The sequence below is a fragment of the Anguilla anguilla genome, chromosome 9 (assembly GCF_013347855.1).
Source record: "Anguilla anguilla isolate fAngAng1 chromosome 9, fAngAng1.pri, whole genome shotgun sequence".
NCBI lineage: Eukaryota > Metazoa > Chordata > Actinopteri > Anguilliformes > Anguillidae > Anguilla > Anguilla anguilla.
In genome coordinates, this window is record NC_049209.1 from 14,729,754 (window position 1) to 14,862,592 (window position 132,839).

A 132,839-nucleotide genomic window follows, 5' to 3' on the forward strand; every position below is an offset into this window, starting at 1 on the left:
TAGATGTTTAGCAATTTGATAAGCTTTCCCTACGTTTGCCAGTAGTCACCGCATTTACTATAGGGCTGGCTAATGTAGGTTAGCCAATAAACTGTGAGTTATGTGGGTTCAACGAACAGTTTTTATAATTTTGTCTTATTAAACAGAGGCTGGCTAACCAGGTGAAATTATTGTTTAAAAATGTATGCATTTACTTATTGTTACCTCTGTCTGTCAGACAGTAAGCCCTCAGTTTTTCATGTTTTTCAACACAGCCACGGAATTGCACTACTATTGTACTTGTATATATGCCACTCACACAACATCAGTTAGCAACTCCATACAGTAATAAATGGTCAGAGCCACTGAATTAAGTGGCAGTGACATGGGGAGTGCCAAAAAGTGTGATTAATTGAGTCCTCTAAAGCACTAAAAGCAAGTCAAGCCATTCCAAGATATTGTAGTTTTTGAGACTTTAGCAGTGAATAAATTACTATGGATCAGTTTTTTATGGTGAACAGAAAGTTCAGTTTGAAGCAATTATTTCAATTCTTGTCATGTTCATTTAAAATATGGTATGAACCTTGTGGGACTGTGGGTGGGACCAGAATGAAGCATTCAGGAATGCAGGTGGGAGTGGAATTGAAAGGAGACAACCATTTTAGCATTATAACACAACGGTTCCTGTCGTGATGTCAACACAATGCTGCTTTATTGTCTTTTTGTGTGACATTTTGCTCTGTGTTGATGTGGAACAGAGGAACCAACCCCTCATTTCCCCCAAATGCATAGAGTAAGTATCATTTTCTTTGCATCATTGGTGGAAGATGGGAAGAACTGCCGCAGCACAATCCATTTTCTTGTCTCCAGTGTGGGTGGATCTGTGGGTAGGCCTCTTTTTTTTGCCATATTGACATTTCTCAGAACCATTTGAAGGGATCACAGGAAAGCACTGTCAACAGCAGGTCAATGACTTAATAAGAGGAAATGTATGGATGGAGCTGGCCACAATTTTGCCTGCTGCAGTGCGGCAGGTGTCATGGCTAAATCTAAAGCTATCAAGTTTGCTTTATGGATGAGTATTGCTGGATAAATGGGCTACAAAAGAAAAAAATGCTATGTGAGTAAAACTGGTTCTGGTGCATTCAGCAATTTTATTTATGATCTGCTTGGGTTTTAACACAATTCAACCTCAAGCTAGAGTCATGCTTTTGTGGATAAAGACTTTCACAAAAATCACTTGTGACTTTAAAATATAACATCCCATGGCAATATAGAAATTAATATTGTTAAGAAGTTTCTTTTTTTTAATTACTAGTTTTGGTACAACATTTTTGCACATAGAGGCAGAGGTTTGACAAAGTGATACTCTAGACTATTCTAGACTATTCTGTGCTTCCAACTTCATGGCAACAGTTTGGGGAAGACCCTTTCCTGTTTCAGCATTACACAGACCCCGGGCACACAATGAGATCCATACAGAAATGGTTTTGATGAAATCATGTGGGAGAACTTGACTGGCCTGCACAGAGTACTGACCTCAACCTTGTCCAACACCTTTGGGATCAATTGAAAACTCAACTGTGAGCCAGGCCTAATCACCAATTCAGAGCCTCACTAATGCTCTTCTGGCTGAATGGCACAAATCCCTGAAGCAATGCTCCAACATATAGTAAAGGAAACCTTCCCAGTAGAGTGGGGGTTGTTTATAGCAGCAAAGGGTTGACCAAGTCTGTATTAATGCCCATCATTTTGGATGAGATGTTGGATGTCAGGTGTTCACATACTTTTGGCCATGTAGTGTATTTTGCCTCAAACACTAGTGAATCAGAGAAAATACAATAGCAGTTTGGACTGATAATTCTAAAATGCTACTCTAAGTAAAAAGCTGTATTAACACTAGAAATGCCAGAGCCAATGCCATCAGGCATTTGGACTTTAAAATGTTAATTACTCCACGCCACAATTTTTTTCTCAAAAAACCTGACCAAATCTCAGTACAGCAGAATCTTTAACATGAGCAATACATTGTAAACATGGGGTATGTGATTTGGCTAGCTAGCTAAGGTCAGCTACAAACATTTTTTCCCCATACACTTTTGATGCACACAAACATATCAATGCTTTAGTTAAGTATTGATACTATTTTTTTTTTATTCTTAATTGATCTGGTTCAAGTTATAGCATCCCAGCTGATGAATTTAAAAGAACCAGAAGATTCTTAATTATCTACCTTAAAGCAGATATGGAATTCTGTCCCTCAGGTGATTCAGCAGTCAGCCTCTTTTGGAATTTCTGGATCACACGTTCTGTTCTCAGTCAGTCCTCCTCACGCTACTTTTTTTCTCTAAGAAACTGCCAATATTCGGATTCCTATCTATAAATGCGTATCTTCATCCTGTTCATTTGTCCATAAAACACTGCATTAAGCATCACTGAAATAGTTTGAAATGGAGCTGGTGTGTTTTTTAAATTGTTGGCATGGTGACATTGTCTAAGCTACCACACAGTGTGGAGGACCAGTGGCAACGTCCTGCAAGAAATTTCCCCTGTCTTTCCTGTGAGCACACTACTAATGAGCATGGGATAAAATTAGCATATACAACACTAATTAGCTGGTGATTGATATGTCAGTTGTGTGTGTGTGTGTGTGTGTGTGTGTGTGAAATAATGAATATATATAATGATGTCTTAAAATCATCCCCTGTATTAGCATCATAAGTAGCAGGAGTGAAAAGAAATGAAACATTAAAATGCAATAACCATGGTGGTATTGTAAGTTACAGCAGCCAATTAAATGGCTGTCTGGGATAATGACTGGGTGACCTTGGAAACCAAATGGGGAAAAAGGTTGTTTTTTCTTGTGGCTGACATTTGTAGAAATGTCACATATCCAGTGAGGTGTAGCCATGTATATTTGCTAGTATGTAAATGTAGTATCTAATAATATGTCCCCAAAGGACAAAGTCTAAACCATGACAAATAGCCACTCAGCTGTATTGGATATATTAGTGTGAATAAGATATACATCGGTACAACACATCTAATGAGGCCACCAATACATAATTATGTAAAATTATCTCTCTTAAAAGGTGCCATCATGCATAAAAATACTTTTTAAAAATGACATTAAAACATAAGAATCCAACCAGTTTAACAAATGTAAACATGACAATTAACAGACATCATCACCCACCAAAAATAACTACACAGTCCAGATAAAGTGCATACTGATAAGGTGAGATTAAAATTTTTTGACACACTTCTCCACTGCCACCTACTAGTCCTTCAGCCTGTCCCCTGACCATTCAAAAATGTGATGGAATGTGCCACAAATGAGAGTAAATCTCTTATCTTTGCTAACTGTTAGTCTGAACCGCCTAACTGATGGTATTGGCTCAAATTCCTTGTAAAGGACATGTAGAGATCTTATCAGCCAATCTGAGGATGGCGGTGTAACAGTCCTGAAGTTGCTGATAGCCCGGTATACCAATGGTTTTTAATGCCATTTTCCGCATGCATGTGATCTTGGCATTTGAGTGTGCAGGCACACTGCTGTATCATACAGGGATGCAATACTGAATGACACTGTGTGACAGATCTTAGGACAGGGTCCACCTGTACTCCCAGGTATTTGTAGTGCCTGCCAGATAGGATTGGTGTAGATTATGGTAGGGTGCGCACAGTAACTTCCTGAAGGTCAAATATCACTGTTTGTTTAGATGGCATTCTGTGACAAGAATGAGTATCACCCCACTGAACTAGTATTTTCACAATATCATAGTACTGTGGGGGTCAAAATTGTTGTTGCACATCAAAGCCAGAAGAACTACTTCAGACTGCACTACTGCACTCCCTCATCTGAGAGTAATTATATCAAGTTCTCAGATGAGGTACAGCTTTCATTAGTGTACATGATGAAGAGTACAGGAGAGCTCACACACCCTTTTTGTGCTCCTGTGTTAGTGATTAGGGAGGAGGAGAGTGAGTTTCCGACCTTTACTGACTATATCCTGTCTGTGCTAAAGGAGTAATACCAGTGGATGATGTGTGGGTTGATATTAAGCCATTGTATTTTCTGCAGAGGGAGATGTGGTTTGATTGTGTTTAAGGCAGAGCTGAAATCAATAAAGAGATTGATATGGAAGAGTGCGGCCACAGAGTCCTCTGTGCGCCACCCATTTCTATAGGTAAATCCAGTTTCCCCTACACTGAGGTCAGTAGTTGGTATGGAACTCCAGTGATGTTAATATCATAGGCCTATAGTCATTGTGCTCTTTGAGGCACGACTGTTTTTTCAGACCATTTGAATGCAATGGCTATCATGTGAAAGCTGGGAATTTGGTTGCCAGACTGGAACTAACCCTTCCATGAAGGTTTTCAGGAGGTAGGGACTGATATTGTCTGGCCCAATGGCCTTCTGTGTTAAGATGTCAGAACACCTTAATCAATATAATGAAATGATAAAGCTTATAGCTCTACGCAGGCACTGTACCTCCACATGGGGCTTATATAGGAGGTGATTATCTGTATGTTGCCGGCTTGTGCGTTTACTGGAGGAAAATAGCACCTAAGAAATATAAAATATGTTTGAAAAGATGCAAATGTAAAAACTTTCTATTTTATTCATAACGTAGCATCATGATGGCATTGCTAATGTGATTATAAGGTTACAAAGCTCCGTTAATTTGTCTGTAGTTAGCAAGTCCACATCAAGATTTGCACTAGTGTTATCACTAGTGATTTTTAGGTAAATATCAAATTTATGTTTAAAAAATATCAATACACCTATGCCAAAGAATTTGCACATAGATTGGTAAAAATCCAAAACTATTCTCTCTGTAGGAATCCTCCTCTGATCCTCCCTTTCTCCCAAATATAACAGTTAAAATTTGCTTTATCAGAGTTATTTTGACACTTAACAGCTGCTATTCATCAAAAGCTTTATCACACTGTGGGTTACTTACGTCAGTGGTTTTCTAGGGACAATGGCAATGTCAGATTTTACCTCAAGTTTCTATTTCAAAGGCCAGTAGCTTGAGCAGGGATAAGGAAAGCGGCATTAGGCAATGCGAAGCAATAATGATGATTTATTTATACAGTGTCTTCTCATGTGCCAAAAGTACTTTACAGTGAATGAGGGGAGAGGTAGGCCACCTAGACAACCTACGTTTTGCACTCATCAGAATGAACAGCATCAATTTTCTATCAGGTCATTCAGATGTACATCAGGCAAGGTAGATATGGAAGATTAATTTAATTGGGAAAAATGATGGGCTCAGTCCCATCTTGTAAGGTCTCCAGCCAGGCAAGAATACCGTGCACTGGAACAAGACTAGAAATGAAATGGTTTTATCAGGCTGTATTAACATAAGAAGAACAATTTAAATTGCATTAGTCTGGCCACCCACCATGGCAGAACCAATACCAAAGTTGAGATGGCCTAGAGTTGGGCGATTGTGCTGTCCTCACAAGTATTTTAAAAAAGCAATGTCAGTATCTTTTAAATAATTAGGCACTGCTTCATGTTTCCCAAAAAATTCAACTGTGTTTTGCAGATAAAAGAAAACAAACTAAAATGAATTTCAGACGTATCGAGAGAGAAACGAGAGTAAGAGATCAGTTACACCAAAAGCATAGGGCTCTATTTTCTGGGTGTCACTTGGAAAGTGGCGAGCAGTTCTACTGGTGAAGTGGTATTTTTGTCAAGGGTTTTCATGTACAGTAGTTTGGTAGTTTGGTGAATCGCCATGCTCCGAAGTGGGAGGAGAGGTGTCATCGAGGGTGTGTCAGTAAAGATCAATTTTGTGGCTTTCCCAAGCAATGTGCGCAGGGTTATAACCAATTCAAAAGCCAGTCAACAGTTTCCGTGGATCATATGCTGTCCAAAGATTTTCCATCTAGATGTTGTACCCAGTCTATATTAGACTCTCTAACATCTTATTAAATTCAGGTTGTCTTAAGTTAAAAGTTAAAGACATGGGGGACGCAGTGTTAATTTGCCAAAATAATTAAAGTAATTGCATTATGATCATTTGTCCTGAGGCACCCCCAGCCTGCCTCACAATATATAAATACATTTAGTTATACATTTTATCAATACATATATTTTTAGAGACATCTTTGTGTTATTTGCTAAAGCAGTATTTCTAAAAGTTTGCAATGTAGTTTTTACATGCAATATTTATTTTATGAACTTGGACTTCTATTGTCCAGTTCATAAAATCCTTTTTATTAAAATCTTAATTCACAATGTAATTAATGTTGTATGCATACACACAAGTATATTCAGTTTTCCCAGGTCTCACGTTAAATTATTTACCATGGAAACCATTTCTGGACATGGTATTTTGAAAAGATGAGACTTCAGCCATCCCTGTGACTTGATAAAGTACCAACCTCTCCAACCATGGTAGTAGCCTGCCTCAAAAACCAGACAAATGAGGTAATAATTACTTTGGGCAACATCACTCACGTTCCGATAACAGGAGAGTATATCACTTCCCACCATATGTCCTCAGCACTCAAGCAACAGCCAATCAGAGGACTCGAATTTGCCATAGAGCATTCCTGCCATGATTAAATGGTTCCAAGGCCAACAGTAGCACAGATGATGTTGCTTTGACCGCACTGATATTCATCACACCCACAGATGAGCAACAGCAGCATCAGCTCTGTAGGTCCTCTGCAGAAATGACTTTTTTGTGTGTCCTTTTCACCCCCCTAGTCCAAGGAAAAATGCCCTGGCTAAGGCATAGAAGAAAATATATCTGAGAGCTCTTATTTTTTCCAGTTCAAGAAAATACAAGTTAAAATTATATATTTTCAGTGTTCTCTATTGTATACTGACATAGTAGTGTTCTTACATACCAGTATTCATGTTTAGGGAAGGAAACATTTTCTGAAAAATATTTTGGATTTATTCATCTTTTTTTTAAAGAAAATAGTTTATTTTAGTTCACTGCTTTCTGAGAATGCGAAACATTCATTATTTACTGCAGAATATACCACAGCACCCTCTGCCCCAGTAGAAAGTATTGGCTGTCAGAAGCGGTCCACTAAAACTTACTCCTCAATGTGTCCTCAACCGTGCTACTGAAATTAATCCCCATAACCTCTAATTCAAATTCCAAACTCGCTTCTGAAACAGACGTGAGCATGAAAAGGATTAAAAAGTCAAAGCGCGGTTTTACACTGCAATATTTTGTCAGTGGCCAATATAAAATTAATGTTATTTTTGTGGCAAAGAAGCCTAAGCCATGAATAATAACAATCTATTAGAAATTAATGGAAAATATGGCTCGTAGCGATGCCTGTTCCTTCAGCCCTGACATAAAGGCCTTGAAAACGAATGAAGTCAGACTAATCCTGTTGAATGAATTATATAGTATAATAATAAGTGAGTTGAGTCAAGAATTCCATCTGACCAGCTTGCATTTGTCTTTTCTGTCTCTTAGCGATCCAATTCATTGTGAAATGTTCTCATATTTTTTCCCACTCCAAGTTTCTACTGAGGCTCGGAAATCAATAGAAAGCTGTATATATTTTGTGAGTTGTTACCCAGGGTATTGCCATTATTATTTTACTGATACCTGCAGCCGAAGCTAGAAGTAGATACAAAGCAATACAAATGTCTTGAGAATCAGGAGGTAGACTCATAATCCAGACCCACTTCCTCCCTATAATCTCCTTATAAAATTATTTGCTTTGAAAACAGTAAATGTGCACAATCAATGGGTTCCTCGTTGTGAATTTTCTATTAAAGCTGCCAATGCTTTTGTAAAAATACCTTAAAGAATCTTCATTATTCCTGTATTTTTTCTCCCACAAAACAAGACCATTCAAGAAATGTTTGTTTCGAAGATTTCTCAGAAAATTATTTCAGAAGAGAAGTGTCAGTCAGATACCATAATCCATTCTTCTTGAGGTGGCAGGTGGAGGTGAAAATATATTGCACTTACGAGTGCCTTTCTACCGGAGATATTTCTGTCTCCCTCTAAATCTCTTTTCCCTCTGGGATGAACAGCCAAAAACAGCCATTAAAATATGCTGATACAACTCCAGGTAGCTGTCATTCATCACCAGTTACATGTTTTCCTGTTGTTTTTAATGCAGCAATGGCTGAGCTTGAAAACTATATTGGAATATCTTGGTCTGTCTAGCTGTACATTGTTAACAAAAGAAAAGTTAGTTATACCACTTGATTCATCTATATATATATATATACTTTCATATATTTATGTAAACAAGTAAATTAACAAATCTTTGACATTCAGCAGAGCCAATTCATGTTTGTAAAACATTAATAGGCACCAGATAGTCAATTAACTGCCACATACAAAGATTCACTTTTTAAAAATTATTCACAAGCTGTCTGTAATATTAGAAAATAACACAAAAACGGGATATTATGTTTTCATGTTGCGAGCGAAATGTCTATGATTTGAATGTGAGTCAAATACAGAATTAAAGATTTGAATGAATCATTGTGCAGCTTCCTTACATATGCAGTCTTTACCAAAGCTGTGAGTTGCTTTCATCTAGCATGGAAACTTGGCAGCATTGTATGCTACAATTAATTACATGTCAAACTCAATCTTGCCTGAGCAGATCACCTTGTTGTGGGAATTTAGTTGTAGAAAATGACCATGTAGTTAAGATATCAGGAAAAGCCTTTGCCATGTTGTTACAGTTAAATGGGGCTTGATGTGGAAAACACTTGGAAAATCTTCAAAGAAAGCAGATGGCTGATAGACGCTCTCGGACATTGGCAGCCCTTAAGTAAGCCATCTCTCAATTAAAACAATTAAAGTGAGGTTGGATCGATTAAATCCCATTGCAGTAGTCATTAAGGAGGTCTGAAAAAAATGTGCTGCCTTGCTTCTACATATTGCCTCATCTAAATATAGCATTGGCAAGTCTGGACAAAAATAACCAGCCAAAATTAAACTTGCAGCAAAGACTTTTTGTTCAGTGTGCTAGGGAAGAGGACGAGGTCCTTTGATCCTTATTGCCAAAAAATACCTCAAAAGTAGTCCTGCCAAAAAATATCTGTTAAGCTGCCTTTACAAAGCAGATTTTTTCTTTTAAAATTAGTTCATTAAATGTCACATAAATCCAGTGGAAAGACATATCAATCACATTAAGGAACCTTCATGCACCTTAGCAAACATGCTGTCAGAACTGTCATGTATTCCATACTTGTCATTGACAGTCCACAATGATTTACAAATTCATACAATTGATAGTAAATACTTAAAACCACAACTTAAATTGAGACAGGAGACAGTTCAATGTTTGGGGCAGTTTTGATATTTTCTCATTGTGATAAATATGATGGGCCTCAATTATCAGTCTCAATTTTATCCGTGAAATGTTTAGGCACACTTTTTTAAGGGAAGTCTTGGGTTTATTAATATTAAAGTGAATATGCATAAGAACGATTATCAGTGCTCCAAACCTTATATGTACAGCGACTCATGGTTACTTGGTATTTTCCAGAGCTAAACTGATACAAAGTAGCAGCTTATGTCAAAATTGAGAACGTGGTGCGAACATTATAACAACTTCAAACTGGCACATTGTGGAACTTGCAGATAATTCACGAGAATTCATGAAAGCAATGGCATGGGCTGTTTTGTTAGTAAAAAAAAATCACCTAAGCACACTAATACTTCATCTGAGCATAGATTGGTATCTACAGTATATACGATAATCACTATAATACTAGGCATTGACTTGTCACCATTGATAATGTTTATTCTTTCATGTGATGTGATGGCGAGACTTCTGGGACATCCTGTAGTAATGGGTGTTTCTTTAATGTGTGATTTGTGTAAGATGTAGCTATAGATCATATGCTCTACCTCAGGGTTTGACTCTGGGGAGGCACTGTTGACAGCTGCACCTATGTTGCCAAGGCAATGTTGTGAACTGACTCGACACCCCATATTTAAGCAATAAGGTAACGAGAGGGCATGCTATATTTATGAATATAATCACGGCTAAAGGGGTTTGCCTAACAACACCATTTAGCCGTGACTACATTCACAATATAGCACTATCTAATGCATTATTGCTTAAATGTGTCTCAGCTTTTATTAAAAGGCATTTTCATACATTTTGGTTTGACCAGGAAGCAATTACAGCACTTTTTAAACACCTTCCTCCAATTTCAGGGCACCATACCATTTGAGAAAATAGTGTTTCTGATTAGTTTTGTGTTCGATTGCTTCCTTAGTGCATGTATAAGAGAGCTCTCAGTGACTAGTTTTGATTCTAGGCCCTTGTAGTCTTGTAGACCCTTGTAGAACATGAGGTTTGAAGTTAGGCTGATAAAAGTCAAGGAAGCTCGAGAAATAAATAAAAACAGTAAGAGACATAGGCCAAATCTTTGGCTTACCAAAATAAACTGTTTGGAACATCATTAATAAGAGCGCACCAGTGAGCTCAGTAATAGTGAAGGACCTGGTAGGTCAAGGAAGAACTTGACAGTTTATTACTGAAGCATTCTCACCACAATGAAGAAAAACCACCAATCACCTGTCCAGCACATCTGAAATACTCTTCAGGAGTATTTCTACATGGTGAGAACAAAGTGTTTAAATACCCTTAAATAAAAGCTGAGAATCTGCACTTTAACCACATTTGAATTGTTTGATTACAAATCTAAAATTGTGATGTACAGAGCCAAATCAACAAAACTTGTCTTTGTCCAAAACATTATGACGCTCGCTGTGTGTGTGTATTCCTTTTGCTTTTCCCCCCAATACCAATACATATATTCAGTGTTATGGTTACTGCCATTAATTTCTCAGTTGTGTCTCAACAGCTAGTTATGTGAGGGCATTTGTACTGTTTAACCATGCTGCTTGTATTTGTTATCAATTTAATTCGGTGTTCATTCAAACATACTAATATCACATGTTCTTTGCAAAAGTCTAATAAATCAGATGTAAAATAGGAGTACAAAGATGTCTGACAAATAAATATATCAAATCTGTGAAAAATTGATTTTAAAAAAGGTTTGTCACGTCCAATGCCTTGTGCTTTGATAATGTTTTCTCATATCATATCTGAGATGTAATATACGTATTTAAATGAAAGGAAAGTTGAAAAGAAAAAAAAAAATTAAGAAAAAAACACCTTTTGTATTTTCTTGGTAGGCATTTACATCATTCAATTTTAGAAAAAAGAAATCACTGCAGTGTGGTTTTTAAACATTTATATTCCATTGGAGCTTGAAATTAATCAAATGTTCTGTAGAAAGAAGCCCAGACGTATTTTAAAACTAACCAAAGGGGTGTCATATTTTTGGAGCTGTAGAGTATGAGATATTCCCGTATAAGAATAAATGCCTCGCTTCATGCTGTACGCTAATGAATGCAGACACATTAAATTTGGAACTTTTGTTAAAGGACTTTTTTATTGTGTAACCCAGCTCTTTTTCTAATGCCTTGCTCAAGTTTTTGAACTTTCAAGACTCTACTTTGATAATAGACAATACAGTTTATGACAGAGCAGCACACCCACACGGTGTCAAAATTTAACTCTTCTGTTTTCATGGTGAGGGGAAATTGGCACAGTTGTAAACAGATTTTATTGGTTGTTGGTTTGAGTGCAAAGTGGCCAATCAGTCTGGCTTTTCCCTGTAGCCAACTGCTAATTCCCTCCCCATCCACCTAACAGGAGGAAACAGTCCCATCTGATGTATCTAACTGCTGTACTCTATCTGCTAATTTGTGTTTTGTGTAGCTGTATATTCAGTGTTACTGCTCACTGATTATTTGTTTTTCCCAATATCTCAGTAACACAACTGAGAATGATCAAAATATACATAATTGGCTAAGGGACTGCGCACAAGTTTATAGTTCTTTTTTATTCTTCTTTATTCCATTACTGCTGCTACCATAAGGACTATAAACTTGTGCACAGTCTCTTTTGGCCAATTATATTTATTTTACACTGGACTAACACTAGTAAATACAGCCTATGATGGTACTGGGTTTTCAGTGTTGCTGTTTCTAAATGAATCAGAATGAACATGATAAAGTTAAAAATAAAAACTCGGATGGACAATATATCTTAGATATAACCATTTTTGCACCTCATCAATAGCAATCACTATGTGTGCACTCAACCCATGCTTGCTTTCTTTAATAATACATTTACTGTAAAAAATTAAAATTAAAATTAAAAATAAAAATCCATCCAACTAGTACTGTGTTTGCTGCCTGCAGCTAATTTTCAGCAGTTTTACTTGCAAGACTGTGCTGTCCTGTTCTCTACCCCACTTTAGCTGAATGTGCTTATAGTAAGTCACCCTGGATATCTGTCAGTGAAAGTCCATGCATTTTAAAACTAGCAATTTTTGTGGAAGAATAAAATGTTATCAGTGTGTGGGACAAAATTACCAATACGTTTGCTTTGCACAAGACCAAAAATAGAGGCCTTTATCTCCATTTTCATTAATGCATGGATTTGGAAAGCCCAGAAATACTAAGGCCCATCCCATCCCTGCAGCATCCTCTGTTGATTCAGCAGAGCACATACTTTTGAACAAAACATGTGCAGCTTGGCTCTACTTCTCTGGTTCTGTTGGAATGCATTTAAATATGAAATAAAGTGCTGGGATGGGGCCCACATTGTCTTGTGCATGCTTGCTTTACTGTATGTTTTACTGCACCTGTTTCTCTGGAAGGCCTCATTATCATCCGCAAAAGGCATTTACGGTTTCATTTTGCGTCTGATTTTTGTTTTTCCCCAATATAATTTTATTATTTTGCCAGTTATATTATAAAGAATAAAGGCTGTAGATGTTGTATATCAAGGGGTTCAAGGGCTTTTTTCTGTTTTACCTGACATGCAGCCAAGCTGTTAAGCATGATTTGCAATATCCCGACTGCAGCAGAGAGGGACAGTGGGACAGAGAGGCAGTGGAACCCGTTTGGTGACCCGTGGGGAAAAGCCGGCCAGAGCACAACAGAGAGGCCCTGGGCCCAGAGCTAGAGCTCTGCTATGGAATATAAACAGAATCCAGAACAGTCTCATCCACGCCTGATCTGTGGAGAAGCATAACTGCTGGGATTTCCTTTGGAAACGTGAATTGTTTGGCTATCAGCAATTTTCCCCAGGTAAATGATACAAGGACATAGCTGGGGTGGTGTTGGGGCTTCCAATGAAAGTATCCTTCCCAAAGTTTCGGAACAGTTTGTCAAAAGGGAACAAATCAATTTTGTGCTTAGCCTACCCCTCGTGAAATGAATTCCTGCAGATGTGACTGCAGTGGTGTACTGTATTCCACATATGCCACATATAATTTTAAGCTATTTAACTAAATCCAGTTAAGGCCAGGTGATGGAACTGGAAGGGGTGGATTCCAGGCAAAATGGTCCAGCTGTTATATGTTCTACCTGAGCAGAGATGCTGTAATTAATCAATGAGAATCTCACAATGTTTACTTTAATCAGAGGGGATAAGCACCAAGGCTATCTGGGATCCCCAAATCTGTAGGGTTTATGAGATAAGCAGGAGAGCAGCTGCTTACTCCCAGTGATGATTAAAGCTTGCTGTTATTACCCCCCCCCCCCCCCATAAAAAACCAGGCCTCACTCAACATAAATAGTTTTTGGAAGACAGAGCTTTACGGTCTTATGGGGTGCATATCACAGGAAAAAAGGTTTTGCACTATCATAGCACATAAGTGAAAAATAAGTAATATTTGAGAACGTTTGGTGTTAAATGGGGCTGCCTGCAGGATTATAAACTGGCCTCAGCAGATGTTAATTTCAGAAAAACATGTGTCAGGGCCTTAGCCTGATGTAAACATTACCAGTGAATAGGATTTATTGGGCTTTGAAGACACTTTGTGCTGTCAGCAGTAAGAGGCTCAATTTGCACACATTGGTCATACAAGCTCACCAAAACATTGCCTGGACATCACAGTGTCTGCAGTGGAGGCAAAGGAGGGATGGTTATTCAGGTGACAGAATGAGACAGAAGGCGAGAGGTGGGAAAACTGTAAAATGAAATAAGAGAAAGAGGATTAATTTGCCGTTCTCAACAGGTAGCGTAATCACATCTGTGGAATGTGTTCCATCACCATGGAAGGGGGCCCGAGGTTAACAAGTCGGCTTCCCATCTGTCTGCTCCCCAGGGCGGAGTGAGAGAACCCGCTGCCGCTCCACCGATAACAACGGCTGCATCTGCATTCCGCATTCCACCAGACACTCGGGCAGAGGACGGATTCAAAACCGAACCCTCTTGCCCTACCTTTTAAAAATGATTTCATACGACAGCAAACACAACAAATAATAGTCTTGCGGTGTCTCGGAACATTCAGGGGAGGGAATAACACATTTTAAATTCAGTGTCTTTGGCTCCGTCTCCTCTCTCAGAAAGCCTCCTAGGACAGTTTGTGAAGGTTTTTTTTTTATTTTTATATTTTATACCCACAGCACTGTCACTATTTTCAGCTGCTGTCTAGAAAAGCAATGGACACGGTAGATCACAATTCTGTCAGCTGAAGGAAAAGGGCGGCACTCTCAGTCCTTGGTTAAAACAGCCCACAGTAATCACTGATATTACCAGACTGAAAACCTCAGAGCTTTAAAAGCAGTTGCAACTGCTTAGTCTGTGCACACTTGCATTGTAGCATGATTTTAAAATCCATAAGGCATAATATACGATTACAAATATGACACAAGCTCAGGCTCACACCAGTCTGAGCCATATTATGAGGCAGGTAATGGACAAAAAAAGGAGTCAACGTGTCTGTCTATGCTGACAGTGTTAAAGTGCACTGGCTCTGTTGCGGGGCGAACCCTCCTCAGGAGAGAAATGACTTTACTGTCTGCACCTTGTCAGCGAGGGCTGGATGTGCTTGGAGTATAAATGACGCCACTTGCTCTTTCATAACGCCAAGTCAGACCGTTGGGTCACCTCACTTGTCCTCAGCGCTTCAAACAGCCTGGCCCCAATCATAACGTGTAAAGTGCAATATAACCTGTACTTATGCTTCTAATGCTGGGAGCACAAACATAGAAAGACTGTCTCTGCACATATCAGAAGTAATCTGCAAAAGCCACATGATGGCAAATTTAAACCCATTGAAGAGTAGGTTTTTTGGAATGTATTTCCAAAATTTTAGGTCAGTGTTCTCAAACTCTGTGGCTTACAATTACCAAAAGTGATTCTCAAATTCATTTCAAGTGTAATTGGTGGTAAGGTGTATGACTTGATAGGTGCATACAAGTATTTGCATATGCACAAAATATTTGCTGTAAATATCAATAACCAAAGGCCACCTTACTTTAGTCAAGATCACAGCATTAAGCAAGGAAGCAAGGGTGCTGTTTTAGTCCAATATTGTTCAACTTGTACATTATTGCACTGACAGAACTGCTGGATCATTCAGCTGCCCCAGGCCTCATTTTCGTTGACACTGAGGTAAAATACTCTCTTATTCCCAACCAAAGAAGGTCTTCAACAATACCTGGACATTCTCGAAAAATACTCTAGAGATGGGCAATAGAGGTTAAAGGAGCAGTTCATCCAAAAATGAAATGAAGCTATGATTCCACTTACCCCCAAGTATCTATCCAGCAAGATAGAAAGTTTTGCTGACATTCCACAAGTTTTCCAGATATCCAATGCAGCTCTCCCCAGTATGATGAACCTCAATGGGAGAGTTGTTGTGGTGCTCAAAGCACCAAAAATTCAAGCAACTCAACAGCAACATCTCTTTCCAGATATAATGCCACTGTTACTCATGAACATCCACAGACCTTGTTGTGCACAATTTTATCGAAAACTACTGTTTGGGAGCGAGGATTATTTGAACATGTTTTTTACTGAGCCATTTCCCAAGCCTCTGTGATGCTCACATCTGGAGTTATAATGCCTTAAACCTCCTGAATTGGTGAGGATTGGCCAGACTTATATGGAGTCAATTAGTATAATGAATAGAAATCATACATTCTGTATTCTCTTATTTATCACAATGACTAGCCTATCTTAAACCTGACAGTTTACTGATTTAAAATGACCTTATGCCATGAAAAGCAGGGCTGAGCACCATGGTATTATCAAAATTCTAATGAGACCAAACATGAATGTGATAGGCTGTAATTCAGCACAGTTAAATTAAATACCTCTACAAGATGGAAATTTACTCCTGCTTTTAACAACAGATGTGATGGTTGTAAATTCCAAATGCCAGGCCACAATAACCAGTTCTACACAGATATTAGGTCTTTCACAGTTAATGATTTCTACTGAATGTCACGGATTGGCAAACTTAAAATGGGAAAAAGGAAATCCTGACCATTATAACAATCTGCGTGCCGACACCCTGTAAACAGCTTTGTCTTCTGCTGTCTCTTCAGAGACTAATAGACTGTATGTCTAGATTAAGGAGTCAGCTTGACTTTTAATTTCCCCAACATTTCCTTTGATGTTTCTTGAAGAGAGAACAGGTGGCATTGTTAGAAATAACATAATATTGTATGGGCCTTGATCAAGTTTTCCCTATCCAATTACACTGTTTCTCTCTAAGGCCATATTCTAAACACTAGATATGACTCCACATTCTACTAGAGCACACCAACTGTGTATATCCATGCAAAATCACAACCAAAACCAGTATTCTGGAGTGTATTGTCAACATTGTTAAAATAATGTTGAAACAATGTTTTAAAACAAAATTGACATTGTGAACCAGAATATTGGCTTGCTTTGGTTGAGACTCACTGCAGATATACACAGTTGTGCTTGATTCTCAGGTGGGGCATTGCTTTTGTACCCTTGAGCAAGGTACTTAACCTTACTTGTTTCAGAAAATATCTAGATCTAAATAATAATAATAATAAAATATCTGCAAATCATTCTGTACAAAAGTGTCTGCTAAATGTTTAAAATGTAAATGTAATGCTCACATTTCCAGACCCAGCCCTACAATTCACATAATAAGCAATGTATTCTGGAACTGGAGTAATACTGTAATGCATTTTGTCTCATTTTTAATCAGTGTTTTCATTATTTTCATGTTGTGCAGTTATATGTTATTCCGGGCGTTCATGACTATGTATTCTGTAAGGGTTTAAATTTAATTCTATTTAATTTTGTATTTTCCCCATGTTTTCAATTGATTGGGCCTATATATTCTGATACAACATCATAGTTTCTGCTTAGATACATATCATTGCACGTCCAAGAGTTCGTAGTGTACATGCTTTGAATGTCACAGCCCCAACCTCTTTGAATACTGTGACTTTTTTCATCCATTATGCCAGTGTATAAAGGTAAACCGGGTCTTATTTTCCTTACTCATTGGAGACTCAGGCTAAAATAATCATATTTCTGGGAAGAGTGCAGGAAAAATGAACCTTGGAGCAAACAAAAGGTGAAAACGATTCCCTCGTTTTGCATCAGGTTCCTCAAAAGCGAACTCTTTCTGACTGTCGCATGTCTGCCAGCCAGGGCTCCAGATGGCAGAGGGCTTTCCACTAGTGACAAGCGAATCATCAGTACCATAACAGGGTTGGCTTTTGCAAATGGTCAGTGTTGTAAGACAGTTGGCTTTTGGGGATTTTGGCACAATTGAATGATCAGAACTCAGAGTTAGCTGCAGGGAGTTTTGGCACAAGGCCAGAAGGAGATCAGCCTCAATGTGCTGAAATCAGTGAACAGAATTTCCAATGCCTTAGAAAGCCATGCATGACCAGGGGCAAGAGGTAGTGTGTGTGTGTGTGTGTGTGTGTGTGAGTGGTGTGTGTGTTGTGTGTGCGCGCGTGCGCCGATTAATGAGCTTGTCAATGCAGCTATGCCATTGTAACATTGCCCAGTACAGGCAGGTATTCTGCATGAACTCTGCTTTGTTACCCAATTTTGCAAATCCATTTACTGAGAATCTCCAGGAATTGAAGTCCTCTACTGCTTCCTGCAGACCTTCCTCCATTCTGTCTCTTTCCATCTGAAAAAAGTAATTAGTTTAAAAAAATGTATTTAATTTATTTAAAGACTTAAATAATAAGCTATTATAAGATTCAAAGTTTATTTCATGTAGTCTAAGGATATTTTGTAACAGTAGCAAACCAAATTTCAATAAAGGTAAATATGTATTGCTTAAATCAGTGAAAAGTGTATTAAGGTCCCAAGAGTTAATAGTTTTTATTGACTAAATTATGCTACTGTAAAGTGCATGTCTCCAAGATGGAAGTATTTGTTCATTAATGTACATGCTACAAACATGTGCAAAAGGTACAACTGAAAAAACAAAAAGTGCTATTTCACAAAAAGAAAGCACAAGCTGCACAAATGTTTCAATATCATTCAGACCATCAGTGCCCCCTAATGATGAGTTACTAAAAAAAGTTGGTCCTGGCAGGGTTCCCACTCTTTTCAAGACATTATTTTCCAATGAGACCAATGCCTGTAATACAGATCATGATCACAGGGATTGGTTGACTGCGATTATGGGGGCGTTCTGAGATTTGACCTTTTATGCTGCACTAACATTGTTCCGATACCAAGATTTTGACCACTGATAACCAAGAATTTCTTTAAAAATTTGATGAATCCAAAGATGTGCAAGAAAGTGGAGTAAGGCCAAAATTTTCAAAAAATGTGATTGAAACAAATACACAAAAAATTTGGAATGTCCGGAGTACTGAAAAGAATACATTTATGTGTGTCTAGTCATGTGTTCACCAGCACATGTGGAGCAGAGGACAAAAGCTATTCTGCCCTGGAGCAAAATATGAACCAGCCTTTAGCATGTGGTGCTAAATCTGGCCTGAAAATCAGGGGAATGGCATGGACAAAAGGCTACTAGAGTTAGCTATGTCTTGCTAATCTCAGTGTACCTTTGCTTTCTAAATATACAAGACCATACATCAACTGAGTATATATTTGTGTGGGAGAGAATGCATGCACAGATCTCAAATAAAATTAAGATGGATTGTAAGAGTAATGTTAGTAATAGAGTATAAATTAGCTATTCGGTCTAGGTGGTTGTAGCTAACAAACAAGCTATGTGTTATAATTTGAACATTACATATAATTAATAATTCATCTTGGGAGACTGAATTTTCCCAAGCTAGCTAACTTAGTATATCAAGTATCGATAGCTAAGGACGTTGACTTATATCCAATAATATTTTTTGCTAGCTAGTTAGCCAAGTTAAGGTAAAACCATAAATATAACGTCGTTATGAAAGCAAACTAGCTAGCCAACGTTATCGATAACATTACATTATGAAAGCAAATTACATAGCTAGCTAACGTTAGCTAGCTAGCTATAAATGAGTATAACCAACCAGAGATAATCTAAAGCCGCGTTTCGACCGCAGGAACTAGGGTCTAAATTTAGTTTAGTTTAGGGCTTTATTTTACCCCCAAAAAAGTTCCTGCTCGGGGGGTAGTACTTTCCAAAGGTACCGGAACCTTTGGGGTGGGGCGCAAGCGCTGAAAATTTCTGATTGGTCGACTACTTGCAGTGTTTTATTTCTAACCGCCATGTTTAAAAATCTGCAGCCGCAAACCGATTTATTTTCATAATAACTTCAAATCAGACTTGTATGTTATGCGGCGCAGTAGCCTAGTTTTGGTTATAGCCTGCCAACGTCTTGGAATATATATAACGTGTGCTCTTCTGTTCTTTTCTTGCTTTAGTATTCGTTTTATAAAATGCTAAGCATTCGTGCTGGGACAGCATATTACGTACCAAAACATTAAAACGGATTAATTCGGTTGCTGAATATTTTCTTCCGGATTGTGTTTGTTAGCCCGTTGTAATTGACTCAAAACGTTTGATACAGTTATGTGAGGTATGCGGTAGTTCTGCGTAATTCACATTGGTGATACAGTAAAAGCAAACTGGAAATCACCTTCCGCACTTTTTGTCAGGGTAAAATAAAAGGTAATTCTAGTAATCGTCCCTTTAGCTTTTTCAGACTGCCGTAATTTTACTCTGCCATTCTTCAATTCCACAAAAAGACCAGGAAGACTATGGACTAATTTATGGTGCATGGTTCGCATCTGGAGGGCACACTTCGCTGCTGTAACTGTAGCAGTAACTTCGAAGGAAAGCAAACGGTGGCTGTACCACTGCTAATTTTAATTTTCACGCAAGTCCGAGTTTTCATTCTATTCTTGTCATTTTGCGATTATAATTGACGATGAGAAAGTAATCAAACAGCAAATTGTTTACAATGTGTGCATGTTTTCTGCTGTTGTTGCCAGTTATATTGGAAATGTGAATGCATTCTGTCGCCTCGGATGTCAAGACATGAAAGTGAATGTTCGCATAAAAACATAACGAATGTGTTTGAGAGGATATATAAAACAGTTACAATCTGACTATTGGCCTGTTATATCCTATTTGTTGCATAACAACGGTCCAAGTTCAACTAGCAACGACAGTTTTGCTTGACAACGGTAAAATATGCCCAAACGGCTGCAGAAGAATATTTCAATTCCAGGTGATTAAATTGATAAAAATCAATAAATACAAAAGTAACCATATATAGTCATTGTTGGTAACCCGTTGTATATAAGTGGAATAAACCCCTCCGGGCTGTCCCGGTTATTAGAAAATAATGTAGGCTACTTCGGTGGTAGTATGGGGTTACAGAAGAAATCATAGGACAGATGGACCGACGACAACGTCGCTTTTTCATACGTCAGTGGGCTAATTTGCCTAATCTTTGCGGGACTTTAGACCGCGGTGGAAACACAGACAACCATGGGCTGAAGGAACCTTTTAGTTCCTTGAAAAGTAGTTCCGGGTACTTTTGGTGGAAACACGGCTTAATAGTCCTTAAAAGGCACACTAATAAGTGAACCTAACGTTAGTCAAATATTCGCGTTGTCTTGCCTGTAAGCCAGCGGCACAAACTGTGGGTCATTTGGGGACCCATGGAGTTACCCATGGGTCCCCAAATATGATTTAGAATGAGCTATCACAGCAATCTGACTGACAGTAGGGAGGGTAAAACGGAGCTTTAGAATGTCACCAGCAGTGTATGTGCGTGAGCTCGACAATACATTTCTCACAGAAAAGGTAGTTTGTCTCCTTTTTTTAGTTCATTACAGTGGTGATAGAAGTGACAATAATTAAGTGGTGCTGTGCTGTCAGCCTTTACTGATCATCGTACAAGGTTAATGTGAAGTAGCTAGCACAATCGGACAGCACTAACCCATAAAAATGTACTTTGAATGATACTTGCTCGATCGAACGGTAAATCTGAAAAACATTCGATTATAGTCAGCGGCACCGAAATTTTCGTTCACACCCTCAATATACGGCAAAAGTACCAGTAGAACATTGAATTAAACCTTTTAAAGTTATATATTTTCTGAAACGTTATCGATTCCGCTAGGCCACAGTGAGTGAAACTACGTGATCTGAGCGTATAGTTTCTATGTAAATTACGTCAGAAGGATTCAGCCTTGTTGTTTGCTACCTAAACTTCACAGCACACTTGTAGTAGGACAATGTGTCCAGTCCAGAGACAGTCAGATTTTTTTACGGGGCGCGGAAAGGGGAGTGGTTACTGTACTTGTGACGCACTAAGTTGATAACAATCTCAACCGGCTGAAAATAGGATGATAAATTTAAAACGCATATTTCTCCAAAAATAAAGAACGGACATATTTAATACTTTACTCATCGTGTTTCTTCAATGCCTCTTGTGCAAATAGCACATAAAACCGAGAAAGTGTGAAAACCACCATGTTACTCCTTTAATAGTGTCTTGACATGAACTGTAATGTCAGGTTCATGTTTGTAGGCCACTGTAGCCTATATGCAATTACTTGTTCTTGAAACTTACAAACTATTTTGTAGCTTAAAATGGGCTGACCATGTGAGATCTGTAACTGGCTATGGAACTATTTGTGGGCTCAACAAAATGTAGTGATTATGAAAAGGCTTCAGTAGTCACTGTTGCCTTTAACGATGGAGAAGCCAGATAAGCTGTCGCAAATTTCGTCATGCCTCCCGATTCTCTCTTTTCCTCCACATACTGCTGGGTAGGAGATAAATGGTAGTGGGGAAGTGGAGTAAAGGAGGTGAGGAATGAAAAGTACTGACGCACCCTATGTCTCCCTGAAACGTGGCTGAAAGCAGATGAGAACTTTTCTTTAAATGAGTAATCTGCCTTGTTTCATATATAGTCAAATCTGTCTTTGCCAAAGAGGGGGTGGTGTTGCTACAAATTACAATGACCTAATTCACACGATTCCAAAAGTGTATGAAATTAGATTCCTTTGAAGTGCTAGTCGTGACCCTTTCTCAACTTGATGATGGTAGGAACTGCCTTTTTTTTCGCAGCCCATAACCCAGACCTCCTGGACAATATTCCGTCTTTATTCATGACATACAGAATTTCTTTCTCACTCAGCTATAAGCTATGGCAAAGTGGTGATGTTATGTGATGTAATTTTGCATGAAAATGCAGATGACCTTATATCTGCATTGATGAATAACATTTGAGTAAGTCCTCAGTCGGTCGGTCATTCACACTCATTATTGCAGTCATACTGTAGATCTTTTCTGAAGACTTGGTGTTGATGGTAGTGAGGTTGTAATTCACCATGTACAACTGATGTAGATGATCCATTTAAAAGTAAAAAAAGTTATTGAAGAGACTCGCCCCATGGTATACTGACCATATGTGGGCTCTTAAATCAAAGTCTTGTCAACTGGACCTAGTGTTGAGCAATTCACGTTTTTTGAGTTTGGTTCGATTTCGATTTGGTTTTGGAAATTTAATTTTTTTTTTTTCAATTCATTTTTTTTTGTGTGTGTGTTTTTGTTTAGTTGTTTTTTTTTTCTGAAATATGAATACCATCAAATTTGAAATTTGAAAGTATTTTGTCATATTTTTTTTTATTTTAAGAGTAGGCTTAAAACCTACCTCTTTAGTCAACCCTTCAGTTAGGCATTCATAACTACAGAATATCCTGTTAAATGGTCAAGTTAAGGAGTTTATATATTCAGATGCAGATAACTAGACTACTGAGTGGACTGGGGCAGACTAGCAGTACTGCCACTCAAGCCAGCAGGACCAGATGTTCACTTATAAACCTAGCCCAGGGCAGTGTACTCTCAAAACAGATGCGCTGAAAAAACTTTTTTTTTTTTCTTTTTTAACACACCTCTGTGTTCAGTTAAGGACAATACATTTTCTGTTGCTTTCAAAACGGTCTTTTAAAAAGTCTCCCTTTTTAGAATTCAAATTTTGTAGCCTGATTTGATGCAATGTAACAAAAGTAGCAACTTTGGCACAAAATGTGTTTAGAGTAACACAAAAGTAGTTACAATAAAAATATTGGATATTAACACATTGTTTTTGAGTGAGTTGAGGAGCTGCTCAAATTAAACTGTCAATATTAATGGATACAGTTTATTTCTAACATCAGCAAAAAAAAACTTTTTGAATGACATTTCGGAAGCTGGAAGCTGACCACCAACCGTGAATATCAGAGTGTGAGTCCCTTTTTTTGAGCAGGCATAAACACAGTGTGCCACTGTGCAGGAGTTCTGCAACACAGTAATTAAAGTGCTTCATCCTGTACACACACATCATTGATACTAGAAAATTGGAGGAGCAAGTATTAAGAATACCTGTATTAAGAACTCAGCTCTCTGCTGTGTTCCAGAAACTGCTCATGTGCTCTCTCTATATAATCAAGCAGTTCCCGGTGGTGGTGTAGCTTCCTTTTTCCTGTGTAAAGGGATAAAAGCATTGATTAAAATGTAAAGTCTTCCTTTGAATTTTGCTAATTGAAAATTAATTTAGTATCTACTGTTTATAACACACAACAGTTATGGGAAGATTAGACTATATTTGAATATTGTCTGGTCTGAACTGTACTTTATAATTATACTGATCCATATACAATGTACAATCTAGTGCTGGGACTCCCTTCCATTGGTACTACTACCAACTAGTTATCAGGATTAGTAAATGGTCTCTTGAGAGTGGGTAGTGTGTCTTTTGGAGCCCACGGTGAATGAAAACATGTGATGCATGTCAAGAGTGAACCCATGAAAACCAAATACCTGAGCCTGATATCTGTGTTTACAAAATTATTTTATTATTTCTGAGCCTAATTTTCATGCCTGTAAGACTTTTAGAAAGGGGGTCTCCATAATGTACCTTCTAGCTAGATGTCCTCATGACATATAAAGAAGTGTGTGTCTGCGTGTGTGTGTGCGTGCGTGTGTGTGTGTCTGAATTAAAATGTACTGACAACTTGACTTGCAGTTATTTTGACTTTACTGCTACTATTTTTGTACCAGTTTAACTGAACTACTAAATAAAGCAATAATCTTCACTCATGTTCCATGTCTTCCTTCACCAAAAATTGAGCTAAGTGATTGTTGCAACCTATAATTAATCTGATTTGATTTTAAAAAGCAGTATTTTAGCATTCATCAGTGAGAATAATCCCCGTGTGAATATTTTCGTCTGATGTCTGACATTCATACAGGAACGAGTATATATACATTTTATAACTTATCGTATATGCTATCAAGATCACATGTTGACAGAATTAAACACACACACACACACACACACACACACACACGTAGTATTGAAACCAGAATTCAAAATGTGCAATAAAAAAAGCAGTCTTGAATTAAGAAATTTGATGTAGCATTTATAATTAAAAGGGAGAACACTGAATATGGTGCATCATAATCATGATTTCACAGACTCATATTTGAAATGGCATACACATACTTATTGAAACAAGCAGATGTTTAATCAAAATTACTTCATCAATTGATGGTGCATTTGCATTCCAAATTCAAATGAGGAAATGTTGCACTTGTTCACTATTTATTTATATTTTTTGTCATTCAATGTGATTCTTTTTCTCTTTTCATTGACCCAGTATGACTTGTTTTGTGTAGGGCATATATTTAATTAGATCAGATTAATGTCAATATGTTTGTTTCAGTGAAATGAGGTCTGATTTTCAAATGAGGTCCATTTTCCACAAATCCAAGATAGCCCAAAGCCAAAAGGACACATTAATATAGTGCATTATTCAGAATATTCCCTGCTCATACAAAAATACATTCATAATACTGGTAAGAGGATTAGCAGTTCTGTAATATATAGTCTATATGTCTACAGGCTAAAATCCAGAGGTGATGTATTTTAAATGGATATTAAAAATTCACATCTGAAGTACTTCTTTGCTAATAATATCTCTTTCTAATATAATGAATAGACTAATTTGTCTACATTGCTGACTGTTTCTGTACATGGGTTGTGTAGTCACCCTGTCAGCTACTACTAAAGTCTTAAGTGTTACCTTCAGTCAGATCTATTCTCAGTATAGCCCAGCCAATTTAAAGGTATATGCAAAACAAAAGGGGCCGATAGGCTGTGTGTGTGAGCATTCTCTGGGGGGGGGAGTCTGCAGGTTGATGATGATATTCCCTTCAGGCAATGTCTCAAATAGTCATTACTCTCTTGCCTCTGCATTCATCTCATCGCACATTATCACCAATCTTTCCTTGTGCACTTAGAATGTGCAGTTGCCATGGTCACCATTATGGCAATAGTACACTGATAGTCCATGAATCCGGCCTGTCCATGACCCTGCAGGAGAACTCTTGGGGCACAGAATTTTCATTGTAATACTTAATTTTTCTGATTTGAGGTACGGGCTTCAAAGGGCCTCTGAACTTTCACTGGATTCTACTTCAAAGAACCTTGAGCACCAGAAGAGGGCACTTCAATCTTTTAGTGTTGTGTGGTCCAGTCTGAATAATGCATGTTGAGGAAGCATTGTTTGTTTCCTTTTGTGCGTGTTTTTCTGAACAAATCATTCTGATTAATCTAAAATGTGAAGGACCTGCATTCAAGTTCAGATCCGCAGTCCTTGATGATGGACATTTCGAAATGTACTGCCTTTTTCAACACCTGGCATATTGAGAAAATGTGGAACATACCTTGCATATGCCAAAGCATTTAATGAGGTCATACTTTATACTGTTTCTGTTCAAAAGGCCTGTGAAAGCACAAATGACACCCTTGTGATAATGGTCCCCTTTACTTTAGTTCTGTTCATTTCAAAATTTGCTGAAATTTTTGATTAGTCTGCACTTTGCAGTTGAGAATTGATGGAGTGGAAAACTTTCCTTTAAACTGATCATTGGTCTCTGCCTGTTTTCATTCATTTCATTCAATATTGTGACTCCTGTAAATATTCTCTGAGTATAAGTTCAATGCATATACCTGTGTTTCTGCTTAACTTGTGCCAGAAATTAATTCAAAAATCAGCCCTTGTTAATTGCATCCACATTAGTAAATTCACTGGAATACATAATCAGCCAAACTTATCTCTGTCTGTTTGCACAATCCTCCCTTAAATGCATATGCATTATGGAGAGAAGCACACCTTGCTATGACACATAGATGACATGCATACTGAGCTTCCAGCCCTGTGCACCTGTTTGATACATAAGACATAACTCATTTTAGCCCAGAAACATATATCAGCAGCTGAAACTAAGTTTGATTTCGTAAATCTGGCTCAATATATTTGAAAAACATATTGTGCTAAATGATGCTGCTCTAGAATGACGAGGACAACAATGGTAATGTTTAGTCTACATTAATTAGCAAAATCATTGGAGTGAGGAGATTGTGTACTGTACTAAATTTACAAAATAATATGCAGTGTGTGTGAGGGCGAGAGTGAGATGGAGAGAGAGAGCAACCAAAAGTGGTTTAAGGAAAGGGTCTTAAGTGCCAACCATAATGTCTGTATGCAGGACTCTAAAAGGCATTCCTCATTTTCTCTCGGTTCACTGGCTCAGTCCTCTCTGCCTCAGTTGTAATGGCCATAATGTCAGAAAAAATGAACAAAATAGAAGGAGACAAGTGCAGGATCAGCACCCTAGTCTCTCTAAAAACTTGTGTCCTGTCACATTAGGTAGTTAGTACCCTAAGCTAGTTGCCCTGCATTAATGCAACATTTCTAATAATTGGCTAGCAACTGAAGAAAACATACAGCACAAATTATGGAAACACTGCATTTCTAATCAGATTTAGACAAATAATGCAATATTTTGCAACTATTCCTGGCCTAATAAGTGTAATCTGTAATGAATGCAATATCAACATAAAACAAAAATTAAGAATAAAAAGAATACTTTTTTCTTTTTTTTTTTTTTACATTTTGTCGCATTTGTAGACAGTGACTGGTCATACCCGCCTCTTCAGCTTTCCAACTGACTGACTGAACTCTTTCAATGTGCGCCGCAAGTTCGGTACCAACAGAGATGTTCTAATGCTAAGATGTTGTCACATCCGCTCATTTCTGTTCAGTCCTGATGTGCATTGTGGATCAATGTACAACCCTCTACCATTGAGGTAATATCTTATCACTGATGCCAACTGACACATGGTAGGAACTACCATGGAGAAAATGGGATTAGGAGTTTGCCAAAGTATGCTCTGTGCCATATGTAAAAGAATACGTTTCACTCAAATAATTACAAGTCATTATGAATACTTGAAATGTTGAATTCCAGAAAATATGTTCATTTTATATCCAAGATGCCAAAAATATAATGCTCTCTCCGTTTGAATAGGCACAAAACCACTGCCTGCTTTGTAAACTATGGAATTGTTGGGATACCTTTATCATGGTATGTTTTAAATAGTAGAGAAAATCTTTTATATCCCTCGAGGCCTTTCCAGCTTTCCCTGTCCTGTACTTGTCAAAGGAGATATTATTACAGAAGGGCAGTGAAGCATATTTTCTGGGCTTTGCAGCAAAATGTGGCATAGATCTGATCTTTTTTAGGCCCACTTATGCTTATAAATGTAATGTAAATATAATGTATAGTTTGACTTAAGTGATGACCAAAATTAACATGTAAACTGTATTTGTGATAAAAGAAGTACTTGTAGGGAAATAGTAGTTTAGATTGGGGTAGGGTTGTAAGGGGTGACAATAGCTGGTTGTGTACTACTACTTCTAAGCTTTGTGATGCACCAGTTTTAAAAAGGCCAACAGAATGCTGACCAACAAAAGTTATAGTGATGTTATTTATGTCAGATCGCACATACCACTGCATACCATTGTGTGCAGTTTGGGGAACCTCACTATAATAAAGATGTAGAAGCTCTGCAAAAGGTTTAAAGAAGGCCAGCCCAAATTGGTTCCTGGTTTAAAAAGTAAAAGTTATGAGGAAATATACTTTGTCTCCTTTTATTGAGCTTAAAGAGACTAGGGGGGATTTGATTGAGGTTTTTAAATCCATAAGAGGGATTAACAAAGAGAAGTTCAATAGATTTTTCTGTTTGAGTTCTGTCAGCAGTACAAGGGGGCATAGGTGGAAATAAGTGAAAGGTAAATTTCACAGAAATATCAGGAAGTATTTCTTCACAAAGAGTTGTCATGTGGGGAATATCTTGCCAGGTCATGTATTTAAGGCAAAGACCCTAGGGGTGGTCAGAAAATACTTTGAATTAGACGACAAAACCGGAAACCTTCCTTCAAATTAACTTCAAGGAAATAAGGACAAGTCTAGAATAACCAATATTGGACAATAAAGGAATTATCATGCAAAGACACAAAAGCAATGGCTCAATAGAAGGTATATGGTTTTTTTTTTTTTTTTTTTTTTTTGACAGCTGGATTCACCTGGGCTTACAACAACTCACAATAACTTTTGAGACTCAACACTATCAGAAGATCCAGAAAGCAATTTTCTCTATGGTAAGTGAGAAGTCACCTGACTCAGCAGACTTTTTCACCTTTTTCCACCTTTATGTATGAGAGGTTATTTAATTTTTTAATTAATCTTAGTCTCTCTTGAACTCTGCTTTTATGTCTCGCTTGAATTGTATACTCATTTAAAATGATTACAGGTTTAATGTGAAGCAATCAGCTACATTGATTTGGAGTTTTTACACTGATGTTCAAGAGGGTAGACCACAATCTTTCATAGTTGAAATGCTTTTTCTATTTCAGCAGTGATTATGCAGGCCTAATACTACATTTTATCTCCTTTTTCTTCTTAGTTCCTCTGTGGAATCACTCAAAAGGATTTGTAAGCTCTTTTGCTGCAAATCACTCATAAAATCAACTAAAATATGGTCTTTTCCTTGGTTTTCACAGTTATGCTGATGATAATACAAAGTCAGAGCATGATTCATGTAATTCTTTCCTTTATAAGATAGTCCAACTAAAAGTAAGACTAATCACTCCTGATGATGTAGTTGGGAAGAACTCTGCTCTGCAATGAAGTACATTAGTATTCATGCTTTCAGCTATTTGCCGTTATCTTCATTTCTAAATCAATCACGGATACATGTGTGGGTATTTGTCCTTGTCAATCAGGCAAGTTAGTATGTCAATGCAGAGTTGCTATCTTTTAGTCTTTATCTTGAGACAGTGCCACAGACATTTCTGTGCTTTCCTGGCCTCAAGCCCCCATAGTTCAATGCCTTAACATCTATACGATGTTGGCGAAATGCTTGATAGAAGTTGGACAATGCAAAAATATCCAGTTTTGCCAAGTGCGGGAATTTAAATAGGTGCATTTCAGAATTTATGAAAATGAATCAGCATTATATCTGGAGCAACTTATAAGTGAATACATAAAATTTTGGTAAATAACAGAAATTAAGTCATCAAGATCACAACTGGTGGTGGAAATTTATATATAGGCCTACAACATAAGGAACTGGCATAGGAAGTATAACAGTGAGAATGAGAATAAAGTGCTTTAAATCACAAATGGGTTTGAGGATATAGTGTTAGATTTAACATAGACAGGACTTTTGGTACAAATGTGCTCTTTATTTCAAGCTTTGACCCATGTCTGTACTGTATATAATTTTGGAGATGATAGGGTTTATTTAAGATGGGGGGTTCTTACAAAAATCCATGGGTTTAAGGGGGTTTAAACCATTTGTAGATTACATTTTGAAGTTGGGTTTGTGTGGAAAAACTCATACAATACATAAAAAACACATGCACATGTTATAGTATTGCACCGCCTCTGTTACAGAGTATGTTGTACATACAGTACCCCAGGCAGTCCATAACTGTGGACTAATGTGGGCATGGTTATGATTTCCATTTGAATCATTCAACCATTCAATTTTAAGGTTCTGCAAGGGTTCAAAACAATTACCCATGAAATTTATTTAAGAAAGTCAGTCTACAAAGAAACTTAATTTTAAATTCTTACTTGTATTTTGCAAATGTCAGCCAAGAAAGTACTGTGATGATGCACATCTTTCATCCCCACAAATCTCACAATGGCACCAAATGAAATAGAATGTTTTTGAAGTTTCGTTAGAGTAAGTCACAGTCTCTTACTTGAAGAGTACTTTAACATGAGTTTAGCTGGTATTGCAATGATGAAATACATACACTTAAAAAGGGCGCTGGTCATTTTAAACAGCCAAGGCATACCATTTGAAACATGTATGCATATATCATAGCTCTTGCCAAAGCATTCTTTCCAGACAAAATACAGTTAGTAGTTATTTTGAGGCTATTGCAGATAAAAAAGTGACTTGCTGTCAAATGGAGGAATCTCTCAGTGAAATGTTATTTCTTTGTGTGAATTTGAGGAGCAGCACAAAATTTCAGTCCCTGTGATATTTTGGAGAAATGTGTCATCACATCAGTCAATGACAGAATGTGCATCTCCTTGCAAGCCTGCCAGCCTGTGCCATACAGCCACTACAGATGATTCAGAATGTTGTTGCCCAACTTGTCTTCTTCTTTCTCATCCAAGTTCTCACATGTCACACCACTGGCTACCAGTCGACGCCAGGATCGGGTTCTAACTCTTGACCCTGGCCTACACTGCAGCCAACAGGACAGCCCCTGCCTACCTATAGAGCATGATCCACTTTGCTCTGCTGCAGCAGAGCGATTTGCATAGCATCTAATGATACTATGTACTGTAAAACACAAAAACTTGAATTGAGACAAGCTTGCATTATTTGTCCACCTGCACAATTGTGTATTGTCACGTTCATATAGATCACCGCATAACAGATGCCACGAGTGACTGCTCAGAATTTGTTCGACGTTGCAGAAGGTGCCTGTGAAAGCATATCCCTCCTACTATGCACTAGCTCCTTACCACTTGCACTCATGCAGAGATTAACCCCCTGTCTGAAGTAAATGTTGGTGCTATCTAGCTTGGTTAATTGTCTGATTTCCCTGATGAAATCATGTAAAAGGAGAACTATGGATCTGTCTCTGACTATTGTCAGTTCATTTGTTTGTTTGTTTATTCTTTTGTCTGCTACAAAGTGACCTAGAATTGTGAATATCTTCAACCAGACGGCCAAAACTAGACTTGGTCTTTGAACCTCACCTCCTGGTCTTGTTGAGAGACATTGCTCATTAGCTCCAGTACGGTTGGCTCCAGTAAAGGTGTTTCAGCCACCTGTTCGTCCATCCATCCATCCATTATCAATGCCCGCTTATCCTGGGCAGGGTCGTGGGGGTGCTGGAGACGCAGGAATAATAATAAATAATAATAAATTTATTTTATATAGCGCTTTTCATGGTCTCAAAGATGCTTTACAATACATGAATACATACAATTAATCATACAATCATACAAAAAAAAAAAAAAAACAATGCAGAAAATTCATTGCAATACACCCTGGACAGGCCAGCAATCTATCACAGGGCACTCTCACCATTCACTCACCCACTCATCATACTCATCATATCATACCTATATGCAATTCAGAGTCTCCAATTACGCTACCTACATGTCTTTGTAAGTCAATGGTAAAAACACGGTCAAAATATGAAGTATATTGTTTTTCCCCCCAATACAATGTACAATGTATAATAGCCATTTTTTTCTTTGCCAAATGTTTCCCTGTAAGTGTATTTGTTAAGGTATTGTGTTTTTTGTACAATATTGTAATTATTTTGTTGATGAATCAGGGACAGTTTGCATCACTACTGAGTCACTGTATCTCACACGCTCAGCAGACGGCCATATAAGGGTTTCCGTTTTTCCATACTGCACAGTCTCTGGCTCCAGTTTTTACAACATGGCACCGCCCACAAATTTCACTTCAATTGGTGACATCACCGTGACTTTTTTCTACAGTCTGTGCCTACAACACTCCCTCTCACATGTTATTGCTGATGGCTCAACCAATAGAAACAGCTCAGTGATTTGTATGAAATAAATACACATTTCCTTGTAAACAGAACAGTCTGTGCAACTATTCAGTGGAAACATGCTAGCATTTTACTTTTTCAGAGATATTAGGCTGCCAGTGTAATCAGTGATGTAGTGAAAAACACTGTTTACATTTGAAGAGAGCGTGTTGATATGCTACGATTCTGATTTAGAATCCAGTGGGCATCCACATAAAATTCACAAACAGCCAGCATTCATAATCTCATACACCTGGGATATGCACCAAACAAAAGTCTGCACATGTATCATGAATCCCATATTGGTTTTTCTCAGGTACATTTTTTCTTCCTTTCTTTCTCTTGTTCCTTGATGTTTTCTATTCTTTACTATCAGTTGTTTAGTGTTTGGTTTGGGTCAAATTGACCAGTGAATTTTGAGAGATGTATTTCAGAATCAGTGACTGAGCCAGTAGGAATTGATTCTTGTTTTGTTTTTTACTCATCATCTGTATTTGCTTTGTCTTTTTACGTGTGAGTTCTTTGAATATAATAAGATAAAGATTAAAAATAATTGAGTGTCAGATCAAGACAATAAATATCAATAATCTAATGCAGGGGTGGCCAGCTCCGGTCCTGGGGAGCCGCAGGGTCTGCGGGTTTTTGTTTTGACCTTAAATACAACAACCGCTTACACAAAATAAACCAGGTGAGGTGAGTTAACTATGTAATCAACTGCTTTAATTGATCAATTAAGTGCCGAGTAAAAACAAAAGCCAGCAGACCCTGCGGCTCTCCAGGACCTGGGTTGGCCACCCCTGATCTAATGCATGAGAACATTTTTTAATTTTTCACAAAGTAACATGATTATGAATTGTTAATAACAGTTTCACAGTGCTAATGAGCAAACAGTACACAAAAGGTTAAGGGAAACTTTATCAAAACACAATTGCCATTTTTCAATATAAAATCAGTGGGCTGCACAGGGGCGTACTGTGGATGAAAAACATGCAGTGCCATGAAAAGTCTTTGCCCCATTCCTGATATCCTCTAGTATTATGTGTCACAATGAATGGTTTCAGATCTTTAGACAAAATACAATACTAGAAACTGAGTAAACAAAACACATTTTAAAATTATTATTTAATTTGTTTAATGAAAAAAGGTATCAAACACCCATATTATCCAAGTGAAAAAGTAATTGCACCCTTAGTTCCTCCATCAACCAAATAACTGAATTTAATTGATAATCAGATTTAGCTGATTGAACACAGCCAAGCTTGATTGCAGTTTGCCCTGTTGAATTTAAACCTCCCTCATATCGAACCTTACCGTCAGAGTCAAGTAGTCACTACACAGATTTGTTAAAATACATCAGGCTCTGAAACTCTGGGATGGAACCAAATGGAGAATACTTGGAATGGTGGTGCTGGTTGCCTGCCAAAATTTCTTCAAGGGCGCAGTGACAACTCATCCAGGAAGTCGGAAAAGATTCCACAAGAACATTCAAAGAACTGCAGACTTCTCTAGCCTCAGCTAAGTTCAGTGTTCATGACTGCACAATAAGAAAGAGACTGGGCAAAAATGGGATTCATGAGAGAAAGGAAAGAGAGAAATTGTGACCAGTCAAGCATAATGGTTATGGAACTGAGAAACGCAGGCTTGATTCCCAGGGTGGGGCACTGATGTTTTACTGTTGAGAGAGGTACTCAATGAAAATCGCTTCAGTAAGTGTCCAACTGTATAAATGGATGGTATGTGAAACTTTAAGCTGTAAGGTCTGGATATCAGCATCTGCTAAATACCTGAATGTAACATACAGTAATAAGATCTGGATCTACCTTCAGAGCACATTTGCCACTTCACTTTGGTAAAAACAGTAACCAAAACATTAACACTTTTTCTGAGAAAATGTCCTGCCTAGCAAGCAACTCAAATTGTGAATACAACCAATGTGGTGCACAGTGCATCTATCCCATTTTATTGACTTTTACATATGGATATCTTTATAAGTACTACTGTAGATTAGTCACAACACCCTTTCAGGGGAGAAACCTGCTTAAAAACTGGCATTGATAAAGTTACTTATTGCGATCATCATTTGAATTATTTGGTGACACTGGGTCAATAATATGCCTCCAAAATATCTCCACTCTGACCAGTATAATCAGTGCCTCTTTACTACCTTCAGATAAGTATACATTTTGTGTATGTGAGTAGCAGTGTTATTAAATATGCTCTAGCATCACCTGGGTGCTGAACATAAAAATGTGCAATCATTAACCCTCTTCATGGTAAGCATATAAAAGCATAACCATTTGTCTTTGTTTGGTGTTCGCTTGATCTTGAGTCATGCATTAAAGTTTGAAATTATTGTAACTTTCATATTGTAAAAATTATTGTAATTGACAAGCCACTTTGCAAGTGATGAGCTCCGGTGTGGATTTGTTACAATCACTCAGTAGAATGATATATTGTTAAAGATGATACTGCACCTGCCAGACACTCAGTGTGGCTGATTTGAGTGTCTGGCTCTGCAATTCAGCAAAGAGGAAATTTGAGGTGTACTACATTTGACTTGCCAATTTTTCTAAAAGATTGCCCTTATTTATTATCAATGTTATTAGCCATGTCGCTCATTTAACTACTGTTATATTTGGAAAGGTTGATTTAAAAAAGGTTTTCATCTTAATATTTCCCTAAGCACTATCCCAGATCCTTTATCCTCCAAAAGCAGAAGGAAATTGTGCATGAGCTAATTTAAATGCATTTTGTATTTGTAAGTTATTTTCTCTGAATAAGAACCGCTGTTTTGCACATCAAAGGAAATGTCACATAATTCAATAGTGCCCCAGTTTATTGGAATACTCATTTTTAATATGAATAAATGCTTCAAAATAACTCTGTAGTACTTGAAATAAAATTGTCTGCCGTAAATTGCAAAGAAAGCTAAAACGATATTCACATAAGTATGGGCCACCATGTAAACAAAGATTTTTCAAGCAAGGGTGGTGAATGATGTATTGTCCCACAGCATCATCAAACCCATTAAAACATCTGTTCAATGAGACAGTATTGCAATAACAGGAGAAAATATGGGAACACCATAAAAAGGAGACACACAGGCTTCAGCAAAACAAGCAAGGTAAAGGGACTTTGGAATTCTCTGCAAGCCTTTGAGTAGGGATGCATTCTGCATGCAAAGCTTCACCGGCTTGCAACATGCATATAAATATGTCACAAGGATATAATCACCTTGCTTGAAAGTAGGATGATGGGAGACTTGGCGAAAGTCAAATGCTGACTTGTGAGTTGCAGGTGCATGAGCACTGACATGAAAAAGGTACTGGTGTGTGTGTGTGTGCATGTTTGTGTGCAGAGGTGGGTGTGAGGTTATCTATACCTGCTTATCCTGAGCAGGGTCACTGGAGCCTATCCCAGCGTGCATTGAGCGAGAGGCAGGAATACACCCTGGACAGGTTGCCAATCTATTGAGGGTACACACACCATTCACTCACACCTATGGGCAATTTTGAGTCTCCAATTAGCCCAATTGCATGTCCTTGGACTGTGGGAGGAAACCGGAGTACCTGAGGAGAACACGCGAACTCCACACAGAAATGCCCCAAGCTGAGATTTGAACCCACAAGCTTCATGCTGTGAGGCGACAGTGCTACCCAGTGCAGTACCATGCCGCTCCCGCCCAGGATACACTAAGATGTTTAGCTATTGAATCCATCCTATTCACAGATATCCCATGTATCACATCACACAAACTTTGTGGCCAACAACTGCTGGACAAAACAACTGAGTTAACCTCCAGAGCAACCATTTTACATCATCAACCCAAAGTACATTGCACGTCTAAAATAATGGCAATCTCCATTGGTCAAAATTTCTATAAAAGGCTTAAAATTTCTATTAAACATTTTTTTTAAATAACTGAAATCTTTTGTATGGTTTTTACAACATATTTCCATAGTTGAGGGCATTTACAACATGTTAAACAAATCTCACCTACAAATCTTAACAGGTGAGGTTTCCTTTAACCTTTCCTCTGTCTTAACTGGTTTACATAGAAGGAGACTGCAAGTGCTTCGCCAGTAGTCTAGATCAGTATATGGATCGCTGTCCATCTTGGTAGATGTGGACATGCCTCTGACTTTTGTAGTCTGCATAGATGCAATTGTGTATCTTGCTACGACACTAGTGCATAGGCGAGTGACTATGGAGTGCAGATATCCTGAGTTCTTTGCGTATGTTAGGACTTTAAAACTAGGTGTGCAGTGGTAAAAGTCAGAGGCAGAGGCAGGTTAAAGTGCATGCAGCTTATTAAGTCTCCTCAAATCATTCCACTTTTCCCTTTATATACCCAAGGATCAAAGGAAACCCCAAGTCATTATATAAAGAAACAATCATAACAAAACAGTACATCAATGATCCTGCTTGTGCTACCTCAGCAGATTAACATTTGTAGCTGAGACACCAACTTGTTCCTCCTTGCCATTGGCTTTCCAACAATACCAAACATGAATGCACTATATTATGTAGAACCTTAAGGTGTGCATAATGCTGATTCAGTTGGATGTTTCGCAACTGAGCACCACCTCTTTATCACACCCTGCTTAGCCGCTTAATCCAAAATAATCCACACATTGCAATTTAGTGGTCATTGCGATCAACCGCTAGCACAGCAAAATGAATGCAATTTGTCTTCAATTTTAATATTATTTCCATTTAGTTTTAAAGCTATACGGTCTGGGGAGGGTGTAGACTACCACATGCCTCCTCTGATACATGTGGTGTCACCAGCCGCTTCTTTTCACCTTACAGCAAGGAGTTTCACTGGGAGAGCGTAACATGTTAGGAGGTTCACGCTATCTCCCCCAGATCCCCTCCCCTGCTGAACAGGCGCCCCGACCAGTAGGAGTCGCTAATGCAATGATCAGGACTCATACCCTAAACGGCTTCCCACCCACAAACTTGTGTGCCAATTGTGTTCATAGGAACGTCTGACCAAGTCAGAAGTACCGCTGCTGGGGATTGAACCCCGGCAATGGTACTTCTACGGTGGTAGGCGAGTGCTTACCTCTACACTAGTGGCACGGTCTTCTGCGTGGGGCCCCTGGTTGTGGCTGTACAGCGGGCTAGTGAATAAGTCCAAGTATACCAAAGAAAAAAGACAAGCTGACAGGGCTCCTTCAAGAACTAGAGTTAACCTTGGCATTGGTAGCGCCAGCTGAGTTTAGCCAATGGGCTTGAAAGTGACGCAGAGTTGGCTTGTTTTCTGTTGGACCTGTAAGTAACGTTACTGGCAGCGTGAAGCTCATAACAATTATCTATAACTATCGAGATAGCTATGTTAGGTGGGGTAACTTACTCTGCGTTAGTGGGTGGGGTTTAAGACGGTGAAGGAGACTTCTTTGAATGTAAATACAAGCTATGAAATCCCACATAGTAGGCCTTTAAAGCCAACATTTTCATTTCTGTTTAGTTTCAGGTTTTCACACAAGCTTAGTTTTGTTCATATTTTAATTTTCTTGCCTGATAGCAGTATCATTCCATTTTAAGATACCAATTATTTGCAGGGAGCAAATAAGATACATTTTTTTATCTCACCTTCTGTTTTATGCACGTTACTGTCAGATTGCTAATTATTTTGCTTCACACCAAAGTCAAATGATAATGAATATTTATAAATTCTTCATGAAGTTAATTTATTCTGTAGATTATGTTGTATGCTATCACCCTGCAAGGACATCAAGTACTGTTCCCTGCCACTAGAAAGTAAGAATGCAGATGGCTGGTGTTGCTTTTTAATTCCATATGTTGAGATTCCCAACATCAGAATGGAGTTAACTTCATTTAGTCAACTTTCTTCACCAATTTTCTTTATACATAATCTATAATCAAGATGCTGAATGTTATACAATGGAAATGAAAAATACTTTACTTTTACAACATTCCACTATTCACAGCTTAATTATATCACCAACTATTTATTCAACACAGTAATTACATGCTTTAACATATATAAAGTTCTACCAAACCTTTATATACAGTATGCTGATTCAAATTATACACAGCATCATATCTAGAAAGGAAGGAAGAAACAATATATTATAAAATAAAATGACTGGTCTGCTCTCCTGTTTCCTTAATAATTTGCTAATTAATTGTTAGACACGAAAAAGCATTCCCCTTTTCACATAGTACCACTATTGAAGGGTATAAATTGAAATTTTCAAATACATTTCAGGGGGCAATTTACAGACTGTGGTAACAGCCTGGGGGGTGGGTGAAGGGACATAGGGTCTTAGCCCATTGTATAAATAAATTAAAGCTTTTCTTAACGTTTGCACAGCAGTAGATGGGGAGTTTTGTTTTTATGAATATATTTAACAAGTGTAGTCATTCTTTAATACTGTGTAATCTTTATACACTACAGCAGGTATAAATAGTTGTTATTATTGTAGTGCTGCTGCTGTTTTCACTTTCAAAATGAATTAATGGTGAAAAAAACTTTGCTGAGAAATGTAATTACTGAACAGAAACTAAAAAAAGTGTTTGAGAACTTTATTGAATCCAATATTTACTTTCCAGGGGGCTGTATCACAAAAGTAACTCATCTTAGTTAAGCCAAGTCCAAGTTAGCCAGGTCAACAAATCCTAGCCATGGCAATCACGGATAATAGGTATCACAACACTGGTTATACACTCTCTCTGAAATCATTTTGCAGTATTACCAGCCAGTTTTTAGTGGTTTTTAGCCACTTCACGTTTAGTTAATCTATTTACAGTGTTTGGGTCGATTACCTCAATTCACACTGTCATTCTACCGCAATCATGGGCTTATTCTGTAAGCAGTTTGTTAGTCAATTGTTGTTCTTTTTAAAACACAAGCTTGCTTGAGCAGCCATATCACCAAAGCATATAAATAACCCAATTTTTTTGGAAGGCAGTGTATGAATGGTGAGTTTGTTTGCTTGCTTGACAGCCATCCCATCAAAAACCAAATACCGTCTGTTATAGAACCAAATTTGAAAATCAGTTCTAAAACTTTCATTCAAAAATCAAATACTCTCTGTTGTAGAACCAAATTTCCCTTACACATAGTCTTACAATATCTGATTCTTATTTCATTTTTTAATGTAATTAATAATAGTACCAATTGGACTTCAGCTAGATGGTTTTGTGTACAGTTAAGCTACAGTATAATGCCATATTTTTACCATATTCATGTAACCGTATTTCAAATAATACTAATAATAATAATAATAATTAATAATAATAATATCATACCAGGCAGTCAGGAGGCTTGATGTTGTTGAGTGCTTTGCTGTGGCATTTTTTCTGCTAAAGCTTGTTCTTCCACCAAAGCTTAAATATACAGTACGTCTGGTGATTTTTGAAATGTTGTTCTAAGTCACAGCTGAAGTCAGCATTTCAGTATGTATGTACATTTTGTATGTACAAATTTCAAAAATTAATTGTTAGTTAACTCATTTTCATCCGATGAAGGCACACTTTATGAAATGTGGGGACATTGTTGCAAATCGCTGGTGGCTACTCCCATTCAGAGCATTAAGGGGCTCTATTTTGCTACAATATATCCAAAGAAGTTGACATGTCCCAGCCTTGGCTGGGGTTTTCAGCTGCGTTTATGTTTCGTTTCATTGCCTATAGTAAAAGAAGCCTAGTATTTTCCTGAAATATGCAAACAATCATCACATTTAGAGTTTCATTTATATATCACAATTTAAAAATAATCTGTCACCATATGTTCAACTGCATACCCTTGCCTAAACCCCCACAAAGACCCTAGGGAAAGGCAAGAAAAACTCCATAGATGATGCCATATGCCACACAATAGGGAAAAAACTTTGGGGGTACCAGACTCAATAAGAGTACTCATATTACTCTGGCTGGCTGGACCCAACCTGGTCATAGGCAAGTGATTTGTTTTATTTTTTAACTGACCATCTTACTTATGTAAGTGAAACCTAATGTTGACTTGATGAGAATGGATTTCAACTCCTTATGCTGCATTTTAGTGGAATGAAAGACAGGCAAGGTGTGTTATTTTATTTGTTTCTTAATTATTAAACATTTTCTGATGTGGCTGGTACTGCATAATAAAATGGAGGATATGCTTTTTTTTATTATACAACTGAAAGTTCTAATAATGCCCTTCATCAATTTTTTGAAAAACTTTAGTTATCCTTGTTTTGTCCTTACATTATGATACCACATGAAAATGGTCTACCTTTCCAAAGAATAATCAAAATACATAAGCCTAGAGATATGATAAAATCAAAAACCTTCCCAGTGCCTGGAACTGTCTTCACGTTTTTTATTTATTTGGGAGACAGCCTGTCCAACTCAATTGATCACACCTTACATTGGTCACAGAACTCTTGTGTGTCAGTTACTCTCAAAACAGGTCAATACATCCTAGGAAATCAAAAAAACAATCTGATTTATATGATTCCATCCTTATCTTTAATGCACCATATCAGATATGATAAGAATTTCCTCATGCCATGTTTAATAAATATAAACTAGCTCATTCTGACATCTCTCAAACAACAAATTGTTGGATCTTTACATTACATTACATTACATTCATTTGGCAGACGCTTTTATCCAAACCGACGTACAAATAAGTGCATTTTCATGATCGTAGACAACTGCTGAACACGGGTTCAGTAAGGTACAATTACTTATTTTGTACAGCTATTTCTAGCCGAGAACCATGAACACTATTCTGGTCTAACATCTGCAAAGCCAACTAGGCAATCCAACTAGGATCTGTGCTAATTCCATATAATTCTACTAAAAATGTTAATTTAAAATGGTTCTGCTATTTGAAAATACCAGATGCTCAGGAGATGCTCTTTTTTATATGAAATGTGACTGAGGGATTGTTCACATATTACTTTCACAAAGCAGTTTCTATATTTTGAAGCATCATCAACATATCCTTCATGCCACTCTGTAGGATGACATAACAGGACACTTAATGGAACATGTACCCAGTGTTCCCTTTGTCGTGACACGATATGGTGTCAACCTCCTGCAGAGCATCAAATTAGCTTGTATGCAGGGCCGGCGAGGCGAGATTGGGGGTGGTGGATTTGGGGGGGGGGGGCGGGGGGGGGCGTGGCATGTAAGCAGCAATTGGCAAGGGAAGGGGTTTCAGTGACTTTCATTATCATTATCACAATGCATTCCATTTTCCTTTATTTAATTTATTTATTTTTTTGGAATTCAAGCAAACAAGCCTTATGAAATAAGGATCAACATTTATACTCATGACGATAAAAGACAAGAAACAGATAAAGATATGGGCTGAAAATGTTGGTGCCTGGGCTGGAGTCTATTCCTTTTTTGAAGGGAGACTGAGCTTTCTCATTGAGAGGAATCTGTTTGCCTGTCTCCAACATTACAATTACAACTGGTTTAATACAATGAATAAAGTAACATATACTCCAAGTGGGACAAATAAGTTTAAATATGCAGTTTATTAACTTAGGAATGTCATCCTAGTTGACCTCTGCAGTATTGGGAATATAGTCATTGCTGGATTTAACATTTAACAGAACCCCAAACTCTTAGCAAGAAGATGCTTTAATGTTAACAGCTGTCTGACAAAGCAGTCATAACCCACTGTGCCAATCACTTTTCATTATAAGAACCACTTCCTTCCACTTCTGTGTTGAGCAATGAATAATTATGAGAATCTTTTGTATATTGAAACTATATTGAGATACAGCCCAGAATAAATCTGACACTACATGTTAACATGGTCTGAATTTTCAGTTTTTATATTTTTTAATTGCTTAATTTTGATTGCATATGACATTAAAGACCAATTAATTGAATCCCAATCTCTTGTCTTTACTTAATTATTTGAATGCCACATGCTGTGTGAACCTAAATAACTGATTTACTCTTTATTTTTTTGTTTCCATTACTGTTGATTCCTTTTTGAGGAATTATTTTTCACTAATTCTATTATCCATTTTCGAGTGTGGAAATAAGCAGTAGCAATAACCAAAGCACATCTTGAATGTGTATTTTTTCTGACATACTGTTAGGATTAATGGGAAAAAGCTCACTGGATGATTTTAATAAACTTAATTACAGAATGAAATAAATAACTGAAAGCATTTTCTTTCAAACCTCTGTAATATTCAAATAACATGCCTGTTTAACTCCTCAGAAGACCATGTGATATATCAGCATGGTGCCCAGTTTCATATTTTCCATGGTAAGGTTGAATGGAGAATGACTTGTCATAAGCTGTAGAGATATGGGCTTGTCCCTGCCTGGTGGCTCTTCAATATGCAGTGCAGGCACATATTCCAAGTAATTATGACACCTGTGATTGTCTGCTGAGCTGCATATGGTGGGACAGTCACACCAAGGATGAATAATTCAGCCAATGTAATCGCCTGCAGTTAAATGGAATCCAAACTTTCAGCTCTGTAAAATGCAAGAAAATGGAAGGCATTCTATTTTCAACAAATGCATTAGAAAGATTCTTGTTAATACATAAGTCATCACGTATAGAACCAGCCTAAGGTCGGGATTCAATCAAAGTTCCGCAGTCGCTTCAAGGGAAAATGTGATTCAATCACACAAAAACAAAACTTTACAGATTGATTTGATAAAGTTACCTTTTTTTTGTCATTGTGAGAAAAACTGCAGATGTTGCTTACTGATGGGTAAACAACATATTTAGTTTCCAAGGGAAGATATACTGACAGTCACAGGAAACAAACAGTTTCAGTTACAGTTGTTTGAACAATCTGAAGCCCTCCCTAGTAATAAATTAGTTCTATACACAGAATAGGCCTATCCATTGCCAGTCATTTTATGTTGTGTGGGTTTTCATTTTCAATGCATGAAATTATAGAACAAGAAGTCTGTCTTCTGTATTCTTGGAAAAAGTGATGGTTGCTTGACTGTTAAAATATTGACAAATTACATCTTTCCTTCTGCTACATTTCAGACTGAAATATAAATGTGTGCTGTGTAATGATCCCTAGTTAATTTTCAGTTGATCAGAAAAGCAGAAAAAATGGCTACATTAAAAACAACGCAAAGGTTTTTTTTTTTTTTTTTCAATTATGAGTGATCCCAGGAGAGGTTAAGTAGTCTATGATTGTGTTAATGGTTTGCTCTGAAATATGACTAAAAAGTCATATTCACTAAAAAAGAATACACAAAGACTCCTTGATGTGGATGTGCAATGTGACAAAAACATTGTGATCATTTTTTGCAGTATATTGCTTGATTTCTGTATAAAATATGAGCACTGACTCCTACCAGTTTAAAATCACATATACATGCTGTGCAAAAAAAAAATAAAAAGGCCCAATTTTGTTTAATTCAGACCATCGTCTTGGGCTCTGTAACGTCTGGTAATGGTATTTTTACATTACTTTTTTTACAATTATCATGTCTGACATTAAACTACCTCATCGAGTTTCTTGGGGATGTAAAAGTATGTTAAGAACAGATGGTATGCAGGCTGTTCATATTATGTTGTAGTTATATGCTAATTATTGAGTTTATTTATATTTCACTTTGTCACATACTATAAGTCAGTGCAGTTATCAACCTTTTTGATTTAGTCTCAGTTGGGTTTCTGTAGTCTTTCAATGCATCTCAGCAACAGTTGCTTGGAAACCACTTACAAGTTGCAATCACTTCCTCAGTTGGCACTCATTTTGTTTTTTTATTTTTTGATGCATGAAGGGATTCAATTGGTCTATATGTAATTAAACTCCTACTGTTTTATACCTTTCTAAAAGAAACTGATTAGTTCCATTACACGAACATCTCATGCTTTCAATAATTATTGCAAAAGCAGATGGCCCCACTGTGGGAGGGTGCTACACTAAGAAAATTAATTATCTAATTATTTAATTAGTAGTCAACCAGAAATGTACTGGTTCTTTCATGAAGTCAGTACACCACTTCTTGCATTTAAAAAGTTAAACTACTAGTAAAATATGATGTTTTTGGGGCTGCAATAATTTATGACTGTATTTGTATTCACTTGCATTCAAGTAGCATTCTATTAGTGGAGAATTATTTCCCATTCATATTGAAGAAAAAAATTATTTCCATATGCTGATTTCTTTTATCTGTGTAGGTCTATCCATTTGCATGTATGGGAAATTTAAGGATGAACAATATATAAATGCAATATGATATATGATATACGAAATTATGGGCCCTGTGCTGTCTTCCAAGGCCTCAGTGTAAGTTGTCCAAAAATAATTATAGCATTAATGAGACATCGTGATATGATTTTTATTGCAATCACAGTGGTCCATCACCTCTTATTTTCAAACTAATCAATGTTTCTTCCAGAAACATGCTTTTATTTATTAACCTTGACACTGACTGACTGGCACCTGTATGCTTCTTGACACACTTTTTTTTGGGGGGGCGGGGGGGGGGGGGGGCTTTGCCCACCACCACCTGCAAAGAAATACTAAACACAAAACATTGATGATAAGGTAATTAATAAATGAAAACATAAACAGTAACTGAAGGGAATGGTTATGACCCCTATATGAGCATGGCTTATTTGCAATTTGCAATTTGCAAATTTAATTTGCGTTTAGCACTTATCCGGTGGGTCTTACACATCTTACATTCTTTTATATAAAGTCAGGACAACTCACATACTGTTGGCTAAGCAGCAGGGTCATCCTGGTCAGCTGTCATTACATTTGTGTACAGAAAACACAGGAAATTATTCTGTATAATTACCTTAACCCTCCTGTTCTGTTCATTTTTTAGGTACAGCAAAATGTTCCCGGGTAATATAAACATACAGGGGGGGTTTGCAAATACATGAAATGAACCATTTTCATTTAGAATGTTGATTACACTAATTAAGGCCAGTAGAAGAAGTTTCATACTGAAAAAATAATTTTAAGTATTTTTCCTAGATTTTCAAACTTTAAAAAGGGTCAATTTGACCCGCAACATAACAGGAGGGTTAAAAGGAAGCACATTGCCATATGCAAGTATTGCAAAATAGCAATACCTGAAACCGCTGGGACAACGTACAACTTTTACCAGCATTTGAAACGGAAACACAATGAGTGGTACAATGAGAGAAGTTACCCAGCTCGCTATAGTTTGCTAGGACACACTGCCTCATGGGTAGCTGTGCAACTTGTGACCATAGCTAGGACTCCCAGTACAATAGCATTAATATTGAGCAACAAAATATGATTTAACAATGTAGTAACCTAGGCGTAAATTAATTTAGCTGATAGCTAGGCTATTTCAGGCTTTAAATAGAATAGGCGGTAGGCCTACGTCTGACTCTAAATTAGTCGATAGTCTATACAATGTAGTTAACACTAAGTTGGAACACTCCATACTGCATGAATGACAAAGCATTAACTTCCATAGAGACATCCCCAAATGAATTTGTCTTTGTAATTTGGGTAGAGGTTTATTTTAGGCAATCTTAAATTGCGTGTGTGTGTGTGTGTGTGTGTGTTTTAGATTTAGGGAGTACAAGGCAGGACAGCAGGCAAAGGATGTATGATTTACATTCCCCACGACAAAAAAAAAATAATTGCATCAAGCAATTGTTAAGTACTTGATAACTGGCTGTAGTATGCCACTTTCAATCATTGATAATGAGCACTTGAGACGATTTCTTAGAGTACTGGACCCTTAAGTATGTCCCTACTGGCAGGCAGACAATATCTGAAAAACATACCCCTGGTTTAGTTGGGGTGATGAAACAAACCATCATGGGGAAGCTATAGAATCAAATGTCAGTTTCAGTTACTGCAGATACTGCACTGGGTCGCACCTTGTGCTCTTTTTTAGGTATAACTGCTCACAGTTACAAGACAACAAATGGTGGCTTTGAATTGGAGTCTTTCCTTTTAGACTGCTGGCATTTCACTGGTTGGCACAGTGCAGAGAACTGATGAATACGCTATCACAAACGAGATTGACAACATTATTACAGATAATGCTGCCAATATGAAATGCACTTTCGAAGTCAAGATGCCACAGCAGTCTGAGGTATACACCATGAACACATGTGGGAGGATGTGTTGCCTGCGGAGGAGAACACAGATCTACTGAGAAACAGACAGTGACTATATTTTGCTCACTCCTTACACTCCTTATTAATGATTGGATGAAGGAACTTCAGACCATTTTACTAGCCATTGCATAAATTTAGCATCCTGCTACATAGCACCACTCCATTCAAAGACAAGTTTGAGGCAGTGTTTGGCTCAGGAAAATCAATTGATTCCATTCAGCCTGTGAATTAAATCAACTGAAGGTTCTTTGTCTGATTCTTAGACCATTTTCTGAGGTCACGGAACTGACTGAAGAACATAAGTCAGTCACTGGTTCCAACAGTTTTAGACCTGAACACTCATCTGCTCAAGATGGAATTTAGCAGAAATATGTGCTGCCCATTAGCCAGGAATCTTCAAGAGTCTCTTTTAAAAATATGCTCAGGAATATTTGTGAAAACAAAAATGGGAGATAATGTGGGAGAAAAGTTATTTTAGTATTACGTGTACTTCCTTGCTGCTATGGTGTTTGGCCTCAACTGAGTTGATTATGCAACCAACAGAATGTACAAAGGATGTTCAATGGAAATGGAACATTGCAGAAAAAGTTCAGAGATGATCTGAAGAAGACACCCACAGGTCAGTTTATCTTTTTTGTCTTCTAGCTAATGATGGTCGATTACTAACAACCTCTGTTGAGGTGGATTTAGATGCTTACGTCTGCCCTGTGCTATGAATGTATTTTACGCGTATAACCCGGTAGAAAATATGGGTTACTAAATATTTTTTGTTAAAAAAAATAATAAAAAACAAGTTAACCCTCTCTTAGCCTATCAGAAGTGCAAAATAGGGAAGTCCCGCCTTTAATTGATTTTTGAGTGACATCTCTGGCATACGTGACCTGCGTGATCAGCAGTGTAGCGAGGCTGAAAAGGCAGGAAACGTTCGTTGAATAGATCGTGCTCAGTTAAGATGATAATTTGATCAGAACATGATCTAAATGGCTAAAACCTATCAATTTCATTGTAGGAAGGTTTATGCCCGGAGTTGAGCTGCAGGGAGTCCGTCTGAAGTGGAGTTTTCACATTCTTTTATTCTTGGTGAGTGAGTTCGCTTTAGCTTGCTAACATGTCCACTCTAATGTGAAGGAGGCTAGCTCCGGTTTGCAGCGCTACGTTAAATTCGTACTCAGTTCATGGAATAGGTGAATGAAGTTGTTGATTTGTGCTGCCGCAGTATAAATATTGGTACATGTATTCAATAGAACGTGTGTTATGTTTACCATTCGATAATTTCGTCGAATTAACAGAGCTGTTCTTCGTGGTTTTGTAACTTAAACTATGCTAGGCCAACGCCACATAAAAAAAAAAAAAACCGTAGCTACGGCATTTATTTAGGTTAAAACCTAAACATGTTTCATGTTGGTGACTAACTTACATGTTAATATAAATTTGAAGTTGAATAAGCTAATTTAGTTAAGCACTTATTTTAGCTACATAAGATATATTTTTTTCAGGTTATTTCATGTGTTAAAATGAACTTCCAATTCATTTTACAGTTGAATAGTGTACTGTGCAGTTAAAGCCTATGGCATTTTGGGCTGTTTCGTGAACTTATTGAACTGGAGTAGAACAGATAAAGGGCCTATAATGTTATTACCCAAGTATTATGTTGTATATAACAGAAGACTGTAAGCCCTGTTTTGTAATTCAGGTCAAGTCTTTTGTAGACCCTTGTCTTTTGAGGAGACTGTCACCCTGGTCTTTGACTCGATCTTCTGAGGAGGGAAAGGAGTACACTGTTGAAGAAATCAGTCTATGGCTGATCCGCGATTAGTGATGGCGAGCCACCCGGCTTGATCTTCATTGAAAATTGAACGCAGAGGACAGAAACATCATCTGCTGGATCGACTGAACTTCTCATTGTCACAACGTTGTGGTAGGACTGTATCCATAGATATTCACACTTACATTCATCCTAAGGGTGCACCAAAGAAAAAGACTTTCAAACAAACGCTTGTTTATTATTTTCTTTTCTTTAAAAGGAGTTTATTGATGTACACTCATTATTGTCGAAAATTGGTATGAGCCTTTTCTAATTTCACTAAAGTGAACAATTTTCTATACAGTTTATGTCTTGTGTCATCTCCATTCATTTATGGTACATTGTCTACTCCCATTGCTCCTTCCCGAACCTAGCTAGGCTATATGGTGTATTGTACATACCCAGAAGTGGGTTACACGTGCATGTCTATATCTCTGTTAAGAGAAAGCATCACTTTAGTGGCTTTAGGAGACACTAAGGGACACCAGGATACTTTGCTTAGCCTACATGTTGCTTCTTAGATCATAGAAGTTCTGCATGCCAGCCTCATATTTTGCACATTTGTGGTCATTTGTGAGTTTATAATCCCAGAAATGTATAGTTGTACCTGTTTTACATTTGTGATTCTCAGTATTTCATCGCAAACTAAAGGAAAACAACTTCATTTTTTTTCTTCATCGTTTTTGTCTTGATTTCTTTGTAAATTAATTTTGTAAATTAAATTAAATTTGTGCCTACTTTATGAAAATAAATGTAACTAAGTATTATAAATACACGGTATACTATTATAAATGGTATAAGTATTGTATTATAAATGGTACAAACAGTGTTTCCTGTGGAATTGATCTCTTGGTGTGGTGGTGGGTGTCCGAAAGGGGGGGGGGGGGGGGGGGGGGGGGGGGCATGGATGTAGCAAAGGCAAAAAAGTTTAAGACTATGAAAACGTAACCTCTTGAGACTTCTTAAAGGTTTTATTTTTTTATATCTAAATCTATCTTATAGCGCTGACGAGCTCTTGATACAAGGAATAGCAGTTTGCAAGAGCTAAAAAGTTGTTTTAGATGTACTTTAAAACCATAAAAGGTGTGTTAACCCTTGTATTGTTTGTAAATATTGAAGCAAAATAGGCCTGTATTTTGAGTTATGGTGGGGTGAGAACAATTAAAAGAGCACATGGTCCATCTAGAAGTTCTATCTTAAAGAATAGAGGACTTATATAACCAAAAGTGATACTCAAGAAAAGTTACATATTGCACTTTAAAAGGGACACACTTCTGCTAAATTAACTCAGTTACCATGACAAAATTATACTTAGTTAGAATTTTTTATCTTTTTATTTAACAATATAATTTGAGCTGGGTCCACATTCAAAGCCCTCTCTCTCTGTCTCTCTCACACTCAATGACAGAGTTCACATGCATTGTCCATGCAAAAAAAAAAAAGGAAAAAGTGAGAAAAATGGTTTTAAAGATTCTGTTCTGTTACATTCTTAATTCTACTGAGAAATATGAAAAATACAGAAATTTCTGAACTAACTTAGATGCTTGATTAATGTATTTTTTATTAGCTAGTTTTATCTGTATTCATTTCTGGACACTGCAGCAGCTTGTGAAACTGCTCCTCTCGTTACAATCATAATCGTCATTAGAATGCAGCCCTCTTTGTCAGCTGTAGCAACTGTAGCCTAACTCTCAGTTTTGCTAGCTTACTACATTCACAAAACCTTAAAAATAAACACTTTCCCTTTTGTTTTCATGTGAAAAAAATCACCATGTTGTAGTATGGAAATGGAAGTAGTTGAATCACTCAAACATTTTAAATGCCCTTTTTTTAAATTCGCTTTTTTGGCAATTTGCCAACATTTTGCGGCCGTTATAATTAGCTCTAGATTTTTAAAAAATGGTAGGCACGTACGTAGCTCAACTGGAACAGGTTCGGCTTCGGCTCAAACACTGTTTATTTTCAGATAACGTTACATATTTAACACATTTATTTTTTTACTTGTCCGATCAGACAACTGCATGAGGCATTGCACTTGCCCGAACAGAGTTAGGATCCGCCAGTTGTCATCACCAAATGATAGTTAACGCCAGTGCTTGAGATGGGCAGGAGCTGTTGGGACTTGTATATGAGTACCGACTCTTCTTTTGATTACCAACATTAATTTATTTTAAACAGTATGTATTTTGAGGAGTAGGTACCGGCTCTTATTTTGGTCCAATTAAAACACTAGTTAACACTATGGTATTTTTGTAATATTTGAAGCTACCTACTTTTTCCTTGTCTTTCGGTGGCTGAAGAAAAAAAAGTGATGCTTTGACAGACCGTGCGACCTTCGCACGCTGCAAGTCATCCGACCACCTCAGAAAGGAACAAGCACGGTGCGCGCGGCCTAGGCTCTTTTTGAAAATAAATGTGGACGCGACAGTATGGATTTGAAAGCGCATTTAGGCAGAAATATTTAGAAAGTTTAACATTTTTAATTTATGAATTTAATATATAGGCTATATATATATTTTATTTAATTTTTTAATTTTTTTATTATGGTGTGGCGGCAAGGATTTTGCCGTGGCGCCTCGCCACGGCAAAACCTTACCAGCGGAAACGTTGGGTACAAATGCCTGGCTTTATTTAAGCCATTTACCAAGTCTCTGTGATGCTCACATCTGGAGTTATAAATCCTTAAATAGGAAACCTCCATAAATGGGAGAGAATTTGTCAGGGCTTTGGTGGGGCTAAAGGGAATGGGAGATGACACTAAAATTGGGTTATCACATGTTAAATCAAAGACACAACTATTATTAAAGGTGCAGTATGCACATTTGGAGAAACAAGCAGGCAAGGTCTAGATTTAAAAAAAAAAAAAAAAAAAAAAAAAATTTCCACAATCTCCCACTCATTCCCCTCAGGTCTCCCTCCAAAGCCCCTCCCTTCAAACACATGCATGCCTGCTGTCTGAAATAAGAGTACTGGAGAGGGAGGACATACGTGCCCCATTCAATCATAAGAATTCTTAAATGTTCCGGGCTGCTGTTTGGCTAATCTTGTTAAGATTCTGTGATAGTGTTCAGGTGGACCCTGTGGTCTGGTATCAAATTTGGACCTTGCCAGTGTTGGCAATGACCAGCAGCCCCACAGGGCAGTACTGTAACATCACTCAGAGATAGAGGGATCTTAGTCAGCAGGACTGATGCATGATGTGTTGCATCATGCAGCAATGACCACTATATACAGTTCAGCGTGGCCCAAAGCATTAAACAGTTGCAGGACCTGTTTATAATCAGTGCCCTTCTTTTATTTGATTTACAGTAGTAAATAGTATTAGCTGTCCTTTCTGTTGATGCCTGTATATTTGTATTCAGATTCACACTTTTAGGAGAGAATACATTACTACATTTACTTCATTTATTATTTATCTGTTCATAGTTTCCTGTGCTTATTTCATACCATTAAATCAGTTGGGAGTCATTTTGGTGTATTTCCACGGCATTGCACGACCAATTGCAGCAGTGCTTTTTCTTGGAATCTGTATTTCAGTCAGCTTATGACAGGAACCGAGAAATGCAATTACCAAAAGTAAACACACCTGTTCCACCAAGAAAGAAATTAAGAAATGTCTCGAGCAAGTGGCCTTCCCCTCAAGGTGAGCTGTAGGAGATCACTGCAGAAACTGAGATTTCTCAAGGCATAATCCAAATTTGTATGTATTTGGTGCCCCAGCCTGGGAACTCAGAGACTTGTTCTTCCTCCAACTTTATTTCCCCTCTCCGCTTAATATTTAAGTGCTGTATGATAAAGCATTCATATTGCCCTTAATAGTTATTCATGCAGCAGAACAGCTGGTATTGGTAGTGTATTGACAGTTTTGTTTTTTTGTTTGTTAAAAAACATCAAAAAGCGGGGTTTAATAGCTTTATCATTTAATGATTATGCTAGCTAGCATGGTTCAGCACATGCTAGGATATTAATGAATGAGATTATATGAAAACATTGACATTATTGTTACAGTTTTATCTAGAAAAAACCAAAACCAGTTTTGTTCAAATGGTTTAGTTTAAAAAAGTGTTGTGTTGAATTGAGTAAGTGTTTCCAAATTAGCTATCCATTGCCTAATGATGAATTGGCCTTGTTTTCTATTCATTAAAGGTACAATGTGTAGGATTTAGTGGCATCTAGGAGTGAGGTTACAGATTGCAATGAACTGAATACCCCCCCTCACCTCCCTTCACCCCTCCCTTTGACGTAGGAGAAGCTACGGTGGCCTGTAAGTTCCAAAAATTATGTCATCATCTACAACAGCATCGAGTAGCCAAGTGTCCGGTGATGAGGTTCCTTGATAGATTTATAAATTCTATTTAGTTATTTAGTTTGCAAAACTGTAGTACATATCTTACAAGTAAGATAGCAATTATGATTATTAATTGTTCTGCATTGTAGTAGCGTTTTATTGCTAACGTTAGCTAATGTTAGCTGCTTTGCATGGTAAATCATAGAAAGACATGATGCGTCACAAAAACTATTATACTACTAACTAATGCTTACATTACAGTGTGAAATATCCTCATTATAAAATACCACTAACCTATTTAAAGACACTCAATTTAAAAAATAACGTATATAACTGAAATATTTTGAGTAATACATAGCAATGATGAAATCTTATCTGTTTTCAATAGAGACAGTAAATCAATTATATATTTCTATCCTTCTGTCTTACACCAGAAAACGGTGTCAGCTAGGTCTGTCAGCAAACATATGGCTTCGCTATTCCCAGAAGTCCTCAATAATAATAGTATTTTCCAAGAAATTACGAAAAATCATTGACAACGTTTCGTTGGGTGCAGCGTCTTTTACTGCTACCACAGAGTGAATGCGTAAGTGAATGCGATGAGGATAAAACGTTTGATTACGCTGACCAATAAAACGCTATTCCAAAAGCAAAATCAGACATGTTATACATCACTAGAAAGCGTATACTCTCACCTACTGAATAAATGTATTGTTAATCAAGCCAGACTGTACTAAAAAGGGCCGTAAACAACGTGTGTTATTACGCACAGCTATTTTGGAAGGTACACAGGCATCACAAATGCGCATATATTTCACAAACGGATTGTCCAAGACAATATATGACCGCTTAGTCTCTTCTTTCTTTCTTCTTCGTCTTCCAAATGGTGCATTCGCGCCACCCACCAAAAGTAAAAACATGGAGAAAAAAAAAGCAAAAGGCCCCTAGAGCCGTTTGTCCATTCTGGGCTACTGTAGAAACATGGAGGTGCAACATGGCGGCCTCCGTGGAAGAGGACCCGCTCCCTATGTACATATAAAAGGCTCATTCTAAGGTAACGAAAACACAGCAATTCTTATTTTCTTGGGATTATAGACTAATTAGAACATACTTATGAATATTATGTTCCATTTCTGCCAAGTCCATTCCGCTAGATGCCACTAAATTCTACACACTGCACCTTTAATTCAGTTTAAATTTCTTACCTGAATTGAAATGTAATTGACTAATAAGTCTGCTAAGCATTTTAATTATTGCTTCATTTTTGTAGCCAGCATGATAAAAAGCACTAATCAAAAAATGAATAGCCAGCCCATGTTAGTAGCCAGCTCACACACAGTAAAGTTAGTAATCTGACTGCTCTTCAACTACAAGAATGATGCTTTCTTAAGCTTCTGCAGTTTGTCATGTTTTTTATACTGTACATTGGAGGGGCTGCTGCTCTTGATAAGTGGTAAAGAAGGATTCATCAAGGTGTTGCGCTGCTTTATGAAATGTAAACAGTACAAAGCATGACTGTGTTGTTAGCTATACATTAGCAAGTCTGCTGAGCAGTATTTGAACTATTAAATCTGAAATCTACAGTATGATTTTCATATTTTCTAATGTAATCATATCATAATTATAAACATAATAATTACATTGTTAAATATATTATGCAGCAGTGATTTCATACATTCCAAGTAGTTCACCCACTGAAACCCATGGGGCTAAGACATGGACATTTCTGGAATAGTAATGACTATTGCCTAATACTAGGAATAGTATTTGCTCAGTTTTCTTGCTGCAGTGTATGTGCTTTTGCATGAAGAATTTCCTGCAAAATTTCACGAATGACTGCCTTTCAAAATCTTAAAAATATGGTTTTCCAGTTAACTGAATGTTTTTGTGGGCGTGAGAGGGCAACGGAACCTTGGGTTGAAATAGAAAAAGCCTAATCTACAATTCTTTCAGAATTGCTCAGCCAACCCCATGCACTAATCTGCTGAAATCTAGTGTTAATTTTACTCTAAATCGATGTTTACTTTCTTCAGTGGTGGTAGAACTCTTTCCCTTGAGCTGGCGGCTGCTGTGGGATTTCAGCTGCTTGTGCTCCATTCCAGTGCTGATGGCGCACTATTCTTGAAGGCCTGCTTGATGCACCCGGGCAAACTGCTCTGGTAATTGCAACAATTTATATAAATGGGGAACTGCTGAGCAAGCCCCCCCCCCCCCCCCCCCCCCCCCCCCCCTCCCCCCTCCAGAATGGCTATCAGATCTGACAGGCTTAATGTGTGTTAAAACGCTCCCAGTTATATTAATGTCCTGTTGCTTGACCGGTGCTGCTTCATATTTTCTCCAAAATCCCGACCCCTGACTCGTATGTTGTGCATAGGACACTGCAAGGCCACGTGCCACGAGGGGGGAAAAAAAAAAAAGCAAGAGACAGATGATGTACAGCATTGTGTGAATGCATATTTACCGAGAGCTTCTGGTTTCACTTCAGATGTGTGCACCAGAGGGACATGTAGTGCTATTAATTGATTTTCTCAGGGTTCTCCCTTCCCCTGATAGGTTTTGATAGAAATTAATTGGATTTTCTGTTTCATTGTGTATTACATACTAGTATCTCATCAAATTTAAGGGTTGGGCTAGCACTTAGGCTATCTTGTAAGAGTTGCAAATTTCTGCTGCTTCTGTTAAATTTTAAAATGGTAATTAACAAGCAAAATAATTTTATTTTGTACAATTTAAATAACACTTACTTGACTTTTTGTATCTCACTCTCTGTTTCTGTGGAGACAGTAATAATAATGTAGGTTTGCGTTTTTTATAAGCCTGAATGAAAAATAATGGAAAAGTACCTTTGTCCTTAGTAGGAAGACAAGGTATCTGGGTACCTTCCCAACCTGAGCAAACTAAGGCTGCTCTTTTTAGGGATTATTAAAATTCCAGCTTCCTTATAAGGCTTTGTAATTTACTTTTCACTTAGACTGTATTTCATGTACATGTTCTGTTTTTATTCACCTGCATTGCAGCTTAGTGCTTCCTTATCTGAATGATTTTGTTTGCCTTTTGCTGTTTTCATCTCTTGTTTTTGAAGTTCTTCGAACTCCAAATCTGAATAGCGCTATAAAGCAGTTTTGTTGCTATTGTCTTTATTACTAGCTGTTTTTGTGAGCATTAGAGTTGTTTGTTTTTTTATTTGCTTCCAAATAGTATATCAAAGGTTAAATGTTCCATCCATACATTATCTAACCCACTTGTTTTTCTGGTCAGGGGCACGGGGGGGCTGGAGCTTATCCCAGCATCACAGGGCGCAAACACCATTCACTTACACACTCATACCAACCAGCAATCTAGACTCTCCAATTAGTCTAACCTGCATTTCTTTTCCGTATTCTATATCTGTTCACTCAGGCAAATATTGCCATGGCAAAATATTGCAAGTGCTACAGTTGTTATTGCAGAAGGGAAATAACAGAAAGTGTCAGCATTTATTAAAGTCTTCTAAATGGCACTCTTTGTGGAACTCAATTAATAATGAGTCATTAAAATAATTGTTACCCAGCTGCTTTATTAAGGTGAAATCTGTAAATGTCAAAACATAAAAATCACTGGCCTGGATTTAATGTCCTTTATTTTGAATAACGCTTAAATGCAAGTAAACTGTGTTTCTTTACAAACACAGTTTGGAGAGTACATTTTGGTAATTGCTGAACTCATCAAACTGTTTTTGTGAAGAGAAAAACTAGCACTTGAGTTTAATTGACCATAGTGGATCCAGCCAGTTTCGCATAGATGTTTTAACCAAAATTGTCCAGGTTATGAGCAATTTTGTTTGCTACATCTGTATTTTCAGATTATTAGATTGTAAAGGTACCCCTGTCTTTATTTTGGAAGTAGCCTAATGGTCAAGGTTCCAACAAGAGAACGCTTTGCCCTTTAAGGTGTATGATCACATGTGTTCTTAACTGAACATTCTAATAATGATGTAACAATCATTACTGGTAATTGAAAGCAATGGAGATCTAGAACATTGATTTTTGAAAAAAGTGAACGGCTAACTTGCTAGTAGTCTCGTTGCTTCTCTGTAACATCACCTGCCTTCAAAGTGCCAAATTCGTTGCCTTTTAAGTTTCCTTGTTAGGACGCTATCGTCGGAGTATGCTGACTTTGTTGGCAACGAGACAGCTGCCTTCCGTTTAAGACATAGCCACTGCTTCCGCAACATCATTGGAGCTGATAGCAGAAAAAAATTGAACTACATGCAAGGCTCATTTTATTTGCAGATATGGCTTTTCTCATTTATGCAAAAAAATTATGCGCAATATATTTTTTAAATTATTTGTTATATCATTAATATAACCCTGGACTACACACTGGAGTCACTGCTGTCGGCATCTGGATGAGATAAGATTGGTCATTAATAGTGGTCATTAATAGCCAGCAGTAACTCAGCGGGAAGGACACTGACAGTAGTTTCTGTGAAGACAGCTTCAAATACGGGATTTTGACTCAATGATTGGAGGAATGCAATGCTAGTGTGCCAGTTTCCTAAATTATTTAATGTGACTTGGCCCTGTGTTTTTTCACTCTACCATCTGAAGAGCATACGGTCATTATAACTTTGTGTTGCATGAAGAGTGTCAAATGTCAATCATTTATAGTGGAAATAATCTGCAATTCAACTGTGGTATACTTCAGAATTGTAACTGCACTGCATCCAGTGCTTTGGGTGTCTGAAACACATATCATGTATAAAATGCATTATTATTATTATTATTATTGTTATTATTATTTTGTTCATGAAATTGTATTCACAAACAAGATTGTTTATTCTTTTATATTGTGAAATAAACTATACTTTTAATTATTTGGCTAAACGTTTTCTGACCCACAAACATGCAGTACATTAATGGGACAAACGTGAAAATAGATCTGGAAAGGTTTGTAAGATTCAATATCCATTTAATAGTCTGAAATATTTTTCATTTTTGTCTGTATTTATGCTTCTTGGTATAAATGTCTGTTTGTAAATGCAAATGTTACGCTGCTAGACAAATTTCCCTATGAGGATAATGAAGTATTCTGTTTATCTATTTATCAATATATCTGCAGTATGTATTTAACAAACAATATGTATTTTAAGTTGAAAATATACAAGAATTTGTACATTTAGTGAAATGAACTGGACAGCCAAGTATAAACATATAAAGACATATAATTTCTGCAGTAGGCTATATGTTTTCATCAGCTGTTTAAAACATTCATGTAAGTCATGTCTTTTATCATGCATGTTTTAATTAATGACTTATACACAGTGCTTTGTAGGCCTGCACAGCATGGTATTTTTGCACGTTTTTGTTGAGATTTCATCTTATTGTACTGTGTTGTGATTAACTGATAATAACAATAATGCATATAAATCTACAACCATAAGATAATTAAATATAGAGAGACATATGGTACATACACATGCTATCATTTCAACTTTGCAGTGAGCTGAGTTAATTTATTTGTGAAGAGATGCTTAAATATATCACTTACTCCTGCCCTGCAGGCCACCTGAAATGGGGGTTTTGAAAAGATCACAGGCCTCCTGAGTTTAGATTCCAAATCAGTGATCAATAAAATGATTGAAAAGTCACAGGTGGTGAAAAGTTAATGATGATCATGAGGATGTTAATCTTGGATTAGAAATCTAAACTTTGCATTGATTGTCTTCAGTTTGATAACTGATGTAGTATCTATGAAATGAATATGTTGTGTTGTGATGATCCAGAGAAAGGGAGCTACTCTTGATTGTTCATCCTGTGATATTCATGTGTATCTAATTATTTGGTGTTCAACGATGTACTGAAGTTTGGTGAAAGCCTGTTGAAATAAGTTAATGTTTTTAAATAATTCTTTTTTTAATGTGTAATAAACAGCAGAATTTTCTGAATTGACTGGCCATAAAAATAGCCTGTACAGGACTATATAGATATAATTCATTTAACTGGATGCTGCCTACTGACTCTTATTTTGTCGTGCATGACAACAGTTGCTAAAAAGGGTGGGACTTGTAGACCTCCCAAATGTTAAGTTAGCTCACTGAAAATATCCTGCATGTGCAGTTGCCAAACTGTACATACACTATATGACCAAAAGTATCTGGACACCCCTTGGTCTGGCCCTGTTTTTCTTAGTTTGGGCTAGGCCCCTCAGTTCCAGTGAAGGCTAATCTTAATGCTTCAGCATAATCATATTCTAGACGATTTTGTGCTTCTCCAACAATTAGGAGAAGGCCCTTTCCTGTTTCAATGCCCCCGGACACAGAGCAAGGTTCATATAGAAATGGTTTTGTCAAGAATAGTGTGGAAGAACTTGACTGGCCTGCACTGAGCCCCAACCTCAACCCCATTCAAACCTTTGCGATCATGTGGAAAGCCGACTGCGAGCCAGTCCTAATTGCCCAATCAGTGCCCAACTTCACTAATGCTCTTCTGGCTGAAGTCCCGGCAGCAATGCTCTAACACTTAGTATAAAGCCTTCTCAGAAGAGTGGGGATTGTTATAGCTACAAAGGGTATGCCAATTCCATATTACTGCCCTTAATTTTGGATGCAATGTTGGATTTCAGGCGTCCACATACTTTTGGCCATGTAGTATAGTGGGTTCAGCGTGAATTCCCTTGCATGAATGAGAGTAAATTGTTGTTGTTGTTGTTTATTTATATATGTTATGGAACTGTACATGCATGGATGAGTGTGTGCATTTATCTATTCATGATGCATTGTGTTTTTATGCTAGGTGTGCCTGATATTTTTGTGCAAAAACTGTTAAAAGCAAGTGCTCATAAACGAGTAGTCATTTCTTTTTTGTAAAAATGAACCTGTTTTTCATCTGTATTTTTGCCTGAAATTTTGTATTTATCACAAATGTATAATTAGAGGTTGGAAAAAAACGCTGTCTGTCTTCGAATATGGCTTGTTTGTGAGAGTTGAAAATGAACTGGAGAAAGTGTTTATCTGAATGCACCAAGCACAGCTCAAGCAAATAGCCCTCACAGTGGTTATAAGTTTTATGTACATCCAGCCTTGGCAATTTCCTTTCCATTTTCATAGGTCCACCTGGGTACCTTGTACATTCTATTTGGAAAATGCAATTTTATTTCCATTTACTTTGCAGTGTATTTTCAATGGGATTTAGGCTATTTTTTGACACAATTTACACTTCTCTCATTTTAATATTTGGTCATTCTCAGTGGTTGAAATCCTTAGCTCAATGAGTATTAGCTCAATATTCTGTCCTAGGGAACTCAGAAATGCTTTTGCACAGAATTCCTGGCCATGGGACCACATCTGCTTTGCGTATAGCCTAGTGGAAATCACAAGAGCTTTGGAATCGCTAGCCCATCTGAACGCACCCTCCCATTGAGCACAGTCTTGGTCTGATCAAGGTACGTGGTGCTCTGTCTCAGCAAGCAGCACTGTGCCTTCAAGAAGGACATGATCATGGCGCTAAACTGCCAATCTAACAGTCAGGAGGTTCTTTTGAAAGATGTGAGTATAATTTTCTGATACAATTCCCTGAAGTGCATAATAGCAGAAAATAATTAGTTAGGGCTATTAGTTTCAGCTGATGTGGTTATTATAGCTACCATATGTTTATTATTACCTGTTGTATTATTCTAATGTTGACTAAATGTATCCAATGAGAAATAATCTAAACACATTCATATAAAATGGCAAATATATACAGTAAATAACTGTTGCCTAAGTATGTATTTCTTTTTGTAAATGTCATGAGTGGAAAATCTGGAAAAAGACGGTTTATTATGATTAATTATGATGGCCATTTGCACGTTCAGTCTCTTTTAAATATACTGTAATGCAATCATTATGAGAGAAGAAAATATGAAAAGTTTTATTGCCATTTTTCTGTGTGTGTGGGTGTGTGTGTTTGTGTGTGAGAGAGAGAGAGACAGACAGAGAGAGAGTGAGTGTGTGTGCGTGTGTGTTCGTGTCGTGTGTGGGTGTGGCTAATGACTTTAACAAAGATGACTGGTATTTTTGAAATGCATCCAAGCAGCAGGATATAAAGTGATAGATGTCAGCTTGGGGACTGAAAGCTCCTTTTTAAAGAAAACTTGGCTCTCGCATGGCAGCATGCTTTGTATTCAGTGGTCAAGCTGTCAAAGCATTAACAAATAAAGCTGTTAATAAATTAATACATTTCAAATATTCATGTTTACACCTCAATCTCCCAGCTGTGATGACGCTCTGAATAGCAAAACAAAACCTGAAGACCTTATGGAATTCATAACCTTAAAGGAATTAAACATATAAATGCGATATCCTGGTTAAACAGGCTGACTCACAGTAGAGTGGAAAGAAAAAGAGGCTCGTGGCATCAGAGGTTCTGAAGTAGTGTGGAAAATGTCTGCATGTGTGTGAATCTCATAACAACACAGAAACTATGCAAGTGTAATTTTAGATTTCATACCCTGGAAATGTAGGTTTCTTACAGTATGTGTGAAATTTAAAATTTGATTGCATTATGCCCACACACACACACACAAACCAATATAAAGCCACCAAGTATCATCATGAATGAGCCGACAGAAAGCATTTCCCATCATTTGAAGCACATCCTGAAGTTTTACTCTCAATTTGTTATATCGAGTGGGAAGCAGTACTGCAGATTTTGACAGTATAAACTGCTATGATGGAAAAAGCATCTGTGACATGAAGTTACATTCAAAATCCCCTGCAAAATGAATGAGAAAAATGAGAATAGCAAGTAATATTTACCAAGGCTGCAGACAGCTTTAAGATTAATGGTCTTTTATAAGAAGTAGCCACATAAACTATTTATTTATGTAAAAATATGTATATTGGAATATTGATTTTGGCCTGCAAGTCCCTGGGTTTTAAATCAGTTTATTAAACTTAAAAGACACAAGGTTTCGGACACTGAGTTCCTCAATCAGACATTTGTGGCAACACACTATCAGCAGCTGTTAGGTTCAGTGAACTGTGGGAGATGCAGGCTAAAATGTTTTTTTCTATATTTTTACAGTTTCTGTTGAGCTTCCGCCACTATTTGCAGACCTGTAGAGTTATACATCAGTGTTGCAGTGCTACCATAATTTTGGTCTATTTGTATTTATTTATGAGGCGCAAAAATCGGTGCCTGTGTTGTGTAGGGAGGGGCTTGTTAGGGCTGGCTAAAAAGTGAGAAAAAGCAATATAACAACATGCCCCTCCCTACAGAGAATAGTAATTCCTAGAGATCCCTCAACTCCCTCTATAATTCATTGCCGGGGAAACAGCATGCAATATTTAAGCCATAAACTGTCTGTATATTTTCACTGGAAGTCACCTACACTCTTCTGCAGAATTCAAATTCCATGCTGAGTGAAGTTTGTTCCTCATTCAAGTTTCCATCCCTAAACCAGTCCTAGAATGAATGTGCCTGGAGTTGCATTTTTCCAGACCTGGATAAAAATCTCAAACTGTTTTTCTCCCTATATTCTCTCTTTGCCTCATTAATCTTTCCAGGGCCTAGAATTGTGCCAAGGCATCCGCCACCATCCCCCATGCTCACACACGCACGCACACACACACACACATATACAGACACACACACAAACACATCACTCAGCTGAGCAAGTGAAAAAATCCCTGCATGGCTAAAACCTTTCCAAAGGCTTATACTATGCAATGCATCATTATTATTGTAGAGTACAGCCTTGAGAGTTTTGTACTTAGCACAGCCATTATTTGTACAAGTACTGCCAGTCACCTGCAGTTGTGCAGATGAGGACAAAGGCTAAGAAGCTGATGTTGTCTGGACAACCTTTGTGTGGGTTCAAAGTCAGGGTGAACAAGAGGCTGAAAAATCTCAAGGCTATAGACATTCTAGCCATATCCACCTTGCACTTATTTAAATTTCATTGGTTTAACTGTTCCTTCTTAGATAAATAATGTGTGAATGCCTAATAAGTTTGACCTCACTGATGGTCCTTTGCATGTTAGTATGAATCGTTTTCTGCAATTGTGCTTTGTGCAATATCTATCATTTTAAATGTCTATTAAATGTACAGTCAAGTTTCCATCTTGACAACAATAGGTTCCTATTTCCCTTTGGGAATGAAAAGTGATTGACTGACAGAGAAATCTTGTTTCTAAACAGAAGTCCTGGAGCATCCATCCTGCACATCATTACCAGAAAGAAAATGTTCATTAGTGCCTTTCTTCACATGTACTTTCCAAACCCTTATTTTCACAGGATGAACGGAATATTCTCACTATTTATTTCATCTACCTGCGTGGAATGCCTCCTTCAGGAAGATCTTGAAGGATCTAAACCATGCTCCACTTCATGCTCTTATACATCTTCTCATGTGTCATCCTCTGAGACCCCCACACACTTTTCCCCTGCTTTGAACTTTGTGTGGCTGGTTCCTCTGCTGTCAGTGCAATATTGTGTCAGATTACCAAGCTGTTGCCAATCTTGCCAGTTATCAATTGTATTGCATGTCTGTGTCTGCATTATAATGGATGCTGGTGAAAATAATAAATTGAATATGTGTACAATATATAATAGTTAGAGGTTTGTTTTGTCATGCTCATGTTAATCAAGTACTAGCATGCTAAGGAATGCAGGTAGAATTCTGTGGAATGTTAAGCAAAAGTACGGCAAGCTTGCTTTGAGCCACCCAAAGTGTGCTCTATAATTTTTTCCTATGACACATGAGATGTATATGCAATGAGCAAATTGTAGTGCTACTCATATTAGCTCAGTTCAATTTTTCTGTTATCACTCTATTTCATGTTTCATTTAATCCTTCCATCTACAAACCGTCATACCTCAATGGCAGATTAATCCATCTTGGTGGTGTTCTTCCTTTGAATTAAAAAAAAATGCTATAGCCATGGGTTTATAAACGAGATGGAGGTTTTAAAAAATTGTCACACTATAAATTATACTATACTGATAACTTAACCTCAATGTGCATTCATCATGTCACTGAATAAAATGAATAAAAGGTCATAAACTATTGCTTTTTTTAGTTTAGCAATATGGGAAAACACACTCCACAATCCATCAAAGCAGCCTTAGAATGATGCTCTGCTGATGGCTCAATAGACATCAATAATACGTGTCACAAGATCATATGAGGCAGGAAAAACTTCATCATGTGACCATGGTTTATGAATCACCTATGCTAACCTGACCCAAGATTGTTTTTTTAATATGTAAGCATAATATGTATGTTAATACAAAATTTCTCCTTCAGTTAAATTAGAAATAATCAATCCTCGGTGTATGCAGAAATAGCATTCCTAATAGCTAGAAAGGCATGACTGATCTAGAAAACAAGCTAGGCAAATGTACTTCTCATCAAACAAAACAAAACCTTTCCTTGTTAAATCCAGAATAAATACTACTGTTAATCAGTAATACTCTATTGCAGCCATTTTGTTAATGTCTTCATGCTGTCATTGTGTTCTGTATATAGTTTTTTCCCTGATGTTTACAGGGTTATATATCTACAAAATGCTCAGCAAGGCATGTTGTTTGTGTAATACAGTGCAGGTATTATAAGGTGACTCGTTACTGAAATTAATGCATATCTGTTGCCATTCTTGTATTCCATTTAATTTGTTTCCCCTTTATGGATCATTAATTGAGAAACTATTAAGCAAGATAAATTTAGGAATTAGATCCAGAAAGTCATAACAAAGCTGTATTAACCAATTATTCCTGCAGTGTCAGTGGAAGGTTACTACTGTACTTCATTCTAGTTATTACACAAGGTAAAGAAGGAGAGATCAATCTCATGTGATGCACATCAGATCAATTTACCTACTTAATGCATGCATGAAATTCAACTTTGAAAAAATGTTCAATATGTATTAAATTGCTAATATTAATCACTTACGGCCCACTACATTAAGTTCCTACAGGGCCTAGAGGAACTAATGTCACAATTGGTTGAGGCCTTGAGTCCATACACTGCAGTAACATCAAGGAAAGTAAAATAGCTAAATTTCTCAAAAGGGGTCTGCTTATGAAGATTAGTAGCTAAGTGCCCTGTGTTTCCTTGCTTCTTCTGGAAGGTTGAAGTTGGGACGGAGAAGAAGAACAGGTACCGGGGCTACCAGCTGGGAGCGACCGTATTGAGCCTGCTCCTCCTGTCACTGACCCTCTGTGTGTTCAGCATGAAGCAGTTCTGGTCTACCACCCCCGGACGGGTAAGATATATTTCACTTATCCCTTATTTCCACTGTGATGATATTTTAAAAAATTAGATTAATCTCTGATCCGAAGAAATCGCAACCACCCACACAAGATAAAACAGACCAAATAGCTACCAAATTCAACTTTGTTCCTAGGGCTGCTGATATCCAGGTCATGCATGGTTATGCAGAATAGAAACACATAAAGCTTGCTGTACCTCATGAAGGCTATCCATATGTGGCATTTATCAGGATTTCATTTCAAATTCATGATTACATTGCAGATTCAAATGGACAATTTAGTAAAAGTGTCTGCAGTTAGCAAATGTAGTATTTTAATGAAAAGGCTCAATTGCATGTGACACACACACAAGGAAGGAGTGGAAACATTTGCTAAATATTCTAAAGTGTCAGGTATATTCACAGACTGAAATATTTAAAGATGCAGTAGGCAATGTTCTGAACAGTCGCAGTGAACATTTTTCACTATCATATCGTCCATTGGCCCTGCACGCAGAGAAAGAGACACCCCCCCACCCCCGCCCACCCCGGACATCTCACGTGCATCCACGTTTCTAGCTATGACTCCTCAGCAGGATTTTAGGATTACGGACTGGAATAGCTACACTAAAAATGTCAGCTTCAAAAGTCCAGGTAAATCAACTGAATTATTTTTGCTGTTGCAGTTCAACAATAACACAATAAAACATTTTCTATTTAGTCAGCTGGTCCAGTAGCTAATGAAGGGATGGTTTTGCCAAATTCAGTCTAAAGTTAGCTATCAACTTGATGGGTTGCGATAACTAACAATAGCAAAATATATTATACATGTAAATTGTTGAACAAGGCTACGTCTACCCCAGACTAAAAGTTACCCAATACATCTTGCACCAGTTCTGTGCTCTGCTGGACATTTTAGCTTACTGGACATTTGGACTGTTTTGACAGCAACATTCACAAATAGCTGAAAGTGCTAGGTAAATCTTAGTGTTGATTGGCTATGACTTGAACCAACCCATCTCTTTGATTGGTTCACGTTGTACCCCTTTATTCTGGAAGCAAGAGCTCGGGGTGCATCCCTGATTTTACAATGCAGAATTTGAGGGTATAAACACAGTGTATGGTGCTGGATTTCTCTCACAGTAAGCCCGTTCTGTGATTGCTACCAATTCAGCATGACTGTTCCCTGATGTCTTTCTAAAAATAGTTACCTACTGCAGGTTTAACTCATTCCATATAGCTTATTCTTATTATTTTGTCAATTCAAATAAGTAAATATCATGTGGTGAGTATGGAAACATTATTGCAATGATGTTTGCACAGAGTGTCCCATATCCCGCATAGCACAGGCAGTTCTCAATGAACCAAACCTGCCAGGAGTGAGAACGGTGTCACTCTACCTTTAAAAAAAATAATTTGCCTTGACAGCATGCACATACAATGCAATGCGACTACTTGGTTAAATAAGCTTAATTAACAGTTGCCAAGCAATTTGGTTTGTGGCGAGGCATCCGCAAGAGTCTCCTGTCTTATTCATTATTAGATCTGTCAGTCCTGTCCTTATTGTATGCATCTAGGCACCAGCTCAGTAAAATTGTTGACACTGTTCCAACCAGTTTCCACTGCCTGTGGACGTGTAATTGCTATTGGCCGTTTTGACACTTGGATTTCATACCAATTTATCAGCTTCACCCGAATTCAAATCGTTCTCCCCTAATAATTGGAGCGTCTTCCCGGCTTGGTCATTCATCTCGCGATTTGAGCACCGCTCAAGTGCAGTTTTTCTGCACTTCATTTCGTCAAACCACATTTGGGCATTAAACAAACCGACTCAAGACCAATGCTGAACTCAATCAATAGTTCCAAATACAAACAGCATTATTAAGTCTGTGTGCTCCCTCCATTTTCTCCCTTCTCGTGAAAGCTGTCTGAATGAGCTCTTCCATCTCTTAGCCTTTGATAAAAGCTCAGAAAAAAAAGACAGAATTTAGAAAATGAATTGATTGGGTCTTTTTGTGAGATAAATTCATTATTTCTCTTGCCCTGGCAGCGTGAAGTGATAAATTACGTTGTTCAATGTGTTTTTGGGCTTGAGCATGAATTGTGTTTTTGGAGCTGTGATTTGTAATATGAAAAGCCAGGATACTGTCCTGTTCTACCTCATATGACGCATGAATACTTGTGATTGTGCATCAATACATTTGGCAGCATATTTATTTTACTTGCAAATATTCTGCCATCCTGTGATTTAATTAGGCTTGTGACTTGTGTTGCAGGTTCAGATCTGTAGTGAAGCACTGTTGGTGCTTAAACTGCATTTCTAAAGTATTAATTAAATATCTTGCAGTATAATTTTCCTACCATGAAACTCTCACCTCGATCACATATAGGTTTGAATAACACTGTATGTAGTGAAATGGTTGGCACTCTTTGGGTGGAATGGTTGGAATTTTTTAAGTAATAAATCACCTGTAACCATGTGTAGAAAAAGTGTTAGGAAGTACGTTTATTAATAATTGTTTAAAGGGGAACTGCACCCACAAAATATTTTTTCCCCATTATTCTATAAGCCCATCATGAATATGTCCCCCCCAATTTCTTATTTTTTTATCATCAGCTGTTGTCTAGACAGAGCAATTCCAAGTCTCTGAAAGCAATATTCTCCAGCTTTCTGCTGTTATTTCAACACCCACATGCGATGCTCTACAACTTGATTTGTTGGGTGTTACTTGGGGTAGAGAGGGGCAGTGTGGGCATACATATTCAAATTATTTCAGCCATATCAGCAGCGCTGCTCTTTTCACACCTAATTATTATGACCGGGATCTCCGTTCCGAACTGATGGGGACAACCAAGAAAAAACAAGAGAAGGACAGTGTGGTACCATTTGTGTTGGTTGTCTGAAAAGAAGATATTATAACTTAGCTGCTCTAAATTAAGCTGCCTTTAACTAAGCTGTTTAAATTATTTAATGATAGCATAATAACATTAGTTAAAAGTAGCTTAGTTAAAAGCAGCGAAGTTAACATAACGTTACCTAGCTTATGTTGTTTCTTTAGGATGTGATGTGATGTGTAATGTTGCTTGCTATGCAGTTACACGTCACATCACACCCTGAAGAAACGAACATACAAATTGCCGTTTCTGACAAAGCCTCTTACTGCTAATGAAACTAATCAGTAGCCTACTTAACGGTGACAAAATGGCTAATTTACTACAAATATAGATGTGAATTTATCCAGGATCCCAGAGTTTTCCAGCTTTAGCCTCATGTTTAATGGCCTGAATCCACTTTTTCTCCTCATTGGCCTGGTCTTTTTACACAAGAAGACATAAAACTTAAAATTGGGTTGTCATTTGTGCAACCCAACACACAACAACATTTTGGCATTTTTATAATCTCTGTTATCCAGTGACTGCTAATACTAACCCTATGGAGCGCAACAGTTTATTTTCCCCTATCTTGGGGGTGTGGCCTATTCTTGCCCTGTCTCTATGCTTGCATGTGCGTAGGTGGGGACAGCAGACAGTAGACTATTTGCATTTCCCACCCTTTTTTCTGAAAAAGGCAAAGGGGAAGGAATTGCGGTGGCTCTTGGGTACCCCAGGCTTGACTCACCCTCGAAACTAGCCAGATAACGTGCTTCGCATCATCTGGCTAGTCAAAATATGCAGAAATGGTGGTTCTGCTCTATAGGATGAACTTTGATTCAGATTTTTTCAGCATATTAGGGCCAAATAACATGGAAAAATATAAAAAAATACCTTTTAGGTGCAAACATAGGTCAGCAAACATGGTGTGAGAACAACCAAATACCAAATACATCATCTTAGTATACACAGTATACACTAGGCTGCTGATATCTCCAGCAACTAAGTGGCATATTTCCCAGATAAAAATAAACACTAGTAATAGTTTATCTTCATTAATACAATAATAATGTTCTATTAATAATACAATACAAAATTGTGGCAACGCATTGCTGCCACACTGAAAAAAGATTTTACACTCAGTATATCGTTATTACAGGAGGCTTTTTTTTTATAACAAGAAACTTATAATGATAAACTTTTCTTGTGAACAGAGAATCATTTCTCATTATAAGGACAAACCAGTATATGGCTTTATGAGAAAAGGACCCCATTATAATGAGAAACTTTCTTATCACATCATGAGAAAACTATCGAAAAGGATATACAGAATTAATTAGCTGAAGGTCAATAATTTGGGAAATGGCTCGTATGCATGGCTTTCCTCTTCCTGAAATAGTCTTATGGTAGGTACCTTCACACCAAGAACAATAACTGTTACGATAACTATAATGATTTTGGCAATAATTTCATATCAAGCAATGTATGTAGTATGTAAGTATGTTCCCACTACATTAACTATAAATGCAGCAAAAAATAACTATAACTATAAATGTGGATTGCTCACTTTTTTAATGCAGGCACTATGATAAAGTATCTTCAGGAAATCATAAACCATTCTAAAGTGAAAAATCCTTGTGTCGCATCTTTCACTGGCAGTTGAACATTCCATGACAGACATCCCAGCTTCCTGCATACATTACTCACCTACAGTATGGTATTTTATTCAAACAGTTTGAACGAGAGTTTTTAAGTTGTCCTGCTTGACAGTAGTGATCCTGATTTATAAAATTGCCACAATAAAAGCTACTATCTGGGCATGCATTGGTAGACACCTGGATATGAGGTTCCTTTAATGGACCCAAATTTGCCAATTGTGCTTTTTTGTATAGTTTAGAAGTAAGTAAGTACAGTAGTATGAGATCGATGAAATAGTTGTCCTCCATCTTCCGAATGATGCTTCTCAGAACAATACTGACTGTAGAATATTGTGGATTGTGGGACAACATCGTAAAGTGTGTATACTTGTGAAATTGTGTATGGTTATAGTTGTTGTTACTGTTTATAGTTACAATGCCAGGTGTGAAGGTAGCTTTAGACTAGTGTTGTACATTTTGTACTTCAAAATATATGGTACATTGGATTTCCGCATGTTGGTTACCTTATTCCCTGTAAGCGCACATGTCGCATGACGTCTGCAGGATGAAATCACATTCATCGCTAGTATTTAGAGTGTTTGCGCACTGGTCTGCATTGCTGGGATAGCTGTTTGATGGTAGTCAGGGCTACATGCCAAATAACAACACACATGCCTTAAACTTAAATGGATATACAGTCGCTGATGCATTGTGTTCCACAACAGTCAATAGAATGTAGGCTGTCAAAGTACAGCGATAGTATATGAGGTGAATTAGTGCTCTGTATATTCACACTTCGGGCACATCGGGATTCTGGAATTACAGTAAGTTGTTATGTTGGTATACTATGACTTTCATGTTATGTTGCTGATTACATATTAATTAGTGTCTCAATGCGAACCACAATGTCAGGTTCATGTTTGTACACGCTAGTGTAGCCTATATGCAACTACTTCTAGGCTATTTGAAACTTGCAACTTATTTTGCGGCTTTAAATGGGCTGACCACATCTAAGATCTGCTATAGGCTATGGGACTATTTGTGAGCTCACAAAATATAGCACTTATGATACAGATATTTCATCAATAATCAACATTGACTTTAATGAAGGAGAAGCAGATAAGCTGCCCCAATTTTCTTCGCGCCTCTTTGTTCTCTACATTCGTCCACTCATCTCCACCCCTCTTGCAGGCAGCCATTTTTCTCCAAGCATTCATGGTTTAAAGCTAAATTAAATTAGAGGTTAAACCTGAGATATCAATTTTTCATATTTTTGTGAAATTATAGTTTAAACACTATCCTAATCAAACTTATTCTAATTCATAGTAAGCACTGGGTTAGGGACTATACAAATATAGCACATTCAATAGTTATTGGTCTGCAGGTGTAATGTTATGAGAAAAAAAAATGTGCCAGTATTCTCACAACTGTGTTCCGCAAAAACACAGCATTCGAACGGTCATATCTCCAGGAATATTTTCTCAATCTCATCAAGTGACACCTTGTTTTGTAGCTCTCACTGTCTGCTTTAACTAGAGATACAAATTGTCTTGACAATTTACTGTCAGTTAGACATAGGCTAATTGGATAATTAATGTAATATATTTCATAAAAACTGTCATGTTTAAAATAATAAATGCTTGGATATAAACCATGGTGTTCACTGCATTTACATTGACATTAAGCATTCATCAGTTGATCTTATCCAGAGCAACTTACACAGCTTATACAGTAAAAATAGTTACAACCCACCATCAATGGGAGAGCATGAAAGCGGTCCGTTCTTTCAAGTAGTTAGTTCTCCGATCACGGCCATAATGTACACAGTCAATCAATAACATCCTATGAGTAGAAGTTTATGTGCATTTTATTCTTCTTAAAACATTCACTTTATTATTCTTTGTATTGTGTTGTAGTGATCTTAAACACAAATATACAGAAGCCTTTCTGTTTTTTTAATAATTATTTTATTAAAGTCAAAATATTTCAAACGAAAAAACATCTAATTAATCAAAAACACACACAGCAAACATGCACATGAGTGTTATTACGTGAAAGGTATCAAGTAGACAACAAGCACAGATATCATTACTATATTATGTAAAGTTACTATGTATATTATATTATTTCATGTAAGTGAAAAATGCAGTGCAGTACATGTATTTAATTTGCTTTGAAAAAGTCTGTTATGGAACAGACACGTTGATACAGTAAGTTTTGTCATAATATGGTTGGCATGCATTAAAAATTTTATCTATGTTGATATACGTTTCTGTAATATTAACACTGACAATTTCGAAACCATTTGTACAATCAGAGTATGTACTAGAATACACAAGTTAGACCATGTCAGAGTAGCCTTAAAGAGAGAAAATCAATTGGGAAGAATGACAGTGGTCAGTCATTGCAGTTGCAGGTTCCCAGAGGCGGTTGCTTGGACAATTATTTTTTACATACAATCCATTTATAAAGCTGAATATTTGCTAACACAAGCAGGTTAAGTACCTTGTTCAAGGGTACAACCGCAGCACTCTACTGGGGAATCAAACATGCAGCCACATAAATTGCAAGCCCAGTTCACTAATCATAAGCCACCGCTGCCACCCTCAGCAACTCACAATGAGTAGTTCAGCTGCTCCCCAGAAAGGTGCTTTGCTCTCTGGGATTTCATAGGGTTGGATGGCTTTAGGTCTTTGCGCTTTGTCCTTGCTAAACATTGTATCACAGAGAGCAGACATCTTTTTTTAACTTTAATAAAGTGTGATCAGAGCCATGTGGTGCCTAATTTTCTGTGATATCTGTCAGTGGACTGTAAAAATGATGAGTTACCTATGCGCTTTAGGGCTTACTGAGGCTTTCAGTCTACTTATAATTGGGAGTTTAAGGCATGTTCTCTGGGTTCTTACTGTAATCAAAATAGATTCAAATGTTCCGCGGTCTGGTGGTCACTCAAAGAAAAAGAACGGTTTAATGGAAGAAATATTGAAAAAAATGTCTCACATTTGATGTCAGGAGGAGGCTTTTACGAGCACTTTGTGGTAAAGGGTGGAAAAAGGTGAGTGGGCTCCAATATTGTGACTTGTGTGTGCAATAAGACCACTGTTGCTGTTGTTTTCACAGAACATTTAACATAATTTTCTGCTTAGTGTATTCATCCTCTCTGGAAATATTTATCCTTTCACCTCCATTTTAAACTCCTGAATTACAATATTAAGCTCTTGGCTTGTTGCCCAGTTTTGAATGATTGACCTTCCTAGCAAATTAAAGTCAATGCTTCAAGATTGTTCGTGGAAGTCTGCCCCCCCCCCCCCTCCACTGCGGTGACAAGATCTTGCAGAGTGGTCCCCAGTATCCCACTTTGCATAAACCTCAACCGAAAGGTAATTTGTTCAGTGAATTGTATTTCAATATGACATGGTTGCCAACTGGGACCTTCTTTTAATTACTTGCAAACATATAGCGTTACAGACGCTTGGGGAAGATTTAGAGTTTGCCATCATTTATCTCTTTGGCATGTGTCAAATTGCCTGTAAAAGGTTGGTACCCACCTCCTCCTGGCTCAAAGTACCTTTTTTTTGCTTGCTACAATCATAGTCTTAACAAGGGGGAATTCTGTTTTTTTGCTTCTATCATTGTTCTGATTTCTCACAATCTAGTGTATGGCTGAATATATACACGTTTGAGCAGCTGTGTCTATGTGGGTGTCTGTCTAAAACCAGGTTTTGCCAGAAAAATACATTTTTCTCCACAGTATGTGTGTGTATCTTGAGGCTTAGTAGCAGATAAATCAGTCATTCATCTGCTGTAAGATTTGTTGGAGGATGTTATTTCCACTTTTTCCTCCATCTCTGTGAAGACTGAGTCTTACTAGTTCCCAGCTAGTTGTCCCCAGAAACCAGTTCAAAGCACCTGACTTGCTTGTTCAGAATAAAGCAGACCAGACCAGTTTTTATGCAGTCCCAGGTTTTATGTAGCTAATCATTTATAATAGCTCATGATCCATGCAATGCAATAATTTCCATTGTGTAGCTGTTTTTACAAATGGGCTCTTATACTTAAGGACATTAGTTAACTTAACTAAACTGTTCAGTTCGGTGAACATTATCTAATGAATTTCCCGAAGTGGTTAGGACAGCAGAATCATTGCCTATTTTCTGACCCACAACTGAATCTTGGTTCCCCTAGCACTCCCATTGCTTTGTATTAATTCAGGTTATGATATATTTATGGATTTTTATGTTTTTTGTCTTTTCCTTCTTTGGGCTTTTTATGGATGTTGCCCATATGTATTTAGAGTTTGCATTTTTTGGGTCTTGGTTAGCATAGTTAGTTTGTTCTAGTGATGTAGTGATGCTGCATATTTCCTCACTGGTCTGGGAATGTTAAAGTTGTTTGGGTTTAGCACTATTGTTCCTATTAATCAGGGGAATGCACTTATGTTCCTTTTACTCTATATTGTATTGCTCTAGATGAGTGTCTGCTAAATTAATGTAATGTCAACCCGCTTTTTTATTAACTATAATGATAACTGACCTTTTCTATGTTATTTTTAAATGCATTGTTTGCAGACCATACTTAAATGATGGTATTTTCAGTGTATGGGATTTTCTTGGCAGTTTTCCAAATTATCAGGGTGGATACAAAATTATGTGCAGTTTTATGGCACTGCTTTGGTTTTTGTGGCCAAAAACATCATTGTGTTCTTATCAGATTCCTTGAGCTTATACTTTTGGACCAGTATGTGTTCCAGTCACATTTTTGGCGGCATGTTTCGTCTTGATCTGAAGCAGTTACTCAGTGCCAACGTGAATCATCTTTTTAAAATCCTTTCTAAATGTCAGTCTATTGTTAGTTAAGGCTCCCAAACACAAAACGAATTGCATTCTGGGGGCAGAGCACAGGTGTGCTGCAATGTGATTTTAGATTGTGACACATTCTTGAAGTTAGTGCTCCACAGATCTGCAATCCACCTGTTGCGTGATGCCAAATTCAGGCATTTTCTTTCAATTCAGTCCCTACATTTATTCACTAAATTAATTGTAGATTATTTGAGTGGCATAGTCAGGAATTAGAATCCCCCCCCCCCCCCCCCCCGACTATGCTACTCAAATAATCTAAAATTAATTTAGGGGGATTGAAATACCAATTTATGAAACATTCAATTGTTGACTGTTAATAATCATCTGCGAGCATTTGTATTTGCAGGGGCTCTCCTGTTTCTTTTCAATCAACTTGAACATGTTTTTCCGCATAACTCTGGCATTTCAGGGGGGTTCACCAAACCCCAGCCCCCCCACACCCACCCCCCAGCCATATCTCTAGTATATATTTAATAAAATGTTGAATACTTGTGTTCTAGAGGTTTATGGTCGAGTGGCCATGATGGCGGTCCTGAGACAGTTCATTTAATGATTGTGATCTCTGGCACTTCTTAATCAGCTCTGAGAGTAATCAGTCATGACATGCTTCATTATTGAGTTACAGATGTGCTCTCTAGTTCATCATTGGTATGCATGAAAATGCATCGCAGACAGAGACTGCCACTGTGGGTTGAATAGAAATGTTTATATATTTCATATTATCTTTACACTTGGATATGAATACAGATGATCCCTGCTGACATTGCCTTGCTTAATATCCACCCAATTTTATGTGGTCTTTTATATTAACACCACTGGTCATAGGGTTCTATGGTAAATCGACTGTGATTTCAATAACCCAGCTCTCTTAATGTCCCAAAATACTGCCTGCCTGTGGTGGAGATGTTAACAGCACTAATCTGTAGCAAGATGTGAATGTGATAACGACTTATTGTAGAGATAAACTGTATAAAGAGTAGTTTAGCTTAGAGGATAAACAAAATGCAATCTCTTCTGTTTTTAAGCAAACTCTTGGTAATAATAAAAATGAATGAAGATTGTTTGAATGAAGCCCTATCATGTAATCAAACAGCTAGTTCCTCATCCCCATGGGGAGCCATCGTTGTCTGTACATAATCACCCCCGATTTTACATTGCAAGCCTGTTCATTAAGTTTAAGCTCTGTTTACACTTCTCTTGGTCGGCTGAAACAAAACTCTCAGCATTCTCCCAGGCTTAGTTTCTCGGCCTGCCACGGAGAGAACAACTAGCAAAAAATAAGCAGTTTATAAGGGATCTTGGATGGACTCTGTTTGCCTTACAAATCTGGTGCAGAGTCGCATTGCAAGGCAGTGGGGTCCTGCCACCACGGTCGTGTCCTCTCAACTGCAAAATGAAAACGCCGCAAGATATTGTGGTTGAACTCATCCTGTCAGGAGGAAGAGTTTTGCCAGCACAGAAGAGGAAAGGAAATTAACATGTTTTCATTGATATCCTACTTCTCAACCCCAGTGCCTTTGGTCCACAAATTTCTGTGTGAGAAATCAATGGACTAGACCGTCAGTGCCCGGGCTGGCAAACCGCCTTTGAGCACTGCTGCCAAGCTCCTCTTGTTTCTTTTTGCTTCTGGACAGTGTGCAAGGCACAGCAGAGCTGTGAGCTGGGTACTTTGACTACATGTTTTTCAGTTTCAACATTTCCTCAGGCACAGAAAATATACAATTGTCTGTGACTTTGTAGGCAACAACTTGTCTAAATCTTCTCCCTTTGGGTAAATTGTGAGCAATGTTTGTTACAGGATGAATACTGTAGGCCCATAGAGTAAGCCACTTTTATTCCTTTCTCTGGATTTGTTTTAGTTGTCAAGTTTTCACTCAACACTTAAATAACAAATATTGTCACAATGCACTACTCAAGAATCCCACAAGGTCAGGAACTGTTTTTGTACGTGATGGTTGTTACTCACAACTCCATCAATGTATAAATAAACTCTCGTTACTATGGAGAACAAATGTCAAGTGTACGCTAGCTTTTTAAAACTAATCCGCTTACATTAGCGGCAATTGTCCAGTCTAGGGTGGCAACGCGTAGTGTAGTATATTTCAGGAACTGGGCTTGTAACTGAAAGGTGGGCACTGGCATTGTGTCCTTAACCTGAATTACTTCAGCAAAATATACAGCTGTATAAATGGATTAAATATATGTATGTCCGAACAACAACTAAACCTTTTAAAATGGCCACAGACTCAATACCAATTCAGTATAATTTGAATGCCACAGCATTCCTAACCATTGTTACTGACCATGTGTTTCTCTTTATGGCCACAGTCTGCCCTCTTTTAAATGGATACCTCCTGCAGGATAATGCACCATGTCTCAAGCTGGTTCCCCAAGCATGCCAGTGACTACAGTTTACTCCAATTGCCTGCACAGTCCCCAGATCTCAATCCTATAGAGCATCTTTGGGATGAGGTTGAATGGGAGGTTCACAGCATGAAAGTGTGGCCGCAAAATGTGTAGGAACTGTAGGATGCCATCAAGCTGCCATAGACCAAAATTGGTGAAATGTTTCTAGCACCTTGTTGAATCTATGTCACAAGGAATTCAGGTCGTTCTGGAGGCTAAATGGGTCCTATAAGGTACTAGATAGGTGTACCTAATGAAACCATGCACATTATTATTGGAGGTGTCTCTATGGCATAAGTAGCATACCCCCAAAGTAGGTGCAAATATAATATTTGGAAACTGACTCAAGGATGACCTCATTTACCAGTTTTTAAACAAAACATCGCCTCTGAGGTTTTTTGAACATGGAAATCATGTGTGCCGTTGGTTTTTTATTTTTAATAGTGTTCATTTGATCTCAGGTGGTTTTGTGGCCAATTAACTTTCATCCTGTGCTGTGCTTTACAAAAAAAAGCATGTGGTCAAAAACCACGTGTTCCAAAAACCATTAAAGTAATAACTATAAAAATAATCCAGTTATAAGATGAGAGTGGAAAAAGGTAACCTATGCTCTTTCAAGCCGCATGTAATGTTTGCATATATGTGAAAATTGTAGTTCATATTTTAAAAAGGTGATAATGTGAAGATAATGTGAAGACAAATTACTCAATGTGTCCTATTTTCTTTTCACATGTGGAAATTTTAATTTGCATGTGAATATTTTAATTCACATGTTAAAAGGTTAAATTCTCATGTGAAGTTGTGATTTTCACGTGTGATTTTTTTCTATAAGGGTATTGGCCAAGAAAATGTCATATTTCATATTTTTGTCATGTTTTTATTTCAAATAATAGCTGGTGTTCATTCCTTTCAAAAGTCTGCAGATGTGTCTTGTCATTCCCACAGTCAGGTTTTCAGTCATAACCATCTTATTTTTGTATTCTAAAGATACTAGAGCCTCAAGATTTTCAAAAGAGTCAGAATAGACAGCTTGTGAACTGAGAACTTGACACCTTTGATCTTTACATCTCAGAAATAAAAGATGCAAACAACACTGCAGTTAGAATAATTTGATTTCTTACCGTAAAAATCCCCATGGGCTTACTTGTGAATGTATTCCAGATGCATTGACAAGTTGGAAAAATATGACCCATTTGACATTTTTTTAAATGGGTTCAAAACAGGGATGCTGTTGGTAGATATGTGCATATACACATTTGTTGTTTGGTACAATGGATGTAAAGAAGACGCATAGATGCCTTGCTTCAATGCGGAAAAAAGAAAACATGTACAATGACAGCAGCCCCTTTTGGATGTGGATTATTTCATCCCTTTCTAACTAAGTTTGTTGTACTTTCCATGAATTGTTTTATTTTGTATGTGTCAGTCAGATATTCCTTGCATTTTACACATTTTACGCATATTGTCTTGTATTTTCACGGTGTAAGGGTGGCAGTTTCAGTGATTACAATTTTCCTCATCCAGAAAGAACATGTCTCTAAACGCTATATAACTTTATTTTGTACTGTTCTGGAATGGAGGTTCTGTGAGTGGTTTTACAGAAAATGCTAATGTTTTTGGGATTAAACATTCTTTTTTTTCTGCCATTTTTCTCCCATTTTTTCCCCAATTTAGTCGTTATACCAATTCCAGTGTGAATCACGGTCCTGGTCGATGTACTGTCCTCTGTTGGTCTGGGGAGGGTGTAGACTACCACATGCCTCCTCCGATACATGTGGAGTCGCCAGCCGCTTCTTTTTTCACCTCACTGGGAGAGCATAACGCGTGCAGAGGTTCGCGCTATCTCCCCCAGATCCCCTCCCTGCTAAACAGGTGCCCCAACCAGTAGGAGTCGCTAATGCAACGATCAGGACTCATACCCTCACCGGCTTCCCACCCGCAAACACTGCCAATTGTGTTTGTAGGAATGTCTGACCAAGCCGGAAGTACCGCCGGGGATTGAACCCGGGTCTCTGCAGTGGTAGGCGAGTGCTTATATACTAAACATTCTTTCAGGTATAAATGTGTTTAAGAAACAGAAAAGGGTTACAAAGTTTACGAATCCTTATGAATGTACAATACTCTGGACTTTTCTGTATAAATGACATATTTACTTAATTAGTTTTGTATTTGCTAATAATGAGTAATACATTGACAGCATATTACAGAGTACCTAAAGTAGTTTTCATTAATTTTTCAGTTTTGGTGGATTTGGCGTCATCTGTGGTGATTGGTGGTCATAAAAGTTAGTTTCAAATGGAACGCCAAATACCAGAGTGCCATTTGAAACTAAGCTATTAGGTGTACATTGAGCACTTATTTTTCTTATAAGGTAATCCAACAGTAACATATTTTGGAGTAAGAAGAGTGCCCAGAGACACTCACTCTTTTGCATTCAGCATGCATGTTCCATTGGAATTGTAACACCTGACACCACCAGCGGAAAATAGCAGGGGGAATTTCAGAATGCAAACACATTGGATAGATATTTCTGTGAATATGCCAGTGTGAAAAGTAATCACATATGGCATTTTTTATATGAAAAAAAGAAGGATTGTCACTTTAATGTTAATATTAATTTATGACTTCACATGTGGATTGTATGTGTTGTATGTGTGGATAGTATGTGCTGTAAGTAAACTGATATTTGTCGCAAGTAAGTTTTTTGCGTAGTCTATTTATAATTATCACTTGCCCCCGTAAGGCACTGTTGAATTGTTGAAACAATGAACACTTTGTTGTTTATTTCTGGATTCTGGGAATTAGCAATTACATGAAACTGAAAGGTGAGTGTGCCAGCTGGCATTTGATTTGTCAGCGCTGATAAATGTTCAGCATTCTATAAATATAAGGTTACAAAGACTGAGATTGAGAAGCTGTAGAGAGAAGAGGTATTCTGTGTCTAGCTTGAAGCCCTTGTAAGGACCACACAGTGCAGATACCTTTACGTCGCTGTGCATTCAATGCGTCTGGTTTTTGGAAGATCTCCCTGCAGCTAACACTTTATGGTGTTCACTGGGGCTCTCATCCCCACAGGCTGGCCATTATGGTAATGAAAGGAGAGAAACACAGGAGGTAGCTATTGCTTGTCTGTACAGTTTGTGTTTTATCATTATTATTCTTGTATAATTTAGCTCAGCTTTTGTCCAGCATTTTTCAGCCTCCTCTTATTTATATTTTTACAATGGTATCACTTACCCTCTTAAAGTCTATTGGGACATTCTAATTGACTCATTTGTCCTTGACTTCCATTAATGCTGCTATGTTCTTAGTGTTCAAGGTTCTATTCAATGACCGATGAGTCTTTTACAATTAGTCATGCTTTTCGTAGTTTTGCTTTCTCTTATTCATATGCTGTTCCAGTGTCGGAAATACATTTCCTGGTGTACACCTAAAGCAGGGGTGGACAGTGAGGGCCGATCCATTTCAGGATTTCACTCCAACTTTTGCCCAAAACTATTTAATTAGCCCCAATCATTTATTTTGCCAGATATTTTTTTAGTAAAATCATGAACTGTAGCTGCAGACTGTCCATGTATCTGTGGTGAGAATGTTTTTGTGGTCTGAAATTGGAGTGAACCAGTGCTGGTGTATAGAGCTGTGGGGTTGGAACAAAAACCAGGGCACACATCGGCCCTCCAGGACTGGAGTTGAGCACCCCTGAAAGGCATACTATGCTGGATTCTTTATTTTAAAATATTATAAAATATCTATGCTAAGGTATGTCTATGATGCACTGGCAATCTCAGTCTTTACAGACTTTAACCAAATTTGTGCACCTTTTATCTGTATTTGTTATTCTAAAATGTGTTCAGGACATTTCTGGGCATGGCACTCTTCTGTGTGGGGAGGGGTGGCGTGGCTACAGAGCCTGCGGTTTGGGATCAGATTGCCACAAAGTTGCTAGTATGCTGCAATGGCAGATACTAAGGGGCCTAGAGACAATGAAGTAAATAAGACAAGCTGACAGGGCTTGTTCAAAAACTGGAGTGGAATGGAATTACTTTTCTTCGGTGGCATCGGCTGACGTTTGCCAAGGAGATGAAAAGCGACGCGGACGTGGCTTGTTTTCTGTTGGACCTGTAAGTAACGTTACTTTTAGCTAGTTACCTTACAAAGCCCCCCCCCCCCCCCCCCCATGGAAACTGCTGTTACTGTTTATAGTTGCAACATAGCTAGCTCAGTAATCTACATTTATTTCAATCAGAGCAAATTAATTTGATACAGCATGCATGCTATCTAGCTAACAATACATGTAACCAATTTCACTAACAAAGCTAGCAAAGTTGCTAACAACTTTGAAACGGATAACTTGAAAAAGTAATTCACTTTACAAGTGTATTAGCTAGCTATGATTGACCTATGGCCTGCCTATAATGCTTATTCCACACGTGATTCTGTGTTTATATCCCAATTCTAGCTAAATGTCCTGGGGGGTATTTCAGGAAGCAGGATTACTGAGTCAGTTGGATAACTGGGCAGAATAAAATCCAGAACAGCTCTTATTCAGTCCATGTTCCAGATTTGGGAGGGCTCTGAGTTTTACTCAGTGCAGTTATCCCGCTAACTCAGTAATCCTGCTTCATGAAACATGGCCTAGAATAGCTAAATACCAAACGAAGAAAAGCACAAAATAGCCGCACCGGTACTACGGAGTAGCTACCATACAATGTTCCTACGTGCTAAGGGCTGCACTCAGTGTAAAGATCGTTATAACACTGCATAATTACTGTTACCATCTAAATGGAAACGTTCATGTTGCTAAAAATGCTATTTTCAATATCTCCAACCACCTCACCTCTTTGCTTGACATTTTGCTTGTAGTACTCAAGGGTGTGTCCTCAACAGAGGTGTGGGTGGGGTTGAGACCTAAGGAGGTGTGAGTGGGGTTTACAAACACAGAGTCTACAAGGGCCACACAATCCTACATAATATACCATTAAGATGGTGGCTAAACATTTGAGATGTACCGTACCATACCATACACGGTGGCATGGAGACATAACTCATGGAGGAATGTTTGTTTTTACGTATGAAGAAGCTCCCACCTTTTCCTTCTTGCCAGAAGTCTGTGGTCTTTTTTTTTGACATGTGATGAAACCATACCTTTCAGCTGCACCTCTTTTGCAGTTTTGTCTTTATCCAATAATAAATACAGGTTTCCAGATATGCATCAGTTTCTCAAACAGTTCTGTTCCAACTGATTTACCTCCTGAACTCCCTTCCCCATCCCCTCTTTCCTTCCACAAGAATATCTGGTGCAGCTGAATCTCCAGATTCTTCAGAAAGCAATAAAGAATAAAAGATGTCTCCACGTAGGAAATAGAAATGCATTACTCAAAACCCATTCAGGAGGCAAAATCATTTAAGCTTAATTAAGAAACAATGACACATGAGTAATATCTAATATATTTACCTAATTTCTTGCAGTTTTAAACATGTACATTAACCTTTGTCGTTTAACATTTCTTTTGGCCTTATCATCCTAATTGATTTATTTACCTATTTTGTATTGTTTTTAGAATGAAAGTCCATGTTCATTTCTTTCCATTTCTGTTAATGCATGTCTAGGTGTCCCCACTGTGAAAACATTGTCTCTGCTAAATCGCACAGAAGACCAAGCTGTGTCAGACTTCAAAGTGCTAGGCCAGCTCCTGTACTTGACTAATTTTGCATAGACTTTTAAAATGAATGTGGTGGTAGTGCAGTATAATGGTAAGGGAAGTACAGTGGTAGCATTGAGGTTGCAGCTTGATTCCACGGTGGGATGTAGCTGTTGTACCCTTGAGCCAGCTGTGTTACCTGAATCTCTTCTGTGAATATCCAGCTGAATATGTAAGGAATCTTATGCTGCTGTAAAAAATAACTTCTGAGTTAATGTAAGAGTTGCTCTGGATAAGAGCGCCTGCCGAAAAAGCACCTTGTTGAGACCTGTAAAAAAAACCCAATATTTTTTTTATCTGATGCTGGGCACTAAGCCTCTGGCCTTGGGTTAAATCTGCAGAAGAGGAAGATCCCTTCTTCACATGCACTATCCATTGATCATGATACCTGTCTTCCTCACAGCAAAAACCCAGAGAACTTAATTTTAGCAAAAGACGAAGTCACACATTCACTGCATCCTGAATGTAGTTATTTATTATCTTTGTCACTTGAAATAAAGAAGGTTTACACCAAGAAAGCAAAAAATAGTTTTGAACATCACTTTTTCTTCATTTGAACATACTAGTGCCTATACAGCTTTAAACCCACGCAGCAAAATGCCCAGTGTTAATTCAACACTTAATAGATAACACTCACATCTTAGAGTGGGACCAAATGTTGTCTGTTAAGACTTATATGTTAAGAGTTCCATTTGAGCTAGTGGGTTTTCTCCTGTGACAGGGCACTGCCTTCTGAATGGATGATTTAATAACAATTTAGGAGGTAACTACCAATACCTTTCATTTGAGCTTGTGTAAATTGGTAAACCCTGCTTATTGCAATTAACCGAAGAGGATCCGTAACACAAAACAGTCATTTATAAATAACTGATAAAAGGCATACATATGTTAAGTCTATATTTTCAAACACATTTATTCTTATGAGTTCACTGTCCAACTCTAAATCAGTGTATTCATACCTGGCTCACAACATAGACTTTAATAGTAAGATTAATTTTGGATCTGCACAGATATTATTGAAATTGCAATCTGAGAACTGGCCTAAAATCTGCATTTGTTTTCATTGGCTGTTGTTTTATCCAGTTATTTTGTTATAACACAAAAAGACATAACTAAACCTTTTAATTGTGTTGAGATCTCCAGTGTATCACAGTTTCTTAGAAAATTGAAGAACAACCAGAAAGCAGTTAGAAAGTCCTTATATTTTAACTACCCTTGTACCTTTGGCATGGTGACCATAAAAAATTATATAACTGATCTTTTGTAGCCCTTTTTAATGCTAAGGGACTATCCTTTTTAAAAGGTCACCATTAATTAAATTCTCTCAGCTTTGTGTAGGTGTAGTGATTCATTTCACTGAAAATAGCCAAAAGGCAAGTCTAACTTTATGGAGCCATTGTGCTAAAATGAAATTCCTGTACGGTATTGTGAGAAGGCAAAGATGTACATTCTAGCTTTGGGTGTTTTTTAAATGTTCTTCAAGCTATATGTCATTTTTGTTAAATTTGTTTGGGAAAGTGTCTTGGTTCGGTAAATTTGTTTTTATGTTAGACAACATTGCACATGCAGTGCCTTCCAAAATGTTTGGGACAAACATAGTTTTTCTTGATTTTGCATTAAAGGGTATTTCTTATACATTTTGTTTCAGAGAGGGCACTGTATAATGCTAATTTATGCTGAAAGTCTGATGTACAGGGTAGGGAATTACTTCATTTTAGGGAAACCCCAACTGTAAATATTGTAAAATCAATTTGGGAAAACAAACATGTTTAGCAATATCATTCACACAAATTTTTATGACAAACATCAAGTGAAACTGACAACACACAACCTCTAAACCTCTGTGACCTAAATAGAAACCCTTCTCTCAAAAATTTCCAGAATAGACATCATTTGAAAAGCCTTTGTCAAACAAGTATTTGGCTGATTGTGACCTAATTGTGGTCTATTTTCAGAGAAAATGTAGGGATAGAATGCTGTTTGTAGAATGCAGTAAGTGAGCCAGGTTTAGACCTACCAATAAAACTCCCACCCAAGCCATGCAAGATGGAGCTGTTGACATTCTGCTGTTTTATATAATTCCCAGGACCTCAGTATCTACTGCACATTTGCAGATGTATCTCATGCAGTGCAGCTCATGTTCTCAATGGAAGACAGCAAAAGCATAATTCAAATGCTGCATGTCTTAATTAGATGAAAATGGAACATTAAATCAGGAACAATAAATAGCCAATGCATGTCGTAACCCAGGTGCCCTAAAGAATATACATTTATTTTCAATTAATCCATTTTAATCTAGATATTTCATTTTGTATAATTACTTTCAGAGTCACCCGTTTCATCCTTTTTATAGTGCAGTATACGCAAATTGAAGTGTCCAAATGGCATGGCATTTCCACTTAAAGCTCATACGAGTGTCATTTTTTGTCATTTTCAATAAATTAAGTCTTTGGAATGACTTACAAAGTCATTTCAAACAACGTAGTCATTTGAACTACGTAGTAAGTCAAAGTTGCTAATTTAACTGTTGTTCTTATACAGTTCTGTGGTTGTTACGTAAACACAATAATCTCTGGGAACGAAAAGAACATGCAAGTATGCTTTGATGTGTTCTTGATATTCTGGGTTCTGTCAAGTACATAAGTACACATCAGAGGATTTTAGTATGTACTATGGTATGGTTTACTATGGTTTAGTATGTATTATGGTTTAACCAATATTTATTTTAAGTGTAAGCCCAGTGAAATGTCATGGAGATATCTGAAACTATGTAAACGACATTAGTCATGCTCAGTAAATACAATTTAAGGAAAGGGGTCAGTCTGCTTCCTGAACACCTTAAGCTGTGGGGGGCAGTTCAAGTTAACAACACAGGGGAGAGTAACTGCTCTCTCAGCTCTGTCTGAAAGAGAAACAATATCACCCACTGTGACCGAATGGGTTGTCAGGATCGTCACTGTTTGGCTATGCCACAGTTCCAAGGGGCAAATGCAATTCTGTTTCCTGCTTTGCTCGTGCAGCCCACGGGGACCGGCGTAGAGGTCATGGCTTTGAACCTGAACAGAGCGCACTCTCCGTGTCGGTAGCCTGTGGCTCAGCTGGGTCTTGCGTGCTTATGCCAATGACACCCCCGGTGTGCCATTGTCCTTGGGCCGCTCTCGGGTCGCTCTTTCGGTGAGAGCCGGCCGCATGCGTCTGCTTGTTAACCACAGTTCCTCGTGGTGACATCCTTCCCACGGGCAATGAAAACAGATTAGTGAAATATCACTGCCATCCCTTCTGGAGAGCCTCACATGCCCACTCATTATTCCTGTCCTTGTGTCGACAGGCTGATGTACCACAAACAGCACAAAAGGCAATTAAGAGGCTGTAAACATCGTACCTGTCTCTGTGGCTATGTCTGCCTGGTCCACCTTATATTGTGTCACTGAAGCAATAAAACCTTCTGAAACCACTCTAATCTAAACTGTAATGAGCAATGTTCTCAGCTCTCAGCAAAATCACAGAAAGGTTACCATGCTTACAGTTAAGAAGGAAAAGTTGTGAGTACACATATGGAGAGCAACTGATAGAAGTAATACTATAGAGAAAATACTACTCCTGTGCTGTGTCATACATTTTGCTTTCTTCACAAACTGTTCCCATAATCCAAAAACAAGAAAACAAAATTGTGGCAACAACAACAATTGTTTGAGACAGACTCATTCTGCTAACGTGCTGGCTTTCAGCATTACCTACTCTGGTTAGCAACAAGCAGAATATTTTTCCCCAAATTGCTCTCCTTTCTCACGTCTTCACCCAGGTGGCCATGTGACACGAGGATACAGCCATTTTCAGGGCAGAAAATTACTGTTGCGTGTCTTTCCTTTTATTTTTAACCTTTCATTTGGGGCTTGTTGTTACAGCGCCCTGAAATCAATTACAGGAGGGACTAGTGGAGTTCAGAAGGGCTTCAGGAAGCATTTTCCTGATAAGGTTTTTGTTCTCTCTATCAAACATGTTCCATTGTGCACCAAACTGGCTCCCAAGGGAGATGAGTGGTTAGTGATTGCAGATGTAGGAGGAGGGAAAGATGATAGAAATCAGTTTTCTGGGGGGTCAATATAACAACTTGTGTCACTGAACTGCACTGAAGTGCTTCAGTTTTGCACCGCAGATCTGCCACCACCTTCACCTACCTATAAAGGGAGAAGGGCTTCAGACAACAATGTAGCCGAGACCCTAGATCTGGCCAACGGCAGCTCGCTGAACGCCAGGGACTCGGATCGCCGACCGGAGCTACCTCATTCTCTGTCTCTCTCGAACGCGGCTCTATTACAGACGCTGCAGCTCGTATTGGCATGATTTATTGCCTCGGAGAGCACGAGTCCTTTAAAATGGCTGTGATTAGTCATACATGCTTTGGAGCTGAAAAGGGGACTGCGGAGCTCATGAAAATTAAGTGCAGCTGCAGATGGTAGGCGGCGACAGCAAGGTGGTCAAACGCAAGTGAGAAACAGAGTCCCGCCCGGGGGGGGAACAGGGAGGGAAAAATGGGTCATTAAAAACATCTTGAGGAGAAGGGAAAATGGAATATGAAGCAAACTGGAGAAGTGCAAAAACCTACCACAGTACTCCTGGGGACAGACTGAGGCACTTAAATCAATGTCAGATAGGCCTAGCTTTTCATTTAATATCATGGCGCCTGAAATGGTGCACTGTTTTATTATAATATTTAATTTTTACTTATAACATTCGGGTACATGCCTCTTTTTGTCTCCTACTGTTATATAAAGTGAAGTTATTGAGGAGGCAATAGCAGTCTCTGCGGATGCACTGCTTTCAATGTGCTGTGATGCCTCAAAGCTTGGAAGGGGTGGATTGCAATGTGTTGCTCAAATTAAAAAAGAAGCTTCTGTGCTACTTCAGTTCTAGGGAGAAAGCAGAAATGATAACTACCCCCCAAAGTACCATAGCTAAATTCTGTAATATTTACCAGATGTGGGACCAGGTGTGAGTCGTGACCAAGGTTTATGCTTTTGCACGGCCATATACAGATTGCGTTTTGATGGGCCGGTAAAGCGGAGGGGACTATTGAGTGCACGCCAACAAAGTGCAACATTTTGTGACCGCAACTCAGAGATCACTGGAAATGGCTGTCTTGGTGGCACTGGAGCCGGTCTGAGAAGCTGTACTTTCATGTGCTTCTTCCTGCTCCCCCTTGTCATTCTTGATGTGTGAGAAGATTAAACATTTCCATCCCTCTCAGGTCACTCGCTCAGTACTCCCATGCACACAGAAAGTAAATGGGGCATGCCTTCCAGTTTCTTTTGCACACACGATTGATGCGGACACAATTAGCTCCTTCCCATCCTTCAAGCTCCCTTCAGAGCTCTGTTTCTGGGGCTGCTGTTCAGTGTCCCTCCCAGTCAAAGCAAACACCTTTGAGTGACCTTGAGGAGCATAGATTGGAGGTCAAGTTTAAATCAGTGCACTCCAGTTGAGCACTTTGTCCATCCATGAGATTTTTCTTAATTTAGCAGTTGTGGAGAAAATGTAATTTATGTGAGCTCAAATCGGATTTTTTTTATGCCAGTGTTCAGTTAAATGCATTTGCACTTACCATTAAGTCCAGTTGTATTTAAGTACACTGATGGCGTTCCAAGCTGAAAGTACTTTGTTTCATTTTGCACAGGTTTATTTACTGCACAATTTACAACATTTAATATAATTTGTCATTAAAGCTAGCATTTTCTATTTCTGTAGTATCTCTTACTTTTAAGGTTATTTTCAGCTGCTGAAATCAGTTTGTCATGCATGGGAGACCTTGGGGATACTTTGGTCCAATAAGCAGCATACAGGGGCTTCTTTATTTATTTAACTCTCACCTTTCATCCATCTTGCACAAGGTCTTTTAATAGTCTGAAAGTAGACTATTGCAACTAGTAAGACTACAACCTGCATGTGAATTAAACTTTTACGCTTTCCATCTAAGATCATAGGAACCTAAGACCAGTTGCAGAAAAGCCATTATGCCGTTACACCTGACATTTGCCTGATGTCTGAACTTGTTAGTCCACAGATCAGACATATATCCAGCAATAGCCCGACGACATCAGTTGTACCAGCTAGACTTTGGCAGGTACTAATTATGATAGATGTTCACATGCAAGTCTGTTGCATGAAAGTGTGTGCTCCTAATTCGCATACTGCGGAACTAGCTTGGTTTTCTTATAAAATGCCTGAGGCAAAGCCTAGAAGAAAACCAAATGTTTCATTCTTATTGATTTGTTTGCTCAAAACAAAGATATAGGCTACTATTGTCCAAATGTTATAATTCATACACATATCAAAAGACAAAGAAAGTTTGGATTGTAATTACTGGGGGTGCTACCTTCAATGCAGAAAAATAAGGAAGGGGGCCCCCCCCACCCCAAAATTTGGACAGACATGTTTGAAAGGCAACAAACCGAATACTCCTCCACTTCTCAACTTCAAAGTAGCCCAATTATAGCCTGATGGCACTCCAATCAACCCAGGTGAAAGAATAGAGCAACTCAGGGGTTCTCAACCTTTTTTTGTAAAAATATAAGGCCAATTGTATAGAAACCTGTACTGGCATAAAAGTAAAATCATTACACCAGTATCTGTATCAGTATCAATATCTGGACAAAATCCCAGCTGTTAGATTCACACCATTATTTGTCCGATATTTAAAATGAAATTCCCTGCCTATGATGGACCCAATTTATCGTGTCACCACAACTGCTCTGCCCCGTATAAAAGGCAAGTTATCATGTTGCCGTCATGTAATATTGGACATGTACGTGATCATACCATGAATGAATGGGCACGCTTAATGTAAAAAGTTCTGAACAGCAGCAGATTGGCCACATTTCACGTCAATCATGCATACCTGTCTGTCAGGCAGAAGCCGTAGGGAAACAGGATGAAAACGGGAAGAATTAGACGCATCTACCAGCCTGGCCTCTGCCATCGACCGGTCGATCGCGATCGACGTATTGGACACCCCTGGCTTACAGCAAACGGGATCTTTCTCTGAAACAAACTATCGCTGCCAACCTACCTGATGATCAACAAAATAAGAATAATAATAAAGACTCAAACCAATTGTTTGTATTTAATGCATTTTATTTTCAATTTTCTTAAATCTGATTGTTAGATTGACTCACTGAAACTCCAGTGTTGCTTGTCTGCCGCTTCAAACGAGAGAAAAAAAGGTGGTTCTGACTGCTGGCCTGATTGGACTGACGAAATTACCATCCTCATTGGTTGAATGCAGTCAAGCTACAGTGGCCATTTCAGCACAAAACATTTGACTCAAAACCAAGACTATTTTCTCAATGCATGTAATATGAAAAATATCTGAATCTTTTTTAACGTTCAGAATTCTAAAACAAACACCCCCTTTTAATTTTTAACGCTCCCCTTTAAATTATTTTTGTCTCCTCGCCCCCCTTCATCCCGCAGACGCCCACTGGGGGGGCAGTACCACCCCTGTTGAGACTAACTAACCATAGACTAACTGATAGCCTCCTGGTGAATGGCTTTTGGTGAATGCAGCCCCCCTGTTCCTGTAGGAAGAGGGTCTTTTGGCGGTGACGGGGGCAGAACACTGGCTAGGTCAGACCTTATTTGGGCATACAGAGGAAATTGCGTAATGTGGAAGGCTTGCTCAGGATTGCATTTAAGATAAGTCTAAAGGGATACTTAAGGAGAATCTGCTTAACAGTTCTTCTGGCCCCGTAGTCCTCTCATTCGTGCATTTTGGGCATACATCAGCACTCTCATTGCGTTCCTTTTCTTTGTCTTATTTTGTTAGATTGTTTGTCTTTTCTCCTCTTAGAATAGCGGTCTTTATTTGTCTTGCTTTTTAGATAAAATGTTTACCTTTCAGCATCGTTGCAACTGCCTATCCTTGGTTATCGCCTACTGTTATATTGTACCATTATAAACTGTTTTCCCTTTTTCAGCTCATCTAAAGGACGTGATTTGCATATATGTTGACCAAAGTGTGCATCTCTGTGCGCCCCAATCAGCGTATTTGTCTTCTATACGGTTTAGGGGTAACACCGTAATACGGGTTACTCACTGGGCATACTGATAGTTTCACTGACTGGAAATGCAGCTGCTCTGGGACAGATGTTAGTTTTAATGTCCAGATGGATCCTAGTATTATTTCATAAAAATAGTAATTGGGTCATAGACCGGGATATTTAGATGGAGTAAAGTTAGTTAGGGCTTCCTGGTTCAGCTTTTAGTTTTGGTACCCGGACAAACATATTTTCCAGGTTAAAGTCTCTGATTTGTGGCACAGAAATATTGTTTCCGAGATTCCCAGATGAGTAGCATCTTTACTTGCTAGGATAAAATGCCTTTGTGTCTGAGAACAATTAGATGAATGCCTGGCAGCAGTAGATAGTCTTGTACTCTGGGGTACAAATCTTGCTGCCCATTATTTCAGCACACCCCAGTCAATGCACATACACACAAACCCATATTCACACAAACATCCACCTTACCGGTTTTAAAGTTAATGGAGTCTTCCTCCCTGTGACCCAAATAAACCTGTTTTCCTCCCTGTGACCATGTCTAAATCCTTACAACATGTGCGCCTCCGACACGCAATGACAAGCACACACAGTGGAGCAGAGCTTGCAGCATTGCCTGATACCACTCTGATTCTGCATCTCTCAACTGTTTCATTTGAAACTGGTTTGATTTTATTCAGGATTATGTTATTCTCACTATTTTGAAAGACTTTGTATATGTTTGGAACTTTGTGTAAGAAATTACAGAACAAATTGTATCCCGTATTGATTCAATTACATTTTATTCTTCAATATGGAGCAATGTGTTATGACCGGTGTACACCTACTCCCTGTTAGGTGTAGATTTTAGTCGTGAGCATGTCAGAAATTTTTTATCACTCAAACTTGTGCAACTGACGTAGAATTTACACCTGAATAAACATCTGATGTTAACACCTAGTCTTGGGTGTTAACTTTGTATCTAATGGGCCCCTGGATCACAGCAGCCAAAAGCTGTAATTTTATGCTATCACTGTTTAATTAAAATTATTTGGAGAAGCTTGAAGGCAAAGCCAAGAAAAAATAGGTATCAGATATTCTCTCTCACTAGAATGACAATATATAAATGTATTGTCCTGCTACTGTGTTGTCAATCCAGACAAGAAACCAAATAAGTGACATAATGTGCCCTTTAAAACCTTCTTTGCAAAATATATCAAAAGAAAAACAAATGGGGCTCTCTATGACATTGAGCTGTGTCATTGTATTTTTTGATGTATGTATTTGAATGTCAACAGAAATAACAGATTGTTTTTGAATTGGCTTCTTATGTTCTGGGAAGATTGCAAAGGACAGAACAAATGTACTGGATTAATATTGAGGAGCGTAGCGCTTTGTCCCAAGTTTTATTCAGCTAATTATCTGCTCTTGTGTAACTACGTTCCTGTTACTGGGCTTGTCAAGTAGGGAAAGCCCACTGTTGTATCAATGGCCACTGGACACTGATGCCATTTACCATTCTCACCTATTCATTTGAGGGCCATTAGCACAAGTTGAAAAATAAATTATTTTTGGTAGACCTCAGTGAGTTATTTTTGCAGTGTATGGACTGTAAGTTATTTCTCTGTAGTAATATTGGCAAGTATTTTCTGATGGTATAATTTTTAGGAGGCAGGTCCACATGGTTTATCTGAACTTGGTGCTCTGACTGTTATGGGAGCCACTGGGTAATTGTTCTGGTGTTGAGGGGATGTAAAGATGATTGATCTCTAAAACTCATCCCAGAAGAGTGATAATGTAAGGTACCGAGTAAGCACTGTTTATATTGGCTTCAGCAACATTCCAAGGCTCTGGTGAAAAAGCATCCCGTCTGCGGGACACAAGCTCAGACAGTCATTCAGTCAACGACAGACTCTGTTCTACTTGGTTCTGTTTTTGTTACTGCAATAACAATGTGCTAATTTGCATAGTGTATATAGCACAATCATCATTTAAAGAACCAATGAAGCAATATACTCTTCCTGCAACATTCCAACATTGTTAAAACTACATAGACTCCATTTTCATGAGAAAAATACAAACAAAAAACATGACTTTTCAATTTTTTCTTTTTTTGACAAAAGACTATAGTCTTACCTTCACTTTAAAACCAACAGAATGTGTATGTGCTTTTTTTTACCAATAAAAGATATTTTTTCATTGATTTATCTACGTTTACTTCCTTATTTGATCTCTCATCCATTTTTTTGTTTGTTTTTTTTTTTTTTTTAAGAAAAGTAGATTTTTTTTTCTTTCAAAAATGCTGTGAAACAGCTGCTGGGTGGCGTATGAATGAGCCCTGCAGACTTGGATCAAATCCGGACCGCACCAGTTCTAGCTGTGGCCGGTAGCGCTATAGGACAGCATGCAATTGCCAGTTACATTGCCCTGGGTATGGGAGGCTTCAGTCAATTAGGGTTCTACGCTGTTTGGCGACGCCTGCTGTTTGATTGGCCACCCATGGACTACATGTGAAAGCTGCATATGTCTTCCTCAAACTCCACTCTATGTGAGCTCAGCTGTACTTACACTGTGATGTGTAAAGGAACCTGCTCGTGACATCCCTGCTTCGGAAGAGAACTACGCTGCCCTACAAAGCTGCAGTAACTATGCAGAGGGTAAAACTGAGAAAAATGGCTTTAAAGTATTTTAACTGGCCAGCCAAATGGGTTACAGGTATATAAGAGATTTTGCACTAATTGTACATGTATTTATGAGGTGATTTTTATGCCCAAAAACCATGACGGCTGGCCAGTTAAAACACTTTAAAGCCATTTTTCTCAGTTTTACCCTTTGCGTAGTTACTGCAGTTAGGCTTTGTAGGGCAATACGGATGTCTACACTTTCCTGATTTGGCAACGGAGCTCACACATGAACAGAGCTGCGATTGCAAACGTTTGCACATTCCAAATTAGGGTGGGAATTGGATATGTGCAGCCCCATTTTGAGTGCCAAATTTTCATTTATTTATATGTGCAGGTTAATCTAATGTGTATGAGTTTTCAGCCATGTTAATGGACAAACCAAAGATATATAATTTTTCCATTGTTTTCACATTTTGGAGATGAGACTATGGTCTTAAGTGTTTGGAGTCACACATACAAAATGTATTTCACTGATAAATTCCATCCCTAAGACCCTAATTCTGGCCCTAAACCCTACTTGTAGCCCAAGGAGCAGAGGTGCCTTAAGGGGAGAATAGCATGGTATATAAGTGGGAATGTATTTTGAAGTCAGAGCAAATTGTTCCCCATGATGCCAGTACATTTTTCATTTTATTTTTGTTTGCATGCTTTTGTATTCTGATTGGATGGGTGGATAGTCAACTCATGGGGGGGGGTGGGAGGATTGGTCAGGCGGGGCAGATGATTCTCTCGGCCCTGACTGACAGTGGCCCTCTAACTCTTGTGGTCATGCGTTCCCTAGCTCGGAAACATAATCCTTATCTTGCTTCAACCTAAGGTTTACTGTTTTGCTAACGCTAGCCCTTATTCTGACCCTAAAACCTATTTTTAGTCCTAGAACAGATCTCACATGTGTGATTTATTCTAATAATAAAGCAATAAACTGTGTAACACTGTCTCTTACTTGCAACTTTATTGAATCGTGTCAGTGAATGACAGAGGTGCCTGAAACGTAAGTCAAACATAATTACTTTTCCGTCACGTTTCCGATATTTCTGTCTTGTGTTAGTCTTAGAACGAGTGGTAAAAGATCCTGTTATACAAACTTCTCATAATTAGTCCCATGATTTGTGGCCAGCCAATGACATCAATACAAATAATTCACCAATTGTCTCTATGCACAGAAGTGCAAATAATATACAATGTAACCATATACAATGTAAAGAACTTCAAATCATCATCAAATCGAAGTTCCTGAAAACATCAACCAAACGAACAACAAATGAAACGTAAAAGATGTAGTAATATATTTTTATTTGATGTAAAATAGTGTCATTTATTTTATAAATTTCTTTCACCTACCTGCAATTAATCAGAACATCAATCTTTTGTAACCCGACCCGCCCGATCCACAGATAAACTGCAGGATCCACTGATCTTCACTCAACTCCTGGTCACTGACTCCCACCAGTGTGACATATTGCAGATAATTCTGATTTGTGTTTATGCAGCCGATTTAACACATTTACGCATAAAGGCATTGAACAGCTCTGCCTTTTGACGTACCTTGTGTAATATTGCAGGATCAGAGAGTGCATGGACCAAATAGCTTGGAGATTTACCTTGAAAAAGGCAGTGCTTTTGCGTTAAGTATATTGATGTCTGACATTTTCTTCATTTTAGTCAGCGACAAGCACAAGGTCCTTAATCTTTCATTTAAAAAACACGAAAATGAAAGCAGCTATGCACCATAAAAATACAAATAAATAAATACACAAATCAGAATGGAAGAGTAGGTCCATAGATGCACTACCCCTTCAGTCCTTAATAGATCAGTTCTTCATTTTTTTCATTTTGAAAATGTCATATTTCCAAAAACCTACTTGCAACAAGTACCAGTTTACTTATAGCACATACTGTCCAAACGTGCAACTCATACAATCCTCGTGTGAAGTCATAAAAACAGTAAAGTGTCCATTTTTTCATATTAATATGTGATACTTTTTCATGATGGAATTTTTTGTAGCAATGTCGATTCAGTGCATTTGCATTCTGTAATTGCTTCTCTATATGCTGTTTTCCACTGGTGGTGTTGGGTGCGACAATCTTTCCAAGTGTGATGTGATGACGCACGCAGAGGAACTTGCATGCCGAATGCAAAAGAGCAAGCACCTAAAATCCAAAAAGCATCTTTAAAATTAGGTTTGATATATTGCTCAATATTAATTTGTCAAACAATGTCGTTGATTGCCTCTTGGCAGTCAGACTGCCAATTTTAACTGAGACAAGAATTTTGTTTTGGCACCAAAGAAAACCTACCAAGTTTGGTAAGCCTGGATTAAGCCACCTAAACTTTCAGTGCAAATCAAAGAGAAAATAACAAAAATAAAAATAGTCAAATAGAGAATCTCAACACACATGGTGTGTTTGGACCAGCAAGAACTCTGTGTATCATTGCACATATGCTATAATAGACACAGCACAGTGGTACAGCACTGTGTGGTGCACTGTGTGGGTTAGCCAAGTATTAACTTATATGACTCCGTGAGGCTTGTGTTTTGATTCCCTGCCATGACACGGTCTGTTTTGTGATCCCATCTCTATCTGCAACTCTTTCTGCTTTCACCGTCTCACTAAGGTTAAAACATTTATAAAGAGAGAAGAATGTCCACTATCCTTTAAAAAAATAATAGAACAGTGAAATGGAAAAGCTTGGAATGTAGCTTTATAGTACAGTATATGTGAAAGCTTTCATCAGACTGCAGTAGGTAATGTTAGCTGCTAAGATTCTTTTCCTGTTGGAAAGCATGCAGAAAGAGCCATCATACAGGTAAAGTAGATAATCTCTCAAGGTTGAAACCAGGCCAAAAAGAGAGAATATATAAGCCAAAGAAAGTGTTGTGTATTGCGCCAGCATTTTAAAAAGGCAGAGTTTCCGTGTGTTTTCTTTGTATTGACTTATGATGAATGAAACCAACAAAAAACCAAATCATTGTTTTCCTTAGTATTGTTGCCTTTTCAAAATCACAAAGCAATTCTGATGGGGACCCCTGCTCCAAGTTCTAAATGTGAAATTTGGAAAATCCTGTTTTAAAACAAGATTTATCATTTTATAAAGCACAAAGATCTGAGTGAAAAATGATTTAATATCAACAGGCTATTTTTGGAATACCAGCCAGATGTCAATGCATAGGAGCTTAAATTAAGCTGGACCCCAAGATTAAGATGTGGCAGAGATCTAAAACTGAACAGAGAGGAAATGCCTAGAGACTAATCATCGCATTTGTATGCTGTGAATGTGCATTAAGGGTTGAGTTGACTATCCACCCATCCAATCAGAATACAAAAACATGCAAGCAAAAATAAAATGAAAAATGTACTGGCATCATGGGGAACAATTTGCTCTGACTTCAAAATACATTCCCACTTATATATCATGCTATTCAACCCAGCAGATCTACAATAGATCAACTGGGCTCAATCTTTATTTCCCCTGTGAATGAACTCTATTCAGCAGTAAGTCCACGTATATAATTTTATTGGTCTGTAATGTCTATGCTCACTGTAAATCTATTTGTATTAATATTGTTTATGTTCATCCTCTGATTGTCTTTTAATGTGAGAGAAGTCCTCAAGAGAATGAGGACGTGAAGCTTTTTTCCATAACTGATCTAACAGGGGATTGGAGCTTAGAGCAGCATTTTAAAGCCATCCCGTTTTAACATCACAATTCAAGCTTTTGTCCTGGTTTCTTTTGTAGTTGATAGCTTCTTTTGTAGTTGATAGCTAGTTTGTAGATAACCAATCAAGATCTGAAGTTAGGATGTTAATCTCTGTAATTATGGTCAATTGTAGATTTTAATTGAACCAAAAAAATTCGGTTTTGTGAAGGAAACAGTTGCACTTTATTTGCAAGTAAAAATAAGGACAAATGTTGATTCAATGTAGGCCTCTGTCTTAGTCCATCCTGCCAAACAGATGGCCTGCATGCCAGCTCTCATCTCCTAAGATGAAGTTGACATCTGGTGTGACTGGAAAGTTCAGCCAGAAACTGGTGAACAGCAGTTAATGCCATTTATGACTGAATTCCTTACTCTCTTCTATGGATTTGTGAATGATACCTTGCTGTCACTGTAGACCTAAGGAAATGGAATATTGTTGATATTACTTTTCTGGGGTAGCTCTCCAAGTGGGAGAAGGGTGACAGGCAGGCTGGAGATGTGAATTTGGCCACCTCAGCATGTGTAGTGGACACTCAACAAATGTTTGAATTACCTTTGTGCTATAAGAACCCTCTGTGCAACTTCTCAAGCAGGCTGTTGTTCTGTCGTTGTTGCTCCTGTTTTGGGGGCCACTGACACCCACTGAGATGTGTTACAGCATGGTCCGTCAATATTTGGATAGTGACACAATTTTTGTTGTTTTGGCTCTGTACACCAGGTTAAAATGCAGACTGCCAGCCGTAAAATGAGGTTATTTACATACAAATTGGGTGATCTGTGTAGGTATTCCAGCCTTTTTTATATGTTGTAGTCCCACTTTAAGGTACCACAAGTAATTGGACAAATTAACATAATCTTAAATAAAGTCATCATATTTAGCACTTGGCTGCAAATCCTTTGCATGTAATAACTGCCTGAAGTCTGCGACCCATAGACATTCCTAGATGCTGGGTGTCTTCCCTGGTGATGCTCTGCCAAGCCTGTACTGCAGCTATATTCGGTTCCTGTTTGTTTGTGTGAGGCTTTTGCCTTCGGTCTTGTTTTCAGCAAGTGAAACACGTTAAATTGTATTCAGGTCGGGCTGCTTTAGCAGTGGGTTGGGTTCATTGTCCTGCTGCAAGGTGAAGTGCGAGCCAATAAGTTTCAAGGCATTATAGGACCTGAGCAGATATGATATTTCTGCACACTTCAGAATTCACCCATGCTGCTGCCATCAGCATTCACATCATCAATAGAGAGAAGTGAGCTAGTTCCAATAGCCTCCATACATGGCCTACACTCCCTTTACCTTGTTTTGTAGATAAGGGAGGTGTGCTTTGGATAATGAGGAGTTGCTTCATTTAGTACTTTGTTGCATATCCTTTGCATGCAATGACTGCTTGAAGTCTGTGAATGATTTTGGAGGCATTTTCTTGAGCATGGAAAGATAAGATGTTCCTGTACACTTCAGAATGCATTATGCTGCTGCTATAAGACTGGCTCACTTGTCTTTAGTGATCATGTGAGCCAGTACCTGTGGCAGCCATATGTCCCCAAACCAAACAGATGAGGTGGTATGCTTTGGACCTTGGGCATTTGCTTTTGTCTTCCACACTTCGCTCTTGCCATCACTCTAACAACTGAATCTTGGTCTCATCTGTCTGCAAGATGTTTTTCCATGATGCTGCAAGCTCTTTTAGGTACATCTTAGCAAACTGTAGTCCGGCCATCATTATTTTGAGGTTAATGAGTGGATTACATCTTGCAGTGTAGCCTCTGTAGTTCTGTTTGTGAACAGTCTTCTGTGGACAGTAGTCACTGTCTCATCCACGACTGCCTGCTGAAGAGTACTTACGATATGTTGAACGAGTGTTTGAGGGTTCTTCTTCATTATGGTGAGAATTCTTCCGTCTGAGGAGAGGACTTTCTTGGCCTACCAAGCCCTTTGTGATTACTGAGCTCACCAGCACTCTCTTTCTTCTTGATGATGTTCCAATCAGAAGATGTTGGTAAGCCTAACGTTTGGCCTATGTCTTTGACTGTTTTCTTATTCCTAAGCCTCATAATGGCTTCCTTGACTTTCAATGGCACAGCTCTGATCCTCATGTTGACAAGTATTTGATTGCAAATGTAATAATGTGGAGCACAGAACCAAATCAAGAAAAAAAAACAGGCTTTGCCTCTGTCCCAAACATTATGCAGTGCCCTACAGATACTGCAATCATCCATGTCACCGCTATTTCAAGAATTTCAGATATATGCTTCCAAAGGGTAATGATCCCCAAGATGGCTTCAGATTATGACATTTGTTGTTGAAGCACAGACCCTGTAAGAAGGTGAGCTGGTGAACTTCAACGGGAAGGCACACAACGTGAGCTGTATTTGTGTTGCCGTATACTAATGCTTAGAATGATAAGAGAAACAAGCTCAGTCTAATTAAAGATTTCAATTCTAGCAAAAGTTGTCAAAAAGGTCTGAACTAGTTTTACAGTTATATTAAACTACAGTGACTAAATGTCCTTTAGAGAACAGATGGTGGATTCTTTTCTTGAGGCATAATGTTGGCATTGAAAATGCTAAACAGTTTCGGGCCAAATCCCTATCAAGTGTTAATGGCCACATTGTTATAATAATTCATATTGATTGTGTTGTTTATTTTGCTAAATTGCTTTAGCTTAATAGAAATGCATGCAGATTAAATAAATGCTTAAATAATACATTGTTTAAAAACCACACCCAAACTAATTACATTTTCTAGGCAAGCCAGTTCTGACAGAACAACATTTTTTTTTCTTCAGGAAGCATAGTGTGATAAGTAAGTGTAAATTGAAATTATTTCCTATGGTTATATCAGCTTTCAGAAATGTGAGGGAAACAGCCATTTTATATGTGCTATCCAAGGGGATAAGCGGTACACAAAAAATGCAACTGACTAAATTGTGCTTTGCTTCATATTCAGCTAATTGTTTTTAATTGTTGAGCACACAGGGACACGTTGAAACATAGCTCAAGCAAAAAATATTATCAATTTTATTCCCAGTAGGATATTTGTTTTGTAGCATTTTCTTTAGAAGAGCACCTCCATTTCAATAAGTAATATAATACATTGAAAAAGGTGTCTGTCTGTCAGGTGCTGTATCCAGCTAAAGCACCAGCTCTTAATACAGGGATAAGCGCCACAGTCCAAAACCAAATACTGACAGTGCCAGCTGGGACCAGCAATCCAACAGGGGCATCACATACATGTCTGGCAGTTGTATCACCGAAGTAGAGAGGATTCTCTGGACCAGTGTTTCTCAACCCTGGTCCTGGGGACCCACTGCCCTGCATGTTTTAGATGTCTCCCTGCTCCAACACACCTGATTCAAATGAATTGGTTGTTATCAGGCTTCTGCAAGAGCTTGATGACAACCCATTCATTTGAATCAGGTGTGTTGGAGCAGGGAAACATCTAAAACATGCAGGGTAGTGGGTCTCCAGGACCAGGGTTGAGAACCACTGCTCTGGACCAATAAACAGTTGGTGCATCAGAGAATCAGCATAGATGTTCGAACTGTTTTAAATTGATGGAGGCATTGCCCTACTAACTACAGAAATGTTAAAAAGAGAATACAGAAACAGTAAAAAGTGACCATAATTTTAGTTTTAAAGTCATCCCTGGGCTATGTCTTGATATACATGTTAGAAAGTAAAAAATTTAACTCCAGTTCTACTACAGTGCAGTATCATTTGCCTTGAAATGGAGGCTGAACCATTGAGTAAATTGCATAATGGCAAAGAAAGTTCTTTGTCCATGAAGTGCTAACTGTGAGCCATTCTGTTCTTCAGTACTGTACCTGTGGCTCACTCAGAAAAGAAAAAAAAGTCAAAAAATCTCAGACACCATTGAAAATAGTCAATCGGCCGGTTGTATCGCATTGCCCATTGTGCCACAAATGTTTGTGCATTCAGAAGCGCGACTCTGCCTCAAGGCTGACACTTTGCAAAGAAGGCTAATTAACTCGCATCCTTATTACTTCTGTACACATTCTTCTGTACAAAGTCTTTTGTCTGGTTGTGGATGCTAGAAGCTGCAGTAAAGAAACTGTTTTGGAGGGGCCAGAGAAGGCCTTAACAATTAGGAGAGATGGGGAGTGTAGAGAGGTTCTTGTTCAGAGTCTTAGGTCCTGTAATTTGCAAGTATTTTGGTTCCTTTTAAAGTGTATGTCACGCTCAATCTGGACACTTCATTTTCCAAATGTCCTCGTGTTTTCATTTAAAAATGTTGTGTAAAAGGTTTTCTCTGCAAGCCTGAGTACAAGCCTGATGGAAGTATAATATTCTATGCGATTACAAATCAATAGTTCTGAAGACCAAATTGCCTCCTATTTTTTATTATTTATACAAGTCTGCAAGGATGTTTAATGATTGGCAAAGAAAATGTTCCCGCTGAAGATATGACTTTCAAAAAATAATTACAGTCATTTCCTTTTATTCCTGCTGGCTTTGCAGTGTGTTTTGGCAGGTAGAATCCAATCACATTTTGAAAATGCTAATTCTGAAAGCCGTCCATGTGTACACAAGAGCTGCATAATAGACAAATGAGAATGCTTTGGTCAGACCATCCTTGAAGGAAATCTCCCAGCCTCGCTGACCCGTTGTCACAGATTCAAATGAAATACATTCAGTGGGTTTGAGAGTTATTAAGCTGAAGTAGTCAATATTAACTATTTCCCTTTTAAATCAATGTTTGGCAGATGCCTGTATGTTTCTTTGTTAAAGCATCAAAAGCAGTCTAGGTCCTGTTGGATGTCTCTTTCTCTACTGATTGCCTTACTATTTTTGATCCCAGTTCAAGGAGTGGGTGGACTTTTCCCTTCTCTTGCACCATAGGCATCCTACACAAAAATCATATACAGTTTTACAGTTAATGATGCATAGTTTAGTTTATGCCTGCTTTCGCTTTTCCAGGTATATGACCTTCAGTATAAAGTGGTGTTGGATGGTGCCGAGACAGAGAGCATGATGGAGATCGACCCCGCCCATCGCATTGAGATCTTCAGGATGGGAAATGGGAGCGAAGAAGTCCTGGAGATTCATGACTTTAAAAATGTGAGTTTCACGCCCTCAGTGAACAAAACATACAAATAATGCAGTGAGTTCACACTTCCTGGCAAATATTACCCACACACCAGCAAATGCTCACTTAGTAGTTTATTTTATCATTATATTATTTATATAACATTTTTACTAAAAAGGTCAGTATGCTTATTTTGGTCAAAATGTTGCACCCTGAATAAACCACAAGAGAGAATTTGCTGGTGTGCAGATATTCTTTATTCTTTCATTCTATTGCTCTGAACCTGGCCAAGCCATACACCATGTTTTTCTGAATATTATTTCCTTGCCAGAGAGGTTCAAAATTTGTAAGGATGCACTCATGATTTCCTTTAGAGTAGTGCAGTAATCCTACTTATAATGTGAAGCATTTAATTGTATCCATTAACATTTTATTTAATAAGTGCCTTTTTCTAATGCTATGTACGTGACATGATGAGTTTATTTTCTACAACTGGGTATTTACTTAAGTAATCCAGTTTGAACTTTCTTTAAGGGTACAATGGAAGTTACACATGTATTTGATAGTAATCTGAAATCTGCTGGTCACAAATCCAGTTTTGTAATGAAACTACAAATTTGACATCAGTGTCCGAAGTTATACTAAAATAGCTTGAACAATTCCAACTGAAGCCAGTCCCAAATGAATTCATCAGTCTCCTTGTGCAATTCCCCACCCGCATATTTTTGGTTTTTATTATTTTATTTGACTCTGTAAATATATTGTAAATCCAAGATTACAAATAGCATTACAGTAAGCGGCCTCAGGACAACACAATTGTCTTCCAGCATCTCAACACTGTGTTTGTCAGGAAAGTGTACACAATCGCATTCTCACAAGCCCATTGCTGGGTTCTTGACTATCTACTGTTTAAATTACATCAGTCAAAACCACAAATAATTGAGCCTGATTCCAGGAAAGCACAAACTTTATTAGTGGTTGTACTAAGCGTTCACTGGGGAAAGGCTCCAGAATTGGTCGGCCTGAAGAACCGATGCCTCTGATCATTGCGTACTCCAAAGCCCCTGCAAAATGCAGTCTCCAAGTGCTGTGTTTGAGGAGTGTAAATAGGGAAATAATCCCGTCTGGAGGACAGGCGGGATATCTTGTTTATTATTGCTGGCTAATAACGTGGGCTCTCTGGAGAGTATGCTAGTGGAGGTAGGATATTGGAGCATGGCACCTTTCAAAAACTAAGGAAACAAGAGACTTCATTTGACATTCAGTTGGACCCATAAATATAAAACAGCATGAATAAATCTAACAATGTGCTGTTTATTGTCACTTCCTCTGTTCAGTATTTTTGTCATATTAACAGAAATTCAAATTTTTCTTCTTAGTAGGCCAAGAGAGTTTTTGAAAGGTCTATGAGTATTAGACTTAAAATGAGTCATGACTTACAATGCTGACTGATGGAGAGATGTTTGGTTCAATATGGAGCATAAAAACATGTGTGACCATCTTCAAGTAAACTATGTGCTGCCTTTGAGGTACATCAGGAGTGAAACATGCAGTCTTTCACCTTTGAGGGGCAAAATTCAGATTCACTTTGAAACTTGTGAAACCTGTGTTGTGAAACAATCAATAGAAAACGGCTCCAGTAACCAGAAGCAAATTTGTTAACAAACAGCAATTTTGTGTGGCGTGTAGCATAATAGTTAGGAAGCTGGACTGGAAATTCCAAAATTGTAGGTTCAGTTGCCTGGCAGGTGCTGCTGCTATACCTTTCAGTGAGGTATTTAGCCTGAATTGCATCAGTAAATATATCCAGCTGCATACATGGATTGTAAATGTACCAAAGAATGAAAGTTTCCCTGGAGAAGAGTGTTTGCTAAATGCCTAAAATATATTTACTATGAGGGAAGCTGGAAAGTGGTCTCGAGTAAAACAGTTTTTGGACAATCCCCCTTTGCTTTCAAAGGTACTCAATAATGGAAGGCACTACCAACCAAATTGTACATAATATATTTTTATGACATACTGAATGATAAAGTGAAACACTAAATGATAAAGCAGAAGTTCATTTTTACTAATATGTGTCGACATATTGCATCTGATGTCATTTTGCACCTAATCTGTATTTATTGCTCATAGTTGTAACCCACTATGTACAATGTAATGTATAGTATTACAAGGTCCTAGTTTGTATTTTTAACATCGTCAACAGTTTTATTTTGTAAACGTTATGCTGCTGAATAATTGTCCATTTTGCCTTTTTGTACCATTATATTTGAATTTAACTCAAAAACTGGGGATGGTGGTTTAAATTTAGCCTTGGCTGTAAACCTTAGATGCAGCATGTCCATTTCTTATTTTTACTTTGTAACAATGCACTGCACTGTACCAAAAAAATAAAATAAGTAGGAGCTCCTCTGCGTGTCTCTTTTTGTCAGCCTGCATAATGACAGCATTGTGAAATCTGGGGGGTCCAACCATAGCCTTTCCCACCCTCGCAGATAACACTTGTTGTTTTTGTTCCGTTCCTCCAATCAGAAAAGTGTTCAATGGGAACGCAGTTTGCCTATGCGCACACATTAAGTGGAACGAGGACGTCGTGTTTTTTTCACAGCCTTTTTTCCAATCGCCTATCCTTGTAATGAAGTGCCTCTTCTTAATTTTCTGGTTGAGCGATCCCGGCAATCTTTGCCTCTCATCGCTTAGAACCGTCCTTCCCTTAGACCCGTGCCGCAGACGTGTTCCGTCGGAGTAGACTGGGCTGGATCTCGCCTTAATGCATTTAGTTTGTAACGTAGCAGCTTGTATTTCCGTGAGCACAGATAACGATATGTAAATGGGTTTTTTCCTTTAGAATCGTGGATATGAGTGGAGGAAATTAGGTGCTTGTGTGTTTATGATGCCGGTCGTTAAAGTACGACTCTGGAGCCGCCTCGGAGGTTCTGTCAGGAGGCAAGACGAGACTCTTTATCCAAATTAACTCTGATTAAAGAAGACATTAACTTCCCATCACTATGTAGATGTAATTAAGTCCTCATTGAACAGAGGTGAATTCCATGGCACTGCATGCCCTGACACAATGTTAAAGTGACTGCAGCAAGAGCAAGTAAAAAAAATTTTAAAAAATCCAACCTTTTCTTTTACCATCAATTGAATATGGTGACAGTTAAGTCGCAGAATCGCAGAGCTGCTTCATCCGGCTCCCCAGCCAGAAGCAGAAAGTAAACTGGAAATAATTCCAATATTTTAGCTGCCATGATGACATTTTTTCCACTACTTTTTCCACCAGAGACAGGGATTCCACATGGCAGTATGGAATGTCTTTTCAAGATAATTTCCCTCTGCTGCAGTAAAATATGTAGAAAGAGCAGCTCTTGCAGTCAAAAGCAGAGGAATGTAATAGATTTATTTTGTCCTTCTTGGAGAACAAAAATACTTACAGTAACATTCAATTTATACATAAATGTGTTTTTTTTTCTTCATCTGCAGCCAGGCCTAGCTGTAACATAAGAATAATTATATATATCTTTGATTGTACTTTCAGGGAATGACAGGGATCCGGTTTGCTAAACAACAGAGATGCTACATCAAGAGCCAAACCAAGGAGCTGCCTGAACCAACAGCAATGGAGCCCGAAGACACCGAGATGCTGGTATGGTCTTCAACTTGTTCCCACGGCAACGGGCTGTGCTTTAAGACACATCTCACAGCAGAGTTTTTAAGAGTATAAAATGACAAGAGATTCAGCTCCCCTTTTATGGAAGTCCTGCTTCAAGTCTCCATTGATTCCACAAAAATCTGCCCCTTTTTCAATAGTACGGATTGTATTACTGCACAGGCTCAACTACAAGGCGCAGCAAATGGCACACAAAAGATTAACTGCTGCAACTTGTAAGAACTAGGAATTTTGTTTTTCTGATTTCCTTCACTAAAACAGGAGGCATCATTTTATAACATTATTTATGCTTATGTTAATTGATCTGCCATTCACTAGCCTGCTTAATGTAAATAAACCAAACCCATTGTTTTAATGATTTTTCATTTTCATGGCGCCTAACTAGGAAGCGTCCATTAGTCTAAAGGGTGGTTTACAATTTAATTGAAAATTTAACTTGGGTCTCTCATTCCCCAGTTTTGCCGCAAATATACGGTTCACATAAGCCAGTAAGGCTGGGGAGTGGGGATTCTAAAATGCTCGCACTCTTGTTCAGTCTATGCCTTTGACGGTGTTTAGAAGAGCACAAAAATGCTACTGGGAGACAAATGTTCTTCCCCATTGCTTAAGTACTTTGATTTGCCACCAAAGGTGTGAGGAGGTGTGCAGTAAATCAGGAGGAAGCCAGCCACATACAGAGTGTCCATCTGACTGTGTCTGCAGAGTACCTGGCTTCTTGAACCAATATTCCTTTTTAATCATCCCCTCTGAAAGACTGAGACACTAAAGGAAGAGATGGGATGTAGGTTCTCCTGAAAAGGAAATTGGAATAGGGTTATCTGAGTAAATATCACTTGAGTCGGTCATAACACGATCTGGCTTTTTCTGTCTGTCCATCTTCTAACCCTATATGAAGATCTGGAGGGGCATCTCACACAAATCTAGTTTTGTTCCATGAGTTTATTTGCTAATATTCCATCAACCAAATGGCAAAATTGAATGGTGTCGCAGAACACCTGAGGTTTAAAAAGTTATAGATAAAAAAATGTATGCCTAACTCTTCAGAAATAAAATTTATGTCACTGTATTTGTGAATTAAGATTTGTGAGTCAATTTCCACACAACAAAATTTCAACATGAAAGAGAACCAATTACCCCCCACCACCAAGAAACTATATTTTATATTGAAGGGTAAACTGCCATGGTTTACATAAAAGATGGGCATTGAAAATGTAGAACAAAAGGAACAAGATGTAAAGGTCTTTGGATATATTTTGACTGTTTGTGACCCCAAACTGCGCTGCTTTGTGGATGTAGAAATTTACTTTTTATTTTGTTTTGTTTTACTGTTTTGTGTTCTTGGGTAACTGGACACCAAAAGCCATTCACAAACGTTTTAGCTTTATTTGTAATAGCTGCATTTTTACTACAGTGAAGTACCATTCCATCTGTAGTTCTTCAAGATCTGATATTTTCAAAGGCCAGTCCATTGTCTTTCCCAAGAATAAAGTCTACAGAATCGCCTTGTACTGCAGTACTATTTCTTTTTTTATCTCTAACAGCATTTCATTCCACAGCTCTTCATCTCTGTGGCCACTGAGCCTCAGAAAATGTTTAAAAAAGAATTATAATGAAATTTTTAAAAAATCTAATTTCTTTCAATGTGGCTCAAAATTAATGATCAAGTGCATGGCAGGTAGACTGACAAAAACCCCACATTTATCATTTTCCTTCCTTTAAATGCCTAATCCATGTTTGCAGACACTAATTGACTTGCACCATATGTCCCCTGCCATTCTTATCTTATTCTGTTGTGCATTGTGTGTAACCTAATTAGATTTTGCCGTTTAGATTTAAAGCACAGCTGTGAAATGATTCAGTGTAGGAGGACTTGGTAGAGCACTTGGGTTGTGCGAGAGAAAGAGAACACTGCATTATGCATTATTGATATGAATAGTGTGTGTGTGTGTGTGTGTGAGAGAGAGAGAGAGAGAGGGAGAGAGAGTAACAGAAAGTTGGCAGGTCATTCTCAGACATGAATCATTATTAAATACATATACGCATATGTATTATACGCCATCCAGTTGATTTTTCTTCAGTCCTGGTGTGCTACATTAAGGCATTAACAAATTCTTTATGTGTAAAGGAATTGGGCATTTTCTCAAACAATTAAGCAAACATTTCATTAAACTTTTTGGAAATAACTAAAATATTGCAACAAAAGAAAGTTTCTTTTGATTGCTTTTATGTAAGGAACTCAGAAATAAGCTCTAGGGTCTAAAAAGTGCCAACACAGTCAACACAATCTTTAATCTGGATTCTGCTGCACACGCGAATCGCATTCAGCGACTGTAATTGTGAACCACTAGGGATGTCTTGTGTTTTTTATTTAATAAAAAGTAGGTTTGCTCAACTTTCAAGGTAGAGATGACACATTTGGTCCTGTGCTGCTTTGTTTTCAACAAGCAGGAAAGAGACTTGATAAACCAAACGGTTTTAAACAAGTAGCTAATTATCACTCTCTCTTTCGTCATTTTCAGTGCTTTTGTCTCTTTCACCCTTACTGTCATCAGCCCACAGCAGCACACAACATTTTGATTCAAGTGGCAATTCTGGTCTTTTCTCTGCCTCTCAGTCCTCAGCTGTGGCCCCCAGGAGTTTCTGTCTCCTAGGACACCACAGCAGTAACCCATTAGTATCAATTTCATTGACACCCCCGCTAAAACAAAATGAGTTCAATGAATTCAATTAGTTCAAGCACAGTATATTCTACAACTGCATGCTATGTGATATGTACAGGCCAGATCATTCATATGAGAATATGTCTGACCAGTGCTGTTGTCAAATGAGTAGAATCCTCCCTTTGTATACTTGACTCAAGTACGTAGAATAGTATTTGAGGCATGATGAAAATAGACTAGCAAGGTGTTAAAATCATTTGTGACTGAAAATGTTACTCTAATTAGCGTTTTGATGAGTCAGCATATGTCAGTGTTGCCTGGAAGGTGTATCCTGCTCAGCAGTTATAAGTTAACATTGTGTGATAGGGTGATAGGTACGACAGCTGCTCAGCACACAGTAAAACTGCACACACACACACACACACACACACGTATATATATATATATATATATATATATATATATTGTCGGACAAGCAAGGATTAATTAAGAATATGTTTATCTTCTGAATCCAGCGGTTCCAACAATCAATGTCCTTGTTAAAATGTTCAGCACTCTGAATACTGAACCAAGTGATATTGCGTGCTAGAACCCCTCACTTTACCTACATGTAAAATATATTTTATGTGATTTAATTTAATAATTATTATTTAAAATGAAATGATAAATTCAATTGCCAAATTCATTGATAGGTCAATCTACAGTGCAATGGTGGAATCAACCAACAAGTCAAAACAAGCTCTATACCAGGTTTTAAGATTAAATAATTGAATTCAGTAAGTAGCAGTCAATTATAATGAATTGAAAACATACATTCTTTATTGAATGCAGGCACACTACTTCTAAATTACACAACAGAAGGCATACAGCAAAACATTAAACAACTAATCTAGAAATACCAGAAAATAGAAAGTGAGAGACGGATAAGGGAGAGAGATAGAGAAACGGATCAGCCAGACCTTGCCAAAGTATCACCCACTTCCAGTATAAGTGCCACAAGGAAACCAGCTAAAAACACACAACCAAGGAACCACCACCAAAATAAAAAGAGGAAAACTCTTCTTCTTCGATGCTCCGAAACCAAACGCAGCACAACCTTTTTCCTGTGGCAATCTTAAATACCTTACCCAGCATGGCTTGAGGATGTTTTTCCCTGATTGGGTGATGCTGAGTTAAGGTGTAGGATAGAAGGGAAGGGGGGTCAGACTAATTTATGACAAGGACTGGCCTACCTAAAGATTGCATTCAAACTTAAAGAGGACATGGGAAAGGAAAATGTTAGGCATGTAGGGTCTCCGACCCCCAAAATGGTGTCCTGTGTCATCTGGTTTGTCTCTTCGAAGGGGGTGAGACCCATAGATTGTCTGCCTAGATTAGGGTATCAGTAGATTTTATATTGCCCCAATCATATTTGCTTTGATGCTTGTGACGGGGAGGCCAGGACACATTCTTATTCACTGATTCCCTCTCTAAACACTACATATCATACAATATATATATATATATATACACGCATACACATACAGTGAGTTCCATAGTGTTTGGGACAAAGCCATATTTTTTATCTTGATTTGGCTCTGTGCGCCATAATTTTTGATTTGTAATCAAACAATTCAGATGTGGTTAAAATGGAGATTCTCTGCTTTTATTAATGGGCGTAAAAAAAATAACATTTTGGTTTTACAATGTAGAAATAACAGCAGTTCTTATACATAGCCCCCTCATTTTGGGGTGCCATAAAGTTTGGGATGACAAATGTCACAGGTGTTTCTAATTAGTCAGGTGTGTTCACTTGCTTCTTTAGTGCAAGCATATGAGGGCTTTCAGTATCTAGTCTTGATACTAGGCTTTTGATTGTCTTTGAAGTCTGTTATTTTGTCAGCATAGTTGTGCCAATGAAAGTCAATGAAGCTAACAGTCAGAGGAATGGGCCAAACCTTAGGCTTACCAAAATCAACTGTTTGGAACATAATTAAGAAGAAAGAGAGCACTGGTGAGCTTCAGACATGTTTTGTGTGAAGCAGTAATGTCACAACTGCATTATTTCCAGTGTTACTCTAATACTCCCTCTTTGATATCATCATTCCTCTTTGCAACGTGATGTTTTTGTACTGGACTCTATCTTGGACTCGGCACAACATGGCAGTAACCCAGATGCAAATGTCTTTGCTGTGTTACAGACAGACACAGTTGTCATTTTCCCATTCAGCACCTATGCAAATGACCTTGTGGGAAGCTTGGTCTTAAAATGAGGTGTAGTCATGGAAATTGTCGGCATATTGTTTTTTTGTTTTTTTGCAGCTGCTGAAAGTGCTATGAACAACCAAAACCTTGTCTTAAGTCATGTCGCAGTTTCATTGTATCGATTTGTCACTGACTACAGTCTGCGTTAATAATAACGATGGTAACATGCTGTATAGTAAGTCTGAAAACAATGAAAGCTACTACAGCACCTCAAAATCATACAATCATCCACATTACACTGCAAGTACAATGAGAAAGGGGCATTGCAGTATTTTAGTAAATATGCATAAAACAGAGCATGTGCAGTAATCCCAATGTTTTGTGCTTTCTCAGCGCATAATACTTAATATGAAACCTAAAATATTGCATGTACTGTAGCTTGTCATCAAAACCAAGGCAGAGCAAATAAGATGAGTTTGTGCTAACTAAGGACGGAGTGTGGCGCAGTGGGTAAGGAACTGCGCTTGTAACCAAAAGGTCGCAGGTTCGAATCCCGGGTAAGGACACTGCCGTTGTACCCTTGAGCAAGGTACTTAACCTGCATTGCTTCAGTATATATCCAGCTGTATAAATGGATACAATGTAAAGTGCTAAGTAAAAGTTGTGTAAGTCGCTCTGGATAAGAGCGTCTACTAAATGCCTATAATGTAATGTAATGTAATGTAATGTGCTGGAGAAGCTGTGATGAAGTTTGGTATTATGGCTGCTTTTAAAATGGCATTTCTCTTTTTTTGTTGCCTCTCACCTGAGAAGTGACCTTCTCAGCTCCCCAGAGCATCATCTCAAGCAAGATATCAGGTCATTTTCCAGCTTTGAAGTTAAAAGTCCTGTTTTGGGGAGATTGGTGTCGTAACCCTCCTGCTTGCTTGCAGTGGAGGCGTGTTTTGGTTTTTTCCCAGTTAAAAGTGCCAATTAAAGACCAGTTGAAGTTTGCTCTGCTCTTGGACTTGGTGGCAGAGGAGCAGATTGGCAATAACTCCAACGGCTCTTTTAATCAGTTGTGATGAAGCTTGGGCGTTTGATGGGAAATGTGTGTCAATGGTTTGGGTAAGTACACAGCATGGCAGATCGACTGGATGTGCAAGATAGATAGTCAGTATGAACTATCACAGTCTGTCTGCAAATTATTTTTATATCATAGTAGTATAATTCAAATAGCATAAGTATAATTCAAAAACATAAGCACAGTTGACACAGGTTCACATTGTAGCCAGATAATTAAGTAAGGCACTGTTAAGCTGTGGACAAGGACAAAGTCATCTTTGTAAAAAAAAGAAAAAAGAATGGTCAAGGTAATTGTGTTCTGTTTATTCTGCTAATTAGCAAGGGACAGTAATGGCATTGCACATGTATTTATAAACGCATAAAAAAACAAATCCCCCTTCTTTGGGAGGACATCACCAAAACACATGCATATATCTCTATTAGACAGAAATGATACGCAATGGCTATCATTAAGCAATAATTGTTTACTTCACAGCTCATGAGCCGGAGAATCAGCTAATTAAGGGTATTAATACCAGTGTGCTTAGACTGCGTGAGGAAAATATGAGGGGAAAGGGTATTCCAGTTTGTCCCTTTCTGACAGATTGTACACTGCAGTGGGTCGTTACAGAGTTGTTCCATTTTACAAATGAAATTTTAACTTGTTGCCAAACACACATTTGAGATGTAATGGTGATGTGTGTTCGAAGGTGTCTTTTAATGTGTCCTTAATGCCAGGTGGAAACACATGCTAAATTTCACATTTCGTATTTCACTTTGGTGTAACACAAGTCATTTTGTGGAGCTTACCCCATGGTGTTTGCATTGTGCAGAGACAGCGCACTCCCAGGAAAACAGAGGGAGGAGTGTGCTGAATGACCAAAGACACAACTTTTTAAAAATATTGCACTTTGGATTTATTTAACTACTTTTCCATTTTGTGTTTTGTCATGCAATTTTAGGGCTTTTCTCAGTGTTCCTGCAATATGCCTTGATACATTTTCCCTTAGCCTATATAACAAAACCGCTATAATTTAGAAATACAAACATTGAAATCGGTTTCGTAATCTTTATGAAATTAGGTCGCTGATGGTGCATAAATCGATGCTACAATGCTGGATACGTCTGACGCAGCTGTCCATCGGTAGTTGGCTCAGTAGTAAAAAACGTGACCTTTTCAGAGTTAAAATATTACAGGAACAGGTAACTAACACTACCTAGTAAATACTACAGAGCATCTACTACTTAGTACATACTACCTAGTACGCTCTGACTATGTGTACTATGTAGTATGCACTAGGTAGTATGTACTAAGTAGTATGTGCAATGTAGTTAAACACAGCTTTAAAAAGCTAATTACCTATTGTTAAACTGCATTATTATTGATGTCATTGTAAAGTAATCATTTTAATGCTTTAATGTCTCAACAATAGCAGTACCAGTGACTATAATGGTACAAATCTGGAATTTTTGGCATTTAATACAGCGTCCATGTTGAACTCCACCCACTTCCGGTTTTTAATCCAAATACAAATACAAATAATTTTTTGGTTGAACAAATACAGATACAAATACCAATAGTGCCATCTCCCTCCATCCCTAATATATATATATATATATATATATATACTGTAGTTTGCTGAGTCTTTATTTGAAAATAGCTTAAATGCAATCACAGTTGCTGCCATTTCTTTAATGGTGAATATCTATTTCCCTGGTTCCTTCAAATTATGTTGTTATGTCTTAACAAATACGTCCTTTTTAACTTTATCCTGAAGTTGAATCAGTAATTGTCAGTCTCCAAATCGTCAGAGCTACCTCTGCATCAGCCAGACGCTTGCCAGTTCTGCGGCTGAACCTCAGCTGATCCTCTGATGCATTGTGCCTATGAGTACTTCTCACCAACAGCTCATTAAGTTGTAGCCTGTAGATGTTTGGTGTTTTGTTGGGAGGAAGTAATTAGTTGTAAGTTAAAAAATATCAGCTGACTTAAAAACATCCTGCAGGGACTAGGCCAGTTGTTTCCCTTTTCCTGTGGGCAAACTGTCATAGTTCCAATGTCAATGTTAAAACTTGAATCTTCAATTATAGGGTCCAACCTGAGCTCTTTATGAGCACCTTCACCAGCATAGACGCGAGTAGAATTCAGCAATGGCGTGTAACTCATTCACTCTTACTGGCCACAGTAAGAGTGAACCACAGCCGAACTCGGCGCTGCATATATTAATGTGTGTAGGCTATACCAATTCTCATTGCGGCTTCAAAGTTTTGTTTAATGAGACACCACGCCAGTGGAGAGCGATTTAGATTCTCCAGTTTTGATTTGGAAACTCGGAAATGACAATTACTGCAGCACCAAACACAGAAAACAACAATGGTCCAGTAAAGAAGCATGAACTTTGACCACAGACAGTTCTGTAACTTGGGCAGATATATGTTCATGATTTCAAAGTCAGTCAGAGCACAAGTCTCGAATCTGGATGGAATCTGGACATCTAGAGGGGTGGAAATCTAGGTTGAAGAATGTTTTGACATATATGGACTAGATTTGATCAATTTAGCTCCAATTTAGCTTTTACCCAGATACAGCCTGGTTATGTCCAACCCACTAGAAAACTTTCACTTTTCAACTAAATCTAGCCAGGCTTCACTGGACATCACATACTGCTCAATACCATCAGATATAGCTGGTTCTCCTCGGCTATAGGCAAGTAATAAAGTCATTTTTATTAGCATCGCTAAATTGTTTATGTTCTATCAACATTCTTTTAAATTGTGGATACATATACTTTGCACTGACACTTGGAGAATATTCATGGCAAAGATCTGCAGTGCAGTGTTTGTAATATAAATTATCTTGAAGCACATGTTTTGTTAAAGATAAAATAAAATTTTGATTTTTAGATAGATTTTTGTACTCGCTGTGACACACGTGCATACATACATTGTCCTATTACTTTTCACTAGGCTATATTTATTACTTTTTTTTTGGGGGGGGGGGGGGATTTTGGCTGGGGAAAATACTGAGTGGATAGTGACTTTGGGAAACCACTATGCACGGTGACTGGTGAAGCAAAAAGTTAATGTCAAGCTCTGTCCTGGAGCCCTCAAATGTTCTGAGGCCTCTGACTGTCTCTGACTCGGTGTTACTGCACTGTTGTGTTGTCTGACATAAACCTTTTTTGCACTGCATTTCATTGTTGTTATCTTATCCAGTTTTTCTTGAAAAAGAGACTGTATCTCATGGGACCTCCTGAGAAAATAAGTTAAATAAGGAGAACAGGCTTTTCTGTGTAGCTGCTTGGCACACCGTGTCTTGAGCCTGCTTGTGAAATTATTAGCATCCTGCTCCTCTTGAAACACTATTAGCTCGGGATGAACAGAATCTGAGGCGGTGGGGATTTCGGAAAATGAGGCGATACTTGCAAACACAAGCTGTGCGTCCTCTCTGACCCACAGGCGGACGATGCCTCGGTCGCTCCGGCAGAGGAAATGGAGGTGTGGGTCCCGTCTGCCGAGCCCATCGCCGACCGTGCCTTCCTGCTCGACTCAAAGATCTCAGAAATCTGCCAGCACCTCCCCGTGCACTGGATCCACCCTTCCCCTCTGAAAGGTGAGCCACAGTCTGCCAAGGCTCAGTGTGATTCCATATTTACATATTTTAATGTTTGACAGCTTTGAAGGACAAACATAGAAACTCCAGTTAGCTGCACTGTAACAGTAAAACGCACAGCATATCTCCACAAGAGCGAGTTTTTGATGAAGGGAATATTAGAATTACAGTCAAAGAGTTGTCCTGGATACTCTGTTACAAGGGTCACATTATTTATTTGTGGACCACAATGACTGTAATAAAGGAATGATTTGGCTCTGTATTTCACAATTTCAGATTCACATGTGGTTAAAGCACAGATTCTCAGCTTTTATTAAAGAAATCACAGCACTTTTTATATATAGTCTGACAGACTGTCAGTTTTTAGTGAGTAATTTTACAATTTGGCCATCATTGCAATGTTTGTAACCCAAATTAATCAATAATAGAAAACTGTGACTCAAGATCATGCTTGAGTCTTGTTTAAATAGAAATATGAACGTGTCACTCAGAACAGAAAAATGGAACAAACTTGTTAATTTGCTGCTTTAAGAATAAGCATTCATTTCAGGTCTGCAAACAGAGATAGCTTGGAACTGAAACTCGGTGGAAGTTGATCATGCTTATTCAAGGTTTTTACGTATGACAGCCATTGAGCTTGTGACATGAGCAGAATTGGCTCAGCCTTGTGTGTTTGCTATGACAACTGAAGTAGAACAAGCTATTCTTCACCGTACTTCAAAGGCCATGTGAAATTCTTCCAAGAAAAAAACATCAACACTCATATCTATTGGGTATTGATATGACATCCAATCAGCAGCAAGGCTATGCTGCATCTATGTGATGCGTTTTTTTTTTTTCAATCACATGGAAGCTGCTTCTGATTGGCTGTCATATCAAGATCCAATAGACAGGAGTGATGTTTGGAGGTTCACAACCTCATCAAGTATTAAAGAAAAAAGAAGGAAAGAAAGCCTCTACACTGCAGATGACTGTCATTACGTGTAAAAAAAAAAATTCCATAATCATCCTTATGGTTTATCGCCCAACCCAAGTTTATTTCCTACGTCACAGCTACTAAAGGTCAGGCAGATAGCTTTGTTGAGACTGACTTGATTGTCCACCCGAGTCTCTCTTCAACTCCATCCATAAATTCGGCCTCCCAAATGAATGAAATCACCGCAGTAATAACAGTTTAAAACCCATGAGAAAGGAGAAAGGAAAGTGCCGACAATTGCCTTGAGCAGCTGGTGTTAAACACATTTAATGTGAGAACGACAGATGTTTTGAATAAAAGAGAGGGGAAAATGATGGAGCACTTATCAAATTTCACATTCCCCTACGGCTTTGCAGATGTGGACTTCCCAGACACCGAGAACGCTGAGGAGATGCCGAAGGTCAGAGGTCAACGCCAGGTCAGGGATGTTCTGGGCCACCAGACCGTCAATGACTATGTGAGTGCATAACTGAGGAAACAAACCAGAAGGAGGCTGGGCTCTATGTAAAAACGGCCTCCCTTTGTAGAAATTATTAATTGATGCCCACTTTCATGGAGTGCAATAGGCTTTGTAGACCACAGGGCACTGAAAGTGCTCTATATATATCAGTTTAAGTAAGGCTAGTTCAGTTACACAGCTTTAATTTCTCTCATTTTAATGGAGAGGAATATTTAGCCTTCAAAGACATCATCTGTTCCCTGTAGCCCAGCTTTGGCCTCTCTGGTCTTGTCTTAGATTTCTAGGCCACGAGAAGCCAGCATTTTATGAGAAATCCTCCCTGAGGTTACTCATTAATGAATGAGTGAATTTATTAATCTTGCCTTAATTATCAAGGTGAAACCCTCAGGAGGATAAACACCTCTTTCAGCATGTGAACTGTTGCAGTGTAATTCGTCATTGACTGAGGGCAGCCATTTTCCGCTGCCACCTTCAAACTGCAGGAAGCCGGAAGAAAAGCTGAATCTGTCCATTCAGTTCATTGAGGTGCAGAAGCAGTTTTTCATTTGTTGTAAATTGCCCCTCGTGTCTTCAAAACGACGGGCACATCTTACCAATCGCTTTGCCTCAGTGACTGCCAGACCAGGGCTACGAGCGTGATATGGAAACATGCCCAAACAAAGGGCTCTGAATGTTGAAGAAGCTTCAAAGGGCATGATGTAATCTCATTCATGATAAAAACACTGTAGTGAAGGGGATCTAGGCGGCAGGCATATAGATGAGAAATCTGTGGGATCTACATGGTTTCATCCATTGCCCACACGGGCTTGATCAACGCAGGTAATTAGTATTGGCCTTTGAAGCCATGACAGGAATTATTTCCTCTTAAATGTGTCCATCTTCCCTGAAACTTTGAAGCTTAGTGTAACAGGGCAAGGCAAAGATTGTATATTTAATATTCAACACTAAATATATGAAGAAACCTTAAACAGCCTATTTACTCATGCACTTAAGTGAGGAGATTGACGGCCACTCTAAGGTCTAAAGTGTGACAGATTCATTATGTGGTATTAAAACACTTAATGACACTGTACCCCTCTTCTATCTCAGCCTCAGTGACAGTCGTCATAATTTTTATTTTTACTTAGTGTGTGTATAATTATTTCCCCTTGGGGGTAAATGGCATTTAAAATTTCTCATCTTGACCAGACAGGTAATCCACAGTGGTCTATTGGCAATTTGAAGCTAATCTGCTGCAAGGACAGTGCCCTGGTTGCATATTGGAATGATAGCGTGGGTATTAGTGATGGTCCGATGTGGGGGGGCTGAGGATGGTTCTACTGCCTATAATTGGAGTCCGAAGCCGCGTCGACACCAGCGGGTAGACAGGTGTTCTCGACCTTTCTTTGAAGGCACCTCCCCTTTCGTCTCCAGCCAGTGCCCACACGCGGAGGGATGTATTTATATTTAGGGATGTCTCTCCCCCCCCCCGCCGTGTGCTTTTCATAAATAATCATTAACACGTCCGCCATAGAGGTTACAGGAAATACGAGGTTGACCTTTCGCCACGGCGGAGCATTGAGCGCCGGAGTGACCCTGGACATCTTTCAAACTGAATAACTGTCATCCCGGAGCGGGAGAGGAATTGCGCTGCGGTCCTTGACCCACATACTGTTTGATGAGCCTCGGGGATGATGATTGGGCCTTCTTCCAGTGGCCGCTCGGACTTGTAAACTTCCCCCCCGGCCGGAGCGTGGGCGAAAGGCCGGTGTGACCCGTGCTGCCCAGGGGCCGGGCTGGCACGTGGACCGGCACGGCTGAGCAAGCGTTGGCATTTCCCGGGCGGAAGTAGGATCGGGGAATCGGGAGACGGGGGGGGGCATGATGCGCATTAAGGAAGTCAGGAAGCGTCTGGCTGGGTCCCAACAGCACCTTCTCTGAATAAGCGAGGAAGTGAGTTCGGATGTGGGCTGATTTGGAAAACAGAAAATCTCGATGCACAGAGTGAAATCTGGACGCCGCGGGAGTGAACCGCAGACGGGTTGACGAGTTTTTATCGAATGATTGTGCAAACTTTTCCACTCGACAGACTCATTCATATTAAATGCTTAATATTACGCTTCGGGGATTGGCTCATTTTTAGCGTGCGGCCGAAAACACAATGAGCGATGGATTAATGGCTTCCATCATTAATTAATGCTGCTTGTTTATAACTGATTGGGGAGATTTCCCATGGTGCTCAGTGCTGATCGCTACCACATTCCCTCGCAAATTGAAATGAAAGTACTGCGTGATTTATGCCGCCACTCGATGCTTTTATAAATATAAAAGCTTTCATTTGTCTTACAGTGAAACAGCACTACCATGTTTTCTAATTATGCGTTGAATTAATGCGTTCACTGTTTGCAAATGAAAGCTTTGGGTGATATGACTTGATGTTTATTTCAGGTCCAATGTCAGGAGCAATAACACAGTTGCTGTTTGTTTTTGCCTTCAATATGACAACCACAAACTTGACTAACATAATATATTTCCCAAAACAGGAATTTTTGCGTCAGGTCTCTAGCTAAAGTGTGCATTTACTTTTGCAGCTTGATAAAAATTAACCAAAGTTAACAGAACACTGCTTGTATAAAAATAACTCTTTAAACATTTACGCATTGCAGATTTGAGCAACTAGGCATCTTATTCATTTATTCATTGGAAATAATCATAAATATAATTTATTTTTCATTGTAAAGAAATGCCTACTTTTCTCTTCTTGTTTCTTACACTCTAATTCCTTATTTGTCTCCCTTGCATACAAGAAACATGTATCTACAATGCCAACTGTGTGTGCTCTCAGATAGGTTAAAAATGCATTTCATCACTTTCTTCTCCATATTTTTGCCACGTCTCATCTTTGAGTAAACTCAACACTGGGGCCTTTGTGAGAAGATGTATTTCTGATATATTTCTCTATGGAGATGTCATAGCCCAAGTAAGTCCACATGATTGAACAAGGAGCATAACCCATAAAAAATGTTTGTTTTCAGTGCCATGGTTTGGTCAACTCACACCTTAATAGACAGAAGTAGGGTTTTTCCGTGAAAATATGTCTGAAATTCAGGGGTTGATGTAGGTGATTCAGTTCCACAGTACATGAGCATTATTTTGTGTTGAATGTTGGATTTAACCTCTACGCTGTGCATGCATATGACAGTTTATGAATTTCAGTGTCCAAGAAGGAAACTGATGCTTTTAGGCCTTGACATGACTACATGAAATGTATCATCTATTACATTGTTAGTTTCTGACTTTTTGCCTCGCATGTGGGAAAAAATTTGCTCTTGATAAAAGATGAGATCTGTGGAAGAGTGTGAAGACATAGGGAATCCAGTAAAACATTGAACTGTACATTTAGGCATTTAGCAGACGCATCCAGAGCGCCTTACACAGATTACATGTTTCTACATACAGTCAGTCCACTGATACAGCCACATATTTACTGAAACTGTTCAGGTTGTGCCTCGCTCAAGGGTACAATGTCGCACCCCCACCCGTCCCCCCCCCCCCCGATATTCTGCTAAAGCTGCCTTTGTTTTGGCTTCATTTGCCCACAGAATGCATCACAAATCTAGCCGTGGAGGGAAAATTTAAGGGTTTTCATTAGCCGAAAATTATCCCACTAATCGCCTCAGGATTGTCTCATTCGTTTAAAGACAAGGTTGCGAGGATAGGCAGTTAAGGTAGGGAAGAGGTTTAATTTGTATTAAGAAATTAAGAGATGATGGTAGGATAGGGAGTATGGTGTGTAAGTGTGCCTCTGGGGGGGTGCGATACAGTGTAATTATCTTGGTGGTAGTTCAGTAATGTCAAGCTCACTTAATCTTAAAGTACCCAAAGTCGAAGAACCTCAGGCGCACGAATGATGGAAAGGACGGAGGGCAGGGAAGAGTGATGTCTGCAGGCAGAAATGAAAAGGTCAAGGGCCTGATATAATGTTTTATGCTCCGGTGGCTCGGGTCAAGGTGAAATGCTCCTCATTCCTGCCTTCCCTTCGGGCCAGGGCTGTCAGAGGCGTTTTGTTCCGTTTCTGCATGCGTCACCCTTGTCCTGGAACCCACGCCGTCACCCAGAAACCGCAGTGTTTAGCTTCCCGCGTTCCACGATGGACGCAGAGGCCATCGTCAGACGCGGCATAATGTCAAGCTTCGTTTTTTTGAAAGCCTGCAGTTCACCGTGAGTGACATAAAAGGGGAGGCTTTCAGCTTATCCAAACAGCTTACACTTTAATCGTGAAAGGGAAAAAAAAGCAGAGCTCCGGTAACCAAGACAGTTCAACTTGCTGATGTTTCATAAGGTACAGTGTCTATGGTGAGGTCAGTATGGCCAAGGGAAAGACATCATCAGCAAAGGGCAGCATTGGGTGGAAGTAGTCCAGCATTGAGAGCAACCTCTGATAAGTTAACTATAACTTACTTTCTGGGACAAGAGTAACCAGTATAATACAAAAAAATGGGTGACTTCACAACTGTTTCCATTTTTTAACACTACCTGTATATTTCTGGATAAATGTTTTATTATTGGACTTGTGATGCAAATGTCAATAAAGCCTTGTTGAACGCAATTTGTAAAAAAAATTGTTACTTGTGAATATAAAAATGCAGTCCAAGCTCTGCCAATACCCAGTATGTATCCCTATATTTAAGCCGACTGTGTGGTCTCCCTTTGCAGAGAGAAGTCGGGATCGAGCTCGACAACAGGCTGGACGAAGGGGGGTACTGCTGCCAGTATTGTCGCCGCTCCCATCGTTACTGCCGTCGCTACCACGAGCCCCTGGGCGGCTTCTGGCCCTACCCGTACTACTACCAGGGCGGCCGAGTCATCTGTCAGATCATCATGCCCTGCAACTGGTGGATCGCCCGCATGCTCGGAAGGGTCTGAGGAGGAACGTCCGGGTCGGGGGTCCTCACTGCTAAGGACAGCGTTCCTGTGGTCAGCCGTGGTGTTCGACACTACTTCACCTTAGCTTTTGTTTTTGGTTTCTGGTGCTAATTGGTGCTACAACAGGAGGGGGGGGGGGGGGGGAGTGCTTCTGATATCTATCACTTCAGGCTCTTCAAAGTCAAGTGGTACCCGTGGCGCACCGACAAACCACAGGCTTTCAAAGCATCTTGATACTCAGTTCTTTGCTGTCAGCTTGCTAAAGTGTTCCTCGTCGCTCCCTTTCACCAAATAGGAAAGAAGTGATCATCAGCTATCTAGCTTTTCATATATGATCTTTCAAATTTAATTTACTCTTGAATGCGAAACTAGCCTTTTTTTATTTGCGCATTATATTCGTCGTCATGGCTTGTGCCCCATTGCGTTTGTGCATGATTTAATATGTTGTAATGACTTCTGAAATAAAACTTCCATTTTTTATTTGTCATTTTCAGTTATGCTGTCATATTTGAGTCTGCAGCCCATGATTTTTAATAGACAGCATACAGACAGGGAAGTTTTTTCTTTTGAAATTTATCACAGTCAAATTTAGAGTACTGTATAAAGGCAGAAAACTGTCTATCATGTATATATTACTCCTGCATGATAGTAAGTGTGAGACTATTTATGGAGACATTTAACAGCATGATGTCTTTTGGTCTTTAATATCTTTTTTTTACTTGGGCAAGTGTAATTTTGATTTTTAAATGAATAATACTATTAAAAGATAACATCAGCTATATATTTTGTAATTGTTTTCCATGTCAAACATACCACTTTAAACATGTCTATTTTTAACATTTCTTGTCTTTGCTGGTTTTGTTTAGGACTATCATTGTTACCATTCTCATTTTTATGGTTATTAGAACCTTAATCCAAGAAAAGTTATATAGCTTGCTAATTAAATATTATCCATTTCCCAGCTGAATATTTACTGAAACAAAGCAGGTCAAACACCCTGGGTCCATAGGCAATGTCCCATCTGGGAATTGACCCTGCAACCCCTAGGTTATAAGCCTGTCTTTAACCTCAACCTGGGGAACAAGGGGAAGGGCCCCTGCAATGTATTTTCTAGTGTGAGTAAAATTTATAAGATGACATTTGGAAGTCTCCTCTTCAGCAAGATAGAAGTAAAAAGAAACTGTAAGCACATGCCAGGTAATAATATAATAGAGCTTGAGTCTAGGTGTCATTAATCACATGACAACTTCAGACTAGTACCTTGCAAGAGGGTGATGTAAATAATGTATATACATGTACATATTCAGGAATTCTGAACATCACAGGGATTCCTTTTAAAATAGCGTATCACAGGCTAATACATGTGAAAAAGGAATTTAAAAATACACTTTATAGTACTTTATACACTTTTTTTATACACTTTTATTTAAACAAATAATCTCAGATATTTGGCAGAACAATAAATACCAACTTTATATCCATCAATTCGAAAGCGCATTACCTTTTTTTTTTTTTTTTTTTAGAAATCAGTGTTCTCTAATATGTTCAATTTGGATCTGTTACGGCAGCAATGATAGGGATTAGATTGTGGAGTATATGGCTTATATACAGGATTGCTACCTGTAAGCATTAGTAACCACTATCAACCACAAATTTGTCTCTCTGAAAAAGGGATGCAAATGATCTGGAATGAAATAAACGTCACCAATTTTACCCTGTTCACTCATAATGAGTCCATGTAGCCCTCATACATCAACCCTTAAAATTGTTTCTTGCATTGATTATGAATATACAGTAGAATATTTGGGAATTGCATCAGTAGTTATGTTTATTTTCAAATGCAGTTTAATGTAAATATACAGGAAATATGTAAAGTATAAAGAGTCAAGTGAAATTCCACACTGCTTCTCGCAAAGTATAAATAGGGATCTTGGGTACATGTTGCAAGCTGATGCAACTTGAATATATTTTGTGTTTGTGTTTGTGTTTGTGTGTGTGTGTGTGTGTGTGTGTACAGTGAGCTCTATAATGTTTGGGAAAAAGACATATTTTTTCTTGATTTGGCTCTGTACTCCACAATTTTAGATTTGTAATCAAACAATTCACATGTGATTAAACCACATTCTCAGCTTCTGTTTAACCCCTTTGTACTGATGCCAAATCTGGGGAGCCCTGGGGAGACCTATCTGTTTCTTTCTCCTTAATGGTGTCCCAAACAGTTGAATTCAGTAAGCCGAAGGTTTGGCCTATGTCTCTGACTGCTTTTTTTCATATTCCTCAGCCTCATAATGGCTTCCTTGACTTTCATTGGCACAACTCTGGTCCTCATGTTGACAAACCCCAAAAATAGACCCCAAAGGCAATAAAAAGGCTAGAATGAAAACTGAATACTGAAAGCTGTTTTATACCTGCACTAAGGAAGCAATTGAACACTCTTGACTAATTAGAAACACCTGTGACGCCATTTGTCCCAAACACTATGATGCTCTGAAATGGCGGGACTATTTATAAAAAGTACTGTAATTTCTACATGTGAATTGTTTTATTATAAGTAGAGAGTAGAGAGCAAAATCAATAACAAATTAATTTGTTCCAAACATTATGGAGCTCACTGCATATACTCGCTCGCTCTCTCTCTCACACACACACACACACACACACACATACACACCTGCACACTTAATTTTTTTATTAAATGTTTTGATGGACCGTTCAAAGGTTCAGAGGAACTGAAATAAGCCAGTGCTCTAGATATGAAAGCATCTGTCTATTAACAGTGTGAGACCATTATGTCTGCAAAGGACTCATATCGCCCATCTATCATAGGTTGTCAATCGAGTGAGGTGTCCTTGATAAATAGAAGCTGTATATTTTCCGCCTGATTTAATTGTCAATTGAGCATTCAAACAGCACATGGAATTTCTGGTGCCTGAGACAGTCACAGGGTGTTCTGTTGAAGCCAAGCCACAAACATGAAGGCAGACTCAAGCTCAGTTAGTGAGGAAAAGTCACTAACCAGTTAGGGTGGAGGAAAGTCACTGGGCAGATTCCTGGCAGTTAATTGTCACTGTCGGTGGCCATACTGAAAACACAGTACGCAGGACGCCAAAAATGGTTTGCATTGAATGAGACTCATCCATGGCGCCATTCAGCATTTCCACAGGCTCTAGAATATTCCATAAAAATAGCTGGTCATTTTACACTGCATACAACTTTGAATGTGTATCTAGTTAGGGCTTGAAATATGTTTTGAGGGGATTGGGGGGAAAGTCGGGCATTGCAAAACAAACACGTCAGGTGTTTCAGTCGATGTACTGAACATAGATAAATCAAATGTCCAACAAGGAAGACTCATAAACGACGATAAGGTCAAAGAAAAAACCTTTGTGAGGAACTACCTCAGGTGCCCTTTAGCCATGTGATTGATCAGTTTGCTGGAAGAAAACTGCTCGACTAAAGAACTGAGGAACACAGGGAGGAAATATAATGGTTAGACCTATAGAGCAGGGCCATATTTGCCATGGCGTATTAGAGAAAACCAGCATGTCCACATCCATCCCTCACGTTGCAGCAAGTGTGTTCTCATGCTGGGCTTTTCTTAGAAGATCAGACATCCCTTTTGCCTTTGTTTTTTGTCCCCAAACAGTTCTTACCATTAGGTTTTGATGAAAAAGAAACATTTCAATAAACAGACATGTATATTCACAAGGATGAAGCGTGACTGAAGAGCGTGGCAAGTTGATCACAGTCAAAATGCACTATGTGAAGGTCTGTCAAATATCAATTCTGTTATTGCTATTCTGTTACACCCATCTTCATACCATGCATTCAAAGAAATTCCAAATGAGTTATTTTTGAGACAATATGCTATTGCCATCAGGAAAGTATTTTATGGCCATGACAGTCTGATCACAACAATTGATACAAATGCAAGTAGTAGACAAGCCTGTGCGGTTGTTGGGATAGATTATAGTATGGGCTTTTAAAAGATGAACAATTTACACAGCTTTTGCATTTTTTACATAGTATCCAGTTATACAGCGGGAGTGGATATATACTGAAGCAATGCAGGTTAAGTAACTTGCTCAAGAGTAAAACGGCAAACCTGCATCCTTTAGGTTACAAGGTCAGTTCCTTAACCTCTACACTGCCGCCTTATCAGTAGCAATTAACGGGGTCTGAGGATAAGCTCACCAAACCAACTTGACCTACTTTGAGACATGAAACATGAAACAGTAGCAGAAAATGTTTCCTGCTGCTGCGCCATTTTTTTTAGTTTACACATTTAAATTGGTTGCCCATTTTAAGAAGACTGGAGAAAATACAAATGGTAAAAATAATAATGTTATCATTCTTAAAGGGCATATCCTCCACACTGGCAAAACATTTCATTTTTTACCCTTTTGTCCGGGATATATTTTGACTGCAACCTTTGAGAAACACGAGCTCCTCAATCTCTCACTCACTCACTCACAAAATCATTACTTACTGTGAGAGTCGGTGACTGATCGCCCATCCACACCCCCCGCATGTTATATGCTCATGGTATATTGCTTTCAATTAAATTCCTCTAATCAGTGAAATAGAAACCATCAAGAGGACCCCGAAACAGTGCACTTGGGATTTTATCGCTTTAAAAAGGAGCCATTTGGAGACAGTGTGGTAAAAACCGTGGAGTGACCGAGTCTCGACCCATACTGCTGTGTAGCCAAGGGTTCGATTCCCAGCCCTGACACTTCTGGACTCTGATTTCATCTTCATCTTTCTTCCTCTCTGCTTTCCCCATCATAGTAAAGTGAAAAAATACATAAAGAGGGCAGACTGTCTGTTCTTTAAAAAAATTAAATAAATGGTCCATTTCAAATGATGATTCAAAGGGCTGCCTTCTATTCTAATGTATTGCTTTTTTTTCGCTAATGGTTCAAAATGGCACAACTCTAAAACTTTTGATTAAGGCTCACTTACATGCACTTAATAGATTATGAGTGCATTATGCATAATTAAAAATACATTACTGTCAACTAGTCAATATTAATAAATGTTAGTGAATGTATCATTAACATGGAGGCCAGGAAGACCAGATTGAGAAAACTCCACAGAATGTTAGTGTGTTTAGATGATATAATGCACCATAGCAAAAAGGAATATTCTCAGCTTCCATGAGATTTTTCAATCTGACAACACAGGCCTCATTTTATATGTGATTCTTATTTATAAATGTTGAACTAAAATTGTATTTAGGAAGTGACGTGCAGTTATTAATCCTTTGTGACAAAATAATAATTGCGCTATCATCGAAAGAGTTACCCTACAGTCTTTATTAAAGAGTTGTTTAAGTGCTCTTTCCAAAATCCTCAGATGAACTGTAGCGTGTTGATGAATTGCACAGAGGGAACTACATAATCTCATGTCAGCACTACTTACAAGCCTTTGAAATGGTGAAAGATGAGGAAGGCCCAGAACACTGTCTGCCATGCTTTGCCATCATGAGGAATATTCTTCAGCAAATAGTCTTATGAATGTGTCATTATGATCGTTTATGAATAACGTTCACCAAATTAAGCATTTATTGAAAAAGAAATGGTTTCAACAATTACACCGATAGGTTAAGATGGTGCCCCCTGTTTGTGGAAAGCAATCATCATTGCACGCTGTTAGAATGCTTTGCAAGGATATGGTTCAAAGTTTAACTAGACTACAACTATGTACTGTCTTTGCACAGGCAGCGAAGCTTTGCAGAAATATTGACATCAAAAGACCCAGTAGCCAATGTCATTCAGGTCAATCAGCTCTGTTCAAGAGAACTGTTCTATTCATCATCACAAGATGCCTCACTACCATTAGTATGATCTGCACCTCAGTTATGTGAACAGAATCACTCTATTACTTTGCCTTATTGAGTAAACAATACTAATGGAAAGCTGTAATACATTTAATCCAAAGCATGTTTTCATACATTGACATTTTCTTTGTGGACAGTCACTTTCCATTTGTTTAGCATCAACTGTGATAAGACACCACGCCACACAGAATCATTCAAAGCCCATGAGAGCACATTGGTTAAAAGGAAATTGCCAGAACCGCCTGGGGATTGTTCAGCAGTGCAGACATGAATTCACTGTTTTTGCTACTAAATCAAAAAACTACATTTGAGCTGTTTATTATTGTTTTCACGGATTTATTTATGCATTCAAATTAGAATTTTATTTTAGCAGGTTGCTTTATTCCTGAGGGTGGCTGAGTGAAAGGAACACGCACACAGACAACCCTGAGGTGATTGAACAATGAAATCCAAACATTTCCTGTCTTCTTGCTTGGGGAGTAGGGTGTAGCCCCACTGCCATCTTGTGGTCATGGTGGGTACTACTAGTAAATGAACAAGAGTGAATGGTTTGTGGGGTACCTGTCATGCACATACATATTAAACAGCTTCTCTAGCCATAAAGCACAAAATGTTGAATTCTTTAGTACTGCTCTTAGTAGAAAAAAAAGCCACTACTGAAATAGCATGCAAGTAGTGACTAAAAATTACTTCCATAATTTTTCAAAACCCAAAACAGTTGTATATTTGCTCTTGGAGTTCCTCATTCTCTCTTCCTATATCATGTCATAATAGTATCATTCAGTGCTCACACAAATGGCTGTTTTACATTACTCTTGAGCATGAGATTTCTTTGTGTGATTCCCTGCCAGGATGAACTTGTATCAAGTATAAGCCCCTACTGCATCAAGCTTGAGGTTGGATGCAACTGACTCCTGGTGTTTTGATTTGGAACTGCAAAGTCATTTAGACCACAGACCTGAGGATGCCTGTTCCACATCAGCCGCTTTAAGAGGAGTGACTGCAGTCAACATCCACCCAAGAAACCACTCACTATTCACTAGTTCATGTTCTACATTAATAGCACATTATTTGAGCTATTTTTGAGGCTGAACTGACCTTAAAGAATCCTAGTGCTGAGGAGAAAAGTGAAGAAGAAAAAAATCCACGGCTTGTGACTTAATAGGCCATCAGTTTCATCTCCACATCAGAGAATTCCGTTTAATCAAAAATGTCTCAGATCTGGGGCACATTTCTGTCCCCATTTGTTCTAACTAAAAGTTATAACATTGTACCAGTGCTCACAAATTGAGTTACTGAAAGTACAGACATTAAATGATAAGCCTGCTTCTTTTAGCAAAGCAGACTAAAAAACTACAGATATGAATATTGCATACAGTTAATGAATTACTAAACTAGCCTTTAAAAGGAATTACAAGTCTTAGTCCATGAGGCGATGGAGAAGCTATAGCCTTGCTTTGTCCCAGGGATGTAACATTGTGTGCTCTAGTGCTGTATGGGGGGGAAACAGACCAGACATTAGTAGCCTGGCACTGGTTTCAGAAAGCTCCGAAAGTCATCATTCACAATCCCACACTACAGTAGCGTAGCCCTTTTTGATTCTCTAATGTATTACAATCCCAGAAAGGTCATGTTATGTTACTCATGTCACAATGTTCATTGATATTAACTAGAAACAATCCAAGCTTTACAGAACCAGATTTTCTTCAAAAGAAAACTATCAGGCACAATTCTCCCTGTTGACTGTCCACCCCCATAAACCCCTGACCCCCATATTCTTGAAGTCACAAGCTGCACATGTCCAAATTATATCTTAGTGAATTTTCCTTTTTTGATTTTTATAGTAGACTAAATCCTGGAAACCCTTCCATTTTTACACTTGAATCCCTTATTGATTCTCCATGGCATACATAGCTGTGTGTGACATAATGTGACCTTAAAATTATATATCATCCTTCAGTGTCTAATTAAGGATGATTAACAGCTCACGCCTATTCAGAGGTTGAAGAAAAGCCAGCATACACAGTGGGGCCCCAAGATTGAATTTAAAAGCCCCTGCCTCAGAGCAATGTACTGTTGATATCCCAAACAAGTAAACCCAGAATGGCAATTATCCACTGACTGTGCCATGAGCAGCAGAGCTCTGGTAGACCTGCACTAGGCCTCCTGGAGAAGGGCTACTTTTTTATCACATTACCCAGGCTGTACTCCCATGGCATCACACACATTTAAATAGCAGGCATTCAGTCTCAGAGAAGGATGTGAAGTTTTTAGAGTCATCATCCTTTCATTATGAAAATAATGAAACATATCTGACAAACTTGAGAAAGGATCTTTATAAAGAGGAGCAATTAAAGTATACAGCTACTCATGTTTTCAGTAATATATAATTTGCTCCATAGATACCCTCTTCCAGGGTTTCTATTTTTAGAAACAGACAGCTGCAACATTATATAGAAATAATTAATGCAATACACGTTGACACATTAGTTATTAATATTTATCAGTTTTATTGGCAAGGTCCCTTAACATGGTGTTTATTCTCACTTTGTACAGCTGAATATTTATTGAAGGAACTCAGGTAAAGTGCCTTGCTCAAGTTTACCTTGGCAGTGTGCCACATGGGAACTGTATCCAAAATAGCTGCTGATGTATTGCTAACAGTTATATTAGTAGACAGAAAAAAAATATCTGAGAAGAACAGACATAATGTTAAAGGGTGCACTAAAGATGCGATTTTTTGATTGTCAATGGCTGCTATCTCTGCTCCATTCGTAGTACCCTCTAGCAACATTTTGTTTTCCACCAATTGCTATTTTTTTGATGCCTCTCATTCGCCAGAGCAGTTAGGGGTTAGGTGTCTTGCTCAAAGACACTTCGACACGCCCAGGGTGGGGTTTGAACCGGCAACCCTCCGACTGCCCTCCGACTGCCAGACAATCGCTCTTACCTCCTGAGCTATGTCGCCCCCGAAATATTATTGGGGGCGACATAGCTTTTTTGTGATTGGCTCCTGTCTGTGTACATACAGTGCCCTCGGTAATGTTTGTGACAAATAATGTTTTTCTTGATTTGGCTCAGTACTCCAAAATTTTAGATTCATAATCAAACAATTTACATGTGGTTAAAGGGCAGATTTATAAAGGGTATTCTTATACTGTAGATTTTGGTTTCACCATGTAGAAATTACAGCTGTTTTTGTCCCATTTCAGGGAGACATAATGTTCGGGACATATTAATGTTATGTAAATGAAAATAGTTATTTCCGCTAATAATAATAATAATAATAATAATAATAATAATAATAATAATAATAATAATAACTAGACAATTCCTGCATAAATTGTGAAGTGTGGTTGCTGCCAATGCAAAGTCGAATTTGTGCAGAACAGAGCTTTATACATTATGTAAACATTATTCTTACAAAATAATTCAGTATTACAATTTTGGAAGAAGATGACATATTTCAGGTTTCGTATGCAAGGTAGTTGATATGGTGTTCAAGGCAGCTGCTAGGGTGTTCTAGGTGGTTGCTAGGGTGTTGCTATGTGATTGCTATGGAGTTCTAGACGGTTGCCAGGGTGTTGCTAGGTAGTTGATATGGTGTTCTAGGAGGTTGCTAGGGTGATCCAGGTGGTTGCTAGGGTGTTGCTGGGTGGTTGCTACAGAGTTCTAGGCAATTGCTAGGGTGTTGGGTTGCTAGGGTATTAATAGGTGGTTGCCATAGAAGTTGCTATGGTGTTCTAGGTGTTTGCTAGGGTGTTGTATGCGGTTGCTAGGGTGTTCTAGGAGGTTACTACAGCTAGGGTTAGGGTAACGGTTATAGCTATAGTTAGGTTTAGGGTTACAGATAGGGCTAGGGTTAAGGTTAGGGTTACAGCTAGGGCTCGGGTTAGGGTTACAGCAAGGGTTAGGATTAGGGTTAGGGTTAGGTTTACAGCTAGAGTGATGGTTATAGATAGAGTTAGGGTTACAGCTAGGGTTAGGGTTACGGCTAAGGTTAGGATTAAGGATTGGGTTACAGCTAGGGTAAGGGTTCAGGTTACAGGTAGAGTTAGGGTTAGGGTTACAGCTAGGTTTAGGGTTAGGGTTAGATTAATAGCTTGGGTTATGTTTACAGTTGGGTTAGCTTTAAGGTTAGGGTTACAACTAGGGTTAGGGTTAGGGTTGGGGATACAGCTAGGGTTAGGGTTACAGCTAGGGTTAGGGTTATAGTTAGGGTTAGGATAGGGTTACAGCTAGGGTTAGGGTTAGGGTTATAACTAGGGTTAGGGTTGCAGCTAGGGTTAGGGTTAAAGCTAGGGTTAGGGTTACAGCTAGGGTTAGGTTAGGTACGGCAAAGGTTAGGATTAAGGTTTGGGTTACAGCTAGGGTTAGGGTTCAGGTTGCAGGTAGAGTTAGGGTTAGGGTTACAGCTTGGTTTAGGGTTAGGGTTAGATTTATAGCTTGGGTTATGGTTACAGTTGGGTTAGCTTTAAGGTTAAGGTTACAACTTGGGTTAGGGTTAGGGTTGGGGATACAGCTAGGGTTAGGGTTACAGCTAGGGATAGGGTTATAGTTAGGGTTAGGATAGGGTTACAGCTAGGGTTAGGGTTATAGCTAGGGTTAGGGTTGCAGCTAGGGTTAGGGTTAAAGCTAGGGTTAGGGTTACAGCTAGGGTTAGGGTTAAAGCTAGGGTTAGGGTTACAGCTAGGATTAGGTTTACAGCTAGGGTTAGGGTTATGCCGAGAGTTCGGGTTAAGGTTAGTTTTAGGGTTACAGCTAGGGTTAGGGTTAGGGTTACATCTAGGGTTAGGTTTAGAGCTAGGGTTAGGGTTGAAGCTAGGGTTAGGGTTAGGGTTACAGCTAGGATTAGGGATAGTATTAGGGTTACAGCTAGGGTTAGGGATACAGCATGGGTTAGGGTTAGGGTTACAGTTAGGGTTATTGTTAGGGTTACAGCTATGATAAGGGTTAGTGTTAGACGTTATAGCTAAGGTTAGGGTTAAGGTTGAAGCTAGGGTTAGGTTAGATTCATGGTTACAGCTAGGGTTAGGGTGAGTGTTAGGGTTACAGCTAGGGTTAGGGTTAGGGTTGAAGCTAGGGTTCGGGTTAGGGTTACAGCTAGGGTTAGGGTTGAAGCTAGGGTTAGGGTTACAGCTAAGGTTATGGTTAGTGTTAGGGTTACAGCTAGGTTTAGGGTTAGGGTTACAGCTAGGTTTAGGGTTAGTGTTAGCGTTACAGCTACGGTTAGGGTTAGGGATACAGCGAGGGTTAGGGTTAGTGTTACAGTTAAGGTTATTGTTAGGGTTACAGCTACGGTAAGGGTTAGTGTTAGGGTTATAGCTACGGTTACGGTTAGGGTTGCAGCTAGGGTAGTGTTAGGCTTACAGTTAGAGATAGGATTAGGGTTACAGCTAGGGTTAGGGTTAGTGTTTGGGTTACAGCTAGGGTTAGGGTTAGCGTTGCAGCTGTAACCCTAAACCTAGCCTGACGAGCAGGTCTCTTTTTTCACTTCGTTCAACAGAGCCTGGCCGATGCCTTGACCTTCTAGGCATAAACAAAGGAGGCAACCTTCCTGGGATAGTTGTATTTTCCCAACCAAACAGAGTGTTTTGACCAGGCGTGGTCTAAAACATGCACCGGAAAACATTAGCGGACGCAAAGTGTTCCACAGACGCGCATCAGTTCAACACAATTTGGGGAAAATAATTGTATTGATTGTAAAGGGCAAACAATCAAAACCATTGCTTATTCTGGCGATTTTTCTAGGAATTAATTTGATAGCAGACTGCATACCGTAGGCCACGCTTGAAAAATTAAACTTTTGCCAAATCCTGTAGGCAAGCAAGCGAGTGCATCTCTGTTCGATAACAGCAAATCCAAACATACGTGCTGAAGGACCTTCAACAAAGTCACACCATGTTTTTAGCAAGTCTGTGATATAACAGAATTAAAAGCTTCTTTGAATTTGTCCATAATTCTGTTTTTAGCAGATAATTTGCGTTAGCTCGATAGCTGATGTG

General features: G+C 38.4%; 1 protein-coding gene across 1 annotated transcript; it reads left to right on the forward strand.

Annotated features, from left to right (window-relative positions):
* The first annotated feature begins 59,723 nt into the window (after nt 1-59,723).
* tnmd (tenomodulin) lies at nt 59,724-121,174 on the forward strand. Its single transcript, XM_035432729.1, has 7 exons — nt 59,724-59,866; nt 64,433-64,567; nt 101,372-101,512; nt 105,019-105,126; nt 114,498-114,651; nt 115,984-116,084; nt 120,783-121,174. Exons 1-7 carry the CDS (start codon nt 59,813-59,815, stop codon nt 120,990-120,992), a joined length of 903 nt encoding a protein of 300 aa, XP_035288620.1. The 5' UTR covers nt 59,724-59,812; the 3' UTR covers nt 120,993-121,174.
* The last annotated feature ends 11,665 nt before the right edge of the window (nt 121,175-132,839 follow it).

Coding starts and splice junctions, on each gene's coding strand:
- tnmd (XM_035432729.1), top strand. CDS start 59,813: ATGATCATGGCGCTAAACTGCCAATCTAACAGTCAGGAGGTTCTTTTG. Junction 59,867..64,432: donor AGGAGGTTCTTTTGAAAGAT/GTGAGTATAATT, acceptor TTCTTCTGGAAG/GTTGAAGTTGGGACGGAGAA. Junction 101,513..105,018: donor AGATTCATGACTTTAAAAAT/GTGAGTTTCACG, acceptor TTGTACTTTCAG/GGAATGACAGGGATCCGGTT.